The 144,179-nt window shown below is 44.4% G+C and overlaps 1 protein-coding gene across 1 annotated transcript; it reads left to right on the plus strand.

The window, feature by feature from the left end:
- The first annotated feature begins 33,561 nt into the window (after window positions 1–33,561).
- LOC124550994 lies at window positions 33,562–120,746 on the plus strand. Its single transcript, XM_047125826.1, has 7 exons — window positions 33,562–33,729; window positions 46,086–46,323; window positions 71,610–71,782; window positions 81,021–81,148; window positions 87,970–88,145; window positions 94,095–94,345; window positions 119,142–120,746. Exons 1-7 carry the CDS (start codon window positions 33,579–33,581, stop codon window positions 120,626–120,628), a joined length of 2,604 nt encoding a protein of 867 aa, XP_046981782.1. The 5' UTR covers window positions 33,562–33,578; the 3' UTR covers window positions 120,629–120,746.
- Window positions 120,747–144,179: the final 23,433 nt, after the last annotated feature.

A 144,179-nucleotide genomic window follows, 5' to 3' on the forward strand; every position in this document is an offset into this window, starting at 1 on the left:
AAAGAAATTAAAATTTTAAAACAATCTCTTAAAAACACACACACACACACACACACACACACACACACACACACACACACACAGACACACACAATTGACTGTATGACGGTTGAAGGCCTTTGAGCCGTGTACGGCTTGTGTTCGTGCCATCTCTTATTTAACATCCTGTTTTTGCCATACTGCCACCTCGTTATGTTGGTTTCAATTACTTGTGTCACTGAGTTGCTGCTTTGCCTGCCCGTGAGTGGCAACAGCAGCGCTTATCGATTTAGGCCCTGCCGTAGTATCTTTGCTGGACTGCGTTGACTTCCTGGTCGTCGTGCGTTGTGAGTTAGTTCGGGACCTGGCAGTGTTTGAGTTTGCACGCCGCACTAGTTCAGTCGGGGCGCGGCAGCAGTGAGGTCTGGACCGCCGTGATTCGCCCGACGGTTGCCGACACACATGATTGGAGTGGCGACGACTTTGGTTGGTCGTCGGTCGGTCGTCTTGCCGTACTACGTGTTTTTGGCCGGCGATCGCTTTTGGGTCTGAGCACTATGGGACTTAACTGCTGAGGTCATTAGTCCCCTAGAACCTAGAACTACTTAAATCTATCTAACCTAAGGACATCACACACATCCATGCCCGAAGCAGGATTCGAACATGCGACCGTAGCGGTCGCGCGGTTCCAGACTGTAGCGCCTAGAACCGCTCGGCCACTCCGGCCGGCGCGATCGCTTTTGGGTTGGCTGTGTGTGCCGACTCGTGATCCGCCCCTGTTATTATACAGTCACTGCCGTTACCATTGTCTGGTTCTTCGTGCAAGTGTTCGTGAAATTGTGTGTAGTTTGTGAGATTTTGACTGACAAGTTATTTTAAATCTTGTCTGGGTACTGGCTCTGGGAATCGGTCGGTTGGCGTGGGGCAGAGAGGAATTTTCGGCGGGACGTAGTTTCACCGGGAGCCCGCTGGCTGTCTCTACACGGTGTCTGAGTGTGTGGCGCTGTTCTCATTGTACGAGGTCCGTGGCTCGCCGACCCTGGACACGAAAGTTGAGTTTTGATTTAACCTACCAGCAGGTCAAGACTGTTCACAGTGTGTCGTTTGGAGTTCGTTGTCTGCTGCTGGGATATTCCCGCCAGCAGCAACGTGGTTTTCAAGTTGGAAAATTCTACCCACTCTCCGGTGGAGAGTCACTGTATTCGGTTATTTGAATTGAAGTGCACCAGCGGAATCTTCTGCCTTGTGGCCGTTAACGTTCCAGTTACCTGCCCTGGGCGTTGACATAAATTTCGGGCAGTGTAGTTTCCTCATCGTGATGTTGCTGTCCAGCACGGTGTGTAGTTTGACAGTTCCGTGTATGATTGGATGTGGGATCCAATATCTTCTACGTTGTTCCGTTGAACTCCATGTTGTGCGCTGGTCGGGTGAAGTGGAAGTTATCTTGTCGGTGGATCCGCTGACTGTCGGTCGGTTGGGTTGTCGTCGGATCGTGAATGGTTGGCCCGACTGCCTGTCTCATCTAAGCGAGCGTTATTGTTTGAATTACAGGCCGACCCTCGAACATCTGGACGCCCTTGTGTGTACTGCCTTATTTTTTTAAAAAAATTTTCTTGTTGTTGGTACTTGTATGGCTTCTAGCCGGTTTTGTGTCTTAAATTAGAGTTGTTTTACTCTTAAGGCCTTCAGCCTAAAGTACTGTTTGGCCGGTCCAGATGGCCGAGCGGTTCTAGGCGCTACAGTCTGGAACCACGCTACCGCTACGGTAGCAGGTTCGAATCCTGCCTCGGGCATGGATGTGTCTGATGTCCTTAGGTTAGTTAGGTTTAAGTAGTTCTAAGTTCTAGGGGACTGATGACCTCAGAAGCTAAGTCCCATAGTGCTCAGAGCCAATTTTTGAACAAACAGCTGAAGGCCTGAATTAGAAGTCTGAAGAACAATTCCAAATAGCACATATTACGATAAATACTTTCTTTTGAAAGAAACTGTAATACAGCTGAAGGCATCATTGTAAGTCTAATTATTACTCGGCTGAAGGCCACAAGATTCCAATAACAAACGGCTGAAGGCCTCAATTATAAGTCAAATAAACAATTGCAGATAGCACTTTTAAAACAAACCCCTTGCTTTTAAAACGAGTTTCCCAAAAAAATTCACTTTAACACGGCTGAAGGCCTTATCACGGAAGAAGTGAAATTATTGCTCGGCTGAAGGCCACACCAACAATTATTAGAAAATTACAAATATCCTTAAAACAAATATCACAATCTAAGGAATCAGGACAAGCGGTTCTCAGCAAGTGTTCCAAGGGTTAGCATGGGAAGGTAACTCAAACATAAGGTAAGGTGATACAGGCGGCCAAGAGGATGGCAACTCAAACTATGGGGAAGCTTAAGCGCCTACTGACGGACAACCAATTCGCCTAACGTCCGATCACCTGTACAATGATGGAATATTTTTAGGCAAGGGCGGAGAGACAGACAGCACTACATCTTCGGAAAACACCCAAGGCCGAAGGAAACACTAGAACCAAGATAGACCTCCGAAAAAAAAATGCAGAGTACAATAGAAGAGGCACTCGAAGTACACACCGTGTCGGACAGCATCAACAGGACGAGGAAAGGTACACTGCTGGGAAAGTACACTAACGTCCAGGGCAGGTAACTGGGGCGTTAGAGGCCACAAGGCAGAAATTACCACTGGTTGTAATAAGAATAATAATCAATTCAGTGTTGAATAACAAATAGATAAAGACGGCTGCAATATTTCACCGCCTCGAAACACTTCACTCGTTGCCGCCAGGCTCAGTAGCCCTGGGAGCAACAACCTACCGACCAAAGGCGAGAACTCAGAACAGTCTAGGTTGCATTAGCAGTGAACTCTTCACTCAATCGTCCAGGTTTCGGAGTGCAACGAAGTCGTCGCTCTCGCAGCTAGCCCTCCTCGATCCGGCAGTGGCAGCTCGCAGCCAGCAGCCCCGGCTTGCCCTCGCGCTGCGTGGACTTGCTCGCTGCAGCGCCCCAACCGATGTCCGCTCGCAACTCCCCGCTCCACACAACTCACCCGGAAATACTAGCGGTCGCACCAAAGATGCGCTACAGGCCATTAAAACTGCTACACCACGAAGTGCTACAGAGGCAAAATATAACCGACAGGAAGAAGATGCTGTGATATGCAAATGATTAGCTTCTCAGAGCATTCACACAAGGTTTGCGCCGGTGGCGACACCTACAACGTGCTGACATGAGGAACGTTTCCAACCGATTTCTCATACAGAAACAGCATTTGACCGGCGTTGGCTGGTGAAACGTTGTTGTGATGCATCGTGTAAGGAGGAGAAATGCGTACCATCAAGTTTCGGACTTTGATAAACGTCGGATTGTACCCTATAACGATTGCGGTTTATCGTATTTCGTCATTGCTGCTCGTGTTGTTAGCAGAATATGGAATCGGTGGGTTCAGGAGGGTAATACGGAACGCCTTGCTGGATCCCAACAGTCTCGTATCACTAGCAGTCGAGATGACAGGCATCTTATCTAATCCGCATAGCTGTAACGGATCGTGCAGCCACGTTTCGATCCCTAACAGATGGGGACGTTTGCAAGACGACAACCATCTGCACGAACAGTTCGACGAGGTCTTCAGCAGCATGGACTATCAGCTCGGAGACCGTGGCTTCCGTTACCCTTGACGCTGCATCACAGACACGAGGGCCTGCGATGGTGTACTCGACGACGAACCTGGGTGCACGAATGGCAAAACGTCATTTTTTCGGATGAATCCAGGTTCTGTTTACAGCATCATGATGGTCGCATCCGTGTTTGGCGACAACGCGGTGAACGCACATTGGAAGCGTGTATTCGTCATCGCCATACTGGCGTATCACCCGACGGGAGGGTATGGGGTGCCCATGGTTACACGTGTCGGTCACCTCCTGTTCCCATTGACGGCACTTTGAACAGTGGACGTTACATTTCAGATGTGTTACGACCCGTGGCTCTACCCTTCATTCGATCGCTGCGAAACCGTAAATTTCAGCATAATAATGCACGCCCGCTTGTTGCAGGCCCTGTACGGGCATTTCTGGATACAGAAAATGTTCGACTGCTGCCCTGGCCAGCCCATTCTCCAGATGTCACACCAATTGAAAACGTCTGGTCAATGGTGGCCGTGCAAGTGGCTCGTCACAACGCCAGTAACTACTCTTGATGAACTGTGGTGTAGTGTTGAAGCTGCATGGGCAGCTGTACCTGTACACGCCATCCAAGCTCTGTTTGACTCAATGTCCAGGCGTATCAAGGCCGTTATTACGGCCAGAGGTGGTTGTTCTGGGTACTGATTTCTCAGGATCTATGCAACCAAATTGCTTGAAAATGTAATCACATGTCAGTTCTAGTATAACATATTTGTCCAATGAATACCCGTTTATCATCTGCATTTGTTCTTGGTGTAGCAATCTTAGTGGTCAGTAGTGTGGTACCACAGTACTCGTATCGATTAGCGCCGCTGCTGCCACTCATGGGCAGGCAAGCCAGTAAATTAGTGACGCCAGTAAATCGAATAAGAAACGAGATGCCATGACCGTAATGACAAGATACGAAGCAGTAAACTACGTCAACACGAGCCGCACACGGCTGAAATGTGATCAACTGCACACGAGCTGTCTGTATGTGAGCGGCGGGCAGTAACGGTCGATGAGACATTTGTGTTTCAAGGGGACGTTGTACGTAAAAATGGGAAATGTAAGGACATGACAGAGTGACAAAAATGAGCAATTTTGTTTTGCCTTGGTTAAGGGAATACGGTGGTGAAGTCTCTGGATTTTTTGGTGTTTCGGTCGCGCTCTTCAGCCATTCTAGAGGCAGTAATGTAACGGACCTGGCAACGAAACACAAAGGCAGAATTGTGGTAGGAAAAAGATCCAGGCTGAGACGGTCCGGGGACGCGTTTCGCGGCTTGTGAATCAAAATCGCTTCCACACCCCACAGGAACTGCTGCATGCAGTGAATGAAGGTCCATCGCAACCTGTCACCGAGCGACATTGCGACGGGAACTGTACGCAATGGACATTTGGAGTTGGTCACCTTGGAAGGGGCCATTGCTCACACAAGCACATAAAGCTGTGCATCTTTAGTGGACTAGAAATCATCGAATGTGGACAGTAGGTGACTAGTGGAACGCAACGTTGTCTGAAGATTCACGTTTTCGCCTGTAGTCAAATGACGCCCGCCTTGATTGAACCAGAGTCCAAACGAAGTGCCGGGTGATCAAAAAGTCAGTATAAATTTGAAAACTGATTAAATCACGGAATATTGTAGATAGAGAACTACAAATTGACACACATGCTTGGAATGACATGGGGTTTTTATTAGAGCCAAAAAATTACAAGAGTTCATAAATGTCCGACAGATGGCGCTTCATCTGATCAGAATAGCTATAATTAGCATAACAAAGTAAGACAAAGCAAAGATGATGTTCTTTACAGTAAATGCTCAATATGTCCACCATCATTCCTCAACAATAGCTGTAGACGAGGAATATTGTTGTGAACAGCACTGCAAAGCATGTCCGGAGTTATGGTGAGGCACTGGCGTCGGATGTTGTCTTTCAGCATCCCTAGAGATGTCGGTCGATCACGATACAACTTCAAGTAACCCCAAAGCCAATAATCGCACGGACTGAGGTCTGGGGACCTGGGAGGCCAAGCATGACGAAAGTGGCGGCTGAGCACACGATCATCCCCAAACGACGCGCGCAAGAGATCTTTCACGCGTCTAGCAATATGGGGTATTTCTAATAGAACCCCATGTCATTCCAAGCATGTGTGTTAATTTTTACCTCTCTATCTACATTATTCCGTGGTTTATTAAGTTTTCAAATTTATATTGATTTTTTGATCACCCGGTATTTCGTCCTGAATGTGTACGAGGTGTGGTTGAAGCCTGAGGTGAGTCTGTGGTATTTTTGGTGGTTTTTTTCTTGTCATGAATACGGACCGCTCACTGAGGCTATCGCTAACGTGAACCAGCACGTTTATCCAAACATTCTGAATGATCAAGGCAATGCCTGAATGATCAGGTGTTGCCTTTCAGTAAACATCTCTATGATGAGTGTGCAGCTGGCCGCTGTGGCCGTGCGGTTCTAGGCGCTACAGTCCGGAACCGCGTTGTTGCTATGGTGGCAGGTTCGAATCCTGCCTGGGACATGGATGTGTGTGATGTCCTTAGGTTAGTTAGGTTTAAGTAGTTCTAAGTTCTAGGGGACTGATGACCTCGGATGTTTAAGTCCCGTAGTGCCTAGAGCCATTTGAACCATTTGATTGTGTGCTATTGATACCCCTACATTTCAAGACGACAACAGCAGAGTTCATCGGCCTGGCAGAGTATATGGCTGGTTTTCTCAACACTCCCTCACCTTATTATTGTAGTGGGTAATAAAAAAGAAAAAAAAACAAGAAAAGAAAAGGTTGAAAATGTGGGAAGAAATGGTGAATAAGAAGGGGGCTTTTAAAATCGTTAAAGCCGTGAAGAAGGGAAAGAATGAAATGTAAATCGGACTTCGTATTACAGAAAAGCTATCGGACTTAGTGATTCGGAAAAGATATTGTTGGGGTGGTCCTTGTGGCGTTTCTTAGCAAAAGTCAAACCAATTTCCACTACAAAAATTATTTGAAAGAGAACAGAGAATAGCAAAACGTGATTAACAGGGGGAAATAGCGTAGATAAGACTTCATTCTTTACCATGTTAACATGTCTTCTCTCGTGCGGCGTTCAAGTCTTGTTCTCCAACAATCTCCTGCTTCATTTCTGCATGAAAAGTCGTAGCTGCTCCAAAATCTTGCAGTAAATTTCATTGTCCAGGAATTACTAATGTCTACAAATTAAAACCATCTTGGTATTGAATGCAATGTATTTTACGTTGCTGCTTCCATCCTCCAAATTTCATACAAACTTCCACAATACGTCTGCACATCAATAAGTTTTTTTTCGTCTTAATCAGCCGGCCGAAGTGGCCGTGCGGTTCTAGGCGCTGCAGTCTGGAACCGCGAGATCGCTACAATCGCAGGTTCGGATCCTGCCTCGGGCATGGATGTGTGTGATGTCCTTAGATTAGTTAGGTTTAACTCAGTTGAGTCCCATAGTGCTCAGAGCCATTTGAACCATTTTTCGTCTTAATCCGACCAAGACTAGCTAATAAGTAAGTTAAGCTTCAGAAGAGACAAGAGCGGGTAGGAAACAAAAAGGGTCACAATTTTAGTACCTTCATTTTCTTATTTTCTCTGCCGTCGAGCGCTCCTACAGCTGCGACGGTATAATTTATATCTGAGGGAACGAGTGTAGCGCGGCGAAATTCAAAGTCCCGCTACATCACATCTCGACTGATCAGCAAAATGACATGACTCGAACCCCATAGAAAATCAGTAGGACATGTTGTAACAGTGGTTAAAACGGTGACATCAGCATCCCCACAATTTGCTGGAACTGCGCGATCAAATCCTCAGCTTCTCATTACCACCTAGCCCGGAAGCAGAAAGTGTTGAACACTTTATCTTCAGATGACTTCCTTATCAGCGACAATAACAGCTAGGGAGTCGTAGCTGAATTACTGAAGAAGACAATGGAGGCGAATGCTGAAAGGTGGCTACACTGAGCCACAGCGCCAGAGATTGCGCCAAAGAGTATTATTCAGCCGCCTCCACTGGCAGTGCTTGGGGAGAACTCGTAGTAGTAAGTGCTTGTTGAGATGTGCTAGTGAAAAGTGCTTGCTGAGATGTCGTAGTGAAGAGTGCTTGTCGAGAGGTCGTGGTGGAGAGTTCTTGTTGAGATGTGGTAGTAGCAAGTCGGTGTGGAGATATATTGTTATGATTAGAGTGCTTTTCGTCAATATATGAAGGTAAAAGAAAAAAAAAATTCCTTTTCTTTTTATTATCTCAATGTCTTAAATAATGTGTCATTACAGGTTCAGCCAACAAAGCATCTGGCTTGTGTTCTTGTATTAGAGTGTAATTCTGGTTTTATGCGCAATTATAGTATTTCTTTTTTTTTTAAAATTACTTCAGTATAAATGATATTTAAAATTTCTTGTCTTGTTGAAGAAGAACCGTGCCAGATGTGTACGTTGAATCACACTCCCACACACAGAACAATTACACTTGTGTTTTGGTTTCGTAGGTTTTATAGTTGCTGGGGACTTAATTAATTGTGTTAACGAAAATTTTCATTTCATTCTTTGTTGTTGTTCTATGCAGTCAGATTGCGTAATAATACTAGTCAGGACCAACCGTTTACGAGACACAGCGTAATCGGACATACAGCCACCAAAAATTAAAAATTATTTTCAAATATAATAATTAAGCCCCCATGCAATGCCTACAGTGGTTTGTCCATAAACATGAATTTAGAACACAATATTATGCTCATAAGAAGGACAAAGAACCGTCTTCTCACTCTGATAGGTTACTGTTTGATTCTAGAGTTACCGACCGCGTCAGGAGATTTCTACTGAAAAACTGTATACAGACCACATTTTTCAGTCAGAAAAAAATAAAAGCCTTTTCCTGTCCCAAAATGGACGCACGTGATTACTCCCACACTGCAGGAGTTTATGAGGTGACGTATGGCTGCGGCAAAACATTTATAGAAGGGAAGGAATGTAGAAGAACGAATTGAACAGCACGAACGTCACACGCGGTGAAGACAAAGTGTGAAATCTGCATTAGCGGACCAGCAGAACTGCGGGCAAGACAGTGATTTCGACAACGTGGGCGTGCTGACAAAGTATGCAACATTTACAGAAGGAAAGTCCGAGAAGGGATTCAGATTTCCAAAAAGGAATGTAACTTCAATAGAGAAGACGGATACTGGCTTCCGGCTTCGTGGTTTCCCGCCATCAGGGAAGTAAACACCCAGCTACGGTGCGCGAGGAACACAAACAACGAGCAGGAAGTCACATCTGCAGCACGACAATAATATTTCGGTCAACACTTCCCCTCTCTCTGTCCATCTTTTACGCTCTCTACCCAATGACGGTAACCGAATAATTGTAACCGGAAGAATTTTACCCAATAAAACCACTTCTTCGGCAGGAGCGACGAGAAAATCCGTTTTTCTAAGTGAACGCTTACAGGGGACACCAGGTAACCCAGAAGATCCCAGCATAGAGGTCGAAGAACTTAGGTTTTAGGATTTTGCCTTCAGTATTAACTTTGATCTTTATTATGGAATACTTCAAATGGTTCAAATGGCTCTAAGCACTATGGGACTTAACATCTGAGGTCAAGAGTCCCCTAGAACTTAGAACTACTTAAACGTAACTAACCTAAGGACATCACACACATCCATGCCCGAGGCAGGATTCAAACCTGCGACCGAAGCAGCCAAGTGGTTCCGGAATGAAGTGCCTAGAACCGCTCGGCCACAGCGGCCGGCTATGTAATACTAACTGACAGGAAAATCACATCCTCACACTAAGCATTGTCAAAATTATCTGGATGGTTCAGAAACACACATTACACAGTTGAATGATAAATAAAATTTTAATATTTTTGCTACGTTCAATCGGTAAATTACTTCTGAAGAAAATGAGAAAACTTCACTAATCTGTGACAATCTATGCTAGAATAAATTACACTTTCTTTAATAACAGTTATAAGACTAACGTAGATTTTAGAATTCGGGCTAGGATGTTATCAGACGTAACGCGACTTGAATCAGCGATAGTGTGGATCACGCGTAAGCTGTGTCAATATTTCAGAAAAAAAACTTGCATAAAATCGATACTTGGCCTACACCCTTTTACAGTTCTAGTGAAAACAGTTTACTGGAGGTGACTACGAGAAGTGCTGTGTCGGTGTAGGCAATTAGACTAGTACGTAAACATAGCTTCCGCCCTTTCACCGCTCGCACATGGCCCTCCTTCCACTTAACAATTGTCATAGAGCATAATACTTGCACCGCGTGTGTTTAAATACAGAATCAACATTCAATAGAAGTTCTAATTCTTTGCAAGTGAAGATACATTAGCCTAGAATGCGAGCTGTTCCACTTCACTTCAGACAGGAGGAAACCTTGCATTTTCTTTAGGAGTTGAATTTTCTGTCGTCTAAAGTAGACGTTAAGTTAATATCTTTTGCATTTTCGTAGCTGTGACCAACAAGTAAGTTCGAGATTTTTTAAGGGCCACGCGATTATCAGACTCGTAGCTCAGAAACTATAGAAGGTAAAATTATCAAACAAAAACTCAATGTGAAGGTAATATTCTATACTTTTCTTTAATACTCACACGACGTCTTAGAACTTAAATTTAATATAATTTTCATTATGCTTCATATTTTTTCTGCAAAACAATATTTTAAACAGATTAAAAAGCACTTGATTTATAAACAATGCTGGGTAGTATTTTTATGACAGCTTTAACGGAGAGAACTAGAAAATAAAAAAAGTAAATAAATAGGTGTAACACCCGTAGATCATGACGAGGACGATGGTGATCGTCTACTGTCAGTGTTTCAAGGCAACCAGTCACAACCTAAGTATATCACGAGGTTAAATATTTATAATTTTTTCTGACATTACAGACAAGGGACTCCATAAAACTGAAATCTGTAATCAATGTGTGATAAAAAGAGGTTCAAGGCTATGTAAGTTTAATGTTTATGAAATTATTGTTTATGCTTAATGGATGAATAAAGTTTTTTTTAAATTGCATTAATAATTGTTATGTTATTGTTATATATCGCCATCAACAACAGAAATTTAACTTCAAAATGAATCTAGTTTGCCTATATAAGGTTCTTGAGTTAAACGGTTGACAAATTGTCGCGTTCGGAAATTAATGCAAATTTTACCGAATTTTAACTCGAATACTAGTAAAATTTTGAGAGAAACCTTTTTGAAAGTTGTTTTCTTTCACAGTAATTGAAACTCGTAAAAATTATTTACGATTTAAAAAGAAATACGATGTCAATTTCCTCATCTTTCGTGCGGTTTTAAATGAAATACCACATCCGCAAGTGGATACGTACGGTCTGCCTCAGCTGGCGCGATCTCCTTGTGCCCTCTACGTCGCCTTTGGCGCGCTTTTGCCTCCCTAGCGTAGAGGCACTTCCTTCCAACTCTCCCTCTTCTACTGTTACAATTCTAACCACCAGCTCTGTACATGGCGATTTGTAGCACAGTTTGAATAAAAATGTTTATGCAAATACACTGACGAGCCAAAGAAACTGGTACACCTGCTTAATATCATGCAGGGTTCTCGCGAGCACGCAGAAGTGCCGCAACACGACCTAGCATGGACTCGACTAGTGTCTGAAGTATTGCTGGAGGGAATCGACACCATGAATCCTGCAGGGCTGTCCATAAATCCGTAAGAGTACGAGGGGGTGGATATCTGTTCTGAACAGCAAGGTGTCCCAGATACGCTCAATAGTGTTCATGTATTACAGGCAGAAGACTGTTCCTGGAGCCACTCTACCATTCTGGACGTGTGGCGTGTCGCATTGTCCTGCTGGAATCGCCTAACTCCGTCGGAATGCACAATGGGCATGAATGGATGCAGGTGATCAGAAAGGATGCTTACGTACGTGTTCCTGTCAGAGTCGTATGTAGACGTGTCAGGAGTCCCATGCCACTCCAACTGCACACGCCCCACACCATTGCAGAGCCTCCACCAACTTGAACAGTCCTCTGCTGACAGGCAGGACCCATACCCGTACACTTTCATCCTCTCGATAAAATTTGAAACGAAACTCTTCCGATCAGGCAACACGTTTCCAGTCATCAACAGTCCAATGTCGGTGTTGACGGGCCCAGGCGAGGCGTAAAGCTTTGTGTCGTGCAATCATCAAGGGTACACGAGTGGGCCCTCGGCTTCGAAAGCCCATATCGATGATGTTTCGTTCAATGCTTCGCACGCTGACACTTGTTAATGGCCCAGCATTGAAATGTGCAGCAATTTGGGGAACGGTTGCACTTCTGTCACGTTGAATGGTGGTATTCGGTCGTCATTGGTCTCGTTCTTGCCGGATCATTTACTGGCCGCAGTGACGTCGGAGATTTGATGTTTTACCGGATTACTAATATTCACGGTACACTCGTGAAATGGTCGTGTGGGAAAATACCCACTTCATTGCTACCTGGGAGATGCTGAGTCCGTTTGTGCGGCGACGATGTCCCCACGTTCAAACTCACTTAAATTTCGATAACCTGCCACGAAGCAGCAGTAACGCGTCTAACAACTGCGCCAGGCACTTGTTGTCTTTTGTCTTACATAGGCGTTGTCTAACGAAGCGCCGTATTCTGCCTGTCAACATACTGTTTCTCTATATTTGAATACACTTCCTTATACCAGTCTCTTGTAATCAAAAGTCAAAACAAGGCAAACAATTTTAAAAGCAAACATGCCGCATTTCTACAAATACATTTGTGTTATCACAATTAAAAAGAGTTCCTGCGTCACTCACTTCTTTGTCTGGCACTACGCGTTTATTTGTATTCATATACAGTCGATGTCCTCATAATGGACGAAATATTCACATGAGTTATTACTTCAAAGAAAATACAACTTTATTACATTATTAGTTGTTACAAGATATCATTTACAAAAAATTATTTGTGAACTTGTCAAATGTGGTGAATGTTTGCTGAGAAAACTGTGGCTGCTAAACTCTGTTTAGTCGTTCAACATGTTTTCAGAAGTATTTGTTTATGTAACATTGCATCTGTTTGTTCTTGTAGATCAAGTTTCTTAGCAAGATCTTCTGTGGAGTGCTGTTAGGCTGTTGTGGATGTCACTTAGTCTTTTTTCTATTAAGGTACATGCGGTTGGCTATTCTGGGTTTGTCAAAGTGATTAAATCTAAAAAACATCAGTGTGTTATTCAAAACATGCGCAGAGATTTCTTTCTGTTATGACTGTGTAAAATGCAGGGAAACAGTTACATTGTAATTTATACATTTCACTATTGCTGTTACAGTGGTGTTTGTGTTTACTTTGTGGAGTAAGTGGTGACCATGTTTGTTGTTTGTTGTTTGTTGTTTGTGGAGAACGATATTTCAATATTAATGTTTCTAAATAAGTTAGCAATTTTTGTGATGCTTTGCCTAAAAAGGGAATGATTGTGAAAATATATTTTGTGCAAGTTTTTATTCCTGTAGTGTTTCAATTACTGGTGTTGCTCCACATTTTGTTCTATAGTTTGTCAACAGATTTTTCTGAATACCGTTTACTTATTGCAGTTGCAATATTTAATAGTTCAACCATTTGACAATATTCATCCGAATTTGAAATATTCACAAACGCTTTGTGAGTGATATCTTGTACAGCTAATGAAGTAACAGCTTTGTATCTTCTTTGAAATAATAAAAGCTTTGTATTTGTAGAACTGCAGCATCTTTGCTTCTAAAATACTTTGACTTTTTTTTGATTATTGTGTGCAAATGTGCTGTACAATCGAAAGTGTATATATGTGTGTTAAGATGTTTAGTCATACTGTGCTCCGAAACTATGTATCAGCTATTCTTCAATTTGTCTTAGTTTTGTAAACTTACATTGACAATATGCCACTTTTTAATACACCTTGTTACCTTACCATGTCGACAGTTAACCTAAATCTGCTAAAAAAATCTATGGGGATTGTCAAAACATGTGATGATAAACCCCTAGGGCTCAAAATACATCGTGCATTGAAACGAAATCGCGGTTCTGACTGAAGGCGGTTGTTATTTATTTTACGGAAGTAATATGGTAACGCAAGTAACATTGACACCAATGGTTAAAATTATACTATACAGTATTTTACTGTTTATAATACAGATACAGAAAATGTCCGTATTCAGTACAAAGTTATAAGTTTACTTAAATACTGACAGAGTATATACAAAATATAGAAACAAATTACAAACAAGTGAAAGTTACGAGTGGCATGAAGGTGTTACGCAGTCCCGTTCACTCGAAATCCTGATCATGATCAACTGTTTTAACAGCATGGAAACGAACGACACACACTGTAACCAATTGAGTCTGCGTGGAATGGTTTCGAAAAATCCTTGACGCTTCTTCGGAGCTGTGTGTCACGAGGTACGTACGCACAGGTCCCACAGTTCCCCGTAAATTGCGTGTCGATGGTGTGTGGGTGGGTAGCTAGCGCCTGATAGCGTCTCCAATTGTAAGGTTTCTAGGTTATTTTTGTTATTCAAGAGAAGTGATGTAAGCTCTATTTTCATTCGATGTGTCATACTTCAAATCTGTGTACTGGATATTTTTCAGACAGAGGTTTTAAACAGTTGATATTTTATATCACAGAGGCTCTGACTACAAACAATGTGATCTCTGATTGCTAGTAGCATTGTCGTTGGTGTAGCATTCTAGAAGAAGCTAGTGAGTGAGTCAATGTTGGTCGTGCTAAGAGGTTTGGGAATAGTTTTCAGAACTCGGAGAGAAAGATACCGAGAATGATGAATTTTGGAAATACAATTTGGTGAAGTTTGATTTCCGAAGTAAAGATTCCTAGATATTGCTGTTGTTGCACTGCTTGATTGCACTGAATTTACGGTATGTTGCAAAAGGCCAAAGTTTTAGCAGGAATTTTCTTTATTGGTTTGGTTTCATTGCTCAGATGAGATTAAGGAAGATTATCCGCTCACATGACTTACAGTCAGAAGTTCTGGATTTATCACTCTTTTGCCATTTCATATTAATCTCATGACAGAGGAATGTATGTTACAAAAGTTATTGTTGTGCTCAGAGAATGTGTTACAGTAGTATTCAGAACACGGTGAATAGAACTGAAGCATGATCTGCTTAGTATAAAAAAAATGGCTCTGAGCATTATGAGACTTAGCATCTGAGGTCATCAGTCCCCTAGAACTTAGAACTACTTAAACCTAACTAACTTAAGGACATCGCACACATCCATGCCCAAGGCAGGATTCGAACCTGCGACCGTAACAGTAGCGCGGTTCCGGACTGAAGTGCCTAGGACCGCTCGGCTACTCCGGCCGGCTGCTGCTTAGCATAGATGCATGTCATTGCGCAAGACGATCTGCTTAGCATAGATGCACGTTCTTGCGAAAGACTTCCTTTTTTTCCCCTTTAGCTAGTCTGTTGCTGAGCTGCATTTTTTTATGTCTATTACTTCGAACAGTACAGAGTTTCCGTTGCCACAGGCAAGAGATATCGATTTACTAGGGCCTGTTTTACATCAGTTAGAAACAGTAGAACATTCGTAGCTACGTGTTGCATTTCCAAATTAATGCTAGGGCTAGATTAGGTAAAGTTCATTTCCGATCTCATTTCTTTATCCTCACAGTGCTACGTGATTTTTACTCGTGTATCATGCAGTTTTCGGAAATTTGTTTAGTCAGTTTGCGTTCATAAAATTACAGCGCATTTTCACAGGAACAGTTTGGGTTTTTATTCCTTCAAAATTCATTTTGTTATGTAATGAAGCATTTCTGTCCTGTTAGTCTTGTATGGTGAAATTGGAAGTCACGTAATGTGACGTCACCCATTGCAGCACTGCTCATTGCACTGCGCAATACAGAACAGCAGTAGCAATAATACTGTTCGCGAGTATCGCTGCATTAAAGGAATACGGAGGGCCCCTCATTCCGTGTCGGAGTTGGAGAACATGAGTCGTAAGTTCGGATTGATTGGCGATTTGGAAAATGTTGCTGGGAGAGGCCGACGACGAATTGTACCACAAATTTTTGAAGTAGTTAGCTACTGTTTCCGTGGCTGAGAATGCTGGGCGCAATGTGCAATCTACAAGCAGTGCACGAGCTGTGTCGCGACAGCTGAACATCGAGTGGTCCACTGTTCGAACAATTTGAAATAGTATCCATACAAACTTCACATTGTTCATCAATTTTTGCCACGTGATGCAGACATTCGTGTAGACTTTTCTTGCAAGATTTGGTGATGACGACGTACGGCCTTGGAATGTTTTGTGGAGCGATAAAGCACACTTTACTCTGACTGGGGCACTGAACAATCACAACTGTCGCATTTGGATATCTTCATCGCCAACGAAAGTTCGTGTAATTCTCGGCATGGTAAAAACGTCACTGTGTGGTGTGGGTTGACAACGCACTTCATAGTTGGTCCATTTTTCATGGGTGAATTCACATCGCAGTGGACCAAAAGAAATGCAGCGTGGACGCTACACTTTACTGCGACCTGCATCCTCAGCATGTGATCCGTGCTCTACCGAAGGAGATATGGTTTGGACTTCACTGTTCTGGAGCACCTCATATCGCCCGTGAGGTCACTCGGTTACCCCGTCACACATTTCCAGGAAACCGAATCATTGGTCGGCCATTCCAAACCGCGTGGCGACCAAGTTCACCAGATTTGAAGCCGTGTGATTATTGGCTAGTGGCGTTTCCTGAAGGACAGTCTAATATCCACGCCTATATTTTATTAAGAATAATATTCGCGATAGCGTTGACTGTGGAATGTGAATGAACATTCTTGCGATATTAATAAAAAGGACTTCATCGTCAATAAAATAATAAATAATTGTTGTCAGTGATTTTACTTTGTAAAAAAATTATGTGTCAGACAATACCCATGGAAAAAGATAATGAAAATCTCAATCTTTTCTTATTCGAACTGTTGTCCTGATAGGATGTGATTAATGTCTCGAAACACAGAGGTCTGTAAAATACTGTATTGTGTTGCTAATTTAAAATTTGAAAAATAGAGTTTATGTGTCATTGAAATGAAACTTCTTTGTTAGGAGTTTTATTTCATAGTGATTCTGGTCCTATATAAATGTTAAGTTTTCTGCTCAGCTACAGAGGAGCGCAGCCATTAGCGCTATTGATCTACAGCGCGGTTTATTGGTAAATGTTGAATAATAAGCGATTAATATTGAGAAATATTTTGAAATGTTAATCCAAATAGTGAAGGTACAAAAAATTTAAGATATATTATTTCTTAGTAGCAAAACAGGGGTTGAAACAGAATCGATAAGTGGTTGTCTTATGTGAGCCGCCATCTTAGTGAAATATTGCAGCGGCAGTTTTAAAATTGATTTTCTATACAGATAAGAATGTTGTTGGTCATAATTGCGATAATAATTGTGTAGTGGTGGCCCAGAACCCAATCTGAGGTAATAAATTCCAGTTAGACTGTGAACAATCTCTAAATATAGTTGACTTCTACAAATGCAAATAGCATCTTACGTGATACAAATTCTTATATGCTGACGTATGAAGCCTGGTTAATGCGTAACAACTTTTATGAAACATTTTGACAGGGTAAAATACAATCGTGTTGTGTGACAAAACGGTTTATTTTGCTTAAAGAAAAGTGTTGCCATCTCGAATAACAGTAGCGTTAAATTCTATAAACAATCTGCAACTAGTAATGAGACTATTATGCAACAGGACTGAAAATTGCTAAAAATGATTACTCTTGTGATCGGAGGCTTTCCCGGCGTATGTGTTGTTTGCAGGGCTCTCGGGTGTCCAGCCGGATGCGATCGTTGAAGTCCCATGATATTTCGGCGAATAACCTTTCCGCCATCATTAGCTGGTTCTGATGGAGTGGTCTGTCTGCTGCTGCTGCTCTCATCTTTTAATTTCCCCTCTTTGCGGAAGTGTGAGGGGGAGTTTGTAGCCTTTCGGCTTTTACTCTCCTGTGTATGTGTGTGTGTGTGATTCTTTCTGTAGTTTTTTGGTGTCTGTGATATGTGATGACTGTTCTGTTTGAGTCTGGTGTTTGCCTGAGGTTGGCGATATGTTTGGTGTTATATGAGAAGGAGCAGGATTTGGGATTGGATATTGAGATTTTCTCTTAAACGTCGAAGATCGTCATGGGGCGCTTGTGCTCGTCGCGGGACATGTCATACCGACCTAGGGAGTGGATGAGGGCGTTTCCTGATCTGGAAGAACCCTCATAGAAGGCCCTTGCCAGATCTTGGAAACGCTCTCTCAGGAGTGGGATTTCGGCAGCGGCGTGCAGATCATCTGTGGGGAATCCAAGAGGTAAATGCAGTGCCCTCCTGAGGGCGCGGTTCTGTAGCCTCTGGAGTTTGTCCAGGTGCTGCTTTGCCGCGTATCCCCAGACAGGGCATGCATATTCCGGATCAGGGCCTGGTACACATTTACTCCTACTGGGCAGGGAAGGGAGCTGGTTGAGTTCAGGATTGGGTATAGGGCGGACATTCTAGCGCAGACCTTCCTGTGGACCTCGTCTATGTGGGGTTTCCACGTAAGACGAGAGTCCAAGATTACGCCAAGGTACTTGACGGTTCTGCGCCAGGGGAGTTGGGTTCCGTTTAGGTGAAGGTGGAGGGGGGGACGTTGAGGAGGTTCGCGCCTTCCGAGCCTGCAGGTAATCAGCATAGCCTGCGTCTTTTCAGAGTTGATGGTGATGCGCCAGCGACGGGCCCAGGTTTCTGTGTCGTCTAAAACCCTTTGTAGCCTACGAATGACCAGGTCCTAGTTCACATTTCTCGTGTAGAAGGCTGTGTCGTCTGCGTACTGTGCAGTGTGCACCAGGGGGGGGGGGGGGGGCGCTGGAGTGTCTGCTGTGTACAGACTGTACAAAACGGCCCTCAGGACCGATCCCTGTGGCACCCCAGCACGAATACGCCTTTTGGTGGAGGTGGCAGTTTCTTCTTTGACGAAGAAAGTTCTATTCGTGAGATAGCTTTTGATCAGCTGAACTATGCCCCCGGGAAACCCTTGTGTGTGCAACTTGTAGAGTAGCCCTCTATGCCATACTGAATCAAAGGCTTTGGCTACGTCTAGTAGCACTATGCCGCAGTAGCCTCTGTGGTTGAAGCCCTCTGTGGCTGCTTCAACCATTCTCATGAGCTGTTGTGGGGCAGAGAGGTTCTGCCGGAATCCGAATTGGAAATCCGGCAGAATTTGCTCTCTTGTAATGTGTTCTTGTATGGGTCTTAGCAGGAGGCGCTCATAGATCTTGCTGAGAGTTGGCAAGAGGCTAATCGGCCTGTAGTGCTGCGGGAATAGAGGGTCTTTCCCCGGTTTGTGTATCGCGACCACTTCCGCATGTTTCCAGCAAGATGGGAACTCGCGGGATCTAGTAATCTCGTTGAGGACGTTCGTGAGGTGTGTGATCGCTGTGGGTGGGGGATTTTTCACTAACTGATTGGTGACACTGTCGTGTCCTGGCGCCTTTTTTGTAGGGGGGACCTAATTACTCTTGCCATGTCCTCGGGGATAGAAAGTATGGGTTCGTCCTCTGGGTCCTCCTCAGCATTGAGGAAGACAGCCAGTTGACGACTGACTACCTCTTCATGCTCTTCATGCTCTTCATCCTGGGGTTCTGCCGCTTGACTGCTTCTCGAAGGAGTCGGCGAGGGCGTTGGCCGTCTCATCGTGGCTGTAGACCAGACCGCGCTCGCCGTGCAGTGGCGGCATCCTAGCGCGTCTTTTGTGAACTGTTTGGTTGCTTGCCATAGTGTATGATCGTCTACTTTGAGAGCTGTGAGGCGGTTTTGCCATTGCTGGTTTCTGTGCTCACTGAGCGCTACCTTCAGTTATCTCTGCAGACGATTGAGCAGCCTCTTGGTGCCCTGATCTCTGGTGATCTTCCTCTCTTTTGCGACTCTGCTCTTATGTCGAATTTGAGCTAGCAAGTGTTACGGGAGCTGTATTTGCGGCGGTGGGCCATCCCTTTGTGGAGGGGTGGCCTCTTCCGCTGCCTGCAAGATGGTGCCTGTTAAGTCTTGTAGCGCTTGTTCTACTGTTTCGGCAGTAGGTGGCGGAGCGCGAGCGATATCAGAGGCGACAGTTTCTCGGTATCGCTCCCAGTCTGTACGTTTGTAAGACGTCTGGTACCGTGGCAGTGCTACCCATTCTCCCACATCGACTTCTAGTATCACTGGGCTGTGGTCGGAGGACATTCTGTTGATTGTCCTTGCGGCCACAAACCCTGAGATCCTCCTAGTAAGAGCTATGTCTAAACGTCGGGCCTGCCTCCATTTTCTGGAAAAGATGTGGGCTCGACCGGACCCCATGTTTCGAAGTGGTGGGTGCACGCTAATTGTTGCAGTTTGCCACCTGCTCTGGAGGTTACTCTAGAATTCCAATCAGGGTGTTTGGCATTGAAGTCGCCCCATATTATGAGTTTGCCTTCAGTTTGCCCAAGAGCATCTACGTCTCCCTCATCTATCTGGTCTTGTGGGGGTCGGTAAATTGCAACAGTTGTTAGGGGTCCGGTGGTAGTGGTTACTTCCATCGCCACTGCTTCGATTTTGTTGGTAGCTGGTAAGAATGCTAGGTGGTGGGGGATCCCTCTTTTTATGTATATGGCCACTCCTCTGCCTTGGGTTGGTCCGTCTTTACGGTAGCTAACGTAGTTGGGAATTGTCGCTTTTATTCCCGGTTTTAGGTGGGTTCCCTCCATCATGCATATGTCGATGGAAAACTCCTTCATGAGTATCTGAACTCTTGATTGACAATGTCATCTGCGTTAAAGACGTACATTGTTAGGCCTTGGATATTTGGTCGTCTATTCATGATGGGGTTTTGAAACACCTGAGGAAGTCGCAGAGGGGAGCGACTGCTGGACTGCTGCCTGAAGGGCAACGAGAATCTGTGTGTTCTGCTTCTGGGCTTCCTTGAATTCCTTCATCTTTTCCATGACGAGGGTCATGGTCTGCACCATTATTCCTAACAACTGATCCACGGGGGGGGGGGGGGGGGGGGATTGTGTGTGGGCTTCCCCAGAGCTCTCTCTGTCATGGTGGAGCTGGTTGTTGTTGCTGTGTGTTTCCCGGTGTTGTTCTTGTGTTGGTGTCTGCTGTTGTAGTGATGGAGCTTCTCAAAGGAGAAACCACTTCCGCGTAATTTGACCTTGGCGTGTCCGGTCTTGGTTTTACCCAGGCCTTGTCCCTGTGTGTTATCGTGTTTTGTTTTCTTCTGTGGCTGGATGGGTTGGTGGTGTTTAGTTCGCATGTATGGGGGGCGGCCTTGGCGCTCTTTGCCTGCTGTGAGTGTCTTTTGTGGACCTCACAACCTTGGTAACCCGCTGTGTGGTTTTTACTACACAGCGCACACCTTATTTGTGGGTCAATGTGTTTCATTGTGCACGTCCTTGTGTCATGGGCCTCGGCCCATTTTCTGCACCTTACTGCCATGGAGCAGTGTGCTGCAATATGATTGATGCCCTGACACCTGAAGCACTGCACCGTCTTGTTTTTGCGGCACAGTGGTTCAGTGGTCGCAGAGACAGCCAGGATCATCTTTATTTCCCTTTTGTTTTGCGGGATATCTGGCAGTGCGACCTGGTATAGGGGCAATTTGCTTCCTATGTTGCCCATCTGCTGGACCGCCTTGACGACGTACCCCTGGGCAGTCAAGTCTGTTTTGATCAGCTGGGGGGACAGTCGCCTCAGTAGGTCTCGGATCACAATGTTCTTTTACGGTATATTAATAATTTTTACTTATGGACCGTCTGACAGCAACTGAATAACTAAAAAGTTGAAGATGTCACAATGTTCTTGTTTCGTATCTTTGTTGTGGGGAATGTGTAGTGGGGTATGTTTTTGTTGTTAAGAAGTGTTTTGATTGTGGTGTAGTGCCCAAGTGTGCGTACTGTTATTTTTATTTCATCACCACCAGGAGGTTTTACCTGAAAACTGCCTCCCTCGATTTCTGTTTTTAGCATCTCGAAGAGTTCCTCATAATTCTGGGTAAACTCTGTGACAATCGGAGGGAGGTGGTGGGTGACGTGATTTTGTGTTCGTGTTGTGTCATGTGATGTCTCTGGCTCATCAGCCACCGCCTGAAACCTGTTCGGGGTGTGTTCCACTCCCCGAGCAGCCGGAAGCCTCGGCTGGCGAAAGGTTTTCTTCGCCGGCACGAAACCATCCGAGTCTTGCCCGGTTACGTGGTTCCCTTCCAGTGCAGTTGTTTCCTGGTCCCCTCTCACAGCGACGACAGGTGCTGTCGGGGGTGCAGTTTCGTCACAGGGGGTGGTTGGGTTGGGGGTGGTGGAGTGTCTCTTTCCCTTGGAGTGCTTCCTGTCCTTCCTTGCACGCCACTGTTTAGATGAGGTGGACTTGAGTGGGGGGGGGGGGATTTTAGGAACTGAGACCGGGTAGGGGGTTGGGTAGCAGTTGCGGGTTTGGGAAGGATTTGGTCGGTTGACGGGACTTCTGCTTGCCAGTTAGGTTGAAGATGTGTTCGGCGAGGCGATTTTGGCCGTTGGCAACCAGGAGCGGATAAGGAGAGGGGAGGAAGGGGAGGGGATCGCAAATACTGACAATGTATTTGTTTGTTTGTGATTTGCGTGTGTTTTCTATGTCTGGAGCGGAAAGGGGGCTTGCTGCCAGGTGATTGTCAGTTGTAAATTTTGTTGTCACCGTTGGTTTTTCCGGTTGCATTGCTGACCCTAGGAGAACGAAGGTAGACGCGGAATTCTGGACGGGGCGTCGGAAAACCTTTATGTGGTTCCGCGGCCTGCTTCCAGGTCCTGGCCTACTTTTTCCCTATTATTGGAGGGGGGGGGGGGGGGAGGGGCAGAGACTAACTCTGCGGCAGCCGAAGCGCTCGAAACGGCCGGCGGCGCGGCCCGCGGCAACAAGAAAACGCGCTTCGTGTCGTCAGCGGAGTCTGACGCTGACGCTGGAATGACGAACCTGTCCTTGGCTCGTGGTGGTGCAGTTTAGACAACAAATTTGTCATTACTGCGGTTCCTGTAAGAGAGAGAAAGATATATTACCACTCTTGTTGATTGGTCCTGTCTGGTGTAACCTGAAAAGAGAAAACATTCTGTTGAGGGATTAGTAAAACTTAATCCCTCAGCAGGTCAGGCCAACGCGTGGTTGGCCAGTCGACGGATGAGCCGGTTGCGGGAGCGTCCCGTCTTCTCGTAGAACTTCCTGGCGACGGCGAGAGGCAGGATCCCAGTGTCCCCGTGGAGTCGGCGCGTCGAGAAGCGCCTCGGAAGATGCGTAGCAGTCTTCAGGGCGCGGTTCTGTATCCGCTGCAGAGTCACAATGTGAGCATCTGCGGGTTTCCCCCAGACCACGGCCGCATACTGTAACAGTGGGCGAACCAATGTTAGGTAAAGCGTGATGCCTTGTTGCGGTGGCAATGACAACTGCGGGTTTAGCAGCGGATACAGGGGGCGAAGGCGTCCTGTTGCTCTCCCTTTCACATCACGGATATGATGCTTCCAGGTGAGCCTGCAGTCTAGGGTAAGCCCTAGGTATTTCGCCGTCCCACTCCATGGGATAGGTTCTCCCAGGATTTCGACTGGCGTAAGCCCTGGCGGCAGAAGTCTTCAGGTGAAGACGACTGCCTGGCTCGTCGAGGCGTTGAATTTCAGCCGCCACTTTGTTGACCATGAGCCCAAGACGTCGCATCCGCGTTGGAGGCGGTTTCTCAGCACTTGGGCGTTCATGCTGCGAGTGAACAGGGCTGTATCATCGGCGTACAGCGCCAGTTCAACTCCTGCCACTTTCTGCGCGTCGGCAGTGTACAGGAAGTGCAGCGAGGGCCCGAGAACCGACCCCTGCGGCACCCCTGCACGTATCTGCCGGTCTGTGGACGAACCGTCGTCAGGCCTCACGTGAAAGGTTCGTTCAGACAGGTGCGACTGCAGCAGCGTCATGTGGGACGCCGGTATCCCTTGTTCAAAAAGTTTGAACTCGATACCGTCGTGCTACACCGAATCAAACGCTCGGGAGACATCGAGGAACACTCCCCCAAAGAATTCCCTTGTTTCCAATGCCCTCATCGCCGGTTCTACCACCCGCAAGAGCTGGTGGGAAGTGGCATGTTCTTCTCGGAACTCGAACTGCTCGTCCGGCATGATGCCCTCCTGGGTGACGTGTCGCATCAGTCTTCTCGCGTACAGCCTCTCGAAGACTTTGGTTTTTGTTTGTTTGTGACGCCATCGCTGCCTCCAGCGTTCTTGGGGTTCAGCGAGCGAAGCTGCACAGCGACTTCCTCCTCCGTTATCGGCTCGATAACGTCGCCTTCCTCCCTTGCGGCGCAGAAGGTTGGTAGTTGCTCGTGGACCCGCCGTATGTGGTCGTCGTCGATGACGTCGGCCACCGGTGTGAAGTTTGCTGAAAATGCGTCAGCCAGGACGCTGGCTTTCGCGTCGGGGTCGCTGGCGAAGTCGCTCCCGACCTGTAAAGGCGTTATTCGCTGTCGCCGGCGTAGGAAGGACTTTACCACCCTCCAGCCACTGCCATCCTCAGGATTGAGGGTAGACACAAGGTCTTCCCATTCCTGGTTCCGGTGATGCTCGACTGCTGCCTTAATTTCCCGTCTCATGCGGTTTAAGCGGCGCTTCGTGTCTGGTTGGCGAGTGAGCTGCCATTCACGAAACAGTCGGTTCTTCTAGGTGATCGCTTCCAGGATGGGGCGCGGTAGCTGTCGCGGGAAGTCCCGTGCTCCTTGGCGACGTCTCGGCGTGGCTTCCTCCGCTGCTCGGAGTGTTCTTCGGGTGAAGAACGCTAGGGCGACGTCTGCCCCTACCACGGCGGAGTTTGGCGCGTCCTCGAGCAGTTCGAGGGCTTTCGTTTGAAAGCGCTCTGCGTCGAGCCTGCGATAGCTCGGACGGCTGTCTGGAAGAGAAGCTCCGGCCACGTCGAGGCCAAAAATGACCGGTACGTGGTCGGAGGAGATGACGTTACGCGTCTCAGCAGTCGCACTCGATGCCCTTCAGAAGAGCAATATCGAGCACGTCCGGTTGTCCCCGTGCTGGGAGAATTTTACTTTTTATTTTTTTTTTTTTGCATCTTTCATTCCAGTCTTATTTGATTCTGTTTGGACTCTCTTTATTTCCAACATTGGGTGAATTTCTTATATACTATTCTGATATGCTATTCCTATTTCATATTTGTATTCTGTTGATTTCTAATTCTTTACTGTTGTATTCTACCGTCTGGTAGCCTAATTTTTTTTTTTTTTTTTTGGGTCTGTCTGCACATTGTCAGTGTTATTTATGTCCATCAGTAAATCCCGTGGAGTGTCCTCTGCTGCCGTCGTAGAAGGGTCTTGTGTCCGCTTTTGGTGCGACTGCTTCATGGAGTTAAGTAATGGTTGCCCTGCCTCGCTCAGTTGAAAACCTGTGTCTCGGTTTATGAGATTGTCCGTTACGCGAATTTCAATGGCCTCCTTGAAGATGCTGTCCCAGTAGAAACTGGTAGGGGCAAGAATCTTGGTCTCTTCGTATTTCGCTTTGTGTCCAGTTTCCGAACAGTGTTCTGCCAGTGCCGATCTGGTGGGCTGGCCTAGGCGCGAGTGGCGTTGGTGTTCTTTGCAGCGGTCTTCGACTGTTCGGATTGTTTGACCGATGTAGGATTTGCCACAATCACATGGAATACTATACAGGGTGAAAAGTATTTAAACCGACAAACTCTGGGAGGATGTAAGGGACAGCAAAACAAATATTTTTCACTGCTGTTATGTTTTCCTATGAGGAGTATTTAAACCGATAGAGGAAGATTTCTCTGGCGGCAAATTAATTAAACCAACAAGCACTTTTCCATTGTTTTATGAGAGACAACACATGAACACGACCCAATTTCAATTACAGTAGATTTTCAAAAATTCCTCCATTGACACGTAAACAGTGGTTACACCGTCTGATCGTGTTCTGTCTGACACAAGCAAAAAACCCAGGAGTATCTTGAATTGTTCCTACTCCTGCTACTATCCGGGCAACCAGATCCTCTTCTGATGCAACAGGAGTTGTGTAAACAAGGTTGTGCATCTCTCCCCACACAAAAAGTCCAGAGGGGACGTATATGGAGATCGAGTATGCCGTGGTACAGGCCCACCTCTGCCAATCCACGTTTCTGGGAACCGTCGGTCCAGGAATCGACGCACACGACGACTGTAATGTGCCGGCGCCCCGTCATGTTGGAACCACATGCTTTGTCTTGTAGGGAGCGGGACGTCTTCCAGCAATTCTGGCAATGCTCTGGCGAGAAAACTGTAATAGTGCCTGCCATTTAATGGCCTAGGTTGCAGATATGGCTCAATTAAACAGTCCCCAACAACACCGACCCACACATTAACGAAGAAGCGCACTTGATGAGCGCTAGTAACTGTGGCATGTGCGTTATCCTCACTCCAAACACGCGAACTGCGCATGTTGAAGACTCCATCACGCTCGAACGTTGCTTCATCGGTAAACAACACAGAGGATGGAAATGTAGGACGCATTTCACACTGTTCCAGGTACCACTGCAAAAACTGTGCTCTGGGTGGATAATCAACTGGTTCCAGGTTGTGGACACGCTGCAAGTGAAATGGACGTAGCAATTCCTCTCGAAGGACTGTTCTTAGATTAGTCTTATTCGTCCCCATGTTAAGTGCAATTACACGAGTGCTGATTGAAGGATCCCGCTCCACACGCTGCAAGACAGCTTCCTCAAATTGCAGCGTTCTTACCGTGCGACGGCGTCCCTGTCCAGGTAACCTGCTAAATGACCCGATCTCACGCAGACGTTGGTATACAGCAGCAAAAGTCGTATGATGCGGGATACGGCGATTAGGATATTGTTGTTGATAAACCCGCTGTGCAGCTCGTCCCTTGTGGTGCGCTACGTAGTACTCACCAACAATATCAATGTACTCACTCCAGGAGTATCGCTGCATTAGAAAACAGAGACAATGCACTACGACATTGGTGGACAGCAGTTGCTTACAACTGAAGAGCGTAATACCCCTATAACGACTGAAGATCGTAATACGGCCTCTAACAACTGAACAGCGTAATACGACCTCCATCGGTTTAAATAATCCTCATAGGAAAAAATGACATTAGAGAAAAATAGTTTTGATGTCCCCTACAACCTCCCAGAGTTTGTCGGTTTAAATACTTTTCACCATGTATACGCCCGCTTTCTTGAGGCCAAATCCGTCTTTCACTGTCCCCAGTACGGCCCATATCTCAGATGGGGGTCGGAAGACCGTGTCAGCTTTGTGTTGTTTTAGCAGTCTCCCAATTTTTGATGTCGCATTGCCTGCATACGTTAGAAAGGCAAGGCTTGTTTCCTCATCTTTAGACTGTTCTTCATCTGGGGTTTCTGCAGTGTTTCCGTCGTCTGAGGGCTGTCTGAATCTGTCGTTCGCTGTATCCGCGCTTGTGAAACTCATTTTCTAGGTGTTTGAGGTCTTTGTGCAGACTTTGTTCGTCCGATATCGAGTATGCCCTATGAACCAGTTTGTTTAGCATCCCGTTGAGTTGTGCAGGATGGTGGTAACTCGAGACGTGTAGATATAGGTCCGTATGTGTAGGCTTACGGTACACGCTATGACTCTGAGTGCCATTTGATCTCCAAGTACATCAAGAAAGGGCAATTTCCCTTGCTTCTCAATCTCCATGGTGAACCGTATGTTGTCGTGGACGGAATTTAGATGCCCTAAAAACGTCAGTAGATGATCAGGTCCGTGGGGCCAGATGACAAACGTGTCGTCCAAATATCGGTAAAAACACACGGGTTTCCGTTAGTCCACATGAACTGCCTCCTCTTCGAAACTCTCCATAAATAAGTTGGCTACCACTGGTTAGGGAGGGCTCCTCATAGACACACCGTCAGTTTGCTCATAGCATTGGCCATTGAAGACGAAGTAGGTGGATGTAAGTACGTGCCTGAACAGTTGTGTGCAAAGAATGGTAGCTCGTTTCGTGTTATCGAGCAATACGGGTGAGAGTGTCACTGATATGATACGCGAGCTGGGGTGGTATTCACTGAAACAAAGGCGGTCTTATTTGCGGCGTGATCTATTTACGAAATTTCAATCACCAAGTTTCTCTTCTGAATGCAAAAATATTTTGTTGACACCCACCTACGTAGGGAGAAATGATCATCATAATAAAATAAGAGAAATCAGAGCTCGAATGGAAAGATTTAGGTTTTCCTTTTTCCCATGCGCCATTCGAGAGTGGAATGATAGAGAAGTAGTATGAAAATGGTTCGATCAACCCTCTGACAGGCACTTAAGTGTGAATTGCAGAGTAACCATGTAGAAGTAGATGTAGAAAAAGTCTCTTACTGATGAAGCTTGAACGTGGCAGGGAAGACAGAAAATCTGAAAAGGGAAACGCAAAGTTTCAGTCTAGATATAGTAGGGATCAGTAAAGTAAAGTGGAAAGTAGACAAGGATTTCTGGTCTGATGAGTATAGGATAACATCAACAGCAGCAGAAAATGCTATAACGGGAGTAGGAGTCTTTATGAATAGGATGGTAGGGCAGAAAGTGTTACGGTGAACAGTTCAGTGATAGGGATATTCTTATCCGAATCGACAGTAAACCAACACCGACAACTATAGTTCAGGGATACATGCCGACGATGAAGACGAAGATATAGAGAAAGTATATGAGGATATTGAAAGGGTAACATAGTACGTAAAGGAAGGTAAAATCTAATAGTCATGGGAGACTGTGATGCAGTTGTAGGGGAAGGAGTAGACGAAAGGGTTATAGGAAAATATGGGCTTGGGACAAGGAATGAGAGAGGAGAAAGACTGACTGTGTTTTGGAATAAATTTCAGCTAGTTATAGCGAGTACTCTGTTCAAGAATCACAAGGAGAGGAGCTGTGCTTGAAAAAGGCCGGGCGATTCGGGAAGATTTCAGTTACATTACATCATGGTCAGACAGAGATTCCAACAACAGATGCTGGATTGTAAGGCGTACCCAGGAGCAGGTATAGACTCAGATCACAGTATACTAGTGATGAAGAGTAGACTGAAATTTAAGACATTAGACAGGAAGAATCAATACGCAAAGAAGTGGGATACGGAAGTACTAAGGAATGACAAGATATGCTTGAAGTTCGCTAAGGTAATGCTATAGAAACAGTACAATCGAAGTCGGATGGACGTCTCTAAAAAGGGCAATCACGGAAGTTGGAAAGAAAAACATAGATAGAAAAAAGGTAACTGTGAAGAAACCAAGGCTAACAGAAGAAATACTTCAGTTGATGGATGAAAGAAAGAAGTACAAAAACATTCAGGGAAATTCAGGAATACAGAAATACAAGTCGCTGAAGAATGAAATTCATAGTATGTACAGGGAAGCTGAGAGGAAATGGCTGAATGAAAAATGTGAGGAAATTGAAAAAGAAATGACTGTCGGAAGGACTGACTCAGCGCATAGAAAAGTCAAATTACCTTAGGTGAAAGTAAAAGCAAGAGTGGTAAGATAGTGCAACGAGAATTCGACTGTTAAATGCAGAGGAGTGAGCGGATGGATAGAAAGAGCACATTGAAGGCCTCCATGAGGGGGAAGATTTGTCTGATGTGATAAAAGAAGAAACAGGAGCCGACTTATAACAGATAGGAGATCCAGTACAAGAATCAGGTTTTGAAACAGCTTTGGAACTCGTTAAGATCAAATAAGGCAGGAGCTATCGATAACATTCCATTAGAATTTCTAAAATCATTGGGGAAAGTGTCAACAAAACGAGTATTCAAATTGGTGTGTAGAATGTATGAGTCTGCGACATACCATCTGACTTTCGGAAAAATATCATCCACACAATTCCGAAGACTGCAAGACCGCACAAGTGCGAACATTATCGTACAATCAGCTTAACAGCTCGTGCGTCCAAGCTGCTGATGATAATAATATACAGAAGATAGGGAAAGAAAATTGAGGATGTGTTGCATGACGATCAGTTTGGCTTTAGGAAACATAAAGACACCTGAGAGGCAATTCCGACGTTGCGGTTGACAGTGGTAGCAAGACTAAAGAAAAATCAAGACACGTTTATAGGATATGTAGACGTGGAAAAAACTTTCGACTGTGTAAAATGGTGCAAGGTGTTCGAAATGCTGGGAAAAATAGGGGTAAGCTAATGGGAGAGACGGGTAATACACAACTTGTACAAGAGCCAAGAGGGACTAATAACAGTGGACAACCAAGGATGAAGTGATCGGATTAAGAAGGCTGTAAGGCAGGGACGTAGTCTTTCCCCCCTGCTCTTCAATCTCTACATCGAGGAAGCAATGATGGAAATAAAAGAAAGGTTCAGGAGTGAAACAAAAATTCAAATTTAAAGGATACCAACGACACGACTCGCTGACGACGTTGGTACCCGAGTGAAACTGAAGAAGAACTACAGGATCTGCTGAATGGAATGAACAGTCTAATGAGTGCAGAATATGGATTGAGAGTAAATCGAAGCAGAAGTGGCAGAAATGAGAAAAGTGGGATACATGACATCAGGATTGATGGCCACGAAGTAGATGGAGTTAAGGAATTACGCTAGCTAGTCAGCAAAATAACCAATGACGGACGGAGCAAGAACATCGAAAGCAGACTAGCTCTGACAAATAGGGCATTCCTGGCCAAAAGAAGTTCACTAGTATCAAACATAGGCCTTAATTTGAGAAAGAAATTTCTGAGACTGTGCGTTTGGAGCACAGCGTTGTGCAGTAGTGAAACATGGACTGTGGGAAAACCGGAACAGAAGAGATTCGAAGCATTTGAGATGTGGTGCTGCAGACGAATGTTGAAAATTAGGTGGACTGATAACGTAAGGAATGAGGAGGTTCTGCGCAAAATGGGAAAGGAATTTATGGAAACACTGACAAGAAGGAATTTATGGAAACACTGACAAGGAGAAGGGACAGGACAATAGGACATCTGTCAAGACATCAGGAATGACTTCCACTGTAGTAGAGGGAGCTGTAGAGGACAAAAACTGTAGACAGAGATTAGAGTAAATCCTGAAAATAATTGCGGTCGTAGGTTCCAAGTGCAGCTGTGACAAGGGCAGGCCACGACGTTTGGAACGCGGATTTACTTCAAACTTCGCACACTCGGAGTGCTACATTAGGACAACAAAATGTGTAACCAGTAGCGCGTACTTCTCAAGCGTTACTGGGAAAATCGCAAGATAATTTCGGTCGTCAAGTACATACCTGTGTGTGGCCGTTTTCACCATGAAGCGGCGGCAGCCGAGTGGGTAGCGTTCAAGCCCCGTAATCACTGGATCGCTGGATCGAGTCCCGTTCGTCACTCTTTTTATTTCTAACACAATTTTCTTTACTAGTTACAATTGATATAATGGGAAAAATACATGTAATCGGATGAACTTATATTAAATTTACAATGTTATTTGGCAGTATACAAATTTTTATTATCACAAATAATATAATATCCGTAACTATCGACTAGTAATCGACCAAACGCATAAAGTGATACTGAAAATGTGTGCTTGTCCGTGTCTTCAAAACTGTTCGTATTTAATCGAAAATTGCCTCTTGAAGACGCTATTAAAATACACTCGATACTGCATGATAAATTATCAGCGCCGATATCTGAGGAAATGCTGCGTCATGCATGGTTTTCTTCCCAATTCTTGGCTGAAAGAGAGGTTTTTGAAAATTTTAACAAGGTTTGTTTTTCCACGTAAAATCTCAAAAGACCTTGCGTATGCGGAAACAGAATTTATTCAATGCAGCTGGTGCCGTTTAACTTTATTTTTTCCATGTTTTTACGAAAAATACCATTCTGCCATTGTACTCGTAATGTCGAAAGCGACGATTAATTGAACATCTTTCGAAAGCCGACTGTGCTGATCAAATCTTGGAGGTAACAAGTAGTTTCGGGCTCCTTCCAGGTATAAGTGATTGCTCAAATCACGGACAAGCAGACATTTTCAGTATCACTTTATGCGTTGGTCGTTTACTAGTCGATAGTTATGAATATTATATTACTTGCGATAATAAACATTTGTAGACTGCCAAATAACATTGTAAATTTAATAAAAGTTCATCCGATTACACGTATTTTTCCCATTATATCAATTGTAACTAGTAAAGAAAATTGTGTTAGAAATAAAAAGAGTGACGAACGGGACTCGATCCAGCGATCCAGTGATTACGGGGCTTGAACGCTACCCACTCGGTTGCCGCCACTTCATGGTAAAAAGGCCACAAACAGGTATATACATGACGATCGAAATTATCTTGCGATTTTCTCAATAACGCTTGAGTTACGCGCTACCGCTTACACATTTTGTTGTCCTAATGGAGTGCTACGAGTGTGAGAAGTTTGAAGTAAATCCGCGTTCCAAACGTCGTGGACTCACCTTGTGAGATGAAGAGGTTGGCACGGGAGAGGAGTTCGTGTTGGGTCGCATCAAATCAGTGAGAAGACTGATTACAAAAAAAAAAAAAAAAAATTGTGATATATGTGAATATTGCATTCAAAATGTGCCGCGAACACAGATAGTAGTGAAGAAGTAATAAAATAAAGTGTTATGGTTTAGGCGTCAGTTTTCCTGAATGAACAACGAAAATTAAGTAAGCGACGAACATCTTTCATCTTTTTATGGGGGATGTCAGCGAGGAAAAGTTTCGTAAAGGCTTGAAATCACGTCTAAAGTCTGCAAAAAGTCACTAGTGCTCTCATTCACAGATGCTGGATGAATGAAGTATGGCTACTTCCGCTTCATGAGGTACACTTCTTTTCTCCCGCACCCGAAACCCTTTGGTTTTTAGAAATATGTAAGATAGCCTGTTTTAATTCAAGGTACAAGCAACCCTCATTGCAAATTTTATCTATACACTTGCAGCCGTTTCAGCGTGAAGGGGTAACAGGGTAAACGTCACTACCCCTTTTCGGATGTAGGTTGTGACATGTTCGATATGCGTGCCATCCCTGGCGATTATGTGACGCAGACGAATAGCGAAATTCTACACTAGCCGGTGAAGTGTCGGAACATCGACGCTTTCGATGACCTCCTGAATGCCTGTTTTCAGCTCAGCATTGGTTTTGGGGTTATTGCTGTACACATTGTCTTTAATATAGCCTCACAAAGATTAGTCGCATGTCTTCAGATCCAGATATGGCGGCCAATCGAGACCCATGATAGTGGCCTCTGGGTGCCCCAGAACAGGAATGCGGTCCTCAAACTGCTCCTACAGGGCATCAAACACTCTCCTGCTTCTATGGCGGTCGAGTTCCGCCTTTCATGAAGCACATATTGTCAAAATCAGGATGACTTTGGAAAATGGGGATGAAACCATTTTCCACAACCTTCATGTACCGTTCGGTAGTTACCGTGTCATCTAGGTAAATATCGCACCGATTATTCCGTGATTGGATATTGCACACCAGGCAGTCACCCGTTGAGGGTGAAGAGACTTCTCGGTCGCGAAATGCGGATTTTCAATCCCCCAAATGCGCCAATTTTGCTTGTTGACGAACCCTCCAAATGAAGGTGGGCTTCGTCGCTAAACCAAACTATGCCAGCGCATACTATTTCCCAGAGTGCCCCGTGGCCAGCAGTTTGAACATCCTAACACAAACCGTAATGACGATTTTATTGCGCGTATTTCAATAATATTGTCTCCCTGTATAAGTTAACAGGTATAGAGTCAATCACAGGGATGAACAAATTTACTGTTACAATGAGCGGAGTTACCTACAACCTCTCTCAGTTGGGGAATCAGTGTTAAAGAAGGTCAAGCCTCGCAGTTCTTATGTCGGAAACTAAACCTTCACTTCTGGTCGTCGTTCTTCCTGTGGTTTTCCCATCCTGTGGAAAGACTTCCGCTACGAGAATCCTTATAGTGGGCCCGCGGTGCCTGCGATGCTCACTGCGTGTGATTCCCTCTCGGTCTCAACAACAACTGACAATGTATCCAGTGGGGGTAGCTGCTCCGTTGCTGGTTTTGCTGGCGGCGAACGGCACTACGGTGCTCGACTGTGTCTGCAGTGAGATCTACACCACCAACATCCAGGGCTACGGTGCAGACTGGGTACATAGCGCCTACTGTCGAGAGTTCAGTGAGTACTTTCTCGTATAGCACTGATTCACACTACTTTAATCACCGTCCAGTTTTGAAGTACTCAGACTAGGCTTTGCTTGCTTATATCGTTATCAAACAAGATAAAACATTCACAGTCTGACAGCAAATGACTGTGACACTCACCACACATCAATCGACTTTGTCCAGCCTTTCGCGTGTGACCATATGGTACGAAGTGCGGTTTGGAAGGCTGAAAATAATCAGTCTACATCTCTTCATTGAGCCCAAGACGTTTTCGAAATGTGTGAGAGTGCGTGTTAGACAGAGGTTGTGGAATGTGATGGGTAGGATGCATAACACCTTTTCGATGGTTTCCAACCATTGTTTCGTCCAACGTAATTCACTTTATGTTAACATCGACCACCTTATTCTCTTTTGGTCACCGCGTACTTACATCCTATGAATGCACTCTTATTTGCCCAGTATGTACAAGCTATTACTTTGATTTTGTTAAAGACCTTTTGGTACCATAACTTTGACCTCATAGTCCTACACATAATATACTAGCTTGTGATGCTACACTACTGGACATTAAAATTGCTACACCACGAAGATGACGTGTTACAGACTCGAAATTTAACCGACAGGAATAAGATACCGTGATATGCAAATGATTAGCTTTACAGAGCATTCACACAAGGTTGGCGCCGGTGGCGACACCTACAACGTGCTGACATGAGGAAAGTTTCCAACCGATTTCTCATACACAAACAGCAGTTGATCGGCGTTGCCTGGTGAAACGTTGTTGTGATGCCTCGTGTAAGGAGGAGAAAGGTGTACCATCACGTTACCGACTTTGATGAAGGTCGGATTGTAGCCTATCGCGATTGCGGCTTATTATATCGCGACATTGCTGCTCGCGTTGGTCGAGATCTAATGGCTGTTAACAGAAAATGGAATCTGTGGGTTCAGGACGCTAATACGGAACGCCGTGGTGGATCCCAACTGCCTAGTATCACTAACAGTCGAGATGACAGGCATCTTATCCGCATGGCTGTAACGGATCGTGCAGTCACGTCTCAATGCTTGAGTCAACATACGGGGACGATTGCAAGACAACACCTATCTGCACGAACAGTTCGACGGCGTTTGAAGCAGCATGGACTATCAGCTCGGAGACCATGGCTGCGGTTACTCTTGACGCAGCATCACAGGCAGGAGCGCCTGCGATGGTGTACTCAACGACGAACCTGGGTGCACGAATGACAAAACGTCATTTTTTCGGATGAATCCAGGTTCTGTTTGCAACATCATGATGGTCGCACCCGTGTTTGGCGACATCGCGGTGAACGCACATTGGAAGCGTGTATTCGTCATCGCCTTACTGGCGTATCACCCAGCGTGATGGTATGGGGTGCCACTGGTTACACGTCTCGGTCACCTCTCGTGCACATTGACGGCACTTTGAACAGTGGACGTTACATTTCAGATGTGTTACGACCCGTGGCTCTACCCTTCATTCGATCCCCGCGAGACCCTACATTTCAGCAGAATAATGCACGACCGCATGTGGCAGGTCCTGTACGGGCCTTTCTGGATACAGAAAATGTTCGACTGCTGCCCTGGCCATCACATTCTCCAGATCTCTCACTAATTGAAAACATCTGGTCAATGGTCGCCGTGCAACTGGCTCGTCCCAATACGCCAGTCAGTACTCTTGATGAACTGTGGTATCGTGTTGAAGCTGAATGGGCAGCTGTACCTGTGCACGGCATCCAATCTCTGCTTGGCTCAATGCCTAGGCGTATCAAGGCCGTTATTACGGCCAGAGGTGGTTGTTCTGGGTACTGATTTCTCTGGATCTATGCACCCAAATTGCGTGAAAATGTAATGACATGTCAGTTCTAGTATAATATATTTGTCTAATGAATACCCGTTTATCAACTGCATTTCTTCTTGGTGTAGCAATTTTAATGGCCAGTAGTGTACTGTCATACTTAGTCCTGTTACGTACAAGTTAAGTTTCCAAATCACTATATGCAACTTGGATATAGATGACTTTTGCCATACAGATGGTCATAGTTATACCATTCAGTGAATGATTAGTTTACGTGTAACAGTTAAGAAAGGCACGTAGCTAAAGTATCACACTAACTTTCGTGCCTCGTCACTGCATGTCCATTCCTGATACTTCGACGCTTAAGACTTAGAAATTCACCGCGACATTTAGTGACGTTCAGTACTATGGTTTAATTAATATTCCATACGGTGTATATAGTTCTCGTTCCAACATAACTGACAATATGGTAGACAAGCATACCAACGGTGCTGGCACACATTGCCTTTTCTTTCTACCTATAGACATTAAAACTTATGCCCGCCTTTAATTCAAGCTGGCCGATCCTATTTCATGAGATCTTGACAACAATTTAAGCTAACTTTAATGTTTATGGAATACAGTTTAAAGTATTCTTCCCTAGGCAGGTAACTTTGACCTTGTTGCTCTAAAGAATCTTTTTTATGAGAACTATAGCGTTGTCCGCTTAGTCACGCTGTATACAGTGTAACCTTTGAGATATTATTCCTATCAAAGGTTAGTTTGCAGACAATATTCTGTAAATGCTTGACCTATGTCGGTCAACAGCACGTAAGCGTGATGATGGGGGCGTTGTAGGCCCAGTCACACCCTACTTTAAATACTAGGTTCTGATTTATGCTATTAACATACGTGAGACATTTACACTTTGCTCGCTATTAGACCATATCCGTAATTTATGTTCCCGTTCAATAGGGACGAATACAGCTTATGTTCATATTATTAGCTTGACCTTTATCGGTCAATAGTACATAAGTGTGTTGGCAGTTGCGTTGTACGTTCTGACACAACCTATGAAACTTCCTGGCAGATTAAAACTGTGTGCCGGACCGAGACTCGAACTCGGTACCTTTGATTTCGCGGACAAGTGCTCTCCTGCGCAGTAGAGCTTCTGTAAAGTTTGGAAGGTAGGAGACGAGGTACTGGCAGAAGTGTAGCTGTGAAGAGGGTGCGTGAGGCGAGCTTGGGTAGCTCAGTTGGTCCGAGAAAGGCAGAGGTCCCGAATTCGAGTCTCGGCCCGGCACACAGTTTTAATCTGTCAGGAAGTTTCATTTCAGCGCACACTGCGCTGCAGAGTGAAAAGCTCATTCTGACACACCCTACTTTAAATATTAGGTCCTTATTTCTTGGTAGTCTATGCGAGAATTCCAGGACGCTCACAATAATCCTCATCCTAAATAGTCAATAGCCTTGTAGGCAACATCCTAAATAGGTAATATATGATACACTAGAGTGTGTATTTCGACAATTAGCGTGGCATAACCTATTTGAATACATAGGGTCTTGAACCCACTGCTAACTAATAATCAATCTTTTCCCTTAAGACTTTTGTTCCCTTGTGACTACATACAGTGGACGCTCGTACATATTATATTTATAGTTAGTGTATGTTTGGTTAAGTTATTACAGATTTCCTAAACACAGCGTTGACCACCTGTGTATAAAGCCATAAATGATGCCCTAAGCTTTACACGCCCTGTCAGCCATAAATGCGTAGTAATGTAGTGCCATAAGATAACTACCTTAGTCAAATTTCGCGTTAACAAAGTGACGTTTTACTCCATGTATAATGGAAATTATTTTATTTGCACCTTCTCCTAACCCTGAGAAGTTCTCGCGTTACTGACATATAACCATGTTCATCCCCCGCTTGAGATCGTGCGGAACCATACCAACATACAGGTGACCATATGTGGTTTTTAATCTAACAAGCTGAACGTAACGTCTAAGTAAGTTTCGTATCAGTTAATAAGGTCTCGGTTTACAGTTAACGCTCATCGGGATTCTATCTACTTATTGCCTTGTTCCCTCACAAATTTCTACATATACATCTACTCCCACGTGAACCACCTTCAAGCTGTCTCTCTACCGTTCCACTCTCCAACGGCACGCAGGAAAAAGGAGCACTTAAATTTTTCTGTGCGAGCCCTTATTTCTCGTATTTTATCGTGTTGATCATTTCTCCCTATGCAGGTGGGTGGCAACAGAATGTTTTCGCAATCGGAGGAGAAAATTGGTGATTCAAATTTCATGAGAAGATCCCGTCGCAACGAAAAACACCTTAGTTTTAATGATTGCCACTCCAAATCACGTATCATGTCTATGGCTCTATCTCCCCTATTTCACGATAATACAAAACGAGCTGCCCTTCTTTGTACTTTTTCGATGTCATCAGTCAGTCCCACCTGATGCCGATCCCACACCGCACAGCAGTACTCCAGAATAGGGCGGACAAGAGTGGTGTAAGCAGTCTCTTTAGTAGACTCGTTGCACCTTCTAAGTGTTCTGCCAATGAATCGCAGTCTTTGGTTTGCTCTACCCATAATATTATCTATGTGATCGTTCCAATTTAGGTATCTGTAATTGTAATCCCAAAGTATTTAGCTGAATTTACAGCGTTCAGATTTGTGTGACTTACCCCGTAATCGAAATTTAGTTGATTTGTTCTAGTACTCATGTGAATAACTTGACACTGTTCTTTGTTTAGGGTCAATTGCCACTTTTCGCACCATACAAATATTTTATCTAAATAATTTTGCAAGTTATTTTGATCATCTGATGACTTTACAAGACGGTAAATGACAGCATCATCGGGAAACAATCTAAGACGTCTACTCAGATTGTCTCCTATGTCGTTAATAGAGATCAGGAACAATAGATCGCCTGTAACACTTCCCTTGGGGAACGCCGGATATCACTTCTGTTTTACTCGATGACTTTCCTTCTATGACTACGAACTGTGACCTTTCTGACAGGAAATCACGAATCCAGTCGCACAACTGGGGCGATATTCCATAGATAGTAGCGTTACAAGACGCTTGTGAGGAACAGTGTCGAAAACCTTCTGGAAATCTAAGAATGTGGAATCAATTTGATAGCCCGTGTCGATAGCACCCATCAGTTCATGATTATGAAAAAAGTGGTCCAACTAAAACATTCATATTTCTTTACATACTACACGAATATGTAATAAAAATGGGGGTTCCTGTTATAAAAAAACGCAGTTGATATCCGTTCGAGTTATGGCAGCGCCATCTAGCGGGCCAAACATAGCGCCATCTGGTTTCCCCCTTCAAGCTAGAGAAGTTTCGTTCTTTGTAGTTTTTTCATTTGACGCTTATTTCGTGAGATATTTGGCCCGGAAACTGTCAATGGACCACCCTCTGTATGCATATCGCCATCACCTCTGTGTAGTACTAGCTAATAAAATCTTGCCTGAATTGTGTACATGCATGAAGATGAGTGAAAACATTGAAACATCTCTGTGAAGTCGTTACATAAGACGCTTGTCGAATTCTGTGCAACCTATTCATTTTACTACCTGGTTTTAGCTCAATTCATGAACTCTTCCAGAAAGACTGAGCACTCAAACAAGGCCTATTGATTATTATATGTGTGTTTTAATGTGGGTTTCGGTTTTGTTTTGTGGGAATCGCTGAGTTGGTCATCGTCTGCTGGGAGCAGACGATGTTGTTTCTCGTTCAAAGTAGAGCACAGGATGACCAACTTAGGCCTCCAATTCCTGAACAGAGAGGTTTCCCCTTCTTAGTCGACGGCTGTGTCGAAAGCTGTATTTGTGTGTGAGGTTGGAGGGCTACCCCTCTGCTAGCTTCCGCTGCACGAGGAGCTAGGTAAGAGAAAGGGGCACTCTTCGGTGAACGCTTGGTGAGCACGGATCGTAGCTGTTAAGGGGGGTTTCAAGTGATAGGAATCAGGTTGACTTAGGACTTCGTTATGTTTAACTGATGAAATACTTAAGAACTTTAGCTAAACTGAAGCGTGTGAAGCGAGTTATTTTTTAAAATGATTTTTAGTCTTATATATTGTTGAAATTGCTTTTGTCTGTGTGTGCCGATTTTGTGCCACGTGTTTGGCAATCAATGACTCTTCTGGTTCACCACGACACCACAATAGGCTTTGTTTTAACAGTTTGCTTGTTTAATGAGCTACAATTTCTGCATGAATATCTGTTCTTTCGTGCGCTTTTTGCAAAGCAGCACAACAGTTTGAGTCAGAATGCACCACGTGCTCTAGTTCGGCCGTTTGCAAGCAGCAGACCCCGTTAGTATGTTAAATAATGATCGCACAGCCTTGTGTATCGGTTAAACCTCTGTCCAGAATAGAGCATGCGTATAATCGTAATGCAAATCTCACTTAGATATTTTTATGGTATTAATGCAAAGGAGATGATAGTGTAATTGTCTCCCACCCCGTCTGCTGTGTTTCTTCTTGCTGTAGTTAAATTATGCTCTGTTTCAGTCTCACGTATTTCTTACTTAAATATTTCGAGTCACGCATCAGTTATGTGTACTTAGGATGTGCAACCAAATATTTAGTTACAATAAATAATCTACGTTAAAGATAAATTCTTACCCCCTTACTCTGATTTCCAATCCTGTATTAATAAAATTGCTTCATGAAACTTCCTGGCAGATTAAAACTGTGTGCCTGACCGAGACTCGAACTCGGGACTTTTGCCTTTCGCGGGCAAGCGCTCTACCATCTTTTTTTTAATTGAACAAACGGAGAGTACATATATATATATACACAAAGCAACAGTTCTTCAAGGTACCAGTTAAACATATATAAATGAGTGTTAGGTAAACAAATTATTAGAATAACATTAAATACAAAAAAATATAACACATCCTGTTTTCTTTTGTTTTTTTTAATAATTTGTATTGAACAAACTAAAAGTGCATATATATTCACTATCCAAGAGTTCTTCAAGCTACCATTTAAAAAATACAAATGACTGTTAGTTAAACAAAAAAAATATTAAAAAGAAAAACATTAAATACAACAAAATATAACATATTCTGTCTCCTTCCTTTTTTTTCTTTTTTTTTGGTCGATGCATGAGAACGTGGATAATGGTGTTGTATCATGTGACAGGTAGGCATGGTACACCCCAACTTTGAGGGGGGTCAAGGAAGACGCTGCGGAGATAACCGGCAAAAGTTTGTCGGTAAGATGGTTTTCGGGTGAGGGTGCTATGCGCGGTCACAACTTTGTACCAGAAGTCAAGGACTGTATGTGGACCACTCTGAAAGAGGTAATATAAAGCCTGTCCTCGAAACCAGATGAGGGCATGGTGCTTAGCAAGAGGGTAGTGAAATGTCTGGGGCAACAACAGGAAATCCGGGGTTACCGTCGTTGGCGGGGCACGGAGGTAAAAGCCCACGATTCGTTGGATGAGGAGCCATACGTTTTGTTTCAGGGGGTACGTAAGACGGTGCTCGTCGGTGTCTTCGAGCTGACAGTCAGGGCAGAGTGGGGAGGTGGCCAGTCCTATGCGATAAAGTCGACTATTAGTCGGGAATTTTCCATAGACTAAAATATACCAGAGTGCAGACACAGACGACGGTAAAAAGGGTGCATGCACACACCCCCAAACCGTGCGCCAGTGAATGTCAGGATGCTGTAGCACCATGGGCTCGTAAGGGTTGGACAGCATAAAAAAACGATTATAATCTTTTGTACGGGGAGGACGGGTGACTGGAAGATCGGCCCGAACGTAGCTGAGTTCTATGAAACAATTGGCGACGTGGTACAATAATGGAGAAATAGGTGCCACATTGATCGGTGGGTCAAGAGAAGCTGGTCGGAGGATATCTAAGAGACTGCGTGTTAAGGACGGGACCGGCCCCTGCCAGTGCGGCAACAGAGTGTGGACAAAGTGTGCAGAAGAGCGTGCCCGCACGTTGACGAGTCCGAGGCCACCTTTTGCAGGTGACAGTGTTAGAGTGCTGTAGAGGACTTTGAAAAGTGCCCCTGCTGACACGAAATATCCAAAGGCTGATTGGATGCGGCGGCCAAGGAGTAACGGCATTGGGAGGATCTGGGCGACGTGTACCAGTTTAGGGGCGACATACATGTTGACGTAGGACACACGTTGGAGTTGGTTTAAGTTACGGTGCACTTGACCGCGGACATGGTGCCGAATCGACTGCAAAAGCCGCCGGTAATCCAGGGCCAATTTGCGGTGTGTGGAGCTCGTAAATTCGATACCCAAGTAACAAAGGATGGCACTGACTGTGAGTGCGGTCGGCACCATAGCCGGGAGGCCGCGCCCATTGTGCATCATAGTCGATTTACGGACATTAAGAATGACACCAGAAAGCCGTCCATACTGGTGGATCCATTGGATGGCGTCATTGAGTTCCGTGGAGGAGCGGGTGAGAAAGAGGAGATCGTCCGCATAAGCCCTACAGTGAAAGGTGTGGTCACGCAAAGTGAGGCCCTGCAGTCTAGAGGCAAGTCCAGTGATGAGGGGCTCAAGTGCAATGGCATATAGTAAAGTAGACATAGGGCATCCTTGACGCACGGAGCGGCGTATAGGAATCGGTCCTACAAGCCTCCCATTGACTTGTACCATCGAGACCGCGGGAAGTTGTAACCGGTGAATGGCATCGACAAAAAGTAATGGGAACCCCATACGTGTCGCCACCATGAGGAGGAATGGGTGTCGAACGCGATCAAAGGCACTCGTGAAATCGACGGATTCCAGTGCTGCACGAAGGCGACAAACCGACGCCAGTGCAATGAGGTCATGGCATTCTCCTAGGGCTGTTTGTAAGGTGGCCCCACAACCACGTGCAGTCTGCTCAGGTGAAAGGACCGTAGGTAAGACGGTGCGTATGCGCGCTGCTAAGAGGCGTGCATACATTTTATAGTCTGCATTCAGTAGTGGAAGGGGGTGATATGCAGAGACATGAGACCCTCCCTTCGGTTTAGGCACAGGTAGAAGAATGCCAGTGACGAATTCAGGTGGAATTGGGAAGGACGGAGTAAAGAGTTCCTGAATCATTTCCGTCCAGCGAGGAAGCATTAACGTGGTGAACGTCCGGTAAAACTCCACCGGGAGACCATCTGGTCCGGGTGATTTGTTCTTGGCCCCCTTGTTGATCGCATCTACCACCTCTTCTGCGGTGATTGCAGACATCATGGACGTTGACTCCGCTACGGTGAGGGTCCGATCAGGGGAAGGACGGAGATCATCAGAAATGGGCGTCGCCATCGGTTCATCATCATAAAATTGGCGATAATGTTCAGCAAAGGCAGACACCACTGCCGCCTGTGTTGTGTGGTGAACACCATCGGAGGTCGTGATGTTGGGGACGAAAAGTCGACGTCGACGACTATGGTCGGATGCGGCATGGATTGTGGATGGGGTTTCGTCGTGGAAGAGGTCTTGTCGTCGGGAACGCACCACGACACCATGCAGTCGTACACGTTGAAGAGAGAGGAGACGAGCTTTAGTACGTTGTCGTTCCCTATGGGTGTCAGGTGATGGAGGGGGTGCATCGAGCTCACGGAGGACGGCGTAGTGAAAATTTGTGGTGTCTCGATGCCATGCTGCTGCTTCCTTGCTACACTGTATGAAGGCCTTTCTGATTGCAGGTTTGGCACATGTGAGCCACCAACGGAACGTGGATATGTACTGCGGAAGGCGTCTTTCGCAAGACGCCCATGTAGTGGCAATACATTGTCGGCAGTGTGGATAATTAAGGAGGGAGGTATTAAGCTTCCAGTAACCTCTGCTGCGCCACACTGACTGAGGTGGCAGAGCCAGGGAACAAATGACGGCGCAGTGGTCCGAAAATGAAGGGGCCATCGTTCAGCTTGGGCGACTTCATTGCCAAGGTGGGCAGAGACATAAAACCGGTCCAGTCTGCTCACAGAATGTGCTGTATAATGGGTGAAACCGGGGGTATTGCCATGAATTTTCTCCCAAACGTCCACTAGATGAAAATCTTCGATTAAGGTGAGCAGCGCCGGGCATGGCGAATAACCAGGCATTTGGTCCCGCGGATGGAGGACACAGTTGAAATCGCCTCCCATGATAAGGCGATCATAGCGTCCAGAAAACAGGGGCGCCAGGTCATGTCCGAAGAAAGTGGTCCCCTGCCGACGGTTCGTGGAGCCAGACGGAGCGTAGATATTGATGACGCGCGTGTCGAAGATGGTAACAGCCATGCCTCTTCCACAGGGAAGGATTGTCGTGTCCTTGAGTGGTATTCCTTCGCGTATGTGGAAAGCCACTCCACGCCCTGATTGATCACATGTGGACGTGTATGAGTCGTAGCCATAGACTGGTGGTAGTGCGGCAACGCGTACTTCCTGAAGAAGGGCGACGTCGACGTCAGAGGCCCGAAGCATGTCACATAGGAGTTGCAGCTTGGGTGCAGTGCCGATCATGTTGATGTTCAGTGTGGCAAACCGGTACGTTTGTTTCAGTGGTGGTGGACGCGCATCTACCATCACCAAGGGAAGTAAGAGGAAGTCCCGTCCCATCAGCTGCAGTGCCTCGCTTTTGATGTTAACAGGCAGCCTTGTCTGGCGGAGGCAACTCATCCGGAGGAGGGGGCTTATCTTCGTCAATGTCGTCGGCCCATCCTCCTGTGCCGTGGGTCTGTCCAATGTCCATGGGAATTGCGTCGTGGTGAGAGGGATCTGGAGTTGTCGGCGGGGAGACAGGCGTCTCAACCGACGCACCGATCGTTACATTGTGCGTGGCGACCTCCATAGTGGTCCCGTCCTGCGAAACGTCTTGTTCGCCGACCTCTGTGTGGAAATGTCGGCTGGTTGGGTGTCGTCTTCGTCGTCGCGGGTGGCGACGATTTGAGAGCCCGTGGGTGAACGGCGGCGGCGTTTGCGCCTACGTGGCGAGCGTTGTTTGCGCACGTGTTCCTCAGTGTCGGACGAAGATTCGACCTGGTTCGAAGGCGTCGGTGGGTACAATGAAATGGTCAAACAGGTGTTGTGAAGAAGTACTGTTCTCCTCAGCGTCCGGTGCGGGAGCCTGTTCGGCGGCAAGGTTGTCAGGTGGGACGTCCGCACCGTCCATAGGTGACTGGGACGGTGGGACGTGCCGATCGGAAGGACCGGGCGACGGACTGGACGAAACTGTAGACGTGGCGAGAGCCGCTGCGTAAGTGACCGGCAGGGCGGTCATCGTGGGTGTGACGGACGCTTCCGACAACGGGAGCTGCGCGACACGTCGTTGAATGCATTCAGACCGTAGGTGACCTTCTTTCCCGCAACCGGAACAGGTCCGAGGTTGGCCGTCGTACATTATAATGGCACGGCAGCCTCCGATACGTAGATAGGAAGGCACGTGTTTCTGCAACTCGATGCGGACCTGTCTAACACCGTTTAAAACTGGATAGGTCTGAAATTGGACCCATCGTTCGGCAACATGTTCCAGAACGTTGCCATAGGGACGGAGCGCCTCGATGACGACGTCTGCAGGTAGTTCGAACGGCAGTTCGAAGATCCTTATCGTCCGTGTGCCGAGACCTGCGTGATCGACTGTAACGGGTGCGACGTTGCCGTCGGAATGACAGAAGCGCAGTCCACGTTTTGCCTCTCGAAGCACCTTGTCGCACGCCGCATCGTTGATCATTTTGACGTAGACGGTACTGGTAACTATGGACAAGTGGATACCAATTAGATCCGTTGGTGGTATTTTAACTTCATCGCGAATAAATCGTTCTACCCCCGGGGCCTTGGGTCGGGCGAAGTCGGAACAAAAGTTGAAACGTAATGTCTTCTTCCGATAGTTGTGCGCCATGGTGGTCTAGAAGGGAAAACGGCACTGACAGCGGCCGAAGTAAACACAAACACACCGTGCGCGTCTCACCCGCAGCGCTATGGCGCGTGACCGCCTCGCAGCACTGCCGGCGGCAGACTATCCACGTGAGCTACAGAAGCACGACTCACGCCCGGTCCTCACAGCCTTACTTCTGGCAGTACCTCGTCTCCTGCCTTCCAAACTTTACAGCAGCTCTCCTGCGAATCTTGCAGACCCAGCACTCCTGAAAGAAAGGATACTGCGGAGACATGGCTTAGCCACAGCCTGGGGGATGTTTCCAGAATGAGATTTTCACTCTGCAGCGGAGTGTGCGCCGATATAAAATTTCCTGGCAGGTTAAAATTCGAGTCTCGGTCGGGCACACAGTTTCAAGCTGCCAGGAAGTTTCATATCAGCGCACAATCCGCTGCAGAGTGAAAATCTCATTCCGGAAGTTGCTTCATGCACGACACGGAGTGCTATTTATCTGGCTGCTTGAAGAAATTTGCGTACTTGTAATTAAATTATTTAAGTAATTAAACTAATATTTTCCAGCTCCGTTTTATTTTGTAAATGGTTAGGAAGGGCTTGGGCTGGTGGCGACCCTGAATTTCTGTTTTTTATCATTATTTGTGTGAGAAAAGCAGCTAGAAATGCAAGTAACCCATATGGATCGACGAGAAACGTCGTAAAGATAGTAATACGTTACAACGTTTTGCAGGCCTCACTGACGTGTTGATAGCCGACAAGACCCTCCAGTATCGGTCCATCGCGGAGGGTGTGATGCTTCCTCTGATAACGAGCTGGACGCTGCAACCCTGGAGGCTCGGGTACGAGGGGTGTAACGACGGCCTGGCTGCTCTCGCCGGTCTCACTGACGCCACGGCCAACAACCAGCTCGCTATGGACCTCGCGTGCTTCGTCGCTGCCGACTGCATCGACTCCTGCTCTGCGTCGGGGTACGTACGCCACTGAAAGCCCCAACCACCAATCTTACATCTACTACTCTTGTACTATTCTTACATTCGTTCTTACACTGCCATTCACTTTTCCTATACCTCGAGACAACATTCCATTAGAACTACTGACGGCCTTGGGAGAGCCAGTCACGACAAAACTCTACCATCTGGTGAGCAACATGTATGAGACAGGTGAAATACCCTACGACTTCAATAAGAATATAATAATTTCAATCCCAAAGAACGCAGGTGTTAACAGATGTGAAAATTACTGAACTATCAGTTTAATAAGTCACAGCTGCAAAATGCTAACGCGAATTCTTTACAGACGAATGGAAAAACTGGTAGAAGTCGACCTCGGGGAAGATCAGTTTGGATTCCGTAGAAATGTTGGAATACGTGAGGCAATACTGACCTCACGACTTATCTTAGAAGAAAGATTAAGGACAGGCAAACCTACGTTTCTAGCATTTGGACACTTAGAGACAGCTTTTGATAATGTTGACTGGAATACTCTCATTCAAATTCTAAAGGTGGCAAGGGTAAAATACAGGGAGCGAAAGGCTATTTACAATTTGTACAGAAACCAGATGGCAATTATAAGAGTCGAGGGACACGAAAGGGAAACAGTGGTTGGAAAGGGAGTGAGACAGGGATGTAGCCTCTCCCCCATGTTATTCAATCTGTATATTGAGCAATCAGTAAAGGAAACAAAAGAAAAGTTCGGAGTAGGCATTAAAATCCACGGAGAAGAAATAAAAACATTGAGGTTCGCCGATAACATTGAAATTCTGTCAGAGACAGCAAAGGACTTGGAAGAGCAGTTGAATGGAATGGACAGTGTCTTGAAAGGAGGATATAAGATGAACATCAACCAAAGCAAAACGAGGATAATGGAATGTAGTCGAATTAAGTCGGGTCGGCGTCAGAGGCCACCACGCAAGAAAAATTGCCGTTGGTTGAACTTAACAAATTGTAAGAGGTTGAACGCAGTAGATAGTAATAAGAAGTCGAGGAAAGCTAATCAGATCCGCCTTCCCCAAGCACTCCACTCGCTGCTCTTCGTCTCGCCGACGCTAAAAGCAGCAACACGAATCCAAGTCACTGGAGAATCGCGAGATGTCACAATGGTGGAGGTTTCTCTACTTGGAATGAAATGCACTCATCTTAAAGCTTGCTCGATCCGGTTTACGACGAAGTCGTGCACTCTGGTGACCACAACCCTTCCATCCGGCAGTCTACATCTACATCTACATTTATACTCCACAAACCACCCAACTATGTGTGGCGGAGGGCACTTTACGTGCCACTGTCATTACCTCCCTTTCCTATTCCAGTCGCGTATGGTTCGCGGGAAGAACGACTGCCGGAAAGCCTCCGTGCGCGCTGGAATCTCTCTAATTTTACATTCGTGATCTCCTCGGCAGGTATAAGTAGGGGGAAGCAATATATTCGATACCTCATCCAGAACCGCACCCTCTCGAAACCTGGACAGCAAGCTACACCGCAATGCAGAGCGCCTCTCTTGCAGAGTCTGCCATTTGAGTTTGCTAAACATCTCCGTAACGCTATCACGCTCACCAAATAACCCTGTGACGAAACGCGCCGCTCTTCTTTGGATCTTGTCTATCTCCTCTGTCAACCCGACCTGGTACGGATCCCACACTGATGAGCAATCTCAAGTATAGGTCGAACGAGTGTTTTGTAAGCTTCCTCCTTTGTTGATGGACTACATTTTTTAAGCACTCGCCCAATGAATCTCAATCTGGAACCCGCCTTACCAACAATTAATTTTATATGATCATACCACTTTAAATCGTTCCGTACGCATGCTCCCAGATATTTTACAGAAGTAACTGCTACCAGCGTTTGTTCCGCTATCATATAATCATAAAATAAAGGATCCTTCTTTCTATGTATTCGCAATACATTACATTTGTCTATGTTAAAGGTCAGTTGCCACTCCCTGCACCAAGTGCCTATCCGCTGCAGATCTTCCTGCATTTCGCTGCAATTTTCTAATGCTGCAACTTGTCTGTATACTACAGCATCATCCGCGAAAAGCCGCATGGAACTTCCGACACTATCTACTAGGTCATTTATATATATTGTGAAATGTCCACGCGTGCCGCCAGCGCGTTCTGGCACTGCACGGACCTGGCTCCTCCTGAGTACCAAACTCGCCCACTCACACGACCCTGGAAAACAACGACGTCGCCCCAAAGATAGGGCTCAGTAATAAAACAGAGATAATCAAGAACAGGTGTTTATTCGGACCACAGTAGAGAAATTTAATAACAAAGGAAAAATTCTGTTCAACAAAAAACTATTACAACTTCTGATACGGGCCAGGAACATTGCATAAACGTAGAGAGACATGAAGACTGTGCCACTGATAGTCGCTAAAGACAGAGCTGAGCGTTCGGCATTGTTGGCCGACAGGTACGTCTCGCGGTGTCGATGGAAAGTCGTTGATCCCACTGTGACGGCTTCCGCCCGGGATCTGACTGATGGGCTGCTAAGAACCGGCGCAGTAACTGGCCCAGAGCTCCGGTGCAGCTGACTGCCGACTTGTTGGCTTGCGCCGGGTTATATACTCGGGACACGGAAGATCCAGATCCGCACACGTGACATGGCCGAGGAAATAGGTCCCTGGCTCGGAGGACCTCTGGCGACGATTTTCTTGCCGCCTGTCGTCCTTGTTCGACGCTGGCCGGGGAGGCTACGCCATGCACGTATGCAACCCCGTAATGCTTCAGTGTCTAAGGGGTTGTCGGTCTCTTTAGGCGAACGTAGGGTACATGGCAGCATATTCGTCATTAACATGTAGGAAATAGAACGCCTTCCGTAGAATGTGTAAGTAGCGTGAAGCGCACTTTGAATGTATCCCGATGGCTGAAAGAGCCACGCGCACTTTTAATAAAAAAATGCTATCAGACATTGAAAACAGCGTAAAAGATTTGGTCGCCACCAACGCTAGCCACACAACAAATAAGAGGTTGCGCTGAGTTGGATAATTATTTAATTTATTCATAAGAAAACTCACAAAAGTACATTCATTGTAAAGTAAGTGATAAAAATGGAATGTAATTATTAATATGATCCACGCATTGTACTGGTCAATCAAATATTGAATAAAGTAAAGAGAGCGCGAACACTGTGCATATGTGCAGCTTGCAGCAACATTGCTGAAAACAAGATCTATTCCAGAGCATTTGTTTTAAATAAGAAAAGGACACTAATTATTGGACCTGTGCACATGGAAACGCTATGGATGGGCTAACAAGGAAAACAACACGGTAAATGGCGTAGTTAACTGAGACGCAGCATCGGTACACTGGATAAGATTGGAGGCAAAATTATTTATTCCTTAAAACATTGATGTAATGCATCTATAGACTGCTGTTGCCTGGTAACTAAGTACAATTGCTTGTGAAACGCTATACGTTTCACAACAGACTCGTGTGCCCACGTGGTTCGTGGAGACACAATTTCTACGTACTGTCGCCATATTTTAGTAACATCAAACCACGCAGTCACAAACAATTAATATCTTACAGACGACACATTTGAATAGACACAGCATAATGGCAGAGGGCCAAAGAAGTCTAATAGTAACCCATGTGGATGGTTTCCACTGCGCATAAAGTAATGAGACAAAGAAAATTCACAAAGAAGCAAAAATTGCCAAGATTCGGAAAAGATTAGAATACGTACACATGGAGTTCCAGGCACACAACCAAGAGCTCTTCAACGTATGCAACATCTTTGTACTATGTTCTTCTTACAATCAACGTCAAGTTGGCGTTAGGAATCAAGCTGAAAGTCTGCAAAAGCATTGCATTCCTTGCTGCGACCCAGCAAATAAATCTTTATAAGATGAAATGCGAGACCAAATTCTAAAAGCTCTCCTCTTGCTATGAGACAACGCACAACGCGGTTAAGTCCTCACCCTTCTTCGAAGAGACTTCGGCTGCAAACCCTCGGCGAGCTGGACACAGACTGATCGTCTCACACACTCCAACGTCTCACACGCGATCCCATGGCCAGGAAAACCCAAAGATGAGGCTTCCGCCACCAACCTAACACCGGTAATTTTACCACAAGGGGGGGGGGGGGGGGGGGGGTCGGCAAACCTCTGTGCCTACCTGAAAACTTTGTACGACTACCGCTGTTTCTCTGCAGCAGACTAAACTACCGTATAGCAAGATGAAACTCTCCCACGTTCATTCACTCGCGCGCATGCCATAGAGTTCTGTATCAGTGGAAAGCAAATAAAATGATAATGAAAGGGGACCACAGGACCCTTTCATATGCTTTCCTCCTCTCCGAATTCCCGGTTCGTTTGATGTGGAGGTGTTATTCTAATAAAGTTCCAGAGCCTCTGTAATGCTGTTTGAGTCTGGAGGGGAATACCAAGTGGGCTAAGGCGTAACTGGGAATTTTGAATAATGAAGGAAGCGTATTAGGATAGTCTGAGCAGTTTTCCAAATCCATAGTGTCAAAGTGGCGCAGTGGTTGGAGGAGATCTGGGGTTCGAATCCCGGCCTGGGAATAAATTTTCGTTCTCGCTTCAGTCTGCAAATATACACTACTGGCCATTAAAATTGCTATACCACGAAGATGACGTGCTACAGACACAAAATTTAACCGACAGAAAGAAGATGCTGTGATATGCAAATTATTAGCTTTTCAGAGCATTCACACAAGGTTGGCGCCGGTGGAGACACATACAAAGTGCTGACATGAGGAAAGTTTCCAACAGATTTCTCATACACAAACAGCAGTTGACCGGCGTTGCCTCGTGAAACGTTGTTCTGATGCCTCGTGTAAGGAGGAGAAATGCGTACCATCACGATTCCGACTTTGATAAAGGTCGGATTGTAGCATATCGCGATTATGGTTTATCGTATCGCGACATTGCTGCTCGCGTTGGTCAAGATCCAAAGACTGTTAGCAGAATATGGAATCGGTGGGTTCAGGGGGGTAATACGGAACGCCGTGCTAGATCCCAACGGCCTCGTATCACTAGCAGTCGAAATTGCAAGCATCTTATCCGCATGGCTGTGACGGATGGTGTAGCCACGTCTCGATCACTGAGTCAACTGATGGGGACGTTTGCAAGACAGCAACCATCTGCACGAACAGTTCGACGACGTTTGCAGCAGCGTGGACTATCAGCTCGGAAACCATGGCTGTGGTTACCCTTGACTCTGCATAGAGACAGGAGCGCCTGCGATGGTGTACTCGACGTCGAACCTGGATGCACGAATGGCAAAACGTCATTTTTTCGGATGAACCCAGGTTCTGTTTACAGCATCATGATGGTCGCATCCGTGTTTTGCGACATCGTGGTGAACGCACAATGGAAGCGTGTATTCGTCATCGCAATACTGGCGTATCACCCGGCGCGATGGTGTGGGGTGCCATTGGTTACACGTGTCGGTCACCTGTTGTTCACATTGACGGCACTTTGAACAGTGGACTTTACATTTCAGATGTGTTACGACCCGTGGCTCTACCCTTCATTCGATCCCTGCGAAACCCTACATTTCAGCAGGATAATACACGACTGCATGTTACAGGTCCTGTACAGGCCTTTCTGGATGCAGAAAATGTTCGACTGCTGCCCTGGCCAGCACATTCTCCAGATCTCTCACGAACTAAAAACGTCTGGTCAATGGTAGCCGAGCAACTGGCTTGTCACAATACGCGAGTCACTACTCTTGATGAACTGTGGTATCGTGTTGAAGCTGCATGAACATCTGTACCTGTACACGCCATCTAAGCTGTGTTTGACCCAATGCCCAGGTGTTTTAAGGCCGTTATTATGGCCAGAATAGGTAGTTCTGGGTACCGATTTCTCAGGTTCTATGCACCCAAATTGCGTAAAAATGTAATCACGTGTCAGTTCTGGTATAATATATTTGTTCAATGAATACCCGTGTATCATCTTCTTGGTGTAGCAATTTTAATGGCCAGTACTGTACATCATAGGTTCTTGGGAACTGAAAAAATGTTCGGAACCATATGGTTTCAATTGATTAAAGCATTTACGCTCCAGATCCGGGCAGGATCCCCAGTTCCGCTAGATGCGGAGATGCACTTCTAACACAGTTGCGAGCCGGCCGAAGTGGCCGTGAGGTTAAAGGCGCTGCAGTCTGGAACCGCAAGACCGCTACGGTCGCAGGTTCGAATCCTGCCTCGGGCATGGATGTTCGTGATGTCCTTAGGTTAGTTAGGTTTAACTAGTTCTAAGTTCTAGGGGACTAATGACCTCAGCAGTTGAGTCCCATAGTGCTCAGAGCCATTTGAACCATTTGAACACAGTTGCGGAGCATCTGCAATGCTGTCCTAGTGAGTGAATGCCAAGTGGACTGAGGCATGAATGGGAATTAGGACTGAGGAGAGAGGTGCGCTAAGGTAGTCTGAGCGGTTATCCAAAGTCACTATGCCAGGGTGGCGCAGTGGTCAGCGCATCTGCCTAGTCGGCAGGAGACCCCGGTTTGAATTCCAGGCTCAGTACAAGTGCTTATTGGTCGCTTCGGACTGCACGACTATATAAGCATCAAGAACAAAAATGTTTCATTGTACATACCTTTGTTATACCGTAACAGTGTTTCGACCACACCACATTCAACAGTCGAGTAGTAGGGAGCGACGAGGAGAGAAGAACGCTGATTGTTGTGATGGCGTGGATGGTGTTTTTGTGGATAAACAAACAAATAAAACAGTTCGGTCACTATGTTCTTCGTATCGTGTGAACCGCAGAGAGGCTGTGATTAATACTGAGTAAACTACGAACTGCTCGTTCTTATTTTAGCGTGACAAAACTAGGGTAGATTCTCGTGTGTGCAATGGACGACAATCGGTGCGTCACTGGTGAAAGAATGCTTGTGCGCTATATGAGGTTCGAACATTTAGAGGACTATGCTCAGCTGGGAATAACTACTGAAAAGTATCGTATCACTCATTGAACTTAAACTATTGCCGATAAAGATGCTGACTGTATAATAGGACCCCTAGTTAAGGCTCTCGTAAAAATAGCAGAGGCAAGGTTAGACTAGTGACAGCTCGCATAGACGAGAATGAAACATGAGAACAGCCCAGTACGTGGTAGTGGGACAAGTACCCTCTGCCATTTACTTATCAGTGGTTTGCAGAGTATGGACGAACAAGTAGATTTATATGTCATTAAAAGTTTCATAAGTGGCCTCAAAGATGTACACCCTTATTCTCGCGCAACGAAATTATTACTTCAGTTTCTCTAGTATTTGCACCCATCAGCTTTATGTTCTGTTACTCCCTTCAAGTAATAGTACAAGATGCGCCTGAGAAGGTCGGTGCATGGTCTCCGAAAATTAAGGAAACGTTAGTTACGAACAGCATACCTTCATAGTAGTCATCATTAGGTGCAACACACCTCTGACATCGTTTGTGAAGCTGTTGAAAATTGTCAGTAAACGCTTCTTATGGAATCTCCCGATGTAGCGTGGTCACGCCTTGTTGTATACCCGAAATGCCTGTGAAGCGTAAGCCATTCAGCATTAAGTTAAAGCGAGGAAACAAAAAGAAGTTATATGTAAGTCAGCAGGCTTAATGTAAGTCTGCAGGCTTTCGTGGACGTTGTCACTGAAGTTAAAATGTTCTGGGTTATTACGCCGCGTCATACTTCTTCTAAAAGGATCAATGTTTCGACCCTTCTGCTGGGATCTTCCTTGGGATCTTCCAGTGTCCACTACTGCTAGGAAGAAGTCATATGGCGCCCAATCTGGATAATAAGAAGGTGTTCAAGAACTGCTTGCGTTGAGCGAGAAAGTTGAGCCTGCGGATATCCAACATTACGTGACAATGGCGCTTCGATAGATTCCACAAGAAGTGTTTTTCTGACAGTTTTCAAGAGCTCTACAGCCGTTGTCAGAAGTGTATTGTAGCCAGTGCTGCTTCCTATGAAGACCCGTAAACGTATTTTATTTCTAACTCTTGTTTCCTTTGTTTTTTGAGACCCCTAACCGAACTTTTCAGACACACCTAGTATTATGAGAAATCTGAATAGTTGACGTTGTGCAAGAGATTAAATTTGTCTACCACGAACAGTAATTTATTATTCAAACTTTTTCATGTCTCGTTAATATTAACAACGTCTTCATCCTACCATATGAGTGAACTGCCTGCTTCCCTGAGACCGTCCTCATTATATTCCAAGGTGTTTTGATGTTGCTCTGAGATTTATATGTTGTACTCCCATAGTTGATACTCTAAACTTCTCTAATAATATTTCTTATGATATTAAAAAAATGTTATACCCTGTTACTAATGGATCTTAAACGTACTGCAATCTTTGATAATATTTCTGATTTCATTGCTTGTTATTGTGATGCGTTGTGTCCTGCCTGTTTGTCGCTAGTTTTTGTTAATCTTGCTTCTTGTATTAATTTGTAGCATGCATTTTACATGCTTACGTTTTCTGAATGGATTGTAAAACATTTTGTAATTTTACATTCATCTGTTAATTTTCATTTTATTTTATTGGCGTTTTTATGTAATCTCAATCAAGTTTTATTAGCCTATTGTCACATAATTATTTAATGGCAACTTGTTAGGTTTTATCAAGACTGTCATCTTTGACCTAGAATTTCTTTGATTTATTTTGCTGTACTTGTGTCAATGTCCCATCATATTTTTATCATGTTACAATTTTTGATTTTATATTATCTTGGCAATTATGGTTTCCTGTGGAAACTTCTGTTAAAGCATGTATGGAATATGGTACATCTGCGACAATTTTCGTGAGTATTTTGATCAATTTTAGGTTTTTTCTGTTTTTCGTCTTTCGTTTGGCATTTTCACAGTGTCCACTTTTGTACGTTGTACAGCTGCCTTGCCTTTGATGATGGCTCAAAACCGAAACCGGTAGAAAAATAAATTAACACTATTACAGACAGCAGGGCGTTATGCATTTTTCAAAATTAGTTTTAGTATCTTAGTGGACATTAGTTTCTTTAAAAATACAAAACAAACAAAATACTTCTTTATGATAGATTATTATTTATTCAGGTTTTTGTTAGCGTTGCGTGCTATTTATTGGTAGTGAGTAATTTCCAATTTAAACGTTCATTCTCAAACCACTACATTTCAGGTGTTCTTTACAGCATAATTCCAATGATATACTTATTTGACATCAACGCAATAAGGATGCATATGAAAAAGGCGTACAATCATAATACAGACATTGTACATTCAGCAGAGTGTGCAAATGTATGTGAATTCCTAAGGGACCAAACTGCTGACGTCATCGGTCACTAGACTAACACGCTACTTAAACTAACTTATGCTAAGAACAACACACTCACCCATGCCCGAGGGAGGACTCGAACCTCCGGCGGGAGGGGTCGCGCAGTCCGTGACATGGCGCCTCAAACCGCGCGGCCACTCCGCGCGGTCAGCAGAGTGTAATCTAGCCTGCTGAATGTACTTCCGCGCTATGGTCATACCACATTTTTATATACATCTGTATTATGTAGATGTCATGCAAGCACACTGACGGAAAAAACGCAAAAGCCAGAAGAGCGGTGCGTTGTACACGAAAGATGGTAGAAGTGTTTGTACACCTGATAGACCACGTCTATCCAAATTCCGCGCCAGTCGCATAAGAGTGGTCCCACTAGCGCCATTTTGAGGATGCACATCAGTTTACTTTAGGTACACACTGTCGTCAGCGTGTGATATTATTGGGATTTCCGTCGTGTGGAAGCTGTGAGTACCCTTGGAAAGGGTATATTATATCAACTTAAGAGGTGAGCCCTATTCTTTGAAAACGTTTTATATAATTTACGTAACTGTAAAGATGCGCATCTAGCGCGGACGCTAATACATCGTTTGCGCAGTCAAAGAAACATTTTAACAGAAGCTGAACTGAACGTTCCGCTTTGATCTAAATAAAAGATGACAGTAAAAACCTTTGTAAATCTTCAGATTTTATCGAACTTCTGCTTGTAATGTGAAAGGGTAAAGAAGGTCGTCTTTAAGCCATAAAAGTGAGCGGTCTTGCCAGCGTGCAGACAACATTGTTAATTAATAAAATTAGAGTAATTTATGTTCGATACTGTAAACCGGCAAGTTATTGTTATGAAGGGGTTGATTGGTGCAAGAATTGTCTCGAAGGAAGGAGAAAAGTAATGACTGTAATTTGTGACAAAAAAACGAGAACCAAGAAGCTAACGCAGGACAGGCTGAAATCTGATCACACCATACAGTTAGAAAATTACTTATGTAAGTTACACTGTTTATAAATAAGCCCTAATTGCTTGTGAGGATTATTTGAATATATTTAGTGTTTACCAGATTTCTTATTCTATTCTTTTCCTTCATTTTTTTTCTACCTCCACATCATGTTATTTTTATAAATGTCAAACAGCCTTTACTACAGCAGACCTGGTCGTAGACAGAAGGCCGCTCCTTGTCTTCTACACAACTCATAGCTGCCCCATTTATTAATATCATTTGCAAATGCAAATTTTTTTATTGTTCATTGTTAAAAGTCCCTTAGGTAATTATAAAATTCATACTGATTGTTGGGTTGGCAGGAGAGCGAACACCGTGTTACTAGAGGAGGCCGAAATGCACGCCGATTTAACTCACGCAGGCGGGCGTGAGGAGGGAAGAACTATACTGATGTGAGGTCCGGAACATGACAAGGAATGAGAATTGAGAAAGCGGACGTAATTAGTTTCATACTTAACTTTACTCCATTAATGATGAACGTCGCTCTTGATGGTACATGATTCACAATATTATCTGTTCAGATTATAGTAACTGAATATGGCGTCTTGCTAGGTCGTAGCAAATGACGTAGCTGAAGGCTATGCTAAACTGTCGTCTCTGTAAATGAGAGCGGATGTAAATAGTGAACCATCGCTAGCAAAGTCGGCTGTACAACTGGGGCGAGTGCTGGGGAGTCTCTCTAGACTAGACCTGCCGTGTGGCGGCGCTCGGTCTGCAATCACTGATAGTGGCGACAGGCGTGTCCGACGTATACTAACGGACCGCGGCCGATTTAAAGGCTACCACCTAGCAAGTGTGGTGACACCACGCTGATTACGTAAGTAAATCCGGGTTGTCCTTTTCCGAATAATAGAAGCCTTTGCGTAATCGAAAACTAGCCTCCTTCTGACAACGATCAGGAGCCGACCAGATGACGGACGTCTTCGACAGCTTTCGTGTTTCCTGTGTCAAAGCTGTGCCAAACTGGGAACACGACATTCTAGTACGAAAGGCAATATATATATATATATATATATATATATATATATATATATATATATATATATATATATATAATTATCAGACTAAAATTGAAAAAAATTGAAATATATTTAACTTATTTTTTTTCCTTTATCACACTAGAAGCGTTAGTTACATCTGAGACACGTCATGGTGACTTGACGTTAGTGAAGCCTGCCTTTAGGGTGACTAAGGCCTGTTATCAACACCTCACTGAGTTTGAACGAGGTTGTTTAATAGGGATATGAGAAGCTGGATGTTCTTTCAGGATTTTGCAGAAAGACTTGGCAGGAACGTAGCCACTGTACATGGCTGCTGGCAGCTGTGATCACGAGAATGTGCGGTTGCAAGAGGACCGTACTCCAGAAGGTGACGTGGCACTGCCGAGAGGGAAGACCGTCGTGTTCGGTGTGTGGCTCTGGCGCATCGTACTGCACCTGGGGCGACAATCTCAGCAGCCCTTGTCATGACAGAGACACAACCAACACTTACAGATTAGTTACTTCAAGGGCAGCTCAGAGCCAGGCGCTCCGTATCCTACATTCCACAGACCCCAAAAATACCATCATTTGCGGCTTAAGTGGTGTCAACTCAGACAGAGCCCCACTTTCCTGTGCAAGTCTTATACAAATGAAACGCGGCAGGTTCCCTGGAGGTCGCCCGTTAACGACTGTTAATCGTCAAAGATAACTATACAGCATTACTCACTTCCTTATATGATTAGTGGGTCCTAATTTGTAAGTTTGTTAGATATTAGTTGCAGCTAATTACAATTTAGTTGATTGTGAGCTACAGATATACTCTAATTACAAAGGGCAGCTAATTCTTACAAGTATTGGTATTTAATTTCTAAGATATATATATATGGTGAGTTGACGTTAGTGAATCCTGCCTTTAGGGTGACAAAGGTACCGTTATCACTGAGTTTGAACGAGGTATATATATACAGGGTCAGTCACCTAACATTACCGCTAGATATATTTCGTAAACCACATCAAATGCAGACGAATCGATTCCACAGACCGAACGTGAGGAGAGGGGCTAGTGTAATTGTTTAATACAAACCATAAAAAAATGCACGGAAGTATGTTTTTTAACACAAATCTACGTTTTTTTTAATGGAATCCCGTTTGTTTTGCTAGCACATCTGAACATATAAACAAATACGTAATCAGTGCCGTTTGTTGCATTGTAAAATGTTAATTACATCCGGAGATATTGTAACCTAAAGTTGACGCTTGAGTACCACACCTCCGCTGTTCGATTGTGTGTATCGGAGAGCACCGGATTACGTAGGGATCCAAAGGGAACGGTGATGGACCTTAGGTACAGAAGAGACTGGAACAGCACATTACGTCCACATGCTAACACCTTTTTATTGGTCTTTTTCATGTGCATTACCTTGAGGGGTGAGGTACACGTACACACGTGGTTTCCGTTTTCAGTTACGGAGGGGAATAGAGTGTGTCCCGACATCTCAAGCCAATAGATGTTCAATGTGGTGGCCATCAATTGCTGCACACAATTGCTAATCTCTGGCGTAATGAATGTCGTACACGCCGCAGTACATCTGGTGTAATGTCGCCGCAGGCTGCCACAATAAGTTGTTTCATATCTTCTGGGGTTGTAGGCACATCATGGTACACATTCTCCTTTAACGTACCCCACAGAAAGATGTCCAGACGTGTAAGATCAGGAGAACGGGCTGGCCAATTTATGCGTCCTTCACGTCCAATGAAACGCCCGTCGAACATCCTGTCAAGGGTCAGCCTAGTGTTAATTGCGGAATGTGCAGGTGCACCATCATGCTGATACCACATACATCGACGCGTTTCCAGTGGGACATTTTCGAGCAACGTTGGCAGATCATTCTGTAGAAACGCGATGGATGTTGCAGCTGTTTGGGCCCCTGCAATGAAGTGAGGACCAATGAGGTGGTCGCCAATGATTCCGCACCATACATTTACAGTCCACGGTCGCTGTCGCTCTACCTGTCTGAGCCAGCGAGGATTGTCCACGGACCAGTAATGCATGTTCCGTAGATTCACTGCCCCGTGGTTTGTGAAACCCGCTTCATCGGTAAACAGGTAGAACTGCAACGCATTCTCTGTTAATGCCCATTGACAGAATTGCACTCGATGATTAAAGTCATCACCATGTAATTGCCATGAAACGGGTGAAAGCGGTGACGATGCAGTATGCGCATGACACTACTTTGACTCAGTCCACCGGCTCTCGCAATGTCCCGTGTACTCATGTGTGGGTTCATGGCAACAGCAGCTAACACACCAACTGCACACGCTTCTCCTGTGACGGGCCTGTTACGGACCCGTTTGCGTGCTACGACATACCTGTTGCATACAGTTGGCGGTAGATGTTTTGCAATGTGCGGCACGTTGGATGCTCTCTGTCCGGGTACCGTTCTGCATACACCCTGCAGGCTTCAGCTGCATTTCGTCGACACTCGCCATAGATGAGTATCATCTCAGCCTTTTCAGAGTTCGAATACACCATGGTCACAGTTCCTACAACACTATCACAGACGTCTGGTAACACGGTGTACTACAGTTGGTCTGCGTGCGGAGACGAATGCAGAATAACAATAGCAGCAAGCGCTATATGCGGACACTGCTACAACTAGACCAAACCACAACAGTGCACTACAGCCACACTCGTAAACACGCTCGTCATCGTAAACATGTCCCTTCAGATGCTGCTCGCCGACCGTGGCCCGTGTTTGTTACAACACGCAACTGAACGTCGGAGGTTTCAAGCGTCAACTTTAGGATACAATATCTCCGGATGTAATTAACATTTTACAATGCAACAAACGGCACTGATTACGTATTTGTTTATATGTTCAGATCTACTAACAAAACTAACTTGGTTCCAGTTAAAAAAACGTAGTTTTTGTTAAAAAACACACTTCCGTGCATTTTTGTATGGTTTGTATTAAACAATTACACTAGCCCCTCTGCTCACGTTCGGTCTGTGGAACCGGTTCGTCAGTATTTGATGTGGTTTAGGAAATATATCCAGCGGTAACGTTAGGTGACTCACCCTGTATATATATATACCTATTTTATTGCCTGCCCCATCGAGCTTATCCCGATGGGCATGCCCCTGACACTGGGCAGGCCAAGATGTTATTCGCTGCAGGTTCCTAATACTAATTTCCTAATCTAATTCTATTCGCTGCAGGTTCCTAATACTAATTTCCTAATCTAATTCCTACTAACTAGTTCTAACCTAAGTCCATTCCGGTGCTTCGTCTACTCCGTGATATTATTCCCCACTCCCCCTAGTCCCGCACGTTGCGGATTCCAGACTACTAAGGTCGGCCTATCCACTCGCAGGCGGTATAGGAGTAGGGCGCGTGTTTGGTGTTAGAATATCTTCAGTTTTACTTTAATTTGTGTTAATTTATTTCTCTCAGGTATTCCTTTAACACTTTTCGGGATACCTCGTCTACTAGTTTGTTAAGAGTTTGAAAAGTGTCTTGTTGTCTTATGAGGTAGTATGCGTCATGGTCAGGTAGTTGGTCACGTAGTGTGGAAGCAAAAGGGGACACTCGTAAATCCCGTGATCGGGAGTACCCTCCAGTTCACCACATTCACACGCGGGTGTGGCCCTTTTCCCGAAGCAACTTAAGTATGTCGAGTAAGGCCCATCTGCAGTGAGAAAATGGATCAGCCCTATGGTGGGTTCAAAGTATTTCATTTTTAATCGTTCCCTAGTGTTCGGAATAAGTTCATATGTCCTAAGTCCTGTTTCAACCGTCTCCCATAGTTCTTGCCACAGTTGTTCAACCCTTTGCCGAATCTCACCCTTGTCCCTTGCCCCAGTGCCTAAAATTTCCTCTATTTCGTAACATTTCCTTTCTTGACCCAGAACCACGCAGCCTGCTCTCTAATTTTGATGTCCAAGGGGCAGAGCCCCATTCTGACCAATAAAGCTCCCCCTGGTGATGACCTGTAAGTCCCCACAGACTGTCACACCTCAACAGCCATGCATCTCACCAGCGTGCAGCACACCTCGAGATATAGGCTTTTTTTGGAGGCTTGTACCATCCGGGGAAATTAAACCAAGATCCCCATTCCCTGTGACACACAACGTTCAACCACCACTGCTATGGTGGTCGCTGAAGCATTCCCCGGAGCCTACGGTGACAGGGGACTGCCGGCGCTTACCAGTCCCCAGCTCAGAAAACCCGGGATCGCCAACCCATACCCAGCAAACGAATGTGGAGCCCCTGAAGGCCCTCACAATTCTATTATTAATCCCAGAATCACGGCTGCCAACAAGCAAATTACTGAGAAGACACAATCTCATAATAAGTCATTTCTAAACAGCGCTTTCCAAAATCCACAATATGGCGATAATGATCCTCATGTACTAGGGCATGTTCTTGTCCTGTCACATTCTTTGGAGCACAGGCATTGTCGTACAGGGTGTCCGAAAAGTCTTTCCCTGATTACATAAATTGATAACTCAGACTAGAAGTAAGATACAAATACAAAACTGGTGTCTAATTGTTTATAAACTATCAAAGTTTTTTTACACATCAGTAAATTTCCACATGAGCTCCCTTGGTAGGACGTAGCACATCTAGGCGATATTCAATTTCCGTCCACACATTAGCCAACATCACTGGAGGGATCGATTCAACGACTGTAGTTATGCGTTGCCGCAGGGTTTCAAGATCTGGTACACGTGTTCGATAGACCTCGTCCTTGACATAACCCTATAAAATGAAGTCTAATGGGGTTATGTTAGGAGAGCGTGGAGGCCAAACCGTTGGCCCATCAGGATCAATTCATCGCCCAGGAAAGGTCATATCGAGATAGGCACGGACGTCCAAACCCCAATGAGGCGGTGCACCGTCTTGCTCAAACAAGACATCGGGGTGATACTGAAGCAGCTGAAGAACAGCATACAGTTGCAACATGTCCAGATACACTGCAGATGTGATGGTAGCCTCAGCGAAGAAGAATGGCCCAATAATTCGATCGTGCAATAGCGCGCACCAAACATTCACCTTTGGACCGCCTCTGGTGCACTCCATGCCCTCGCCAGGGGGTTGTGAACCTCAAATGCGCACATTATGGCGACTCACTACTCCACTGACAAAAAAGGTCGCTTCGTCGGAAAAGGTAATTCGTCTGAGATAAGCATCATCGTCCTCAATACGTGATAGCATATCGACCGCAAAGTCATATCGACGTGTACTGTCATTGGGCAACAAGGCCTGAACGATTTGCACTTTGTATGCACGAAACTATAAACGTTTGTGTAAAATGTCACGGAGAGAGCTTTCTGGCATCTGTAATTCACGTGAGGTCCTGCGCACCGATTTCTTCGGACTTCGCAGAAAAGACTGCCTTACAGCTTCGACCCTGTCTGCTGAGGTTCTTGGTCGAGCAGACCTCGGAAGGTCAGCAACCGAACCTGTGTTCTTGAACCTCTCATACCAGGCTTTAATGCTCTTGACATCAGGTGGATTCCTTCCACAAGTTTTCTGGTACCACAGGACACACTGTGCCTTCTCCTGATTGGTTAACATGGCTTCTTGGGCACTTCCCCTCATCCACAACCTACGCGCTGCGATCCTAAAACCTTGATAGTTGTAAACAATTCGTCACAAGTTTCATATTTGTTTCTTACTTCTAGCCTGAATTTATGTAATCAGGGAAAGACTTTTCGGACATCCTGTATTTCAACAGAGACCAGTCAGTTTTCGAAAATGTGTCAGCAGAACCGCATACCACCCTTAATTTACGCTGGAGGATGATGGTTCAGATGGCTCTGAGCACTATGGGACTTAATTGCTCTGGTCATCAGTCCCCTAGAACAGGACTACTTTAACCTAACTAACCTAAGGACATCACACATCCATGCCCGAGGCAGGATTCGAACCTGCAACCGTAGTGGTCGCGTGGTTCCAGACTGTAGCGCCTAGAACCTCTCGGCCACTCTGGACGGCTACGCTGGAGGAGCTCACTCTCAGTCATCTCTTATGACCTGGGCACCTGTAAAAGGAAAACATTAAAATTTGTGAAAGGACAAGTTGGGTTTAGCTTTAACAATTCTGTTCCACAAAATACTGGGATGTGCTGAAAAATAGTGTCTCCGAATTTTTTATGTGAAAATTCTTATAGCTTTTTGAATAAAAGAAAATTTAGTAACATTCTGCATCTTTATTCTTCATGTCTGTGTATTTCTTTCTCTACTTACTCGCCTTGGCAATGGCCTTGCCGCAGTGGATACACCGGTTCCCGTGAGATCCCCGAAGTTAAGCGCTGTCGGGAGTGGTCGGCACTTGGATGGGTGACCATCCAGGCTGCCATGCGCTGTTGCCATATTTCGGGGTGCACTCAGCCTCGTGATGCCAACTGAGGAGCTACTCGACCGAATAGTAGCGGCTTCGGTCAAGAATACCACCGTAACGACCGGGAGAGCAGTGTGCTGACCGCACGTTCCTCCTATCCGCATCTTTCACTGAGGATGACATGGTGGTCGGATGGTCCCGGTAGGCCACTCGTGGCCTGAAGACGGAGTGCTTTTTTTTATGTACTCGCCTTGGGAACGACCACATTTCTCTCCACGAGAGACCAGTTTGGTGTTACCGTCGCGAAAGTGTTCTTCAACTTTTTGAAATACACTCCTGGAAATGGAAAAAAGAACACATTGACACCGGTGTGTCAGACCCGCCATACTTGCTCCGGACACTGCGAGAGGGCTGTACAAGCAATGATCACACGCACGGCACAGCGGACACACCAGGAACCGCGGTGTTGGCCGTCGAATGGCGCTAGCTGCGCAGCATTTGTGCACCGCCGCCGTCAGTGTCAGCCAGTTTGCCGTCGCATACGGAGCTCCATCGCAGTCTTTAACACTGGTAGCATGCCGCGACAGCGTGGACGTGAACCGTATGTGCAGTTGACGGACTTTGAGCGAGGGCGTATAGTGGGCATGCGGGAGGCCGGGTGGACGTACCGCCGAATTGCTCAACACGTGGGGCGTGAGGTCTCCACAGTACATCGATGTTGTCGCCAGTGGTCGGCGGAAGGTGCACGTGCCCGTCGACCTGGGACCGGACCGCAGCGACGCACGGTTGCACGCCAAGACCGTAGGATCCTACGCAGTGCCGTAGGGGACCGCACCGCCACTTCCCAGCAAATTAGGGACACTGTTGCTCCTGGGGTATCGGCGAGGACCATTCGCAACCGTCTCCATGAAGCTGGGCTACGGTCCCGCATGCCGTTAGGCCGTCTTCCGCGCACGCCCCAACATCGTGCAGCCCGCCTCCAGTGGTGTCGCGACAGGCGTGAATGGAGGGACGAATGGAGACGTGTCGTCTTCAGCGATGAGAGTCGCTTCTGCCTTGGTGCCAATGATGGTCGTATGCGTGTTTGGCGCCGTGCAGGTGAGCGCCACAATCAGGACTGCATACGACCGAGGCACACAGGGCCAACACCCGGCAACATGGTGTGGGGAGCGATCTCCTACACTGGCCGTACACCACTGGTGATCGTCGAGGGGACACTGAATAGTGCACGGTACATCCAAACCGTCATCGAACCCATCGTTCTACCATTCCTAGACCGGCAAGGGAACTTGCTGTTCCAACAGGACAATGCACGTCCGCATGTATCCCGTGCCACCCAACGTGCTCTAGAAGGTGTAAGTCAACTACCCTGGCCAGCAAGATCTCCGGATCTGTCCCCCATTGAGCATGTTTGGGACTGTATGAAGCGTCGTCTCACGCGGTCTGCACGTCCAGCACGAACGCTGGTCCAACTGAGGCGCCAGGTGGAAATGGCATGGCAAGCCGTTCCACAGGACTACATCCAGCATCTCTACGATCGTCTCCATGGGAGAATAGCAGCGTGCATTGCTGCGAAAGGTGGATATACACTGTACTAGTGCCGACATTGTGCATGCTCTGTTGCCTGTGTCTATGTGCCTGTGGTTCTGTCAGTGTGATCATGTGATGTATCTGACCCCAGGAATGTGTCAATAAAGTTTCCCCTTCCTGGGACAATGAATTCATGGTGTTCTTATTTCAATTTCCAGGAGTGTAGATGAATATACGAGGCGTGTTTTTAAAGTAAGTACCGTTTTGAAATTAAAAAAAAGACGTGCTAAGATATCTCGATAATTTTATTTTTACGTCAAAGCCTGTACCTTAATCTACGCACTGACGCCATTATAGTCTGATTCTTCCTTTTTACGTTGTGCACTGAGTGTTTAAGATGCCTCCGATAATCGTGAGTCCTGCCGGCTGTGAAGTACTGGCTGTTATAAGATTTCTTAGTGCTAAAGGCCTAAAAGCGATCTACACTCCTGGAAATTGAAATAAGAACACCGTGAATTCATTGTCCCAGGAAGGGGAAACTTTATTGACACATTCCTGGGGTCAGATACATCACATGATCACACTGACAGAACCACAGGCACATAGACACAGGCAACAGAGCATGCACAATGTCGGCACTAGTACAGTGTATATCCACCTTTCGCAGCAATGTAGGCTGCTATTCTCCCATGGAGACGATCGTAGAGATGCTGGATGTAGTCCTGTGGAACGGCTTGCCATGCCATTTCCACCTGGCGCCTCAGTTGGACCAGCGTTCGTGCTGGACGTGCAGACCGCGTGAGACGACGCTTCATCCAGTCCCAAACATGCTCAATGGGGGACAGATCCGGAGATATTGCTGGCCAGGGTAGTTGACTTACACCTTCTAGAGCACGTTGGGTGGCACGGGATACATGCGGACGCGCATTGTCCTGTTGGAACAGCAAGTTCCCTTGCCGTTCTAGGTATGGTAGAACGATGGGTTCGATGACGGTTTGGATGCACCGTGCACTATTCAGTGTCCCCTCGACGATCACCAGTGGTGTACGGCCAGTGTAGGAGATCGCTCCCCACACCATGTTGCCGGGTGTTGGCCCTGTGTGCCTCGGTCGTATGCAGTCCTGATTGTGGCGCTCACCTGCACGGCGCCAAACACGCATACGACCATCATTGGCACCAAGGCAGAAGCGACTCTCATCGCTGAAGACGACACGTCTCCATTCGTCCCTCCATTCACGCCTGTCGCGACACCACTGGAGGCGGGCTGCACGATGTTGGGGCGTGAGCGGAAGACGGCCTAACGGTGTGCGGGACCGTAGCCCAGCTTCATGGAGACGGTTGCAAATGGTCCTCGCCGATACCCCAGGAGCAACAGTGTCCCTAATTTGCTGGGAAGTGGCGGTGCGGTCCCCTACGGCACTGCGTAGGATCCTACGGTCTTGGCGTGCATCCGTGCGTCGCTGCGGTCCGGTCCCAGGTCGACGGGCACGTGCACCTTCCGCCGACCACTGGCGACAACATCGATGTACTGTGGAGACCTCACGCCCCACGTGTTGAGCAATTCGGCGGTACGTCCACCCGGCCTCCCGCATGCCCACTATACGCCCTCGCTCAAAGTCCGTCAACTGCACATACGGTTCACGTCCACGCTGTCGCGGCATGCTGCCAGTGTTAAAGACTGCGATGGAGCTCCGTATGCGACGGCAAACTGGCTGACACTGACGGCGGCGGTGCACAAATGCTGCGCAGCTAGCGCCATTCGACGGCCAACACCGCGGTTCCTGGTGTGTCCGCTGACCTGTGCGTGTGATCATTGCTTGTACAGCCCTCTCGCAGTGTCCGGAGCAAGTATGGTGGGTCTGACACACCGGTGTCAATGTGTTCTTTTTTCCATTTCCAGGAGTGTATATTCATCGTGAGATCTGCGCAGTTTACGGAGAAAACATTATGAGTGATGGAATGGTAAGAAAGTGAGTGATAGCAATTAAAGATGGCGGCACAAATGTGCATGATGAAGAACGGAGTGGGCGTCCTTCGGTCGTTAATGAAAGTTTAGTGCAGGAAGTGGACTATAAGGTGAGAGGAAACAGGCGCTTTAGGCCTACGATTTCGTCGTTGCGGGATGACTTTCCTAATGTTTCTCGTAGTGTTTCGTATAGCACTGTGACCGAGCACTTCAATTGCCGAAAATTGTACGCACGTTGCGTACCGAAAATGTCGACGGATGTGCACAAAACCAAACGTTTAGACGGTGCATTGACTTTCCTTGAGCGGTACCACAACGACGGTGATGATTTCTTAAGCCAAATTGTTACGGGCGATGGAACGTGGGTGGCCTACGTCACACCAGAATCAAAGCAACAGTCCACGGAAGTTGAGCAAGGGCATCGTTTTGCTGCGAAACAATGCCCGTCCGCTCGTGGCGAATCAGACCGAAGGTCACATCTTTTCGATGGGAAACTCTAGATCATCCTCCGTACAGCCCCGATCTTGCGCCCAGTGACTACCATCTGTTCCTGCACTTGAAGAAACACCTGGGCTGTCAGCGTCTTCAAGACGATGACGAAGTCAAAACAGTGGTGATGCAGTGCTTAACAAGTCGGGGGGAGACTTCTATGAGGGGGGGGGGGGGTATTCAAAAACTGGTACAACGTTATGAGAAGTCCCTCAATATTGACGGAAATTATGTAGAAAGGTAGATTAAGGTACAGGCTTTCATGTAGAAATAAAATTATTGAGATATCTTAGCACGACTTTTTTTTTTATTTCAGAACGGTACTTACTCAAAAAACACGCCTCGTAGGATGGCGCAATGTCCGGACTGTATGGAGGATGATCGACGAGAGCGAACTCGAGGCGCTGGATCGCTTCAGCGTCCATGTGTGGTCTGTCAGGAGAGGTTGCCCTGTGTCTGGACGATCTCTTAGAATTCGAAACACGATTGCAGCACTCTGTTTCTCACGCACTGATAAAGTTACGTCACACACCGCCGTCTTACACCCTACAGTTGTGAGCCCTCTAGCGTCAGAGGGCTGCAAATATGTGGACGTGAAGCGTAAAGATGAAGAATGTTTTATTTTCAAAGCGTTGAGAGTTTCACACTAACAATCCGGAGGCATCACTTCTAAGCATGCTAAAACGTCGTGTTTACGTGCAAACCGGTGACAAGTGAAATAATAAGTACAGAGGGTTTGCAAGATATTACTGATCAACAGTTTAACCCAAAGGACACAGTATTTACACAAAAATTTTGTACAAGTGTATCATATTCACAAGTCAGAAAATACATTACACAATACCTTTCTAATTGAATTAGGTGCAAACAAGAATTTCTTATAACTTCTCTCCTAACTGTAAGCTCTTCAATAGTAAAAGGTAAAATCAGTTTCATTTAACCAGGACACTTGAAAAATAAAGGTGAAATAAGTTTCTTTTGAACAGGATACACAAGTAAAATAAAATATATTACGCAAATCCTTTCTGATTGAATTACTTGCAAACAAGAACTTCTCATAACTTCTATACTAACTGTAACAACTTCAATAATAAAAGGTAAAATCAGTTTCATTTGACAAAGGGCACTTGAATAATAAAGGTGAAGTAAGTTTCTCTTAAATAGGTCACCTGGGCAATCGAAATAGGACAATTCACATAATTTCCGATTTCCGCTTCCCATCAAGTATTTATCTTTAACATGTACATAGGTTCAACTCCCGCTGCACATAAGGTATAATTCAGAAAACTAGTCTCCTTCCTTTATGGTTTTGAAGGTAAATACACTACTGGCGATTAAAATTGCTACGCCGAGAAGAAATGCAGATGATAAACGGCCACACATAGGGCCAATATATTATACTAGAACTGACATGTGATTACATTTTCACGCAATTTCGTTGCATAGATCCTGAGAAATCAGTACCCAGAACAACCACCTCTGGCCGTAATAACGGCCTTGATACGTCTGGACATTGAGTCAAACAGAGTTTGGATGGCGTGTACAGGTACAGCTGCCCATGCAGTTTCAACACGGTACCACAGTTCATCAAGAGTAGTGACTGACGTTTTCTGACGAGCCAGTTGCTAGGCCTCCATTGACCAACCGTTTTCAATTGGTGAGAGATATGGAGAATGTGCTGGCCAGGGCAGCAGTCGAACATTTTCTGTATTCAGAAAGGCCCTTACAGGACATGCAACATGCGGTCGTGCATTATCCTGCTGAAGTGTAGGGTTTCACAGGATCGAATGAAGGGTAGAGCCACGGGTCGTAACACATCTGAAATGTAACGTCCACTGTTCAAAGTGCCGGGAATGCGAATAAGAGGTGAGCGAGACGTGTAACCAATGGCACCCCTATACCATCACGCCGGGTGATACGCCAGTATGGCGATGACGAATACACGCTTCCAATGTCCGTTCACCGCGATGTCGCCAAACACGGATGCGACCATCATGATTCCGTAAACAGAACCTGGATTCATCCGAAAAAATGACGTTTTGCCATTCGTGCACCCAGGTTCGTCGTTGAGTACACCATCGCAGGCGCTCCTGTCTGTGATGCAGCGTCCAGGGTAGCCGCACCAATGGTCTCCGAGCTGATAGTCCAGGCTGCTGCAAACATCGTCGAACTTTCGTGAAGATGGTCGTTTTCTTGCCAACGTCCCCATCTGTTGACTCAGCGATCGAGACGTGGCTGCACGATCCGTTACAGCAATGCGGATAAGATGCCCGTCATCTCGGCTGCTAGTGATACGAGGCCGTTGGGATCCAGTACGGCGTTCCGTATTACCCTCCTGAACCCACCGATTCCATATTTTGCTAACAGTCATTCGATCTCGACCAACGCGAGCAGCAATGTCGCGATATGATAAATCGCAATCGTGATAGGCTACAATCAGACCTTTATCAAAGTCGGAAACGTGATGGTACGCATTTCTCCTCCTTACACGAGACATCACTACAACGTTTCACCAGGCAACGCTGGTCAACTGCTGTTTGTGTATGAGAAGTCGGTTGGAAACTTTTCTCATGGCAGCACGTTATAGGTGTCACCACCGGCACCAACCTTGGGTGAATACTCTGAAAAGATAATCACTTGCATATCACAGCATCTTCTCCTGCCGGTTAAATTTCGCGTCTGTAGCACGTCATCTTCGTGGTGTAGCAATTTTAATGGCCAGTAGTGTATATAAGGAGTATAGAAAACGGAACAGGCGCCTTGGCGTCCCAATGTAGAGGAAACTTAACTGAATGCAAGATCCCCACTCACTGCAACCCGAAGAACTCAGTGGCCGCCGTATCGGTTGCCATGTTCCCCGCGGCCAAAAGAACCTCCCGTTCCCTCTGGTATTGGTCGGCCAAGGCGTCGTACTCCGGACATCGATATAGACATGGACTAGGTGGCGGCTGCAGTGCTGAAACAGAATAGCACAAACACACAGCCACAGTGAAAAGAAACAATGTTAACAGCCCCTAGAATATATTAAGATAAAATTCTGCAAAGAGAGATCACATCAAGACAAAGGCAAATTAAAAATGGTTAAGAGCATTATCTGTAGACTTCAAATTTCAAAATACGTAAAACTGCCCCAGCACAAACAGGCTAGTTTTAAAAGGGCAACGATGAGACAAAGCATAATATTATTACACCAGTACGTCGCAGTTCCAATACAATATTGACACTCATAAGAAAGAAGCTAGTGAAAACACGGGTAGGTCTGATTGTAAAACTAGAAAGCTTGAATGTCTACTTATTCAATAGACAGCTGCGTGGTACATAATTCAACCCCAATAGCCAAAATGAATAGCACATTGCTCAGCGTCCTGTGTAGAAGACCATGACCCAGTCACGCCTCAAGAACTTGCAATAAGAGGCCCGCTTCCGCATTCCGAGCCACACACACCGGTCAAATCCAGCTAACTCCACGCAAACACTAGTTTCACTCTCTGAGCAGCGACACGTACCGGCCGTTCCGAAGGCAAACCCAGTCTGCCCGCCACCCCACTAGCACCACCACCGGCCAAAAAGGCAAAGATCCGGGTGAATCGAACGGAGAAAGCAACTGGCTCCGGCGTATCACATCCCTTCTTACAATCAAATTTCAGGATTTCATTTGTTACACCAGCTGATTGCGATTTGGTTTTAAAGGTCTAACATCACGGAGTGGAACGTGGAAACGCTGACGTCGGACGATCAGAGGCGTCCTGTCCTCTCCAAATTACTGCGCACCCTTCGGCACATCACAAAAGCCATACGCCTAGGCAGAAAATGCGCCGGGCGCCAAAAATGGAATTTTCTCCAGCAGCACTTGAACAAAACAGGTGAGATACATGCGATTGCAGTCTTTCTCGGCGTATTCCACTGATGAATTATTCTCGGGTTATGGGAGGGAGTTGACACACTTCGCCAGAAGATGATGGGTACGAAACTCATTGAAACGTTGCCACAAGACGACACCACCACTCGGCTGAAAACACGAGGAGAATTCATCAGCAAAACAGGTGAGTCTTTATTTGTAAGTAAGTTCTTTGGGAATGCAGGTTTTCTCGGTGAATTTCAGTGGCGAAACTTTTCGAGGTATCAACCGAATCGCGCGCCTTCGCTGGAAGATGACGAGTTAGAAATTCGCAATGTGCGAAAATTTCATCCAATATGGTATCCATGGCCCGCCCGGTTGGCCGTGCGGTATAACGCACGACTTTCTGGGCAGGAAGGAGCGCCTGGTCCCGGCACGAATCCGCCCGGAGGATTTGTGTTGAAGTCCGGTGAACCGGCCAGTATGTGGATAGTTTTTAGGCGGTTTTCCATCTGCCTCGGAGAATGCGGGCTGGTTCCCCTTATTCCGCGATTGCTGCGCAAACAAGTTCTCCGTGTACGCTTACACCACCATTACTCTACCACGGAAACATATGGGTTACACTCGTCTGGTGTGAGACGTTCCCTGGGGGATCCACCGGGGGCCGAATCGCACAATAACTCTGGGTTCGGTTTGGGGCGGCGGAGGGGGGACGTGGTCTGCGGTAGTCGTCGTGGGGTTGTGGACCACTCGGGTAACGGCGGGGACGGAGCCTCTCCATCATTTCTAGGTCCCCGGTTAACATACAATACAATACATACAATGGTATCCATACATATTATAAAAAACTATGTGCAACTGTACGCATGTACACTGATCAGGCAGAACATTATGACCATATACGTAATAGCCAGTGTGTCCACATTGGCACGGATAAAAGCCGCGACGCGTCGTGACATGGAAGCAATGATGCCTTGGTAGGTCTCTGGAGGGAGTTGACACACATCTGCACACACAAGTCACCTAATTCCCGTAATTTTCGTGAAAATGGCGGGGGGGGGGGAGGGGGTGCGATGAAATCTGACGCCACATTCAGTCATATCCCAGATGTGTTCCATTGGGTTGAGATCTGGTGAGCTGGGGGACAGCACATCAATTATAACTCGCCACTGTATTCCTCAAACCACTCCATCACACTCCTCGTCTTGTGACATGGCGCATTGTCTTGTTGAAAAATGTCACTGGCGTCATGAAGGGGTGTACATGGTATTTGTTGTATTCTCCAACAGTTTATTGAACGTAACTTCTTCTACAACACAATAGCTAGCTGTACAATAGATGTAGGCGTACGTCGATCTAGCCGGAGATGTGGTTCCTCTCGGTTGGCTGGTACTTCGATCGGCGGTACAGTACAGCGGCTTCGGTGATATCTACTCGGAGACTCCGCTATAGCGGTTGCCATTAGCAGCGGACGAAGACTGGTCTGCCTTCGATCGGCCGGGCCTATATAGTGAGCTTGAGCCAATAGAAACCCGGTTTAGAAATCCGTGGCTGGATATTTCGCGGCGACCTCTGCAAGGAAAGGTTCCTATTAATCGACTCGAATCTTCGGCGTGTTTCCTGATGTCTTCGCCTGTTTGGCTGTTGGTTTGTTTCCATCATAGTGTGGCTGCTATGCGGTGCTGCCTGCCATTTAGGGGAACCCGATGGCAGACGGTACAGTATTGAACCATCCTACGATACTTCTTGGCCACCATGGTGCCTTGCACGAGCACCATTGGAATCATGGGTGCCCATGTCAATGTTCCCGAGAGCATAATGGAATGGCCACCAACTTGTCTCTGCCAAGCAGTACAGGTGTCAGGGAGTTGTTCCCCTGGAAGACGAAGGATTCGCGCCCTCCTGTCGACATGATGAAGGAGGTATGCCGGCTGGAGTGGCCGTGCGGTTCTAGGCGCTACAGTCTGAAACCGGGCGACCGCTACGGTCGCAGGTTCGAATTCTGCCTCGGGCATGGATGTGTGTGATGTCCTTAGGTTAGTTCGGTTTAATTAGTTCTAAGTTCTAGGTGACTGATGACCTCAGAAGTTAAGTCGCATAGTGCTCCTTGAACCATTTGAAGGAGGTATCGGGGTTCATCAGCCCATGCAAAGCTCTGCCACTGTGGTAACGAACAGTGCCGATGGTCACGAGCCCATTTCAGTCGTAGTTGTCTACGTTGTGTTGTTAACATTGGCACATGCATGGGTCGCCGTCTGCGGACGGCCATCGATGGAAGTGGTCGCTGCACTATAGTCTGCCCAGCATGAAAGTCTGATGTTAGTTCCATCACATTTCGCCGACTGTTCTGTTTTACCAGTCCTCCCAGCCTACGACAGCCGACATCTGTAATGAGGAGTGGCAGCCCAATCCGACGACGTCTGGACGTGGTTTCATCTTGGTTTCGACACGTATTGAAGACACTCCCCACAGAACTGCTCGAAAAGCATACAAGTCGTGCAATTTACGAAATGCTCCTACAGAGACTCCTGTACATCACCACGTGGCCTCGGTCAAACTGAAATAGGTCTGGCACCTTCCCCATTCAACACACAGACAGCAGGCTCACTGATACTACATGCACCAAGCGTGTGTCTATCTAGCAGTCATTCCTCGTCAGGTGTCACTGATACACTACTGGCCATTAAAATTGCTATACCAAGAAAAAATGCAGATGATAAACGGGTATTCATTGGACAAATATATTATACAAGAACTGACATGTGATTACATTTTCACGCAATTTGGGTGCATAGATCCTGAGAAGTCAGTACCCAGAACAACCACCTCTGGCCGTAATAACGGCCTTCATACGCCTGGGGATTGAGTCAAACAGAGCTTGGATGGCGTGTACAGACAGGTAAAGCTGCCCATGCAGCTTCAACACGATACCACAGTTCATCAAGAGTAGTGACTGGCGTATTGTGACGAGCCAGTTGCTCGGCCACTGCCGGTCAACTACTGTTTGTGTATGGGAAATCTGTTGGAAACTTTCCTCATGTCAGTACGTTGTAAGTGTCGCCACCGGCGCCAAAGTTGTGTGAATACTCTGAGTAGCTAATCATTTGCATATCACAGCATCTTCTTCCTGTTGATTAAATTTCGCGTCTGTAGCACGTCATCTTCGTGGTGTAGCAATTTTAATCGTCAGTAGTGTATATTCTTGAAGGGAATGGCGGACCCATTTTCGAACAGGCGATGAATTCGTTTGAACCAAGGGTAATTCCTTCCTTATACTGCGGTTGCGTTCTTTATTTTTGTTAGGGTTTGAACTTTTTACCTTATATTAATTTTAGTTCCCGTTCTTTTGGCTGTGAGGTGGAATTTGTGTCCATACTGAGGAAAAAACCTCCCTAAAAACTTCAGTAGGGTTATTTGTATGTTAAACTAATCTATATTAATCCTCTCGCAAATTTTGATCCTGTAATTCCTGCGGCATAACTTGTACTTGCTGGGTTCTGTCGTAGTTGTTCAGTAGCACTTGCTGGGAACGAATATTTATGTTTTGGAAAATTAAGCTGCATCGGTGGTTGTTTTAACGAGTGCGTTGTTTTTGATTCTGTTGTTAATCTAGATTCTTCGTATTTTGCTGTCACTTATATCAGTCTCTGCTCTAGTAGCTGTGCATATGCTACATGGTATAGATATCTTCTATTGGCTCTTGGACTAGTATTTATCGCTGTTCGTATCATTATGTTGAATATTTTTGGTGTGTGAACGTTTGAAAAAAAAAAGGCTCCAAGCACTATGGGACTTAACATCTGAGGTCATCAGTCCCCTAGAACTTAGAACTACTTAAACCTAACTAACCTAAGGACATCACACAGATCCATGCCTGAGGCAGCATTCGAACCTGCGACAGCAGCAGCAGCGCGGTTCCAGACTGAAGCGCCTAGAACCGCTCGACCACAGCGGCCGATTTGAACGTTTCATATCATCCATATTGGTGCAGCATGTTCCAGGGTTGGTATTATAAAACTGCGGTAGACATAAAGTAGATGTGGGGCTGTTGCTCCATAACATTTTTTTTATCAATTTTAAAAGTCCTAATCGTTTTCTTTCTTTCATTATTGGTTCTGTAATAGCTTATCATCACGGTGGAATCAAATGTTAGTCCAAGATATGTTACGTCTTTTTTCGGTTCTATGGATACTTTACAGCTTATTTGTCAGTGGTTCGTCACTTTATAAACTACATTTTCACCTCTAACCGGATTTTAAGTGCATATTTGACACGTACATGAGAGGTAACTATGAACCTCAGTATCTCGTAAACGGATAAAGAAATCAGTTAAATTTTTGGAGATCGGGATCGTAGGAATACATCGTAAGAGTTTCAGCCATTTACTTGGAATCCGCGGCTCGGTTTTGGTACGAAGGAGTGGGATAGGAAAAGGTTTATTCCGGGGGATGGGGGGGAGGTGGTTCCTAAGGGAACGTCCATGAACTAATTGTGTTTCCAAAAGGCACTTAAGACTTACCGTACGCATCAAATGCAAAATGACTCAACTGAGTCGCTCCGATTGCCTAAGCGGGAGGAAATTTGTAACATTGATACTTTGGCCCCATACTGTTGGATAGCGACACTAAGAAGAGCATTCTGTGGGGTATACAAATGATTCGCAGCCCAAGGACTATCCAAAACACTTGACCCTACATTTCTGTCAGCAATAGAACCCGAGGTATAAGCCCCGGAAGAATCCCGTTTTCATGTGCGACGTTTTGTAATATATCAGGCAGAGCATGCTGCCCGCACGCATTCCGATATGGGCGACGGCGTTGCTACAGCGTGTACGCAACGTAGCGAGACTCCTATGCAGGTATATAAGCACCGACATGTAGGCAAGGGATTAGTATGGCATTCGCGTCTTCCCTCCGTGCGTGTACTATGGAGACGTTATTACCAACTGTGTCCGAGCAGTACCAACGTGCTGTTATTCTTCTCTTGGATGTCGAAGGACGAATACCGGGTGGTATCCATTGGAGAATGAAGAATGTGTGCGGTTAAGGCGAAACGGCAGGGGGAAACTTCGACAGAGAATCCTACTGCTTCATGACAGCGCGCGTCCCCATATCGCGAATGTCGTAGCGCAGAAGTTACGCCAGCTCAAGTGGCGTCGGTGGAATGACAGCCTCATTGCTCACGGCGATTTTTTCTGATTGGCATCCCGATTCTCAACAGTAAGGCCCTCCGACTGTCCCCACTTATATCTTATGGCGAGCACGATGTTAACTGGCCACTGCTACGTTAGTAAGTTTGAGTAGAGGAACTGTATTTTTTCGTTAAGGATTCTGTGACTGGTGTTTGTTGACAGACAGATTTCAAATAACGTTTGTTTTATACCTTTACTCGCTCTATTGAGCAGATCACTTTCAATATCTCCAGAACGATATTCATTGAGAGCATGTTCAACAAAGTTGGAACCTCTCTTTTTCAGTCTCCATACGTTTTCGTGTTAAGTGTAGCAGTTATATCCTTTTCTGACTGGTCTTCACATACATTGTCACAAAAAAAGTAACATGAAGCAGTATACATGCCACTTTTTTCTAAAGATTGAATCTCGTCTTTAATTCTTGGATGTGAGGTCCGTCAGTTATGCAAAACACCATTTTTTCTCAGTATCCTAACATGTTGCTGCACCACTGTGCCATCATCAGTGGCTTTTCGGTTTTATTTATTCTGCAATGTGAACATTTTTGTTAAATGATTATAAAATTATGTGCATCTTTAGTTCAAACAACATATCGTTTCTTTTTGTAAATATCTTTACGTTTGGTGTGCATGAATTTTCTGGATCAATTGTGTGTTAATTACTAGAGGTAGCTTGCCATCTGCAACCAAACGATGTTGATGAGAAAGTTTTCTGCTGGAAGTTAACCTATCTCCTAGAACGTAATTTAGTTTGTCGCAATGTTTCCGCGCCTATATTCGTTTTTACTTACGTTTTCGTGTGCCAAGCACTTCCATTCTCCGCATCATGCTGAGGTGTTGTGATGCATACGTAGCTATAACAAGTATTTTCCACAAATAACGTAGTAAAAGACTCTTCACTTCACCAAAACACAGTGTGATTGTGGTTTGTTGTGTGTCCCAGCGCAGTCACTGTTCATTTGTTCACCAGAGAGTTCGGCGCCAAATTTGAATTTTGTTTGCATTTTATCTTTGTGTGTGTGCGTGTGCGTGTGCGTGTGTGTGTGTGTTTTCTGTGCGCTTCTTAGCTGTGTGTGTTCTCTTTTATATGGTATTCATTTTGTGTGTAAATGGTGCGTCTTTGCAGATTTTAGTGTATCATTTTTTAGCGCGCGCGCTTGTGTGTGTGTGTGTGTGTGTGTGTGTGTGTAGATGTGTGCCTGTGTGTGCGTGTGTGCGTGTGTGCGCGTGTGAGTATTTACAAAAAGAAACGATCTGTTGTTTGAACTAAAGATGCACATAATTTTATAATCATTTAACAAAAATGGTCACATTGCAGAATAAATAAAAACGAAAAGCCACTGATGATGGCACAGTGGACCCGTAACATGTTTGGGTACTGAGATGGTTCAAATGGCTCTCAGCACTATGGGACTTATCTTCTGAGGTCAGTCCCCTAGAACTTAGAACAACTTAAACCTAACTAACCTAAGGACATCACACACATCCATGCCCGAGGCAGGATTCGAACCTGCGACCGCAGCGGTCACGCGGTTCCAGACTGTAGCGCCTAGAACCGCTCGGCCACTCCGGCCGGCGGGTACTGAGAGAAAATGGTGTTTTGCATAACTGAAGGACCTCACTTCGAACAATTTTAACTGCAAACACAGCCAATACAAGGAGCTGTAAATCAAAATGATGTATATCTGGTCTTTAACGTTGAACACAATGCTGAAAGGAGTAGACTGGATCGCACGTGTATGTGGCACCAGAATAAGATAAGAATATTAATAAATTAAAATGAAACTAGTATACTATAAACGACGAATTTCTCTGATAGGCTCGATAATGCGGATCACTGACTGTGCGCGACCGTAGAGCCAGAGATACTGTTTCTGGTCTGAGAATGTAGTGTTGGAGAGAGCTGGGCGCACACTTGTAGGTAGTTGTGTGTGAGGGAAAGACGATGGGGTGGGCAGCTTCTGTGGTGTGCTGTGTGAAGCCACCAAGAGTTAGATCAATGCAGGTATGTCGATATTGTTTAACATGGAAGCAGAAGTCTTCATGTATGCGAGGTAAAGATTCTCAATAATTACGATTTCTGTTTTTGCCAGAGCGTTAGTATAGGTGAGTTGGCTGACAATTTGTTATTGTTGAGTAACCCCACGATGTACGTAAACGGTTTTCACATAAAGTGTAGTTAGGTATTTCATTTTTGTAATGCTTTTAAGATTTGTTAACAGAGCTATGTGTAATTTGATGATTTGCATTTACGTTGGATTAATGAAGTGAGATAATACTTGCTGTTCAAATCTCATTGTTTGTGAATCAATTGTGAGTAATGTGACTTCAATTGCCAGATGTTTTTGAAAAGACAAACTTAATTTGCAATACAATTTTGCTGTATGCAGTGAGTACTAGTAATCCATCATTATCAGCAACGCCTCCCGGTCCAAGTCATATATTTTTCAAAGAATTTGGAATTTCTTAAATGTTCTAGTTTATGAGCCAAATGAATTTCATGTGCATTTCAAGTATTATGGCCAGCATTGCACACTGATGAGCCTGTAGTTAGTATATTTATATTTTTTATGAGAGACCAGAATATACGCGTTCCACCGTTGCTGCTTTAGACGTAAGACCATTTAATTTAATTGTTACGTGTACAGTTAACAAACTTATTGGTTTTTTAACAGGGCTTTAGCATTCAGTGGTGAAGGGGGTGAATGTGTTTTGCAGTGACTGTTTCTTTATTGGTATTGAGAGTTGCATTACCCAACCGATTCGTGTTGAGTTTTGCTAACAATTACACAGACTAATAACACTGCTTGCACTTACAACACGCCACACGACAATTCGAGTTCAGTAGTCATTCCACAGATCAGACATTCATTCAACTTTTTAAGGAACGTTACAATGTGGACATCTACATCTACACCTGCGTGATTACTCTGCTACTCACAATAAAGTGCCTGGAAGAGGGTTGAGTGAACCACCTTCAAACTGTCTCTCTACCGTTCCACTCTCCAACGGCGCGCGGGAAAAACGAGCACTTCAGTTTTTCTGTGCGAGCCCTGATTTCTCTTGTAATTTTATTTGTAATTGTAACCCCTAAGTATTTAGTCGAATTTACAGCCCTCAGATTTGTGTGACAACGCGTAATCGAAATTTAGCTGATTTATTTTAGTACTCATGTGAATAACTTCAGGTTCAATTGCCACTTTTCGCACCATGTAGATATCTTATCTAAATAATTTTGCAATTCGTTTTGGTCTTCTGATGACTTTACAAGACGCTAAATGACAGCATCCCCTGCAAACAATCTAAGACGGCTACTCAGATTGTCTCCTATATCGTTGATCTAGATCAGGGACAATAGAGGGCCTATAACACTTCCTTGTGGAGCGCTGGATATTACTTCTGTTTTTCTCGATGACTTTCCTTCTAGAACTACGAACTGTGACCTTTCTGACAGGAAATCACGAAACCAGTCGCACAACTGAGGCGATACTCCGTAGGCACGCAGTTTGGTTAGAAGACGCTTGTGAGGAACGGTATCGAAAGCCTTCTGGAAATGTAAATATATGGAATCAGTCTGACATCCCCTGTCGATAACACTCATTACTTCATGGGTATAAAGAGCTAGTTGTGTTTCACAAGAACGATATTTTCTGAATCCGTTCTATGTGTCAATAAATCGTTTTCTTCGAGGTACTTCATAATGTTCGCATACACTGTACGTTCCAAAACCATACTGCAAATCGACATTAGTGATATGGGCCTGTAATTCAGCCGATTACTCCTAAATGCCTTTTTGGGTATCGGTGTGACTTGAGAAATTTTTCAGTCTTTAGGTACGGATCTTTCTGTGAGCGAGTGGTTGTATATAATTGCTAAATATGGAGCTATTGTATTCTAAGTTTTTTAAAATAAATTTGGTGTATATTTCCTGGATTTTGCTTTGCTGACAAGTACCACTGCAGTTTTGCCTACATGTAGCATATGAACAGGTGAAGCCAGGAAGTGAAAGCTGTGTTTGTGACAGAAATCTGGTCAGTTGTGTAGTTCATTAGAATGTCGTCTGTCTTGTCCAGAACTGGAGGCCGAGGTGCCCGTCTACCTGGAACACGTCTCCAGCTACACACGGAATGTTGCCCAGTTGCTCTCACATGGTGTGAGGCATATATCAGCTGCTTTGGTTCCGTTCGCATTCGACAACCTGGTAAGTGACGTTTCCATAACTCAGTTTGTTACACGTAAGATGGATGAGAAAATGACACACACAGCCGCGTAAGTGGTCAGTTCTGAGAGTCTGCTTCCTATGTCTGATTCACACTGTCGTTATCTTTGCGTGTCCGATTGTGAAGTTAATCATCTGTAAGAGTTCTGACTCTCCCGTACGTCTACGATACTTGTAGTGTTGTTAGAGAGAGAGAATGCAAGCTGAAAACGGATAAGGACGGTGAAAAAATTCAACCCTTTCGTCTTCCTCGTAATGTGTTAGCAGTCTGCTGAGTCAGAAATTGAATTACTAGTGCAGACTTCACGAAGAATATAATAATTCCAATCCCAAAGAAAGGAGGTGTTGACAGATGTGAAAATTACCGAACTATCAGTTTAATAAGCCACGGCTGCAAAATCATAACACGAATTTATTACAGGCGAACGGAAAAACTGGTAGAAGCCGACCTCGGGGAAGATCAGGTTGGATTCCATAGAAATGTTGGAACACGTGAGGCTATACTGATCCTACGACTTACCTTAGAAAATAGATTAAGCAAAGGCAAACCTACGTTTCTAGCATTTGTAGACTTAGAGAAGGCTTTTGACAATGTTGACTGGAATACACTCTTTCAAATTGTGAACGTGGCAGGGGTAAAATACAGGGAGCGAAAGGCTATTTACAATTTGTACTGAAAGCAGATGACAGTTATAAGAATCGAGGGGCATGAAAGGGAAGCAAGGGTTGGGAAGGGAGTGAAACAGGGTTGTAGCCGATCCCCGATGTTATTCAATCTGTTTATTGAGCAAGCAGAAAAGGAAACAAAAGAAAAATTCAGAGTAGGAATTAAAATCATGGAAAAGAAATAAAAACTTTGAGGTTAGCCGATTACATTGTAATTCTGTCAGACACAGCAAAGGACCCGGAGGAGCAGCTGAACGGAATCGACAGTGTCTTGAAAGGAGGATATAAGATGAACATCAACAAAAGCAAAACGAAGATAATGGAATGTAGTCGAATTAATCGGGTGGTGCTACGGGAATTAGATTAGAAAATGAGACGCTTAATGTAGTAAATGAGTTTTGCTATTTTTGGAGCAAAATAACTGATGATGGTCGAAGTAGAGAGGATATAAAATGTAGATAGCAATGGCAAGGAAAGCGTTTCTGAAGAAGAGAAATTTGTTAACATCGAGTATAGATTTGTCAGGAAGTCTTTTCTGAAAGTATTTGTATGGAGTGTAGCCTTGTATGGAAGTGAAACGTGGACGATAAACAGTTCGGACAAGAAGAGAATAAAAGCTTTCGAAATGTGGTGCTACAGAAGAATGCTGAAGATTAGATGGGTAGATCCCATAACTGACGACGAGGCATTGAATAGAATTGGAGAGAAGAGAAATTTGTGGCACAACTTGACTAGAAGAAGGGATCGGTTGGTAGGCCATATTCTGAGGCATCAAGGGATCACCAATTCAGTATTGGAGGGCAGTGTGGGGAGGGTAAAAATCGTAGAGGGAGACCAAGAGATTAATACACTAAACAGATTCAGAAGGATGTAGGGTGCAGTAGGAACTGGGAGAAGAAGAAACTTGGACAGGGTAGAGTAGCATGGAGAGCTGCATCAAACCAGGCTCTGGACTGAAGACCACACACACATATATATATATATATAAAAAAAGAAGCAAAAGGTAGGCCCGAAGCCTAATGTTTCTGTTCTTTCTAAAACACAGTAAATAATTCACCAGTTTCTTTATGAATAGCAAATGCCGGATATTAACAAAGACATAGATGAATAAATATATTTATAAGCGCGCTGCAACCATTTTTTCGTGTAACTGTGGAGTACTTGTGGTCTGACGCCATCGATAGTAATCAGCCACATTGACCTCCAATAACTCATGTACTATTTACGTTACATGCCTGTAATTCGTACCAATTTAGGTTTACACTAATAGCTTTCTAAAGACATGGCGATCGAGAAAATCGGATGAAGCTTTTATACTTTGGAAATTCGTTGCTGGGTGTTACTTGTATAACTGAGCGTCAGATACTAAACTTTAAACTAACAAAGATATTGAAAAACTTATTGCAACATCAGAATCTTAGCGCAAATAATGGTAATCTACATGTTTCTTTTTGAGAAATCATAGTTCATCTGGCTACTATTAATTTCTGTACGAACTGTGAAATGTCCGCCATCTTTGGCACTCGCGGGCGCCACAACTCGCCCGCTACCTCACCACTTCTCGAGCTTGGACCGTTCACAGTTTCTATTTTGCTTTTTATTTCACTAAACAGTACACCTTCTTCCTGTTTTCGTGCTTGATCTACGTTCAGCTTTTGACAGTCTGTACACTGGGCCCCCTTACCACTAGATCTGAGGGGGATGCGATGGGGAGTTTCCCATGTAAGAAGCAACGCGAACCATATGATAATTAGTTGCTCTTCCGCGGTGCACGTAATACTGAAGGAAACAACTGTTTCACACCGACCACGGCACACAGTACACCCTCATTCCCGTGGCACGACAAACACACTCTCGTTCTCAGTCCAGACTCTTCGTTGATGTTTTTTCTCTGTCGATCTGTCGGTATGTTTCTACAGCTCAACATATCTCGCTTAAAATTACACTTTCAAAACTTTACGAATACATCGATTTATATTGTGACACAAAATTGCAACATCACATTATTCTGTTCAAGGGAAAATTTTTAAATAACGTGTTAATAAACGTGCGAGTACACAGCACCAGAAAAAATGAAAATAGGAATTACACTCACGACGACTACATCTCGACCCAATGTTTGAAACCATGAATCCAGCCTCGCTTATCCGCAGAACAAACAGGTTATATTCAAGGAAAAGGAACTCGTGAACAGTTTCTCAACGTACGACAAGGAATTGCGAGACCTTTGTGTTCTTGTCTTGTCTGCTTCCGTGACTATAGGAAAGTCTTTGACTGCATTGTCTGGGAAAAGTTGTGACAGGTACTTCAGAGTTTGGTGTCTCACTGCACTTGACAGTACTGACCAGAAGTTCACACAATAATCACCTCGCAGCTTCGAAGACAAGTGCTGGTACATCTGATTTCTTCAGCGTATCAAAAAGAGTCAGAGAGGGTTGAGTTCTATGCCCCCAACTGTAGAATATTTATACAGAAAATTTTATAAGGAATGGTGGTGATGGCTGGACTAAAGCCATCTCAATTGCTGGTAGAATTTTTAACAAGCTCCGATTTTCTGTGGACACCGTACCTGCACACAGCAGCGAAAATGAAGTTGCTGAGCTGCTAACAACAGTAAAGGACATTAGTCTATCATATGGGTTGGACCTCAATCTCAACAAGACGAAATTCATAATAAGTGAACGAGGAGTATAGGTCCAGCTCACAGGTCGATTAAAGGAACTGGAAGTCTTTCATCTATCTTGTGTCAAACATCTGTGACACGGGAAGGTGTGAAGATGAGATAAGAAGACGGATCACGCTAGAGCGAGTGACTGTGAAGGAAATCACCGTGATTTCGCAGAACACAACAATAACGAATAACTTGCGACTTGTTGGAAGACTCGTGTTTTGCCTATAGTTTTATGGTTGCGAGTAGGGTTGTTGGCAGAACATTGATAAGCCCAAATATCGATATACCTCCCAAAATGTTTCGATATATATCGGTGACATATCTTTCCCAGCTGTATCGATATCGCTATGACAATATGGAGTGGTGATATTTTTATGTATACACTACTGGCCTTTAAAATGGCTACACCAAGAAGAAATGCAGATGATAAACGGGTATTCATTGGACAAATATATGATACTAAAAACGACATGTGATTATATTTTCACGCAGTTTGGGTGCATAGATAATGAGAAATCAGTACCCAGAACAACAGCCTCTGGCCGTAATAACGGCCTTCATACGCCTGGGCATTGAGTCAAACAGAGCTTGGATGGCGTGTACAGGTACAGCTGCCCATGCAGATTCAACACGATACCACAGTTCATCAAGAGTAGTGACTGGCGTATTCTGACGACACAGTTGCTTGGCCAACATTGACCAGACGTTTTCAATTGGTGAGAGATATGGAGAATGTGCTGGCCAGGGCAGCAGTCGAACATTTTCTGTATCCAGAAAGACTCGTACAGGACCTGCAACTTGCGGTCGTGCATTATCCTGCTGAAATGTAGGGTTTCGCAGCGATCGAATGAAGGGTAGATCCACGGGTCGTAACATTATCGGAAACGTAACGCCCACTGTTCAAAGTGCCGTCAATACGAACAAGAGGTCACCGAGACGTGTAACCAATGGAACTCCATACCATCACGCCGTGTGATACGCCAGTATGGCGATGACGAATACACGCTTCCAATGTGCGTTCACCGCAATGTCGCCAAACACGGATGCGACCATCGCGATGCTGTAAACGGAATCTGGATTCATCCGATAAAATGACGTTTTACCATTTGTGTACCCAGGTTCGTCGCTGAGTACACCATCACAGGCGCTCCTGTCTGTGATACAGCGTCAAGGGTAACCGCAGCCATGGTCTCCAAGCTGATAGTCTATGCTGCTGAAAACGTCGTCGAACTGTTCGTGCAGATGGTTGTTGTCTTGCAAACGTCCCCATCTGTTGACTGAGGGGTCGAGATGTGGCTGCACGATCCGTTACAGCCATGCGGATAAGATGCCTGTCATCTCGACTGTTCGTGATACTAGGCCGTTGGGATGCAGCACGGCGTTCCGTATTACCCTCCTAAACCTACCAATTCCATATTGGATCTCGACCAACGCGAGCAGCAATGTCGCGATACGATAAACCGCAATCGCGATATGCTACAATCCGACCTTTATCACAGTCGGAAACGTGATGGTACGCATTTTTCCTCCTTACACGAGGCATCACAACAACGTTTCACCAGGCAACGCCGGTCATCTGCTGTTTCTGTATGAGAAATCGGTTTTCTCATGGCAGCACGTTGTAGGTGTCGCCACCGCTGCCAACCTTGTGCGAATGGTCTGAAAAGCTAATAATTTGCATATCACAGCATCTTCTTCCTGTCAGTTAAATTTCGCGTGCGTAGCACGTCATCTTCGTGGTGTAGCAATTTTAATGGCCAGTAGTGTATGAAGCTGTTGTTTCCAAATTGTAGTAAAACATAATTTTACTTTCACTGTGTGAAGGGGTGTTACTACTTTTCGAGCTCCCATCACCTGCAGTATTTTTCTTTGACTCCCATCACCGAAGTATAGGTGGCACAAAGAAGAAGTCCGAATGCACTAGCTGATGGTTGGGTCAATTAAACAACAAGATTTCCGATGTTGAGAGATAGCACAATGTAATTGACGCGATTGGGCGCTGACGTGTGTGTGTGTGTGTATGGGTGGGGGGGGGGGGGGGGTGGAGGGTGAGGGGTATGCTGACGTAATGGGCGCTCGGCGCTCTGCGCTACCAGCAGAAACTGCAACGTTTAACTTCATCACGCAAATGTGACACTACAGCTGCTAGGGAGCTGGCGTTTGCAGAAATGGGAAAAAACAGGGAAGTCGACAAGGAGTGTTCTGGGCAAATCCGATATGCGACGAAACCCAACGACGGAGCCATCGGACACCTTTTATTGTGATGATGATGTTTGGTTTGTAGGGCGCTCAACTGCGTAGCACCTTTTATTGTGCCTCTTACATTCAGTTAGCAAAGTGGTTATCACCAAGCGTGAACGTGCATCGTTTTCTTTTCAATTCTCGCTATAAGGGTGAAAAGCTGGTAGCTAGGTTGTTGATGTACAGAGTATCAAATTACAAATCAATACTTAAATATATAGATCTAAAACCGGCAGTATTTTTACATTATGCACCCGACATGTTTATAGGCTCGTACGTATCCACGTTTTCCGTCGATATATCGACACATTTTTCGATAAGTCGGTGGCCTGTAACGATATGTTTTTAATATCAATATATCGGCTTTCCGATATTTTTGAAAATATCAACACTCCTAGTTGCGAGACACGCTCTCTTAAAGCGAGAGACTAAGAGCGCATCGAAGCGTTTGAGCTTTGGTGTTGGCGCACGATGCTGCACATAAAACAGACCGAAAGAAGAACAGATGAGTACATCATAGACCAACTCAGTATCTCCAGGCGCCTTTTTCTTTTGTCAACCAAAAAATTCTCCAGTTCTATGGCCAAATGTGAGAAGAGATGGAGAAAGTCTCGAGAAAATAATCATGAAAGGTCTAGGGCACAAGACCGGAGGGAGGGGCAACGACCAGGTGGAGAGATCAAATCAAGGACATCTCTGGTCTGCCTCCCCAGAAGGCTCTGAGAGAAGCTGGTTACTGGCCATGGTGGAGACATATCGGTAGTCGGGTCACGACGCTCAGCATTCAGCACAACGATTTGTGATGGTCATGACATGATGCAAGCAGGAACATAGCTGTAGGAAAAAATAAATGTACAGTACTCATCCTGAAATAACTTTTTCGATTTATAAAGAAAGTAAAGTGGAAAACAAGGAAAAAGAAAGCACAGCAAAAAGGAAAAAAGAAAATCTAGATCGTGTTATCTTCACATACTGTTGCTACCTAGAAATAATTGGAACTCTTTTACCTGTTGTTATAGGCTGAAAATTGTCAGTACTTAATAAGACATCACTAGACACTTATTTTGGATTCATGTTGCAATGGCTGTAGAAAACTGAGTGTTAGTCCATGTGCCGGCCACAATTTCAATGTTACGTAATAGCGCTACCTATAAGTCTAAGTTAAGACTGGCTGCTGGTTGCGAATATTATGCCAGTAATTTGAATTATTCTCTGTGTTTCTCAGGATACGCACCCGAATGATGAGCTACTCAGTACCTGGATTAACCACGTGGAGCATATGAGGGACATGCTGCACGTGAAATTAGGGGGTTGGGTACAGGATATGCAATACGTCAGCGAGCAGACAGCGAATTACAAGGTGGAAGAAGACAAGATGTCGCCTGGGAAGTATATAATAAGGTATAAACCAGTGTACATTGAAACCTATGTTAGACTCAATGTTGTGTTGTGCCGGCTGGGGTGGCCGAGCGGTTCTAGGCGCTACAGTCTGGAACCGCGCGACCGCTACAGTCGCAGGTTCGAATCCTGCCTCGGGCATGGTTGTGTGTGATGTCCTTAGGTTAGTTAGGTTTAAGTAGTTGTAAGTTCTAGGGGACTGAATTCCTCAGATGTTAAGTCCCATAGTGCTCAGATCCATTTTTGATCCAGTTGTTCTCAATTCATCATACACACGTGTAGGGTGCGTACGTTGGGGATATCTTTCAGCGAATAACTCTCTAGATCTCACTGAATCTCTGTAAATGAGAAGCATATCGACGTATTCTTCGAAGGAATACGTCTTTCACATTCGCTTGATTCGACGATACTAGTCATGTCGTTCCCATTAGTGATGTATTGTGAAACCGTCGAATGGTGTTTACATATCGATGGCACGTTAGATGGATACGCCGTATTCGGCGAATATTTACTATTTGCATGATATACGAGAGAGAATTGTCAGAGCATGTGCTTCGATAAGTGCCGAAGTGATAAGGAATATCACTCAATACATGATAAGAAGATTGCAGCACTGCATAGTTACCAATGGTCATCACTTCGAACATCTTCTGTAAATGGTCGCTCATACCACATACACGTGAGGCAATACTGACCCTACGACTTATCTTAGAAGAAAGATTAAGGAAAGGCAAACCTACGTTTCCAGCATTTTTAGACATAGAGAAAGCTTTTGACAATGTTGACTGGAATACTCTCTTTCAAATTGTGAACGTGGCAGGGTTAAAATACAGGGAGCGAAAGGCTATTTACAATTTGTACAGATACCAGATGGCAGTTATGAGTCGAGGGACATGAAAGGGAAGCAGTGGTTGAGAAGGGAGTAAGGCAGGGTTGTAGCCTCTCCCCGATGTTATTCAATCTGTATACTGAGCAAGCAGTAAAGGAAACAAAAGAAAAGTTCGGTGTAGGTATTAAAATCCATGAAGAAGAAATAAAAACTTTGAGGTTCGCCGATGACATTGTAATTCTGCCAGAGACAGCAAAGGACTTGTAAGAGCAGTTGAACGGAATGGACAGTGTCTTGAAAGGAGGATATAAGATGAACATCATCAAAACCAAAACGAGGATCATGGAATGTAGTCGAATTAAATCGGGTGATGCTGACGTAATTAGATTAGGAAATCAGACTGTTAAAGTAGTAAAGGAGTTTTGCTATTTGGGGAACAAAATAATGAATGATTGTCGAAGTAGAGAGGATATAAAATGTAGACTGGCAATGGCAAGGAAAGCGTTTCTGAAGAAGAGAAATTTGTTAACATCGAGTATTGATTTAAATGTCAGGAAGTCGTTTCTGAAAGTATTTCTGTGGAGTGTAGCCATGTATGGAAGTGAAACATGGACGAGAAATAGTTTAGACATGCAGAGAATAGAAGCTTTCTAAATGTGGTGCTAGAGAAGAATGATGGAGATTAGATGGGTAGATCACATAACTAATGAGGAGGTATTGAATAGAATTGGGGAGAAGAGGAGTTTGTGGCACAACTTGACAAGAAGAAGGGACCGGTTGGTAGGACATGTTCTGAGGCATCAAGGGATCACCAATTTAGTACCGGGGGGGGGGGGGCAGCGGGGAGGGTAAAAATCTTAGCAGGAGACCAAGAGATGAATACACTAAGCAGATTCAGAAGGATGTAGGCTGCAGTAGGTACTGGGAGATGAAGAAGCTTGCGCAGGATAGAGTAGCATGGAGAGCTGCATCAAACCAGTCTCAGGACTGAAGACCACAACAACAACAACCGCATTTATGATCTTCGTTAACCTTCAAAGACTTTACTGTTACACACCATTGGATTCGTCTCGATAGCCGCCGTCAAAAACAAGTGCCAAACTATAGCATCCCATTTAAAAAACGAAGGTGAGCTTCATATCTCTAAAGCGACCCCACCGAGCAACAAAAAACCAACGTCATATTGTGGCCCCTGTTTTCCGATGCAACATATGTCCCACAAACTTTTCAGCTACTATCATACTTTCGGTTTTATTCTAGCTGGCAGCACTTAGTGACTCACCCTGTACACAGGGTGGTCAGGAAAAGTCTGAAAAGCGTCTAAGGGTGTTACAGGGCAGGTTGCACTCAGAAATAAATGTCACTAAGAAAATTAGACACATTGCGCTGTTTCTGAGTTAATTAGCACTGAAGTTATCCAGTCAAGTTATTGAGTGTGCAGCTTCAAGAAACGGGGTTGCCGATCATGTTCTTGGTTTGCTTTCCCGAAAACCAAAAAAATGATATAAGAATGGGACATGTGATGGTGGTAAGCATCGAACCGACTCAAAGGTTGAGCAGTTTCGTGTGCTGCCATCGACGCTGACACCAACTGACGATAATTATATCTGGCGGCGAGCTTGAAATTTCATCACGTAACTGTCTGACCATCACAAACTTTTCAGACTATTTCTGACCACCCTGTGTAATAACACAGAAGGAATAGACATAATTTACATAATGGCGGGTAATAAAACAGTAGCCACATAAATACAAAACCACAGAGCCGTTCACACTCGACGGTAATCCACACTACAAACTGTTGACACGACGCACTAACACTGATGATGTCGATGGCACATGTGAACGATGGAGTGTGACGGTGAACACTAAACACAAAACACGACGGCACACACAAGAGATGGATGGCGGTGACCTCCGGCGCGCGAATGTTCATGTAACGTGTGCGAGTCCGGGGACCTGCCAAGAGGGTGAGAAGGGTGAGGGGGAGGGAGATGGGAGAGCAAAGATGCCAATGCCAGAGGAGATGAGACGAGGAGTAGAGGGACGGGGGTAGGGGAAGCCCGGGGGAGGAGTGGGGAGAAAGGGAGGAGGGAGGGAAGGAGGAGAGAAGGGAAGGAGGGTGCCCAAAGGAACAAACACAGGAAGATGGGGGGAGGATCAAATTTGGTAGGAGGGGGAGCTGGCGGAAGCCACCTTGGGAGAGGGTAAGGAGGGTGGAGACATGGGGAGCAGGTGGGACGTGGGAATACAGGCGCGGCAGCGGACGGGGGTGGGAGAGGATAGGTGAGACAAGCGGGTGAGGAGGGTCGAGTTTACGGGAGGTGTAGAGGATCCATATCTGTTCGAGGAAAAGTAGGAGGTGCGGGAAAGGAATTAGGTCGTACAGGATCCGCGTGTGGGAGGGGAGACGGATGCGATAGGCGAGGCGGAGGGCATGGCGTTCAAGGATCTGAAGGTAGGGGGGGCGGAGATCCAGGCCGGATGGGCGTAACAGAGGATAGGGCGGATGAGGGATTTATAGGTGTGGAGTATGGTGGAGGGGTCCAGACCCCACATACTGCTGGAAAGGAGCTTGAGGAGACAGAGTCGGGAGTGTGCCTTGGCTTGGATTGTCCGGAGATGCGGGGAATAACACAGAACATAGACATTCGTGTACGTCTTCTGCGGATGAAAAATGTATGCTGCTCTTGTCGTTCGTTAAAGTTCCATGCCTTATGTAGATAAATAGCAGAACCTGTTGGCAAAGATAAAAAATTACATCAAAATTTGTTTCACGTTATGCGGGGTGCTCCATTGATAATGACTGGGCCAAATATCTCACGAAATAAGCGTCAAACGAAAAAACTACAAAGAACGAAACTTGTCGCTTGAAGGGGGAAAGCCGGCCGGAGTGGCTGAGCGGTTCTAGGCGCTACAGTCTGGAACCGCGCGACCTCTATGGTCGCAGGTTCGAATCCTGCCTCGGGCGTGGATGTGTGTGATGTCTTTAGGTTAGTTAGGTTTAACTAGTTCTAAGTTCTAGGGGACTGATGACCTGAGAAGTTAAGTCCCATAGTGTTCATAGCCATTTGAACCATTTTTTTTGAAGGGGGAAACCAGATGGCGCTATGGTTGGCCCGCTAGATGGCACTGCCATAGGTCCATCGGATATCAACTGCATTTCTTAAAACAGGAACCCCCATTTATTATTACATATTCGTGTAGTATGTAAAGAAATATGAATGTTTTAGTTGGACCACTTTTTTCGCTTTGTGATAGATGGCGCTGTAATAGTCACAAACGTATAAGTACGTGGTATCACGTAACATTCCGCCAGTGCGGAAGGCATTTCCTTCGTGATACATTACCCGTGTTAAAATGGACCGTTTACCAACTGCGGAAAAGGTCAATACCGTGTTGATGTATGGCTATTGTAATCAAAATGCCCAACGGGCGTGTGCTATGTATGCTGCTCGGTACCCTGGACGACATCATCTACGTGTCCGGATAGTTACGTTATTTAAGGAAACAGGAAGCGTTCAGTCACATGTGAAACGTCAACCACGACCTGTAACAAATGATGATGCCCAAGTAGGTGTTAAAGCTGCAGTCGCGCCCATTCCGCACATCAGTAGCAGTCAAATTGCGCGAGAATCGGGAATCAAAACGTCGGTGTTGAGAATTCAACATCAACATCGATTGCACCCGTACCATATTTCTATGCACCAGGAGTTGCATGGCGACGACTTTGAACATCGTGCACAATTCTGCCACTGGGAACAAGAGAAATTACGGGACCATTACAGATTTTTTGCACGCGTTCTATTTAGCGACGAAGCATCATTCACCAACAGCGGTAACGTAAACAGGCATAATATGCACTATTGGGCAACCGGAAAATCCACGATGGCTCCGACAAGTGAAATATCAGGGACCATGGTGGGTTAATGTATGGTGCGGCATTATGGGAGCAAGGATAATTGGCCCCCATTTTATTGATGGCAATCTAAATGGTGCAATGTATGCTGATTTCCTACGTAATGTTCTACCGATGTTGCTACAAGATGTTTCACTGCATGGCAGAATCCCGATGTACTTCCAACATGATGGATGTCCGGCACATAGCTCGCGTGCGGTTGAAGCGGTATTGAATAGCATGTTTCATAACAGGTGGATTGGTCGTCGAAGCACCATACCATGGCCCGCACGTTCACCGGATCTGACGTCCCCGGATTTCTTTCTGTGGGGAAAGTTGTAGGATATTTGCTATCGTGATCCACCGACAACGCTTGACAACATGCCTCAGCGCATTGTCAATGCATGTGCGAACATTACGGAAGGCGAACTACTCGTTGTTGAGAGGAATGTCGTTACACGTAGTGCCAAATGCATTGAGGTTGACGGACATAATTTTGAGCATTGATTGCATTAATGTGGTATTTACAGGTAATCACGTTGTAACAGCATTCGTTCTCAGAAATGATAAGTTCACAAGGGTACATGTATCACATTGGAACAACCGAAATAAAATGTTCAAACGTACCAACGTTCTGTACTTTAATTTAAAAACCGAACTGTTACCAACTGTTCGTCTAAAATTGTGAGCCATATGATTGTGACTAGTACAGCGCCATCTATCACAAACCGAAAAGAGTGGTCCATCTAAAACATTCATATTTCTTTACGTACTACGCGAATATGTAATAAAAAGTGGGGGTTGCTACTTAAAAAAACGCAGTTGATATCCGTTTGACCTATGGCAGCGCGATCTAGCGGGCCAACCACAGCACCATCTGGTTTCCCCCTTCAATCTAGACAAATTTCGTTCTTTGTAGTTTTTTTCGTTTGACGCTTATTTTGTGAGATATTTGGTCCGGTCACGATGAATGGACCACCATGTTTGTCACTGTAGCTCATCACAAGGAAATACCTTTACTTAAAAAAAAAATACACGACGGTTCAAGTCGCAGTCCAGGAAGCAGTTTTAATCTGCCAGGGAGTTTCAAATAAGCGCACACATTCCGCTGCAGAGCGAAAATTCCATCATGCACATTTTTACGTTCTTGCTTGCACTGTACATGATTTGGCGTGTTTGTTTTATTTGCTTTTAACGTTCAACCTCGCCGCTCGTGCGTCAACAGGCTGCCGCTGTTGAATGATCGCCTGCTGTCGTACCACGGGCAGTACCTCGCCTTTCGCGACGACTTCAGCGCGCAGTGTGAGAAGCAACAGCCAGAGGCGTCGTCAATGTTCGCTCTCGCCGACTTGCTCTACGGCTTCTACTACCACGTCTGGTTCAACGAAGCTCGAAGTTTGCTGCCGCTTTACGAAGTTCATTACAGTTTGACCGCCTTGCCTGGAGTTCCAAATGAACGTCCTATCTACATCAAAGGTAAGTTTGATTCTGGGATACACGTGGTTCACGTTTATGCACCGAAGGCTGTTGACTCTACTGTCATTCGAGGAATCAGGTACAAAAAACACCTGTAGATATCCACTTTTAGATCTTCCGTGATTTTCTACACCACGTAAGATAATTGCGATAGTTGCTCGTGTACTTTCCATCTTCGATCTTTCGACTGGCTGGCAGCTCTCCATCTCTATTTGTCTCTAGCTTACACTTCATTTCGACGTGACGCAGGTTAGAAAATTTAAAAAGGGAAATGGATAGGTTAAAGTTGGATATAGTGGGAATTAGTGAAGTTCTGTGGCAGGAGGAACAAGACTTTTGGTCAGGTGAATACAGGGTTATAAATACAGAATCAAATAGGGGTAATGCAGGAGTAGGTTTAATAATGAATAAAAAAATAGGAGTGCGGGTAAGCTACTACAAACAGCACAGTGAACGCATTATTGTGGCCAAGATAGACACGAAGCTCACGCCTACTGCAGTAGTACAAGTTTATATGCCAACTAGCTCTGCAGGTGATGGAGAAATTGATGAAATGTATGATGAGATAAAAGAAATTATTCAGGTAGTGAAGGCAGACGAAAATTTAATAGTCATGGGTGACTGTAATTCGTGAGTAGGAAAAGGGAGAGAAGGAAACATAGTAGGAGAATATGGATTGGGGGTAAGAAATGAAAGAGGAAGCCGTCTGGTAGAATTTTGCACAGAGCATAACTTAATCATAGTTAACACTTGGTTCAAGAATCATAAAAGAGGGTTGTACACATGGAAGAATCCTGGAGGTACTAGAAGGTATCAGATAGATTATATAATGGTAAGACAGAGATTTAGGAACCAGGTTTTCAACTGTAAGACGTTTCCAGGGGCAGACGTGGACTCTGATCACAATATATTGCTTATGAACTGTAGATTAAAACTGAAGAAACTGCAAAAAGGTGGGAATTTAAGGAGATGGGACCTGGATTAACTGACTAAACCAGAGGTTTACCATTAACAATAGAAATCCATTATTCTTTCGGAAAATATCATGTAAGTGTAAAAAAGTTGTGGAATGTTTTGAAAGAGATAGAATCGACAGCATTTGAGAGATATATACCAAATAAATTAATAAGTGATGGTACCGACCCCCCACGGTACACAAAACGGGTCAGATCGTTGTTGCAGTAGCAACGAATAAAGCATGCCAAATTTAAAAGAACGCAAAATCCCCAAGATTGGCCAAGTTCTACAGAAGTTCGAAATACATCGCGTATTTCAATGCGAGATGGTTTTAATAATTTCCACAACGAAATTCTGTCTCGAGATCTTGCAGAAAACCCAAAGAGGTTCTGGTCATATGTAAAGCACACCAGTGGCAAGACGCAATCAATACCTTCACTGCTCGATAACAACGGTGAAGTCATTGATGACACTGCCACCAAAGCAGAGTTATTAAACACGGTTTTCCGAAACTCTTTCACCAAAGAAGGCGAAGTAAATATTCCTGAATTCCAATCAAGAACAACTGCCAAGATGAGAAACATAGAAGTAGACATCCTCGGTGTAACAAAGCAGCTTAAATCACTCAATAAAGGCAAGGCCTCCGGTCCAGATTGTATACCAGTCAGGTTCCTCTCAGGGTATGCTGATAAAATAGCTCCATATTTAGCAATTATGTACAACCACTCGCTCACAGAAAGATTCGTACCTAAAGACGGGAAAATTGCTCAAGTCACACCAATACCCAAAAAGGGAAGTAGGAGTAATCTGCTCAATTACAGGCCTATATCACTAACGTCGATTTTCTGCAGGGTTTTGGAACATACACTGTATACGAACATTATGAAGTAACTCGAAGAAAACGATTTATTAACATATAGCCAACACGGATTCAGAAAATATCGTTCTTGTGAAACACAACTAGCTCTTTGTACTCATGAAGTAATAAGTGGTATCGACAGGGGATGTCAAATTGATTCCATATTTTTAGATTTCCAGAAGGGTTTCGACACCGTTCCTCACAAGCGTCTTCTAATCAAACTGCGTGCCTACGGAGTATCGCCTCAGTTGTGCGACTGGATTCGTGAGTTCCTGTCAGAAAGGTCACAGCTCGTAGTAATGGACGGAAAGTCATGGAGTAAAACAGAAGTAATATCCGGCGTTCCCCAAGGAAGTGTTACAGGCCCTCTGTTGTTCCTGATCTCTATTAACGACATAGGAGACAATCTGAGTAGCCGTCTTAGATTGTTTGCGGATGATGCTGTCATTTGCCGTCTTGTAAAGTCATCATATGATCAAAACGACTTGCAAAATGATTTAGATAAGATATCTGTATGGTGCGAAAAGTGGCAATTGACCGTGACTAAAGAAAATTGCGAAGTTATTCACATGAGTACTAAAAGAAATCAGCTAAATTTCGATTACGGTATAAGTCACACAAATCTGAGGGCTGTAAATTCTACTAAATACTTAGGGATTATAATTACAAATAACCTAAATTGGAACGATCACATAGATAATATTGTGGTAGAACAAACCAAAGACTGCGATTCATTGGCAGAACACTTAGAAGGTGCAACAGGTCTACTAAAGAGCCTGCTTACACTACGCTTGTCCGCCCTATTCTGGAGTACTGCTGTGCGGTGTGGGATCTGCATCAGGTGGAACTGACGGATGACACCGAAAAAGTACAAAGAAGGGCAGCTCGTTTTGTATTATCGTGGAATAGGGGAGATAGTGCAACATACATGATACGTGAATGGGAGTGGCAATCATTAAAACAAAGGTGTTTTTCTTTGCGAAGGGATCTTCTCATGAAATTTCAATCACCAGTTTTCTCCTCCGATTGCGAAAACATTGTGTTTGCACCCACCTATATAGGGAGAAATGGTCATCACGGTAAAATAAGAGAAATGAGGGCTCGCACAGAAAAAATTTAGTGCTCGTTTTTCCCGCGTGCCGTTGGAGAGTGGAACGGTAGAGAGACAGCTTGAAGGTGTTTCATTGAACCCTCTGCCAGGCACTTTATTGTGAATAGCAGAGTAATCACGTAGATGTAGAAACACAGGGTGTCCCACTCAAATCTCTCTGATTTCAAAGACCCAGGAAGAGAAGACACATTAGATACAATGAATAATGCACCACATTGTAGAGCATCTCAAATAATTTATTTGTTTATCATGAATACACCTGTACATGTGAACCACTTGTAGCACGAAGAATATCGAGTCTACATTCAATTTCTTGCCGAGTTCTTTGTAGCATTTCCTCTGCTACTGTTGCAATCGGATTAGTGATACGATGTCGCAACGCAGGAATGTCGTCCGCTTTGGTCGCATACACTCGGTCCTTCACGAACCCTCACGTGAACAAACCAAGTGGCGTAATGTCTGGTGGACGTGGTGGCCAGGCAATGGGTCCTCCATGTCCGATCCAACGATTGGGAAATTTATTATCCAGGAACTTGTGAACATCCCTTGACCAATGCAGCAGAGCTCCATCTTGTTGAAAAATGATGTTGAGTTGCAAGTCTTGTAACAGAGGGTACACATACTGCTCTAGCATATCCATATACAGTGACTCATTCAGTGTTTGTTCCGCATAGAACAACGGTCCAACAATGCTGTGGTGCATTGGCCAGCACCAGACGTTTAGTTTAGGGCTATCACGAACATGTTCAATGACAATGTTCGAATTTGCAAACCCCAAATCCGAACATTATGCCTATTAACCCTTCTTGATAGATGAAAGGTTGCCTCATCTGAGAATAAACATTTTTCCAGGAAGCTGGCATCCATATCAATAAGCTGCAGTATACCCACAGCAAATTGTTATCGGCATGATTTGTCGTTCGGCGTCAGATGTTGCAGAATTTGCACTCAGGAAGCACACATACGAAGACGCTGGTGAACTATACGATGCAATGTTGATCGAGGTACATCAAGTTGCCTAGATGCTTGACGAATTGACTTATGTGGGCTTCTGAGAAACGTTTGTCTGATGTCCTCCACCGTGTCTTCTGAAATTCCGTAACGTGCACCGCCAGGATGTTTCCGAATACCTCCTGTTTCCAGAAACTTCCTATACCATTCCTTAACTGTTTTCACATCAGGTGGATCACATTCATACGCACGACGATAATTTCTTTACACAGTAATCGGCGATTTTGTTTCTGCAAACCACACTACTGCTTCCGCGCGCTGCTGTGGAGTCGCCATTTTCACTTCATGCGACCATGCTGCACTCTGGCGACGATACTTTACACTTTTGACGCGGGCATACAAATTCTTTGAGATGCTCAACAATGTGGTGCACTGTTCACTGTCGTATCGACTGTGGTTTATCTCTCCTGGGGCCTTGAAGTCAGGGAGGTTTGAGTAGGACACCCTGTGCATCAAATAAATTAGCAAAAATTTAAATTACAGATTCTGTAACAGGACACAAAATTCCATTTGTCTTTTAACTAAAATCAAACGAATTCTTTGAACTCTATAAGCATTATAAATCACCACAGAGGCACTTACTGGTTTCGACAGTAGTTTTGTCTACCCATAAATCGGTATTACAATAAGAATAGCACTTCAAGCGTCAAAAGTCTCTCTATATACACTGAGGCGATGAAAGTCATGGGGTGCCTCCTAATCTCTTAGTGCTGCAACTCGATGCGCCATGAACAAAACTATTCTTTGGGAGTCCCCTGCAGAAATAGTGAGCCATTCTGCCTCTGTAGCCGTCCATAATTGCTAAATTATGTGCAGAATTTGCAGAATTTTGTGAAAGAACCGATCTCAAGGTTACGCCCCACAAATGTTCGACGTGATTCATGCTGGGTAATCTGGGTGCCCATATATGCACTCGAATTGTCTTGAAAGTTCTTTAAACCAAGGGCCAACAGTTGTAGTCTGGCGACATGGCACATTGTCATCCATAAAAACTGCATCTTTGTTTGGGAACATGATGTCCATAAGTAGCTGCAAATGGTCTCCAACTAGCTGAGCATACCCAGGACCCAGTGCATTCCGTGTAAACAGCCCATACAATTATGTAGCCACCACCAGATTTCACAGTGCTTTCATCTATTTCATCTACATCTACATCCATACTCCGCAAGCCACCTGACGGTGTGTGGCGGAGGGTACCCTGAGTACCTCTATCGGTTCTCCCTTCTATTCCAGTCTCGTATTGTTCGTGGAAAGAAGGATTGTCGGTATGCCTCTGTGTGGGCTGTAATCTCTCTGATTTTATCCTCATGGTCTCTTCGCGAGATATACGTAGGAGGGAGCAATATACTGCTTGACTCCTCGGTGAAGGTATGTTCTCGAAACTTCAACAAAAGCCAGTAGCTTGCTACTGAGCGTCTCTCGTGCAGAGTCTTCCACTGGAGTTTATCTATCATCTCCGTAACACTTTCGCGATTTCTAAATGATCCTGTAACAAAGCGCGCTGCTCTCCGTTGGATCTTCTCTATCTCTTCTATCGACGCTATCTGGTACGGATCCCACACCGGTAGCTTTGTAAGTAACATATCGGATTGCCGCAGCGGTAACACCAGTTCCCGTCAGATCACCAAATTTAAGCGCTGTCGGGCTGGGCTAGCACGTGGACGGGTGACCAACCGGTCTGCGAGTGGGGTGCACTCAGCCCTTGTGAGGCAAACTGAGGAGCTACTTGATTGAGAAGTAGCGGCTCCGGTCTCGTAAACTGACATACGGCCGGGAGAGCGGTGTGCTGACCAGATGCCCCTCCATATCCGCATCCAGTGACGCCTGTGAGCTGAGGACGACACGGCAGCCGGTCGGTACCGTTGGATCTTCCAAGGCCTGTTCTGACGGAGTTTACTTTAGTTTTTTTAGTTTGTTGGCAACATGTGTCCACGGCATTGTTGGGTCAGCGCCAGACTCGAACTCCAGCTCTTATCTACTGATATCGGCACTCATCTGACCAGGTCACGGTTTTACAGTCGACTAGGATCGAACCTATATGGTCAAAAGACCAGGAGAGGAGCTGAAAGCGATGTCGTGCCCGTACAAAAAGTACTCGCGACGGTCGTCTGCTGCCACAGCCCATTACCGCCATATTTCCCCGCACTGCTCTAACGGACCGTTCGTCGTAAGTCCCACAATGATTTCTGTGTGTTGCCTGTCTGTTAGCACTGACAACTCTACGCAAACGCCGCTGCTCTCGGTCGTTAAGTGAAGGTAGTCGACCACTGCGTTGTCTGTGGTGAAGGGCAATGTCTGAAATTCGGTATTCTCGGCACACTTTTGGTACTGTGTATCCAGGAACACTGAATTCACTAAATCTGTATGTCTGCATATCACTATTTCGGGACTGTTTGTTAACTAAGTGCAAAGCATATCCTTAGCACTCAGTGTTAACTGATAATGACAAATATTAAAGATGCGCAAACCTAGAAAATACACACACCATTTACGCAAATCTCTCACAAACGGAAATACACAAAATTCTGTCCCAATTATTACTCAGCAATGTTCTTATTACTGGAAAAAAGAAGATTAGGTTTTAATGCCTCATCGTCACCGAGATCATTAGAACCAGAGTACGAGGTTGGGCAGTGTCAAGATGTGGAGACGAATCGGCCGTGCCCTTTCAAGGGAACCTACCCGGCAGTTGCCTGGAGTGATTTGGAGAAGCTAAGCCGGCATGTTCGTATGTGGATTTGAATGAGAGTACAATTTGCGCCGACCGGTGAGGCCGAGTGGTTCTAGGCGCTTCAGTCTGGAACCGCGCGACCGCTACGGTCGCAGGATCGAATCCTGCCTCGGACCTGGATGTGTGTGATGTCCTTAGGTTAGTTATGTTTAAGTAGTTCCAAGTTCTAGGGGACTGATGACCTCAGATGTTAAGTCCCATAGTGCTCAGATCCATATATATAGTACAATGTGCCAACCACTATACTGCCTGGCTAACTTCGTATTACTGCGATGCTGATCAAATTAAAGGGTTTCGACAAATAGCAAGCAGCAGTATAAACTAGGCTATCTTATGGAAAGAGCGCTAAGGGAACTCAATAGCAAAACTGAAATGGTTCAAACGGCTCTAAGCACTATGGGACTTAACATCTGAGGTCGTCAGTCCCGTAGACTTAGAACTACGTAAACCTAACTAACCTAAGGACATCTTACACATCATGCCCGAGGCGGGATTCGAACCTGCGACCGTAGCAGCAGCGCGGTTCCAGACTGAAGCGCCTACAGCCGCTCGGCCACAACGGCCAGCTCAATAGCAAAACACAGGGCTTTTCACGAACCGTGCTGGACACTTTGGTAACGCTTTCAAGAAATAACGCCCCGTTTATTTTTGCCACGACCACCAACCGAGGTAGCAGGAAACAGGCCTAGCCAAACTCCATAGTGTTTGGGAAGTGGCGACGCTCCAGTAACTGCAGACATGCTTTCCAAAGTAAACATCCGCCATCCATATGTGGCGAGCAGACCTCCACAGCTGTAGCTGAGACAGTGTAAGGGAATAGCTGGCAGCTCTAGCGCCCGTTGCCAGCTATCAGCTGCGAAGCGCCATTGGCTGCTTGAGAAAACAGAAGACGTCTACACAGCTGTGTCAACAGTGAGGCGTTCCCATAGAGACGTTTACAAAATTGCATTACGTAATTGGCTGAGGCCAGCCAGCAAAGTTGTCGCACACAGCCCACTGATGCTATCAGGGATCGATTCATGCCGACTCCACCATAGCGAGCTCAGGCTCAGATCCAGATATTCTGAGTCCTAGACAGACAACCCCCAGAGAAACACATGCGTCAGCTGCACACGCAGATAAATCCGCGGTCGTGGCAAACTGAGCGTGCCACCTACCGACAGGCCAGGAAAAAAAATTGTAGCTTTATGTCGTTGTTGTTGTTGTTGTTGTTGTGGTCTTCAGACTGGTTTGATGCAGCTCTCCATGCTACTCTATCCTGCGTAAGTTAATCTCCCAGTACCTACTGTATAAGGAAACCCAAAGGCGTTCTGCAAGCAGAGGTATTAATATGAGCATATTCACAACTCACAAAATTTTAGTGTTTTTATAGTAGCAAAGAAACACTTTTTCTATGTGACAAAAATGTCGCAGTTGCACCGTTTGACGGCTAGGGGTCCATGAAGGTTTTACTAACGACTGTCTAACGTACTCAGAACAACCACATGCTCCATGCATAATGGTTGTAGCCTCGGCCAAACTAGTAACCAGCTCTTCTGGAATGCTTATTCCAGTCTTGTATTCCAAATGCTTTATCTACCCCTACCAAGACAAATCCATAGGAGTTCGGCAGCATCTATAAAACTATTTTCATCACACAGCAGTATGAACAACATCTGTGAACATCATTAGTGTTTCAGTGGTTGTCAACCCGATCTCCACTGCCCACGACCAAGTGTTCCAGGTTTCATTATGGACGGTAGTCACGAAGGATTTTAAAAATATTTTAATTAACTTTTGGTGCAACCGGTAGCCGGGTGGTCTAGGGTGTCTTGTCATAATCCGCGAGGCTCCCCCCGTCGGAGGTTCGAGTCCTCCCTCGGGCATGGGTGTGTGTGTCGTCCTCAGCATAAGTTAGTTTAAGTTCGCAGGGCACAGACCAGCAGGTGCTCTGCATGCCGGCGACCTCGTTTGTCGGCGTGGGATCGCGGCGCGAGTCGGCAAGGGTGCTTCGCCGCGCCCCTGGGTAACCGGGGCGTGTTCTGCCAAACCCAGGAGGTGGTGACATCGCCTGGGCTAGGTTAGATGGGCCCAGACCGCCGAACGACTGGGGGACCGACCCACCACCTGAGTAGGAGTGGGTCCTCGGCCTTCAGGTGGAAACTTGGGCTAGTAGGCGGCGAAGGGCGAGGGGTGCATCCGCCTCTCCGGAGTGCGGGGTGCACTTGCCGAGGAGCGTCGAGTGAAATCGTCGACGGCGAGGCCTTCGACGGGGACCAGTGCGCTGGCAACGGCGCGCTGAACCCTGCAGCTCAGGAGTGCCCTTGACCTAGGGGCGAGGTCGGTGGGCGAGCTGCAACAGTCCCCCCCCCCCCCCCCCCCCCCCCATGCCAGAGGAGCCAGTCCGGGGTAAGAGACGGGCTCCCAACTTTCTTTCACTCGTCGACATCATGGCAGATCAAGAGACGAGTGACTCGAGTGCGCTTTCGAGGGCGAGTATGTCCGCTGTCCCTACCTCACAGGAGGAAGTGGGACACGAAGATGAAAACGTTTATGAAAGACACTGTCGCATCAGTCAAATTCTTGACTCAAGTGTCAAAAACGGAAAGATTAGTCAGGCCGCGGTCCTGGCAATAAAGAATGAGCTTGCTGCCTGGGCCATAGCACATGCAAAGCTAGAAGGGCGGCTTGAAGAATTGGAGAAAGAGAATACCAGACTTCGACAACAACCGATTAAGACATGGGCTGGAGTGGTGGCGCAAACCGCCACGAAGGCCCAAACAACCAAGGAAACGATTGCCAAGGTTTCGAAGAAACCAGACACGGCAGTCTTTCTAAGACCACTACCTGGACAGACCATTAAAAAAGTACAAGAAATTTTCACAACAACCATTGACCCGGCAAGAGATAAAATTAAAGTGAACAAAGTGAAAGCTACCAAGAATGTGGTAATCGTGGATCTTGCCACAGAAGAAGATAGAGACAAGATATTAAATAATAATAAACTAAAGAAGGCAGTCAAATGTGAACCACTAAAAACGAGAAATCCATTAGTTATCCTATATGATGTACCTGTAGCCTTGACCGAAAGTGACATATATGAAACCCTTTATAACCAGAATTTTGATGACTGTGAGTGGGAAACGTTCAAAAATGAATTCAAGCTGCGTTTTAAAACCGGGCCTCGGGAACGAGATGTTGTCCATCACGTCGCCGAGGTTTCTGGTAAGATGTGGCGCAAACTAACCGCTATGGGCAAAGTATACATAGGGTTTCACGCAATTAATGTCAGAGACTACTTAGTAGTCCCCCGATGCCACAATTGCGGCGATCTGGACCATGTCCATAAGCACTGTGAAAGAAAGCCGGCCTGCTCCAGGTGTGGGGCAGAAGACCACACAAGGAAAAACTGCAACAAAAATGTAACTTGCATCCCATGCACAAAAAGAGGAAGAAAACCGTGCAACACCACCGGAAGGAACTGCCCAACGTACAGGATGTTGGAACAAAGACTAATTTCGCGAATTGACTATGGCTGAGGCCATAACTGAACTCAGGAAGCCTAAAAGGAAATCCCCAAGCAAGAGGTTGAGGGACGCTCTGAGAGCAAGCAAATTCAAACAATTTCTACAAAAAGTCATGCAACCAAGATCTATGGTAATAATAATGAAAGATGTATGTGTACAAACAGATCCGTGCGAAGAAGAAGCTCCCTCTCCTCCCTGCTGGGGACCTGGGTCGAACCAAGAACCTTCTCGGCCACGAAGGCATCCTGTACCTGGGAGTTCACTTCCACATAGTAAAGAATCAGAAAATACCGCACAAGTCCAGTTTGATGAAGTGACTAGCACAAACTCATCCCCTGTTTCACCAACCCAGAGAGGAATGGGAATAGACCCCCAACGAATATACCCCAACCTGGAGCATGCACTGCAACTCTCCAGATTGGAGGAGCCGGCAATCCTCACCACGGCACTAAGACATGTGGTACGTGTCGGCCATGAATATGGCAGAGATGTCACCTTACCAGTAATGGAGGCTGTGGATAGAATCCAGCTCAAGACAATGAATCTCCCCACCGACTTTGGAGCCCTGCGAGATCTAGTTAAAAAGGTATTTGAAAGACGTAATGAGAATTTCAACATAGAAGAACTATATCACCAAGCAGTAATAACCAATGGTAGAGTAGCTCACGACTGGTCCAAAAACTGGCCAGAATCACATATTCATACCTACTTCCCACGTGAACCAAATAAACGTGGGTCAGATAAACGCACACAACAGTAAACTAGTCTTGCAGGAACTTCGGAGGGTGGTGGAAGAGAAGAGTCTAGACGTACTCTGTCTACAGGAACCGTACTCTCAAGCGGGACGAATCCCATACATGGCTGCCAATTGGCAAATGATATACACCGGAGTAGAACCAAAAGCCACAATAATAATCACTAACAAATCATTCAGAACCACGGTCCTCGCGCAGTTCTCGAGTGAACACTGCAATGTCGTGGAACTCCAAACATCGACAGGAGTGATCTACATCTCAAACATTTACTTCCAATATGGGCGAGAAATAGATGAGTTTTTGGAGATACTCACACAGGTTACCACGGCACTGCGGGGACGCAGGATGATAGTGACGGCAGACATAAATGCAAAGTCCCCCCTTTGGTTCAGTGGCACTCACGATGATCGAGGGCTAAAGGCCGAAGAGACGATAATGGCATTGCAACTGGTGGTAGCAAACCAACAAGGGAACCCCCCCCCCCCCCCACCTATACAGGCGGCGGGGGAGATGGCACAAATATAGATGTGACGTTGGTAACACCAAATCTCATCACAAAAGTCAACAACTGGAAAGTGTGGGACAGAGCAACCACCAGTGACCATAACTTAATTTCTTTCAACATTGGGGAAAGGGAGTGCCACAGGGACATGGGGAGGGAGCTGCAGTTCAATTATAACAAAGCCAACTGGGACCGTCTCGCGGAGGAGTGCAACATCCCGACATTGCTGGAGGGTGATGAAAACGTAGATGAATACGCCGAAGAGCTGGTACAGGCTATCACCAGGGCGGTGCGAGCCGCGGTACCAACCAGGAGGAGAGCCGTCGCGGCCACCCCCACACCATGGTCGGCTGAATTAGAACAGATGCGCCAGGCTGTAAGGAGGGCGAGGAGGTACTACCAGCGGAGTGTCGTCTGGAGAGAGAAACAAAGATGGCTACAGATCTACAGAGAGAGCAAGGATCAATTCCAACAGGAGCTCAGGGCTGTCAGACTCAGAAGTTGGGAAAGTTACGTAAAAAGCCAATTGGCTACGGACCCTTGGGGAGTCCCATACAAGTTAGTAAGAGAGAAAATAAGATCACCTATGGTGCTTTCCACAGTCAGGGACGGGGACCGGATGACAGGCACGTGGCAGGAAACTGCCGAGGCCCTCCTCCGGGTCCTGTTGCCTGACGACGTGGAAGAAAATGAGACAGATGAACAGAAAGGAATAAGAAGAGAAGACCAAAGGGACTACAACAATAACACAAGAACTTACCCCTTCTCTGAAGAGGAAGTCGCTGCCCAAATAAAGGCCCTTAAAAAGGGTAAAGCTCCTGGCCCGGACGGCATTACTGCGGAAGTGGTGCAATTCCTTGCCCCCCAGCTCGTAGCTCCTCTCACTAAGTTGTACAACGAGTGCTTACAACTCGGGAAATTCCCAGCAATTTGGAAAAAAGCAAATGTAATAATAATCAAAAAGAGTCCAGACAAAGATCCTACAGAAATCAAGTCTTATAGACCTATCTGCCTGCTAGATGTACTGGGCAAACTTTTTGAGAGGCTACTAGCACACAGACTGACAGCACACCGCATGCTGTGTGGGATGAGCGACAGACAATTCGGTTTTCGGTCTGGGTGCTCTGCGTCTGACGCAATCGCCCTGGCTGCCGAGGTCTGTGGCTCTGCCCCGCACAAGTATGTTGTCGGCATCATGGTAGACATCAGTGGCGCCTTCGACAACCTGTGGTGGCCCTCACTCTTTTCCCGCCTGCGGGAAAGGAACTGTCCAGGGCTACTATACGGCTGTCTGAGGAGCTATTGTGTAGACAGGGAGGTCTCGCTATCGGCCCCTAGCGGCATGGTCAGGAAGATTGTGACCAAAGGATGTCCTCAGGGCTCTGTCCTTGGACCTCTCTTTTGGGACATAAATATGGAGCCTCTACTTGAGGATCTAAAGAACTGTGACGATGTGCTAGAGGTCATAGCATACGCAGACGACCTCCTCTTGCTGGTCGGCGGCCGTAGCCGTGAGGATCTAGAACCGAAAGTGGAGAGAGCCGTAACTGTGCTTACATCGTGGTGCCAAAGAAGTAAAATGACTATTGCGCCCAACAAATCAACATACTTGCTTCTCAAAGGCCAATTGGTCAGAAATCCCACAGTTAGAATCAACGGCATGCCAGTTCTTCGGCGCCGTGAGGCCCGATATCTGGGTGTAATCATCGATGAGAGGTGGAACTTTGCATCACATATTGACACCGTATCCCAAAAGTCACTGGTCTTGCTAAATAACCTCATTGGAATAGGTCACAAGCGATTCCACCTGCCACCAAATTTAATAAAACTATATCACAATAGTATTCTGACCTCCATAGTAGGATACGGATCAGGAGTCTGGGCACACAGACTCACGAGGGTCATGCCTGCCATGGCCGTAAGAAGAGTGCAGCGGAACATGCTTCTACGTTCAGCAGGGGCTTACAGAACTACACCAGGAGGAGCGCTATTAGTACTAATGGGGATTTGTCCATTAGACATAAAAATCAGGGAGCAAGCCGCCTGGTACTGGGTGAAGAAAGAAAACAGGGATAAAATCAGGGAAATACTTGGGGTCTACGCGGGGGACAGATATGCTAACAAAAAGAGGGGAATTGAACTTTGGCAGAATCAATGGAGTAGTGAGGAAACGGGACGCAGAACTTGTGAACTGCTACCGGACATCGAGGAAAGGTTAAAATTAACATTTTTCACACCCACAAGAGGAATGCTGCACTTTCTTACTGGACATGGACCATACCCGACATATCTATGTCGGTTTGGGAAACAGGCTACACCAGCGTGCGACTGTGGTGCTGTGCAAGGTACCCCAGAACATGTGGTGTATGAGTGCCACCTCTTCGATGATGTGGCCCATGATCTACGACAACAGCTACCAAACAAGGACACGTACCACATATTAAGAAGCGAAAGCACTTTCAACATCTTAAATACTCTCACTGATGTGATATCAAAGAAAGTAATTAAAAACTTTCTTAGGGACAACCACCAGTGAAGGACTAACACTTCCACCGAATTAGACTCGTACACCCTTCCTGTACCGCTAAGTGGGGACCTGGTCAGCCGTCATACGGCTGGAATCCGCCTTACCATGGACTAGGAGGGAGGGGGGTACAAAACACCGGATTTGACCGCACACCAATTGTGACATGTAGTTAGGTTAGATTAGAGTAGAAGATAGAATAATACTTAGAGTAGACTGCAGCGACACCAACTTGAGGCCAGCCCAGTGCCAGGGGCACGCCCACTGGGATTAGCTCAGTGGGCCGTGGCCAACACCAGTAGGTTTATAGTAGCACTGGCACACCTGTAACGCTGCAGGTAGAATGTAGACTTAGATTAAGAAGCTTAGAATCCCATAGCGGTTAGACTAGAGTAAAACAATAGAAGTACCTGTAGTGTAGAAAAAGCTGCATTAATTGTATCATTTGTAAGACCCACTAATGTAGTTAGGTAGTGGGTTATATGAATAAAGTAGTGTGTAAGCTTAGGGACCGATGATCTTAGCAGTTTGGTCCCATAAGACCTTAACACAACTTTTAAAGAAAAGAAAAAAAAAGAAAATTAACTTTTCATAAAACTTTGACATGAAGTACACTGTGTGATCAAAAGAATCCGGACATCCCCAAAAACATAAGTTTATCATATTAGGTGCATTGTGCTGCCACCTACTGTCAGGTACTCCATATCAGTAATCATTAGACATCGTGAGAGAGCAGATCGGGGCGCTCCGCAGAACTCACGGACTTTGAACGTGGTCAGGTGATTGGTTGTCACTTGTGTCATACGTCTGTACGCGAGATTTCCACACTCCTAAACATCCCTAGGTCCACTGTTTCCGATATGATAGTGAAGTGGAAAGCGTATAGGCCGACCTCGTCTGTTGACAGACAGAGACTGCCGACAGTTGAAGAGGGTCGTAACGTGTAATAGGCAGACATCTATCCAGACCATCACACACAAATTCCAAACTGCATCAGGGCCCACTGCAAATACTATGACCGTTAGGTGGGAGGTGAAATGGTTCAAATGGCTCTGAGCACTATGGGACTTAACATCTGAGGTCATCAGTCCCCTAGAACTTATAACTACTTAAACCTAACTAACCTAAGGACATCACACAACACCCAGTCATCACGAGGCAGAGAAAATCCCTGACCCCGCCGGGAATCGAACCCGGGAACCCGGGCGTGGGAAGTGAGTGGGAGGTGAGAAAACTTGGATTTCATGGTCGGGCGGCTGCTCATAAGCCACACATCGCGTTGGTAAATGCCAAACGACGCCTCGCTTGGTGTAAGGAGCGTAAACATTGACGATTGAACAGTGGAAAAGCGTGTGGAGTGACGAATCACGGTACACAATGCGGCGATCCGATGGCAGGGTGTGGGTATGGCGAACGCCCGGTGAACGTCATCTGGCAGCATGTGTAGTGCCAACAGTAAAAAGTCGGAAGCGGTGGTGTTATGGTGTGGTCGAGTTTTTGATGAAAGGGCTTGCACCCCTTTTTGTGACGGAGTGGTTACAAGGCAATAACATCCCTGTAATGGACTGGCCTGTACAGAGTCCTGACCTGATTGCTATAGAACACCTTTGGAATGTTTTGGAACGCCGACTTTGTTCAAAATGGTTCAAATGGCTCTGAGCACTATGGGACCGAACATCTGAGGTCATCAGTCCCCTAGAACTTAGAACTACTTAAACCGAACTAACCTAAGGACATCACACATATCTATGCCCGAGACAGGTTTCGAACCTGCGACCGTAGCGGTCGCGCGGTTCCAGACTGAAGCGCCTGGAACAGCTCGGCCGCACCGGCCGGCGCCGACTTCGTGCCAGGCCTCACCGACGGACATCGATACCTCTCCTCAGTGTAGCATTCCGTGAAGAATGGTTGTCATTCCCCAAGAAACCTTGCAGCACCTGATTGAACGTATGCCTGCGAGAGCGGAAGCTATCATTAAGACTAAGGGTGGGCCAACACCATATTGAATTCCAGCATTACCGATGGAGGGCACCACGAACTTGTAAGTCATTTTCAGCCTGGTGTCCGGATACTTTTGATCGCATTGTGTATTTGGTAATTAGTTATTTTATATGCTTTAAGTTCCTGTAACTTTGCTTTATAAATTTTACGAAGTAGAGTTATTTTCCTAATTCATATGTAATCGTTACTATGGAACAGGTGGGTGGCTAGAAAATGTTAGTGGTAACAGAGATACGAAAGTGCCTGGTAGGTGAAAATGTTGGCTACCCCTGGAATAAATCTTCATGGACAGCTATCAAGCAAATGGTCCACCTGTGACATTTATGTCATACAAGGAAGTGTTTCTATCTCTTCTAAGCAAGGCGCCATATTCAGTTACTATGTCTTCTGAACAGATAATATTGTGACTCATGTACCGTCAAGAGCGACGTTCATCATTAATGGATTAAGGTTAAGTATCAAACTAATTACGTCCGCTTTCTGAATTCTAATTCTTCGTCATGTTCCAGACCTCACGTCAGTATAGTTCTTCCCTCCTCACGCCAACCTGCGTGAGCTAAAGCGCGTGCATTTCGGCCTCCACTACTAACATGGTGTTGGCTCTTCTGCCAGCACAACAACTTGAATATCAGGAATCCGGTAAGACATCAAATCTCTGAATTCGCTGCGGCCGGAAAAAGATCCTCCAAGGACGGGACCAACGACGACTGAAGTGAATCGTTCAACGTGACAGAAGTGCAACCCTTTCGCAAATTGCTGCAAATTTCGACGCTGCACCATCAACAAGTGTCAATGTGTGAACCATTCAACTAATCATCATCGATATGGACTTTAGGAGCCGAAGGCCCACTCGTGTACCCTTGATGGATACACGACACAAAGCTTTACTCCTAGCCTGGGACCGTCAACAACGATATTGGACTGTTGATGAGTGTAAACATGTTGCCTGGTCGGGCGAGTCTCGTTTCAAATTGTATCGAGCGGATGCACGTGTACAGGCATGGAGACAACCTCATGAATTCAAGCTGGTGTAGGCTTTGTAGTGGTGTGGGGCGTGTGCAGTTGGAGTGATATGGGACCCCTGATACGTTTAGATTCGACCCTGACAGGTGACACGTACATAATCATCCTGTCTGATCACCTGCATCCATTCATATCCATTGTGCATTCAGACAGACTTGGGCAATTCCAGCAGGGCACTGCGACACCCCACATAACCCGAATTGCAACGCAGTGGCTCCAAGAACACTTCTGGGTTTAAACACTTCCGCTGGCCACCAAATTCCCCACACGTGAACATTATTCAGCATTTCTGGGAAGCTGATAAGAAGAGATCTCCACCCCCTCGTACTCTTACTGATTTAGGGACAGCCCTGCAGGATTCATGGTGTCAGTTCCTTCGAGCACTACTGCAGACATTAGTCGAGTCCATTCCGCGTCGTGCTGCTGCACTTCTGCATTCACGTGGGTGTGTTACCCAAAATTAGGCAGGTGCACCAGTTTATTGGGCTCTTCAGTGTAGCTTCTAACTGAAATAATATACGTATAAGCACTGTTAAAGTTGACGCATCTGACTGTCTTGCTATCATAAGGGATTCCCTAATTCTTAAGTAATTCTCACATGTATGCGTGAGATTCAAAGTATGGGAAAATGTATACGGAAGCGCTCGCGTTAGAGAAACGTTTGGGTAACATGGTCTCTAGCTGGATGGATTTAATTGCACCGATATACAAAACTTATAACCACTTAAAGCTGATTGCACTGTGAATTATCTATCGTATACTTTCATTAATAAATCGTGCTGTCTACATAGGCTAATTTCCTTTAAATTTAATAATGGATTCTATACTGAAAATAAAACTTTTCGCTCTACGGTCGTGTGTCAGTTCCAATAGTAAATTTACTTAAGTAAACTTGTTTCGTAAAGAAAGTTAGATCCAGCGAAAACTACTATCTTCTGTTGTATCTGTTTGATACTGTATCACGATTACGTTACAACTAAGACCACCGATGTAATTTACCACCTTTACTGGCTTTCTTCTATTTTTCTGTTGCGATCAAAAAAAGTAACTTTTTACACTTTTGTGCATCTTCCCGTTTAAGAGAACTTTTTGTAATAAACGAATTATTCGAATAGAACATCCGAAGTATGCTTCTCATTTAGTTTCAATTAAGAATAACAGTTTTCCTCTTGACAACTAGACAGTCGTAACTTCATTAATCTCTTTATGACAACTTCATCGCAGTTACAATTATATGGAAAATGTTGATTATCTTTGCCTTCCTTAGGACGACTTTTTCCAACTACTATATACTTAACGCCTTTCCTCTTTGTTTCAAATATAAGCCGTAGAACCGAAATCGGAGTAGCGTACGAGTACAAGCAAAAAATTTACAATACCACTGACGGACAGCACTAAAAAACAAAACAAAAAAGAAGGAAAAAAGGAGCTAGGTGCCACCATCACTTTTAACCACACAATTTTACATTTGTTCAAAGTTCACACGTTCTGCAGGTTTTGACATTAGCCGTCCCATTACAGTCCCTAGGTTGAGTGGTCACTCGACACGACGAACAACAATACGTGAGAGCTATGTGGTACATTCAGTGTTCGTGGTCTATATCTAAAAAACGCTAGGGCGTATTATCGCTGTAGGAACAAGCGAATCTTCCGTGGATATACACTAGGATCTAACACAATAAAGTAACACTCTTGGGTTACTACGTTCAAGACCCAAAACACGAATTCTCCATCAACAAAGCTGACACAACAACAGGCCCCTCCAACCATCTCGGAATTTTGACGATCTAACGCGCCAATCAGACAAAATTTGCCACGATATCCCTCAGGAGCAGTCCAACAACTCTAACACCCAGTGCAGTGCCAAGACGAATAAATGCTTACATAAGGAGCAAAGATTGTTATTGATTTGCTCAATTTGTGAAGCTATTGCTCTTGAATAAATAGTCCAATTTTCCTGATCTTTACATGTATATCACATCTACCGATTTCTGTCCCATTCCGATAATTCCTTCGTGGTGCGTGTTTTTTTTTCTCATACGTGTAATCGTTTAGTATTGTTGCAGTTACCTTATATGGCTATTAAAAATTATTTTGGCAATACAGAATCAGTCAAAGTCCATGTGTTGATATTTCCTTGGACTCAGAAATCACTTCTACTGCATTTTCAACGTCATATCAAAGTTCATCTTCTGCAGCAGGTCACTTCCAGCTCATATTGGACTTACCCAATACATTTACTTACGATGTATTTTTCTCGATACTTGTAACCACACCGAGGTATAGTTCACCGTAGTTGATAAATAATCATCCCTATTAACAATTTTTAGATCACACGCCTTTGTTTCTTTAGCCAACCTGGTCGATAGCGAGTTTCGTCATCGGGTACCATTTTTAAACCGACATCGCTAAGGTATAATTCATCGTAGTTGACAAATAATCACCCCTATTAACATTTGTTTAGATGATGAACTTTTGTTTCTGTGCCAGCCTGATGGTCTTCCAGTCCCTGACGACACAATACTGACTTTGGTTTCGTCACCTAGTACTATTTTAATATCGACATTGCTATGTGATGTCACTTCTGGGTTGTTAATTGCTCTGACCTCTTTTCAAATGGTTCAGATGGCTCCGAGCACTATGGGACTTAACATCTGAGGTCATCAGTCCCCTAGAATTTAGAACTACTTGAACCTAACTAACCTAAGGACACCACACACATCCATGCCCGAGGCAAGATTCGAACCTGCCACCGTAGCGGTAGCGCGGTTCCAGACTGAAGCGCCTAGAAACGCTCTGATCTCTTTTGCCAGTTTCATTTGTTACTTCTGTTTCTGCCGTCTCTCTTGATGGTCACTGATTTTCTCAGTCGAAATTCTCCGGCTTTAATTGAGAGTTTTGTCTTTCTGCCACAATCCCTTGCAGTAGAAGTAATTACCTCAATTCTCAGATTACCTTCCATTCGGAAAGTGGATGCACTCAGCGACTGTATGTGAGTTATAAAGTCTCTCTCACTCATACACACACACACGGTATAAACATCGTAAATAGAAGTTAGTCTCGAACACATACTTCGTTAGGTTGGCAACAAATAGGTAATCATACCAAAGAAGATGAAACACGTAATGGAGTCGCAATATTTACGTTGTGAAAAACAGTGTACGACGAAATAGTTGTATCGAGTGGCAAAAGAACAATATTCCACCACGAAAAAGAGTGAGAAACATGGTGAACAGTTTGTGGAAGGCGAGAACACGAAGATGTGATTATACGGCAGTGATAAAAGTGGTAGTGCGACCTCCATACTAGATGTGAGGAAATGCAGATCAGCAAATCGCAAGTAATTACCTTTTTTTACAATAGATCACGAAGTGATCTGTTTAATAATCTAAAACTAACAAAACTGTGTCGTCATAGATCCCACAGAAGACGCCTTAGAACAGGAGAAGGCGAAACGCGTCTGGGATAAATAAAGTAACTAGCAGCACGAAAAGGCAGTTTTATTTACAAAACAAGTATTTATATGCTTGCTACGCAGGATGTACACACAAACAAACTTGTTAAATGTTTCAAAGCTTTATGGTCCTTCAGAGTAGTCACCAGAATTGTGTGTAACCAGTTGTTAGTGATGTGGAACTTGTAGGATACTTTTAGCAGCGTCAGTTGTGTTGATAGATCGAGAGGAGCGGTCTATTTCCCGAATCTCTGTAACAGGTCTGAAACGATTGCCAAGTAGTGCTTCCTTCATGTTAGGAATCAAGTTGAAATCACAAGGGCTTAAGGCTGGGACTGTGGTGGATTGCACGTTGTGTTTCAAAAATGAACAGCTTAGACAAAGAAGCGGCTACACTTTCTGCACAGATCCGCCCATCATTTTGCAGGAGAATGTCCGGCCTCGTGTGGCACAGCTTGCGACTGATTTGGTCGATCGATGGGGCTTGATTCCTGAGATGAAGGAACCTCTTTATGGCATTCGTTTCAGAACTGTCACAAAGATTCGTCAGGAAGTAGACCGCTCCACTCGGTGTATCAACACATCTGGCGCTGCTGCATGTGCCCTACGACTTCCACATTGCTGGCAAGCGGTTATACACAAGGACAGGAGAACTTGGAAACATGTGTCTGCTATGTGTAAGTTGTAATTAAATATTTGCCTCTATTAAAGTTCCAACCCTCGTAGTTCTTAAGAATGGACCTCAAATCATATATCGATAGGAGATGCGAAATGGCTGACAGCTGACAGTGTGGTGTAAAAACGCAAGCTCATCTTGTACTGAGGACACTGTAGGGCGACCATACTTTTTCGTGTGCAGCGCTTTTACGAATAATTTATAATTTAACCTGTACCCTATTAGACCACTCTGTGCATTTACAACTCCCTATGGGATTCTGAAGTAACAGAACTCTACCATCTAGTGAAGAAGATGTATGAGACAGGCGAAATACCCTCAGACTTCACGAAGAATGTAATAATTCCAATCCCAAAGAAAGCAGGTGTTGACAGATGTGAAAATTACCGAACTATCAGTTTAGTAAGCCAAAGCTGCAAAATACTAACACGAATTCTTTACAGATGAATGGAAAAACTGGTAGAAGTCGACCTCGGGGAAGATCAGTTTGGATTCCGTAGAAATGTTGGAACACGTGAGGCAATACTGACCATACGACTTATCTTAGAAAACAGATTAAGAAAAGGCAAACCTACGTTTCTAGCATTTGTAGACTTAGAGAAAGCTTTTGACAATGTTGACTGGAATACTCTCTTTCAAAATCTGAATATGTCAGGGGTCAAATACATTGAGCGAAAGGCTGTTTACAATTTGTACAGAAATCAGATGACAGTTAAAAGGGTCGAGGGGCATGAGAGGGAAGCAGTGATTGGGAAGGGAGTGAGACAGGGTTCTAGCCTATCCCCGACTTTATTCAATTTGTATATTGAGCAAGCAGTAAAGGAAACAAAAGAAAAATTCGGAGTAGGAATTAAAATCCATGGAGAAGAAATAAAAACATTGAGGTTGACTGATGACATTGTAATTCTGTCAGAGACAGCAAAGGACCTGGAAGAGCAGTTGAACTGAACAGTGTCTTGAAAGGAGGATATAAGATGAACATCAACAAAAGGAAAACGAGGATAATGGAATGTAGTCAAATGTGAAGAATGGAGCAAAAATGGCGGTACAAAATTATAGCTCATAGTATGTGGACGATGAGTATTCCTTCTTTCTAGTGATTGAATAATTGCCCTTCATTATTTTAAGCAAGTTGATTCTTTAGTCTACATTTATATGCCCACACTGTAATTAAAATTAATTTAAAAATGGTCACCTTTTCGCTGTCAGCGTAGAAAGTTTCAGGATGTAACAAAATACAACAAACAACAACTTCAACCCAAGTGAAATGACAATTAAATCAAAACCCTTAGCTGCCGACAGGTGTTGTTGATATACATCAATGGGGACAGCTGAAAATGTGCGGCCCGACCAGCATTCGAACCCGTGATCTCCTGCTTACATGGCAGACGCTCTGTCCATCTGAGCCACCGAGGGCACGGGGGAGAATGCGACTGCAGGGACTTATCCCTTCCACGCTTCCTGTGAGACCCACAGTCCCAACAGTCCACAACCTACATTCATAGTGTTCCTAATAGGTATTTGCCCATTCCCTCATTACTCGCGCCAGCCTAAGCTGACGAGTCCTGAAAGAGTTCGGGCAAAGTGTGCGCATTCGCACAGAAGGAGGTCAATGGCCGGGTAGCCTTTAACTGTATGAAGATGGTATCTGTTCCCGAAAGAACAGATACCACTGAATGGGCAAATATCTACGAGGGTCACTCCAAAAGAAATGCACACTATTTTTGTAAAAATACAGTTATCATTCTGCATGTGTGAAAGTTTTACAGTGTGTAGATACATCCTTCCCTCTTGTTTTCAAACTTAGTTCAACCTGTTCCCGTGAGTGGCGCCGTCACAGCATGTCTTCAAGATGGCTGCTACACTTGACGTTTGTCAGAAGCGACGTACTGCCATAGAACTCCTGTGCTGTGAAAACGAGACAGTGGGAAACATCCACAAGAGGTTGAAAAAGGTGTATGGAGATGCTGCTGTCGATCGCAGTACAGTTAGTCGGTGGGCAAGCAGGTTAGGTGAGGAAAGCTGGCATGGCAACATTGAGGATTGTCCTCGCAGCGGCAGGCCTCGTACTGCACACACTCCAGACAATGTGCAGAGAGTTAACGAATTGGTGACTGCTGACAGACGCATCACAGTGAACGAATTGTCACGCTACGTTGGGATAAGGGAAGGAAGTGTTTGCACAATACTGAAAGTGTTGCCGTTAAAAAAGATTTGTGCCCCGTGGATTCCCAGGATGTTGACAGTGGCTCACAAAGAAACAAGAAAAACGCTATGCAGCGAACTTTTGGAACAGTACGAGACTGCTGGAGATGAATTTCTTGGAAGAATTGTGAGAGGTGATGAAAAATGGCTCCCTCATTTTTCACTAGAGACCAAGAGGCAATCATTGGAGTGGCATGATGTAAATTCACCCAAGAAAAATAAATTTAAAACCACACCTTCTTCTAGAATATTTTGGCTACGGTGTTTTTCGATTCCGAAGGCCTCTTTCTAGCGGACATCATGCAAAGAGGAAGCACCATAAATTCTGATGCATGTGACGACACAGCAGAAACTCGAAGCTCGACTGAGTCGTGTTCGTCCACATCTACAAAAGCAGTATATTTTGCTGTTACACGACAATGCACGGCCACATCAGTCAAAAAACCATGGAAGCGATCACAAACCTCATATGGACAACACTGAAACACCCGCCCTACAGTCCTGACCTGGCTCCATGTGACTATCATCTCTTTGGGAAACTGAAAGACTCTCTTCGTAGAACAAGGTTTGAAGATGATGACTCCCTTGTGTAGGCTGTCAAACAGTGGCTCCAACAGGTTGGTCCAGAATTTTACCGTGCGGGTGTATAGGCGCTGGTTCCAAGATGACGTAAGGCAGTTGAGAGGGATGTAAATTATGTAGAGAAATGAAAATATTGTTCCTAAAGAATGTATCTACACACTGAAACTTTCAGACATGTAGAATGAAAGATGGATTTTAAAAAAAAGTAGTGTGCATTTCATTTGGAGTGACCCTTATATTAGGAACACTACGAATGTAGGTTGTTCCTAAAGAATGTATCTACACCCTGAAACTTTCAGACATGTAGAATGAAAGATGGATTTAAAAAAAAGTAGTGTGCATTTCATTTGGAGTGACCCTCATATTAGGAACACTACGAATGTAGGTTGTGGACAGTTGGGAATATGGGTCTCACGGGAAGCGTGCAAGGGATACGTCCCTGCATTCGCACTATCCTCTGTGCCCTCAGTGGCTCAAACGGATAGAGCATCTGAAATGTAAGCAGGACATCCCGGGTTTGACTCCTGGTCGGAGCACATATCTTCAGGTGTCCCCATTGATGTATATCAACGACACCTATCGACAGCTAAGGGTTTCGATTTAATTATCATTTTATTCTAGAGAAGCTGCACGGTCATCAGTGGTAACTGTTCTTTCGGGAACGGATACCAGCTTCATATAATCATCGTAAGTGTCTGAGAATGCTGAAGAACACTTATTCAATTCACACCAACTGGCAGTGTAAGAATGACGTGCTTTGTTGAGATACTCATATATGGGACTGTTTGGTAGCGACATGCATAATACGATAACCGTTTATGGTGGAAAGTTGTCCGCATTTGTGGCACATTCAGCGTACGACAAGAACCACCACCCAACTGCTGTCATTGATCTTGCAGGCGAGGAGTGGCAGCTGGAGGACAAAAGCAACGCTACGCTGTCCGTGGACACTGGCTGCATGCAGCTGTTGGCCAACGCCCTGGACCACCCCAGGTGCCCACTGGAAGACCTGCCTCTGGAAACCACTAAGCGGCGCGAGCAGTGCCGTGTGCAGCTGTGGCACGACCTGTCGCAGGGGTCGCCCCACATACCCGTCACCAGCTACCTGGCCTACACGCAGAGGGCCAACGTCAACCTCTGCCTCTTCGCCTGGATGACTGTCAACTCGATCAGCATTTGCCAGGACGTCCCCTTCAGTATGATTCAGTCTATGCGCGATGCCCGCTGCGTTTTCGGTGGTCCTGACGACCAACCCTGCCCGCAACTCAACGCAACCGACGCCGTCTGCTCTGCTTGCAGGGCTATTCTCCTGCTGAAGTGTCGCGATTTTGCTTCCACAAGTTATCTCGAGTCATGTCGCGCCCCCATGGACCACCGTGGATTTTACTCACCATACTGTGGATATTATATACAGGGCAAAGACAAGCCGACAAACAGAATACTGAGCTACAAAGACAGTCTAAACAGTGGCACCTTGAAGTACAAGGATTTTAAAATCGAGGGCTTAGAACCTTTAGAAATAACATTTGTAGCAGTGAATATTCTCTTCCGATTTTTGACTGCCGCAGTGTACGTGTACCTTCCCAATTTACGTAACTTGCCCGGAAAGATATTCTTGTCCTTTCAGATAACAGGTATGATCCAGATCTTGTTTTCTGAGGTCTTGTATCGTATGGCAGGTGTCCCTGACTTATCTACGACGGTGCAGATTGATAGCGCACTAACTCTTCTGAACTGTATCTGTCTCAACTCATTCTGCTACCAAATGTACGCATGCGTTCGTCACCTCAGGCTTCCTAGCGACCTAGAACGTGCTGAAGTAAGGAAGGTATTCCGCCGTCAGCTGTTGTGTTCGCTAATACCCTGGAGCGTAGTACTGGTGGCAACCACTGCTTTGGAAAGAACGAGCGAATATTACCTGTTGCACAGTCGTATAATATTCATCGGCGCAATTTCTCTGTCAGTAGCTTACAATATTGTTTGTCTTGGACTGGTGGGATACATGTACCGACGTACTCGTAATTCCATGCGGCAGCTCAAAATTTATAGTAAAGAGACGTTTGGCTCAAAGACACTAATTCTTTACATGTCAGCTAAGACTGTCACTTTAAGTGGCATAGGTACGATTGTTAGAATTGGCTTCCACCAGGCACAAGGCATAGCGCAGTACGTGTACTATGTCCATATAGCTACGATGGTGCAGGGTCCACTGCTTTTCGTTTTATTCGTTTGCAACAGTGCAACTCTCCCTCTGCTCAGGGAGAGACTACTAGCACGGTGGAACCCCGATGTAATCGGTCCAGGGCAAGAATTGTGTTCATCTGCCGAGAGAAATCTGGCAAAGAGAGTCAATGTACAGGCTTCGGCTGCGGAATCCACATTGTAATGTCCACGAGTGTTTTTTTCTTCCAAGGATTATCTTCGTTGTGCTAAACCCTGTCACAAGTTATCAATGTAGAAGCTAGCTGGTTTGACAAAATTACTGTGATTCATGTAAAACTGCTTCCCTATTATCTAATATGATCTTCATTTCTGCAATGACATTACATAATTAATAAATAAAATTAAAACTATATGAAAATAAGATGTAAGTCTCTATTTCTTCTACACAACAGGTGAAAGATTTAGACATATATACCTTATTAACGTGCACTCCACAAATTAAACAAGAAAAATTTTGTGATATTAGACTATGTCAAAGACGAAGATAGTACAAGAACTTAATGTTAACCGCAAATTACTTTAAGTTCCGTTCTATGAAGTGAAGGCAACAGAATCTACTCTTAGTATACACTTACAAGAACTTCGTCCTTTCTGCAGATTCTTGCGAAGCTTTTAACGCACGCCTATTTTTATCTTACGTTTAAAATTACATTGAGCCTTTGTAAATAACTGATTGCCCAGTCATGGCTCATCTGATTTCTCTCACTGTATATGGAGAAACCTGAGATTCTGTCTTCGACTGTCTAGAAAATTACCCTTTTCTGGCAGTTTCTTATAAATGTTGTGTGACATGAAAATCCAACTTGAAACGAAATTATTCTTTGCGTGCCTGGTTGCACTGATATGAAAAAAATCATGGGATACCTTCTAACACCGTATCGGGCCTCCTTTTGCTCGATATAATGCAGCCACACGACCTGGCATGGACTCAACAAGTCGTTTGAAGTCCCCGCAGGAATACTGAGCCATACCGCCATAGGTCTACCGATGACATTGTAATTCTGTTGGAGAGAGCAAAGGACCTGGAAGAGCAGTTGAACTGAACAGTGTCTTGAAAGGAGGACATAAGATGCACATCAACAAAAGCAAATCGAGGATAATGGAATGTAGTTGAATTAAATCAAGTGATGCTGAGGGAATTACATTAGGAAATGAGACACTTAAAGGAGTACATGAGTTTTGCTATTTGGGAAGCAAAATAACCGCTGATGACGGTCGACGTTGAGAGAATATAAAATGTAGACTGGCAATGACAAGGAATGCGTTTCTGAAGAAAAGAAGTTTCTTAACATCGAGTACGGTTTTAAGTGTGAGGAAGTCTTTTCTGGTAGTATTTGTATAGAGTGCAGCCGTGAAAATGAAACATGGATGATAAATAGTTTAGACAAGAAGAGAATAGAAGCTTTCCAAATGTGGTGCTATAGAAGAATGTTGAAGATTAAAGGGGTGGATCACGTAACTAATGAAGAAGTGCTGAACGGAATTGGGGAGAGGAATTTGTGGCACAACTTGACTAGAAGAAAGGATCGGTAGGTAGGACATGCTCTGAGGCATCAAGGGATCACCAGTTAGTATTGGACGGCAGCGTGTAGGGAGACCAAGAGATGAATACACTAAGCAGATTCATAAGGATGATGGTTGCACAGAATAGAGTAGCTCGGAGAGCTGAATCAAACCAATTTCTGGACTGAAGACCAAAACAACAACAACTGTCTCTATAACAGTCCATATTTGCGAGAGTATTACCGCTGCAGGATTTTGTACACGCACTGACCTTTCAATAATGTCCAACAAATGTTCAATGGGATTCGTGTCGGGCGATCTAGGTGGCCAAATCATAGGCTCGAATTGTCCAGAATGTTCTTCAAACCAATCGCGAGCAGTTGTGGCCCAGTGACATTGTGCATCATTGTTTGGGGACATGAGGTCTAAGTACGGTTGTAAGTGGTCTCCAAGTAGCCGAACATGACCATTTCCAGTTAATGATGGGTTCAGTTGGACTAGAGGACCCAGTTCATTCCATGCAAACATAGCCCACACCATTTTGGGCACCACCAGCTTGTCTAATGCCTTGTTGACAACGTGTGTTCATGGGTTCGTGCGAATTGCGCCACTTTGTAATCCCACCATCAGCTCTTACCAACAGAAATTGGGACTCATCTGGCCAGGCCACAGTTTTCTAGTCGACTAGGGATTAATCTGACCAGGCCACAGTTTTCTAGTCGCCTAGGATCCAACCGATATACCCAAAAGCCCAGGAGAAGCGTGCTTTTACCAAAGGCACGTGGGTCGGCCGTCTGCTGCCATAGCCCATTAACAATTTTCGCCACGCTATCGTAATGGATCCATTCGTCGTAAATCTCACATTCATTTCTGAGGTTATGTCACGCAGTCCTCGTTGTGAGTTAACAGTGACAACTCTACGCAATCGCCGCTGCTCTAGGTCGTTAAGTGAAGACATTCGGCTTTCAGAGTCTGTTAATAACCTTCGCGCGCCCTAATCACGTCGGAAACCATACGAATCGCCTGAGTACAAATGATAGCTCCCCAGTACACTGTCCTTTTATACCTCGTGAACGCGATACTACAGCCAAATGTATATGTGCATATTTCTACCACATGACGTTTGTCACCTTAGTGTACTTACGTATTTTTTTAATTTAATTTACTGATGTTATCTGAAAGGAGCAACGGCCTTGCCGCAGTGGATACACAGGTTCCCGTGAGATCACCGAAGTTAAGCGCTGTTGGGCGTGGACGGCACTTGGATGGGTGACTATCCAGCCACCATGCGCTGTTGCCATTTTTCGGGGTGCACTGATGCCAGCTGAGGAGCTACTCGACCGAATAGTAGCGGCTCCGGTCAAGAATACCATCATAACGACCGGGAGAGCGGTGTGCTGACCCCACGCCCCTCCTATCCGCATCCTCCTTGGCGGGTGACACGGCGGTCGGACGGTCCCGGTAGGCCGCCCGTGGTCTGAAGGGGGAGTGTTTTTTCTTTTTATCTGAAAGAGGTGCATTTTACACATGTCTGAAGAAGTTGTACCTGTGGATGTTTTTCATTTTAAATGCTGAGTCCAGAGAAATTAATATCATCGCAAAATGAGAGGTACAGGGAAGCGGAGACAATTAGTCAGTAGTGTGTTGAGGAAAGTGTAAAAGCTTGACCTGCTTGAGCTGGTTAGTGGTTCGATTCGAAAAGCAGACGCACTTTGTCCCTTCCTCTCTCATTTAAAAAGAAATTGTGTGAAACCTTTTACTTTTTAATGTTGTGTACGACATTCCAATAACTTGGCAAGCGCCATTCTTATCTTTTAAAGAATCAAGGTACGTCGGATGTAATAAAAAAAAGAATCTGCTGCTAATTTCCAAGTCAGTGCTTGAAATAACCTAGGAACAACCTTAAGATAAGAATGACAAACAGGATTTTAAATAAAACGGAAGCTACGTTGATAATTTTAAGTCAGTGTTTGAGATACGATAACTTGATGGAAAAAACTGTTTTATACAATTCCGTTTAAAGTGGTATATCTAAAATATAGCATCCTAGCATCAAAATGGTTTTCTAAGAACGAGCGGGATACTTACCGTGCACTCTCATCACACACTGGGTCATCATACGCACTGACTCATCACAGGCAGCAGATTCAGGAGGATGTAGGTTGAAGTAGTAACTTAGAGATGAATCGAATCGTATGACAGTCCGTCAGCCAACTACTTAAAGTTAGATGGATGCGAATGTGCCAATGGTATAGGAGTCTCTGTTCTTAGCTGATGTCTTGTTTTGACAGTTCCAGGCTGTTCATCACAAGGGTGTAACTGGTTCATCTCTGACTCCTAAATGGCTGGGGATGTCACTAGAGAGGCAACTTGTTACCAGACTAGGCTGTGCATAATGCCATAGACTGAAGACATGTAACTCTGTGAAGTCAAGTTCCAGTAGCACAGCTTGATGATCGCCTGGGAGTGGACTTGTATCTAGACTCGCCATCAGGCAATCTACCTGTTATCACTCTTATACCTGGAATGGAGCTTCGCTAAGGAATGCCTGTCCATCATGTATTTACTGTTCTCAGTTTGTTGTCGTCAACGTACCTTCTGGTTGTGCGTTTGTTCGTTCTCATTTCTTCATTTCCCTTCGTTATCCTCTTCCACATATCATGCAACAAAGAAACAGAACTATTAAGAGCAATTACTCAGTTCTAGTAACAATAATGTTGTCCTAATACTTCACACTAGTATATTGTAATAAATGGTCAATAGAAATAAAGTAAAATACAAGTGAAGGTAGGACTGTGCCTGGCACTATCTCTGAACGTGCATGTGCCAACTGTCTCACAAGTTTCACTGTAATGATTCGTTCCTGTTGTACTCAAATAAAAACTGGAAGGAAATAACAGCTTAAATATTACACGTGGAACGAGCATTACGTGCCACTTATTGTAAACATGCTTACAACACAGCTAACAAGAGGCCATTACCCAGAGCAATCTGAGGTGATTCAACATATTCAAACTAACCAATGGTGGAGCACAGCTAACTACATAATTATTTCACAAAACAATTTCAGTATCATTGTTCACCCTTCTAACACCCATTGTTACTCACTTTAGCCACTAGAAAGATCAGGGCCTGTAAAGAAAAATCTGTTTCTGGTACAGTAAAGTAGAACAAATTAAACGAATCATTCCTCGATCTGTCGGGAACAAAACAATCATTGAGCACATAGAATGCATAAAAAAATGTCACCACCTATCTATGACTCTTAGTCGTAATAAGAGAGTGTCAAGCGATATCAGAGTACCATAGTACTCGCTGGGTATGTCAACAAAATGTGTTCTTAGTAACAAAATAATTTATATAACACCATACATAGGTGACACATGTATCATCTATATTTTGATAGCCATAGAAAACAAACTACACTGCCAAAAAAATTAATACTTACGCATAAACCTATAAAATTGTAGCATTATCATTTCAGTGCACCCGATTATTATATAGCTGGTAAATGGAGGAACGCAATTTGACATCACTGTGAAGATAAGTATCAGGAAACTAATCAAGATCTGCAAAATATCTATCATCACCTTTGATTTCAAATCATTAATTAAACACTCGAAATTTCAGTAAACTAGCTCATATTCAACGAAGAAGCAAACTTAGTCCAAGCAATTTACCACAATACTGCACTCATCAAAACATTGCACACCTTCACTTGTCTTCTACCCACATGTTGGTACTTTAAAGTGGTGGATCACAGTGGATGATCACTTATCTAACTCGCAGAGGAAGGAATCTTTATAATTTATACATTTTCTCAGTGCTCCAGCTTCTGCCTTTTGCTTGTCTTCAAACACAATACTGATCACTAAAAATCTCGCTAGCCCCGCTTTATCTCAACTAATTCATGTGCCTTACAACTTCAAAACAATCAATTTATAGTGCAGCTCCTAACATTTTGAAAGTAAAATAATATGTTTCCACTCATACTGGGTTACATGATGTAAATATCTTATCATGACCAGTATTAGGGAATGTATTTTGTTTATCATTATTACGCTATCAGTGTCTTTCCTTTTATTGATCCCAATTAACCAAATGTGGGCCGACTCTCACCCATCATCAAATCACAATACCTCATCTAATGGCTCGGTGCTCTTCTTCTAGAAACTGGAAAATCGCAATGTCCTCATAACCATCGTCAATGACTTCATTTCAGTGATATCCATATAACCAGGTCCTCACGTAACATGGTGCTTCCTCACATCAAGCAATCCCATACTATTCGAAGAAGGATGTTATTTCCACCACTAGTTTCACGCACTGCCCATTCTCAACTGCATCTAAAAATATAACAACACACCATACTAAGGTAAGAGAGCTACATGAACGTACTACAACGACATCAGATGCAGTGTTAAGCAAACACAGTAGTTAGCTAAGTTACAAGCACGGATACGTCATCATTGCTGCATCAAAAATCGCATGCTATGCATATTTGTGCACACCACCGTCGTCAGTGGTCATCTCTAATATAAGGTACATGACATGAAAGTTATTTCGAGTCAACAGCGTTACTGCGTTATTAAAATGTCACATATGGGCAAAACACCAAAGAAATAAGAAGAATGCCTTACTAATCAGAATAAATTTAAATGTTGGTCAACCTTTCCTTTGACAAGTCCCCCACTTCATCTATTACAACCATAAGAAGAAAATAACTCTGTAACATCAGTCACCTGGAGGGAAACAAAGTATCAGAGAGCTCACTTGTAAACAGTTTACAAGTAATTACACACTACAGCCTGGAGAATTCAACTGTGATGAGTAAACATAAGAACTTCAAAGAATCTGTGTGACAAAACATTGCTTCCATGATATTCATTAACGTGAATCACCCATTATAGTTCATAACCAATCTTCATATCGTTTAACCAATTAACCAAGCACTGATAGTAGAATGGCTGTGGCAAAGCTGTTCAACAGTTCAAGCAACCACCAATAGCCAATAGTGAAATCGCCAAAAAAATATGAGATGGCAGTAGTAGGAAATTCAAAAATATTAAGTAGCATTATGGGAAATTTAATAAAATTGCAATATGGCATGGCAGGTAATTGAAAAAAAAGATAATGGTGCGATGGGAAATTAAAAAAATTGCAGTATGGCAGAACTAGCTCAATTGTGCTTGTGGGTTATTAAAAAAAATCTAAGACGGTGAAAACAACAACTTGTCTGCCAGTCATTATGATTACATGCTCAAAAGTATATAAACGATCTGAATTTAGCACCATGTTCAAAAGTACCTAAACGATCTGAATTATTTACTAAAAATATGTAAAGAGTGTTACTTAATAATATTTCATCCAAATTATGCATCTAAAATATGTAAATTTCATCTTAATTGTGTACAATGGCGTCATGCTGAAAAATATTGGAACAGCTTTTAGTGCAATGATTAAAAGTATCCAAACAAGTGGTATTTTGTCCCATGTTCAAAATCATTCGATTAATTATCAGAAACATCGTAAAGATATTGACAATACATCTGCATCTTGGCGCTAGTGATCTAACTTTAAAGTTAATCACCATCTGTCAACAAGCCTATTTCAATTCTTTGTACCACACTTGATGTAAGGTGTAATGGAGCCCTCAAATTAAATATATTCATTTCAAATTGTCCCCATTATTTATCAAAAATATGTAAGTGCACGCACACACACACACACACACACACACACACACACACACACACACACACACACACACACACACACACACACATGTACACAGTGTTGTCAAGTGTTACAATTATCATTCCACATCTAAAGTGTATGTCAAAATATATGACAGCAACACACATACGCAGTGTATGCGTCAGTCAGGTCTCACAATGTTTTTTCCACATCTAAAAGACATAAAGGGCGTAACTTACAATAATTCCACGTCGAAGACATATGTGACGAATCCATCAGCAACACAATATATATGTCAAAGACACAATGTGTAACTTTTATCCCTAAAATATCTCTGATAACATGTAGTGTCTGACTTACATTATTTCCACCTGTGCATGTATGTACAACTGTACAAAACACATGTGTTTTACTTAAATAAGATGCTAAGCACACAGCTGATGTTTCATCTTATGCCTAAATGGCACTACGCACAAAAGTAAACATGATCATAAATAATTTTAGCCGTAAAGAAGATAAAAACACACACAATGCCTATGTCAAGCGTCAAAGTGTTATTTTCACATTTAAAATGTCCATCAAAAATGTAAACAGTGTAACTATCAGTATTTCCATGCCTAAAATATGTATAAGAAACTACATTAATAACACACACAATGTTTAAGTCAAGTTCCAGTGAGCAATCTCACAGTAACTGTTATTATGCGGAATGTGTCAAGTGCATAAGAAATGCACACATGAATCAAGTTTCTTTTTTTAAGCTTAAAACTTTAATTACCTACCCCATTCTGTGAAATGGCACAAAATGCGTATATTATACCTATAGATTTATTTATTCCTGTTCAAGAATTCATCTATGGTATAGGAGGAGTTGTCAAAGAGACAAGATTTTTGAAACTATTGCTGCTGTCTGTCAGATATTTTATTTCATCTGGTAATTTATGGAAAAGTTTTACAGCAGCATATTTTTACCTTTTTCGTGTCAAAGATAGGTTAAGTAGAGGACAGTGTAAATCTTCTTTCTTCTGATATTATAATCATGAATGTCACTGTTGTTTTTAAAGTGGTTCATGTTATTGAGAACAAATTTCGTTACTGAGTAAATGTACTGTGAGTCTATTGTAATAATTCCTAATATTTTAAACAGATGCCTACAAGGTGTGCGACTATGAGCCCCAAACATTATTCAAAGCACTTTCTATTGAGCAGTGAATACTTTTTGCCTAAGTGTTGAGTTGCTCCAAAATATTATTCCATTTGATATCACAGAGAGAAAGTATGCAAAATATCTTAGCTTACTAATTTCTATGCCCTCAAAATGAGCAATTATTCTGATTGCAAAAGGTGCTGAAAATAGTCGCATTAGGAGACCCAAAATATTAATTTCCCATTTAAGGCTCTCATCTATATGTACACCAAAAAACTTAGTATGCTCTACCCTGGCTACTGACTTCTGTTGATGTGTTATATTTACTGAAGAAACTGTACTCCTCGCAGAAGAAAATTGGATGTGCTGCGTTTTTCGATGTTGAGAGCAAGCCCATTCACAGAAAACCAATTAACAACTTTTCCAAAGATATTATGTGTATCATTTCCTTGTGGAGTTTCTTTTACTCGATTAATAATGATGCTTGAATCATCAGCAAACAGTGACAGTTTAGCTTCTAGCATCTTGTTACAGATAAGAAGGGTGGCCATTCACATATATCAAGAACAGATGGGGACCCATGATCGAACTGTGTGCCACAGATACTGTAATTTCACCCCAATTAGATGAAGTGGGAAACTTCCTTAAATCACTTAAGCCATATAAAGAAACTTTTTGGTTCCTGCTCTGTGGATATGACTTAAAACACTCATTTGCTGTTCCACGTATACCATAGAATCGTAATTTCTGTAACATAATCTGATGGTTCTCATAACCAAATGCTTTGGATAATTAACAGAAAATTCCTATTGCTGACATTTAATTATTTAAAAACTCTGCTATGTGGGCAGTGAAATTGTATGTATCTGTTTCAGTAGAACAGCATTTTTTAAATCCGAACTGTGATTTACTAAATATCCGATTTCTATTGAGATGGCTAACCACGCTTGAGTACATTACTTTCTCAACGATTTTTTAAAATTCTGTAAGCAAGGATACGGGCCAGTAGTTACTGACATCTGTCGTGTCCCCCTTTTTGTAGAGAGGCTTCAGTTAGTGTCTAAAATATGTGTCCCAGTATGTAAAATGTGCTGGCATTTCGATCATTGGCTTACTTGAGACTATGTTTTACTGCATGTACATTGATAAAACTATCGTCACCCGATATTCTTAGAAGTTTGTCAGTAATGTTTCACCTTACCAAGTACTATTTTATGGTGGAAGAAGAAAATATATCATGTTCTACTATAGGAAAACATACTAACTGGATAATATAGGTTCTTTAATTATGTTTTGATCTTCAACACAGTTGTGCTTACATACAACGTGTGCTATGTACACTGATGTCACATTTTAAAACACTTTATAACAATAACCCAAAATAAAAAAGCTGTTTTGGTGAAATGTTTAATGGATTGTGTCACTTAAACTACATATTTTCATAATAAGCAAGGATAACTTCATAATACGTGAAACATGATTGTAAACACAACAGAACATGGCCAAAGACAATGATGGAACAAGCTTCCTCACAGATCGGAACGTTGTGTATGTTGAATATATTATCTTCGCACCAAAATAGAGCTATTTATCAAAATTCATAAAGATTTCAAGTACAAAACACATATAGGTTGCGTATTGTAGTACATAGGTGTAATTACAGAGTTCTTATTATAAATGAAACTTGTATCTTTACATCAAAATGAAATTACTTATCACAAATTAATTATCAAAATATGCAGAGATTACGAATATAGAACACACATGACACACATTCACTACAGCTGTAAGTTACTGTTCTGTAGCACTAAAAGTATATAAGGCAAGGATAGTGGCATAGTGGCACTGTTGATCTAAATAAGGACTTAAGTAGCACGTGAACATATCGATGAGCTAGTTTGTTCTTTGTACAACACATTAAAGAAACCAAAGTTGTTTGTATTATTCATCAAAATATGTAATGGTTGGTTCTATAACACTACAAAATACATGTAGCACTATTGTTAATCTAACTTACACTTACACTTATCAATAAGAAAAGTTTTATCTTCGTGCCAAAGTAAACAATGTTATTCTCAGGTCTAAACTGTATATATTATTGGTCAAAAACTCGTCTTACGTTGCCTATAACTGATGCCATATTCCCCTAAACTTTATAGTGACCCTATCTTGGGATACTGACATTACCTTGCAGTACACAATGTTTCATCTTCTGCTGATAATGCAGTGTAGACTACATGTACGTCACCATCTCACAGCAAAATTCTGAAAAAGTGCTCCATGCATCGAAATGTTACAGCCAAAGCATAACAAATCATCTCATACAACACCATGTCCCAGAAAAATTGTAACAAGCTGGTCCATACATCACCATGTTAAAGCAAAATGCGAGGGTTGGAACGTAAACAGTGGCAACTATTTTTTCACAACGGATGCAAAAGAGTTACATGTTTGCTCCTGTTACTGTCCTTCAAAGTAGTCACTAGCGTTGTGTAGAACCCGTTGCCAGCGATGTGGAAGGCGTAGTACACCGTTAGCAGAGCCTGTTCTGTTGACGGTGCGGACAGTGTGGTCTACAGCCTGTTGAATATCTGGAACAGTTCTGAAGCGAATACCACGAAGTGGTTACTTCATCTTCGGAATCAAATCAATGTCACAAGGACTTAAGTCCGGATGGTAGAGTACTTCCCCGTTCTATCGACCGAACAGAGAAGCCACAGCTTGCGCTGTATGCGCCGCGCATTGTGGTGCAAAATGATGGGAGGGTGGCGCAGAACGTGTCCCTGTAAAAATCGTCGGATAGTTCCAGACCAAATGAGGGAAAATTATGGTCTGCGGAATGTTATCTGGGAATTCCCTGGGTGATTTCGTCATTCCGGAAGGCACGCTGGATCAACACAGGTATGCGTGTGTCCTTATGTCCACCCCTATATGCAGTTTGTTTCTTCCTCACCTCGATGCCAGCTACAAGCAGGACAACGCAATGTAAAAATCGCTTGCAGTGTACATGCGTGGTTCTACACACAGGATAGGTTTACTCCCCTACACATCGAACTGCCGAACTTAAACCCAGCCGAGAATCAATGGAACCAACTCGATTGGGGTGTTTGTGCCATAGATCCTTAACCGAGCAGCCTATTGCAGCTTACCACATCACTAGAGCTGGAATGGTTCCACATCCCTATCGGTATAATCCAGAACCGCCGTGACCCTCTTCTTGCGCGGCCGTGCTGCACAAAGTTGTTATTCAGGCTTTTGACAGGTGGTCACATTAATGTGATTGGATCACGTAAAATAATATGTTTTTTCTATTAGAGCATAAAATATAGATCAGCAACGAGTACATGTGAATAAACGAAGTTAATACACGGAGTATTTATAAACGTGAAACGCACGTGGCTCTGGTGGTATGCCTGGTGTGGTATAGTTTAGTTCAATGAGTATTCCTTGGTCTGTTACGTCACATACACTATGTGATCAAAAGTGTCAAGACACCCCAAAAAACATACGTTTTTCATATTAGGTGCATTTTACTGCCACCTCCTGCCAAGAACTCCATATCAGCGACCTCAGTAGTCATTAGACATCGTGAGACAGCAGACTGGGGCGCTCTGCGGATCTCACAGACTTCGAACGTGGTCAAATGGTTGGGTATCACTTGTGTCATAGGTCTGTACCCGAGATTTCCACACTCCTATCCCTAGGTCCACTGTTTCCGATGTGATAGTGAAGTGGTAACGGAAGGGACACGTACAGCACAAAAGCGTACAGGCCGACTTTGTCTGTTGACTGACAGACACCGCCGACAGTTGAAGAGGGTCGTAATGAATAATAGGCAGACATCTATCCAGACCGTCACACAGGAATTCCAAACTGTATCTATGAAAATTAGGCGGGAGATGAGAAAACCTGGGTTTCATGGTCGAGCGGATGCTAATAAGCCACACATCACGTCTTACGCTTGGTGTAAGAAGATTGAACAGTGGAAAAACGTTGTGTGGAGTGGCGAATAACGGTACACAACATGGCGATCCGATGGCAGGGTGTGAATATGGCGAATTCCCGTTGAACGTCATATGCCAGTGTGCGTAGTGCCAACAGTAAAATTCGGAGGCGGTCGTGTCATGGTGTGGTCGTGTTTTTCTTGGAGGAGGCTTGCACCCCTTATTGTTTGACGTGGCACCATCGGAGCACAGGCCTACACTGATGTTTTAAGCACCTTCCCGCTTCCCACTGTTGAAGAGAAATTCGGTGATGGCGATTGTATCAACTGGATCAAGCACCTGTTCAGAATGCACGGCCTGTGGCTGAGTGGTTACACGACAACATGTAATGGACTAGCTGCACAGAGTCCTGACCTGAATCTATCGAACACCTTTGGGATGTTTTGGTTCGCCGACTTCGTGCCAGGCCTCGCCGACATCTATACCTGTCCTCAGTCCAGCACTCCGTGAAGAATGGGCTGCCAATTCCCAAGAAACCTTCCAGCACCTGTTTGAACGTCCGCCTGCGAGAGTGGAAGCTGCCATCAAGGCTAAGGGCTGGCCAACACCATACTGATTTCCAGCCCATGGAGGGCGCCACGAACTTGTAAGTCATTTTCAGCCAGGTGTCAGGACACTTACGATCACGTAGTGTAAGGCACTTAAAAAAAGTGAATGATGAGTTAGTGGGTGAGTGAGACGAGCACTGCGTGATCAGTGACTCGCTGGCGCTCAGTGCTAATTAGAAGCGTCTCGACGTTGATGCGGCGCTGTGGGTGCCCACTTTAGCAGCGACGGCCGGCGCCTGCAGGTGACAAATGCCTCAGCCACTTGGCGCGCCAGCAGCCGGGACGAGTCACGTGTCTGCCTGTAGAGTGGATCCAAGTGTTATACAGCCTGTTCACGAGTGCAAATTGAGTGACGCCACAGTCCGTGGAATACTGCAGCGTCACGACAGCGACACGTGTGTAACAGGTTTCAGTGGCGTCGATGTGACGGTACCACTTTCTGGCATACCACCAATAAATGACGCTGATGGGCTTCGCCAACCACTGAGTAGTACCGCTCGACTGCTTCCTGGTGGTTGAATTTTGAAACAACAGCATTCTCTCCCAGGTTTCCTGAGATGTATTGCTGGCAACTAAAATTACGGCACCATGAATGCGGCACGCAGCCAATATCAAACTAGGTAGGACATGCATGTACGCAGTTGGAAGCAAATCAAACAACGGAGTGGACTCAGGGGTAGCAATATTTATCAACGGCCCATATTGCGTAATGAATGCTCAAATAACAATGCAGAACAATTTGGATTCTAAATCCGCTTGAGTCAGCTAACAATTTAATGAATTACTATTAAAAACAGTCTTGATCACGATTTATTTAACAAGGTGACCGGTTTCGACCACTACTGTGGTCATCTTCAGACCATTGAGTAGGAACCCCTTTCTGTTGTGATTCTCCAACAGAAAGGGGTTCCTACTCAATGGTCTGAAGATGACCACAGTAGTGGTCGAAACCGGTCACCTTGTTAAATAAATCGTGATCAAGACTGTTTTTAATAGTAATTATTTACAAGACATTAATCACTGCTGTTCCCGTAATGCATTCAAAAGTAATTTAATGAATATTGATAGACTTGCAGTAATCTACTCTCGTGCCTGCCTTGTTAGCCGAGTGGTCTAACGCACGGCTTTCCGGATTGGAAAGGGCGCTGGTCCCCGGCATGAATCCGCCCGGCGGATTTATGTCGAGGTCCGTTGAGACGGCCAGTCTGTAGATGGTTTTTAGGCGGTTTTCCATCTTCCTCTGCGAATGCGGGCTGGTTCCCCTTATTCCGCCTCAGCTACACTACGTGGCAATTGCTGCACAAACAAGTTCTCCACGTACGCGTACACCATCATTACTCTGCCACGCAAACATAGAGGTTACACTCGTCTGGTGTGAGTCTTTCCATGGTGAGTGGGGGGGTGGTGGGTTGGGGTCCACCTGGGGCCGAACCGCACAATAACCCTGGGTTGGGTGTGGGGCGGCGGAGGGGTGGAGTTGACTGCGGTGGTCGTCGTAGGGTTGTGGACCACTGCGGCTGCGGCGGGGACGGAGCCTCTTCGTCGTTTCTAGGCCCCCAGTTAACATACAACATACATACAAAAATCCACTCTGAAGTGTTGCAGTAATCCCCACTGACAATTACGAAATCCAAAGTATTATAACTTCTTGGTTGAAGATAAACGATGCCAAATGAGAAGATTTGTGATGCAGAAACTGATAGGTGGATTTATGACGGAATACAGCTTGTACAGGAATGTGGAGCAATGTGCAAGCTGATAACCTGGCTAACAGAACAGCCAAATCGTGGAAAACAATAAGATGCAACAAAATACCTCACATTGAATAAAGGAAATCTGACAGAAGGGTTCTGCATCAAATAGGAGATTTAGTGGAAAAGGAGGGAAATACGAAACTGTGTTTTCCTAGGATCCTCCGACGTTTAACGATTAAGCTACCACTATCAGCGAACTTTGGAGTCATCTAATGGGTAATGGAAAACTAAAATTCTATTGTAAATGGTGCTACATAATTGATGACGCACTGTGTGCCTGTAATGGAGGAAACAACCAAAATATTGACCACATGCTTTTAGACTGCAGTAATTTTATGACAGACAGGACACTATCAGAAAGCAAATAACTGAAAAGCGTGAACGACGGCCGATCAATAAATCAGACTTAGTTAGTAAATTCATAAGATACATTTACAACTTTTGTAATTCAATAAGATTCTCAGTTATATTGATCCTCTTTGGTATCAATTGTAATTTTATACATATCTTTAAACATCCGAATGTATGCTAAATGGCTAACAGATTGCGAGTCATAAGTCAAGATGAAGATCTGTACAAGCAAATATAATTTGACATTTCAGTAAACTGTTATGTCCTGATGTAACCTTATTTTGTATTTACATGAGCTGTCTTATTTTTGTTAATCTAAAATTCACAGATGTGATATTACAATGTAATGGAACATGTGAAATAAATAAATAAGATGGTAAGATGAAAAGATAAGCATTTTAGAGCACATACTTTCCTCAATGTGGTGGGATCGCGAACTCAGTGCGAGGTATTGTGTTATACTGCTGGAATATGCCATGCAATTCAAAAGGCGTTGTGGTGTGGACTGCAGTGTGGGTTATTGTGTTATACTGCTGGAATTTTCAACACATTCTACAAGGTGGTATGGTGTGAACTGCATTGTGGGTAACTGCGTTATACTGCTGGATTATGCCACACATTCCTTGAGGCGGCGTGGTGCGAACCGCAGTTTGGGCTATTGCGTTATAGTGCTGGAATATTCCCTATATTCCACAAGGCAGTGTGGTACGAACTTTAGTGTGAGTTTCTGCATTATACTGCTGTATTATGCTGTATATTCAACAAGTCGGTGTGGTGCCAACTGCAGTGTACATTACTGCGATATACTTCTATAATGTGCCATACATTCGTCGAGGTGCTGTGGCGGAAACTAAAGTTTGAGGTAATGTATTGTATTGCTGGAATATGCCATACATCCCTCAAGGAGTTATGAAGTGAACTGCAGTATGGAATATCGTGTTATACATTACTCAAGGGGTTGCAGTGCGAACTGCTGTGTGAAGTGTGTATCAGTTATGGATTTGAAAATAAAATTCATCATTTATAAAGACTGTTTTTCTTGTAGCATTGTGAATACAATTCAGCCATATTTCATCTTGCACAATGTCTAATGAGTTTTACGTCACAAGTTCACCTCTGATATAATTATAGCTACATGACTGCTCTGCAAATCGCACTTGCTTGCAGGTGTTGGCATTATATCTATACCATTCCATTGTCGAAAAGGATGTGGCAGGAGTGAATACCTAAATCATTCCGTGCGAACCCTGATTTCTCTTATTACGCTATTATCGTCCTTCCATGCTGCATAAGTGTTTGGCGGAAAAATATTTTGACATTGGGAAAAGAAAGTCGTTGACTGAAATTTGGTACAAAGATTTATAGGCAAAGAAACACGCCTCCACTTTTATGACTACCATGCCAGTACACTTACTATATCCGTGACTCTCTCTTCCCTATGTAGCGATAACACAAAAGTACCAAATTATGCAATAAATTGGAGAGGACCTTCGAAGTTGCAGTATTCATTTAATTCATTACCTGGTGACTAGTTTTGAACCTAAGCTCATTAGCAAATCATCCACTAAGCTACGCAATAACAAACATTACTACAGCCACATGACTCATCATTCCAGTTATACATATTTTTTAATGTAGTGCAGGAAAGAACTTCATTCACCCCATACGTTTTTTCGCAGCACTGACTGAAAACGTGATTTCTTGTCAGAAGGGTCACACTATGTATTAACAAATGGAATCTCATCAAGCGGAATTTAATATTTGACATTCCCCAATGACATATGACTGACCCTTTCCTATTTTTGAAGTTTATAAATAATTTAGAAACATCTGAGCAACGCTCTCAGATTTCTTACATTTAACTCCTTCTTTCAAAATTTGTTGAAGTCTACACAGGATCAAAAGGAACTGCAAAATAATTGACAGCATATCCAAACGTCTGAAAAAACAAGGACTCTAAAATGCATACCCTAAGAGCTATGAACGACATAGTTCCTCAGGTATATATTTCAGAGTCCCTGTTTAACAAACTTATTTTCATGTTTTGGTCCAGCACTGAAAAGTGTCTACCCTACAAACTCCCCCAAAAAAGTCATGATACACAAATGCGGACTTTATTTATATATTATTCCGACCGGTTTCGGCCATAAACCATGTTCATGGTCCTATATGAAATACGAAGCAAAAATCATGTCAATTGCAGAAAGGAAATGACCTACAAGGTTACAAGATTATTTCGAATGTAACAACAGAAAAATTACTTACATCGAAAAATTAATCTGCAGCAAACATTACACGTAAAAACTAAAAGTATCGTCCATTTCCAACATTACAAGTATGATATCAGTGTGAAGAGCAACAAACTGAAGAGAACCAAAACGAGACAGTACAGGGCCAAAACTTACAGTAAACAACACGAAGATTAAGGACTACAAAGGTAATACATTTGTAGCCAGGATGAAGATAGCACTAATCATACATCTCGCAACAAAACTGTATTCAAACAAACATTTTCAACAAAACAAAGTAATAAAAATTTAAATTATATTACGTAAGCGTTTTTTTACACACGATAACAACATTCTTTATCGTAAAGACTAAAGGATTACATCTTTACAATATAATATAAACTTATCAGAATTGGGTAAATAACATACTGCAAATATCCAATTCGTGCTGACATATATATCTAAAAGGTATTACTTTAGTTTACATATTTTTATGGAAAAAAGTACCATCTAGCAACACAGTAGTTATTAAACCCTATATCTGATACATCTACAGCAAAGGTTATCAGAAACTGGCATTGTCAAGTTCATGAAAAACGATCAGAACAGATGAGACCCGTTAGTGGGCTATCCCGTGGCATAATTAGGATCAAATCCTTCAGAAGTGATATACTAATAGCATACCAAATCGACAGAGAGTATACGTTCACAAAATCATAAGGGACAACTTTCAAGGATACAAAAATTGTCATAATGTTTCTGTCAAGAGTGCCTTACTAACAATGCCTTTACGAAAAAAAAAGTGTACGAAAATAAAGCACAAATACAATTTGTTAAGTGTAAAGTATAAAAATACTAGCTTAGCATAACATAGAGCGTAATTAATTATTTCATGCTGACATGCAAAGCTAGAAATTAGCAGACCTACACAGAGAGCAATAAAATTTAAGTACCTTTAATAAACGTATTTGTCACTTAAACAAAAAGTCAAATACCTACATCTAAGGCAATCAGAGAATATAACATGAGGATCAATAGCAAAGTATGACCATTCGAAATAATCTTGTGACCTCTTGGCCATTTCTTCATGTAATTGACACGATTTTTGTTTTGTTTCGTACGGTGCTGTGAACACAGTTTATGTCAGAAACCTGTCAGAGTAAAACATAAATAAAACCGGAATTGGCGCGTCATGGATTTTATAAACTATTCACGAGCTGATAAGTACCTTAACAAGATATTTACCCTAAAATCTTTGTTATAATAGTAAAGGTATATGTATTCCACTGTCAGAGGTACCAGAACGATTTTCACTTATAACTCTTGACCCAATCGTTTTGGGACCAGGGTCTGTTACCTCAAAGACTGAAACATGTCCTCTTCTCCATCATTCCTGGAAGTCACTAAAATCATCACAGAATGTCCTTGAATACTATGTTTTCGACAAACAAGTGGTGGCAACAGCTCGTGATATTAAGGCAGTTGCACAGGATATTAACACGGTCGCTCTTTGTGAACTGCCATGTCTTTATAAAAATGTTGCTCGATTCTTTAAGTTACTGAAGGAATTATTCCGGTGCACTATGTCAAAAACATTCACTAGTTGGGGTGAATAAACAGTTGCGTTTCACCTGAATGCTTTTGGCCGGCCGGAGTGGCCGAGCGGTACTAGACGCTACAGTCTGGAACCGCGCGACCGCTATGGGTGCAGGTTCTAATCCTGCCTCGGTCATGTGTGTGATGTCCTTAGGTTAGTTAGGTTTAAGTAGTTCTAAGTTCTAGGGGACTGATGACCTCAGAAGTTAAGTTCCATAGTGCTCAGAGCCATTTGAACCATTTGAAGAACGCCTTTCCTTAATTCTTGTCAGATGTGTGTCAACAGACTTTTCTTCAAGGTATCTATGACCATACGTTCCAAAATCCTACAATAAATAGATTTTAATGAGATAGGTTTATAATTTTGCGGATTGCTTGTTTGTTAAAGTTTGCTACATAACTTTCCGATCTTAACATATGTGTCTTTCGTTGAGAGGAAGTTTTTATACGACTGCTAAAAATGGAGACATTTCGTCATATTATGTCGGAAAGCAACCTAATTGTTGTACAGTCTAGAGCAAAAGACAGTCCGGTATAAAATAATCGAAGGGGATCTGCTTTTAAATTACTAGTATTCATCTTCGCAGTTGCTCTTGATTCAATTTGTGAATTATTTACTTTAACATCTTTGATCGAAGAAATATATAAATATGCGATACCTAGACGACACTAACGGAGTCAAAACCTTGCGACGTGAATGCCACAAATTATTTAGCTTTATTGCTCAGCTGTAATTCTACTACGCTTGCCACATTTTCTAGCATGCGAGGAATGGTTCACGTAATGCACCAAGACCAACTTTTACCACGGGCTGATACGACTGAAAAGAACGTTTAGAACCAATTACTGGACACATGAATCTCACAATTTTTAGTGCTTAAGAAAACTTTTTGCTCATACTGTGAGTCTACATCAACATCTCCACGGTTACTCTGCTAATCACATTTAAGCTCCTGGCAGAGGGTTCATCGAACCACCTTCACAATTCTCTATTATTCCAATCTCGTATAGTGCGCGGAAAGAAGAACACCTATATCTTTCCGTACGAGCTCCGATTTCCCTTATTTTATCGTGGTGATCGTTCCTCCCTATGTAGGTCGGTGTCAAAAAAATATTTTCGCGTTCTTAGGTGAAAGTTGGTGATTGGAATTTCGTGATAAGGTTCCGTCGCAACGAAAAACGCCTTTCTTTTAATGATGTCCAGCCCAAATCTTGTATCATTTCTGTGACACTTTCTCCCATATTTCGCGATAATACAAAACATGCTGCCTTTCTTTGAACTTTTTCGACGTATTCCGTCAGTCCTATCTGGTAAGGACTCTATACCGCGCAGCAGTATTCTAAAAGAGGACGGACAAGCGTAGGGTATGCAGTCTCCTTAGTAGGTCTGTTACATTTTCTAAGTGTCCTGCCAATAAAACGCAGTCTTTGGTTAGCCTTCCCCACGACATTTTCTATGTGTTCCTTCCAATTTACGTTTTTATCCCGCTTCCGGCCATCCTGATTTAGGCTTACCGTGATTTCCCTAAATCGCTCCAGGCAAATGCCGGGATGGTTCCTTTGAAAGGGCACGCTCGACTTTCTTCCCCGTCCTTCCATAATCCAATCCATCCAATTTAAGCTGTTGGTAATTGTAATACCTAGGTACTTAGTTGAATTTACAGGTTTTAGATTAGACTGATTTATCGTGTAACCGAAGTTTAACGAGTTTCTTCTAGTACTCATGTGGATGACCTCACACTTTTCGTTATTTAAGGTCAACTGCCACTTTTCGCACCATTTCGATATTTCTTCTAAATCGTTTTGCAGTTTGTTTTCATCTTCTGATGATTTTATTAGTCGATAAACGACAGCGTCATCTGCAAACAACCGAAGACGGCTGCTCAGATTGTCTCCCAAATCGTTTATACAGATAAGGAACAGTAAAGGGCCTATAACACTACCTTGGGGAACGCCAGAAACCACTTCTGTTTTGCTCGATGACTTTCCGTCAATTACTACGAACTGTGACCTCTCTGACAGGAAATCACAAATCCAGTCACATAACTGAGACGATATTCCTTAAGTACGCAATTTAACTAAGAACCGCTTGTATGGTACAGTGTCAAAAACTTTCCGGAGATCCAGAAGTACGGAATCTATCTGAAATCCCTTGTCAATAGCGCTCAACGCTTCATGTGAATAAAGAGATAGTTGTGTTTCACAGGAACGATGTTCCTAAACCCATGTTGGCTATGTGTCAAGTACTGCTCGATCTGGAGGCGTTGGTATTGGTCGTCACTGATCCTTTCCATTTCTCTTTGACAAATACAAAGAAAAGGCCCTCTCTGTCCTTGGCAGAGGTCACCAGTGTTTGATATTGTCCTCGTGGGGAAGCACCGCTCCAGATACTGACAGCGTAACGCTGCTGATACACTCGGAACGTTTTCCTCTGACACACTAAGGACGACCCTGACATTACTCAGTAAGTGATAAGCTTTGAAGGTTTGCAGATCGGATTACATCCTCGACCTGGCTCTGCCTCCTACTGGCTGCGCTATTTATTTGCCCTCCGCTGTCTCCTCTTTTGTTTCTCAAAAGCTTCGACAGTTTCAAACACCCCTACGCTTTTATGGCCAACAACATTAACAGGAAGACATGAAACGTATTCCCATCTGTATAATGGAATGACGACAGTACAAATTTGTGCCGGACCGGTGACTCGAACATGGATTTTCCACTTATTGCGAGCATTCGCCTTACCATTAGGCTACCCGCTCACTACTTTGGGCCAGACACAACTTCCGTATGTCATATGCTTTAACAGAAAAGGTAGCAACACATTTCCCTAGAACACGCCTGCAGTTACTTCTGCCGATGACTCCCCGTCCGAGATAACGCGCGGCGCCCTACCTACCGAAATACCCTCAGTGCAAACTTTATTTGTAACAAATATGAGTGCACTTTAGTTAATTAGATTTTTCTGGAGATTACATCACAAATGTTTGAAGCGAAGATGACCTACCTAAATTTCATCGTCACCGTAAGATGTTCTGCCCATTGGAAGGTTCCTAACACCGCTGCTATCTCCATGTGGCCCGTTCCAAGCCAACTTCTTCGTATCATGGTATCTTCCTCTTTTCGCTTCATCCTTCCTCATCCTTTATCCGTCTTCAACCTTCTTCCTATTGTCTTCTGTCCTGCCACTGTACGTTTGACAGGCTGTTTCCTCCCAGTATGTCCTACCCATTCAGCTTTCCTTTTCTTAACTATATTTAAGAGAGTTCTTGACTCCTTTACCATTCCCAGTACTTCTGTGTTCTGCAGTTTATCCACGCATTTTATTTTCTCCATTCTACTCCAAAATTGCATCTCTAATGCTTCAATTTTCTCCTTTTCTTATCATTTTCAATGCCCAGTTTTAACAGCCGTACAGAAAAACACTCCACATGAAGCATTCAATCAACCAATTTCTTAACCTCTAATTTCAGTTTGCTGCATATCAAGCATTACTTTTGCTTCCAATCTTGCCATGCCACTACAATGGAAATGATCCCCTTACACGCAGGTGGTTTGATTCATACTTAACAAATAGAATGCAAAATGTTGTGCAGAATAATTCAAACAATGTTGGAAGGATAGAAAATTTTAGTGATTCGGGGAAGGCACAAAGGGAATCTCACAGTGTTCAATTTTGGATACAGTCCTACTTCTTATATATGTGAATGTCCTTCCACTCAACATTCAACAAACAGAAATGATACTATTTGCTGACGATACTAGTGTGACGATAAGTGTCATTTGAGAGAAAGTGCAAGGAATTATCAAGTGTTTGTCAGAAAATGTACTCTCCAGAAAGTTTGAAAAAAAAAAAAAAAAGAAAAAGAAATACACACTGCATTAAGTTCTGCACAGCGAATAACATCATATCAAAAACTGTAGAACATGGACAGGAGTCAGTAAATAGCGTAGAATGCTCCAAGTTTTTTGGTCTGCATATTGGTGAAAACTTGAACTGGAACAAGCATATTACTGAGCTTCGTATGATTGCTAATCTTGGAAAGAAATGAATTAAGCTCCTCACATTTTTTGCATTTTTCCACTCAGTGACGCCTTATGAAACAATTTTCTGCACCAGCCTATCACTTAAAGTATTGATTTTACAACAGCAAACGGTAAGTATAATATGCGGTGTTATTCTACCTACATTATTTAGGTACCTATTCAAGAAGGAAGGCATTTTAACTGCGCAATCACGGTACATATATTCGCTAAAATATATTCGCTATTCGTCATAAATAATCCATCACAATTTGAGAAGAAGAGTGACGTCGATACCTACAGCACTAGGGGGTGAAATTACTGTTATTATACATTTTTAAAGCCGTCAGTGGTTCAGAACGGAGTTCAAGATGCAGCAATAAAAAATTTTTTATCACGAGGCCAGTATCATAAAATGTCTTTCTGGAAGCAATGCAATTTTTAAATCTAAAATAATTTGTGCTGGTCAAACCCTTCTATTCAACAGACTAATTTATACCAAAAAACTGGTAACCAGTTAAAAAATAAATAAAGGGTGTTTTATGTGTGAGTGAATAAGTAGTACTGAAAAAAATAATGAGTTCGTTAATGTTAACCACAATCATGTATATATTGCCCGTAAAGTGACTCGTTCCACATCATTTCAATAAGATATTCGTTCAAATGATGTATGGAAGATGTAACTCACTAAACCTTGAAATTGTTTATTCTTCACTCATCCAGTTACCAGTTAGCATGCTCCTGTAATATGTGTACCGTAAAAGCAGTTTAACTTGACTTTCTGTTGCTTTCAGTTTTATACCTTCTTCCTCATGTACTGTCTTCTACATTAATTACACATGTTCCCGCATTGTGGTAACTTAATA

This window comes from Schistocerca americana, chromosome 9, assembly GCF_021461395.2.
Source record: "Schistocerca americana isolate TAMUIC-IGC-003095 chromosome 9, iqSchAmer2.1, whole genome shotgun sequence".
Taxonomy (NCBI): domain Eukaryota; kingdom Metazoa; phylum Arthropoda; class Insecta; order Orthoptera; family Acrididae; genus Schistocerca; species Schistocerca americana.

Excerpts from the sequence above, each read along its gene's own strand:
- LOC124550994 (XM_047125826.1), top strand. The coding sequence starts at position 33,579 with ATGTATCCAGTGGGGGTAGCTGCTCCGTTGCTGGTTTTGCTGGCGGCG. Across the intron at positions 81,149-87,969 it reads CGTTCGCATTCGACAACCTG|GATACGCACCCGAATGATGA; the intron begins GTAAGTGACGTT and ends TGTGTTTCTCAG. Across the intron at positions 94,346-119,141 it reads ACGTCCTATCTACATCAAAG|GCGAGGAGTGGCAGCTGGAG; the intron begins GTAAGTTTGATT and ends TTGATCTTGCAG.